This window comes from Trichosurus vulpecula, chromosome 5 (genome assembly GCF_011100635.1).
Source record: "Trichosurus vulpecula isolate mTriVul1 chromosome 5, mTriVul1.pri, whole genome shotgun sequence".
NCBI lineage: Eukaryota > Metazoa > Chordata > Mammalia > Diprotodontia > Phalangeridae > Trichosurus > Trichosurus vulpecula.
The window spans coordinates 3,411,006-3,555,184 of record NC_050577.1 but is presented as its reverse complement, the minus strand read 5'-3'; the positions used below and the strand labels follow the sequence as shown (position 1 = coordinate 3,555,184).

The window sequence follows — 144,179 nt, the reverse complement described above, 5'->3', positions numbered from 1 at the left end:
TATTAGAGAAGATGATGATATGTTACAAATAATCCCCTCTCTTAAAGTAATGGAATGTTATAAAAGGGAAAATAGAATTGAAATTTTTGCTGTGAGATTCAACTAAACTAAATGATTCCAAGAGCAACAAAAATGGAATGAGGACAACAACCAGGCAGAAAATGGGACAGTTCTGCCAGAATTCTTATAGTAACCTATTGATATCTTTTTTTTCTTTCTTTTTTGCAGGGGGAGGGAAGGGTAATTGGGGTTAAGTGACTTGTCCAAGGTCACACAGCTAGCAAGTATGTCAAGTGTCTGAGGCTGGATTTGAACTCAGATCCTCCTGCGCTATTCGCTGTACCACCTAGCTTCCCCCAACTGATGTCTTTAATAACAATGGAGCCATCACATTTGGTTCCTAATACCTCACAGTCCAAAGTGCAATAAGAGCAGGGGGAAATTGTTTTGAGTAAGTCACTTCAGCTCACCTTTTGTTCTACCACTAACAGACCTTTGGTAAAGTAAATACAGTAGGTAAGCATTCTATTTTGAATATGCCACAGAAATGAGGAAAAATGTCTATTATCTGAAGGTTCAGCACTGACTAGTGTTGCCTACAAACCATATGTCCACTGGTGTTTGTCATGGACATACTGCATCACAATCAGGCAATTAAACTTACAACCAACTCACTTTGCCTCAACTGTTTTGAGGGTATCATTTTATTCCTTGTGGGAAATGGACTTTGTGTCTTCTCAGGCCTAGATGGTGAATTGAAGGGAAAAGTATTTTAAATCCAGTAAGGAAGCTTTATTAAGTGCCCATTGCAGGCAAAGACATGTGCCAAGTGGAGAAAATGTCATTCTTTTTCAATTTTTTAAAATCTGTGATCCCTTGACTCACAACTTGCTCTCACTCTTACCATAAGTCTCTAACCTGGGGTTCCTATGCCTAGCCTTAGAACCTAGTCTCCAATGACCCAGCTCAGAAGTGAGGGTTAGAAGCATTTCTGATGGGTCAGATTTTAAAATGGTTCATAGACAATGATGCCTTTGGAAGGACAGTGATGAAATGGCTTGGGAGGATGCCTCCTGTATAGAGAGTGGGGGTTCTCTAAAACTGGGCTGATGCCTTACTCTAGGAAAGGTCACTCTCTCTCTATTTGGGGTCCCAGGGCTATTCTATAACCTCATGCTACAAAGGATAGGACACAAGAAAATACCAGGACAGGATCATCATAGGTGCTTATGAGAAATAATATTAGGTCATCAGACGAAGGCTTCTACATAATGAAAGGAAATGATTAGGGCCAAATGTCCATTACACCCAATTTAAATAAGGCAAGGGGTTGGGATGAAGAGCTGGACTTCCTCCTCTTATTGCTCTCTGATCTATAGCAACCTGTTTTAAACAACAACAGACACACAAACAACACCAACACAGTTTTGTGTGTCCTATTTGTCTCTTTAGTTTGCCCTTCTACTGGTTTTGCCTGGAGGCAAAGAGAAGAGAACTGAAGATGTCACTGTCACCAGCCACTTGGATTTCACTTTTACTCATATTGTCATGGGAGATTCCACAAACTTCTCCTTTCTCCTTCCAAGATTCCCACAAAATGGGAGCTGTAAGGGAAAGAAGCCTACCATCCAGTCATGACCTTAGGTTAGTTTTCTCTCTTCACAGATTGGGAAGAAATACAAGAACCAGGGTCTTTGTAGCTATGTCAAGCCTTGATGGGGGGTATGACACGAACCTAAGGGATGCTAATCAAGGGATGTCATGGCAAAGTCATGCTGCACCAGTGAAGTGGCTCAGAGACCATTAAGAAGCATTTTTGTCACTTTATAATACTGCACTGAACAAGTTTTCTTTAAGAAACAATGACGAACCAGCAAGGGGACAGACTGCCTAAACAGTTTGAGGCACTGATTGTTAGTATGAAGGATACTTCCAAATTGTTCCTTTATAGCCCAGTGGTTTAGGAGTGATTGGAAATTGGAATTAGTCCACTTTATAGCCTAACCTTGGAGCTTTGTGCACTATCAACATTGGGAGTGAAAGGGGTCCGGCACTGCCTCCAGAATACTCCCACTCATAGCTAAGAGGTGGCTGGCCAATCAGACTGAACTTGGAGAACGATAGGAATTGAAGAGATGGAGCAGTAGAGAGTTCATTGAGTGTCCTTAATTCAGTTTCTGTTTGGTGGAAAGGGATGTTTGTGTTTGACCTGGGATTCTTGATGCCTACACGTGATGACCAGAGTTTGCTATAGAGCAAAGATGCATGCTGCTTGCTATTGCTCACAGAGCTGTTGTTTAGAAGCCTGAACCATAGCCAAATGTAGAAAAGCCAGAATTCATTTATTCTCTCAGCCAGGGAGCCCCTTGGGACTACATATCTTATATGATTGTGATCTTACAGAGATCATAATTAACAACTAGACACTATGCATGCCAGCTTAATAAACACAATGTCAAACATTTCCAAAATGTGACATGTAATCGACATCTTTAAGGATGCTCAAAGATTTATGGTGAACTTTCTATTCCATAACTTGATGTCTCCTCTACTCCTCCCACTCCGTGCCCATTCTGGCTAGTTGCGTGGCAGACCCAACCCTAAGGACTAAAGTTATGGGCATACTTCAGTTCCCACCTGCCTTCAGGAAGAAAGAAATGAATCTCCCAGCTCCCACAGCTCAGTGCTTCATGAGCCAGCACAGGTTTTTCACTGAGCTGCAGCTCACCTTAATTAGAATAGTTTGAGACAGGAATTATTAAAAGGAGAATAGCCACAAGCTAATTAAAGTCATTTTGCCTCATCGCCCTTCTTCTGTTGGGCCCAGATTCTCTGGCTCTCTTCTGGAACAGGCTGGCAGCAAAAGCCTGTTAAGACAATACTCCCTCAACATTCTGTCCATCAAATTGAGGTAATTAATTAATTAAAGTCCTAGAAGTTTCACTACTGCTATCTCTGCTGCTGCCTGCAAAATTAGAAAATGAGGCAGTAGCTTTCAATTAATTTCCAGAGCTTCAAAAGTGACTGGGGTGACGATCCCAGCTGTTAGTTTGGACCTCCTTTATCTAAAAAAATCCACTGCATGGGTGCTCACTGAAGCTCTAAAATTAATTACTCAGTTTTGCTGGAGGATGCTAGAACAGACTATGAAAGTTGCCTATGCCACTAAAGGAAACTAGACGGTACTCAGTGTTTCAGGACCAAAACAACGGCAGTCAGGAGTAAGAATGTGGATTTTTGTCTCTGTTACTAAGAGCTAAGAAATCTATTCTTTGTTGCCCAGGTAGTCACCATGATTTTATACTTTTAATCTCAGCTGTGTGAACAGAGTTAAGTGTCCATGGCATTGTCCAGATGGGAATTTTCCTAGTCTGTTTTCTTTAAGGACATCGATGGCTGAATGATTCCCCTTCCAGTTTCATCATAGCAGGAAGCATGGGCTCAGTTTCAAGGCTTATACTAAGCTAGAGGTGATCATTCTATATCTCTGCATTTCTTTCTCCAAGAGTACCCTGTTGATGCTACCAACACACCCACCTTGGAGGAAACCTCAACAGGAAGGAGTAGAATCTCCGGCACTGAACATGATTGCTTGGGGAAAACTGTTGTTTAATATAGATTTTGGCAAGTTTGGTGTTGTCCAAGAAAAAGAATGTTGAATAATATTGGGGGTAAGAAGAAGCCTGAATTTAAGAATAAGAGAAGCAGCAGTCATATTTAGATTCCCAAACCAAAAACTTACATAAAAAATAGTGGTGGATTACCTTGTCCCCAATTTCAGATGAGCATTCCCTAGTGAGAGGGGAATTTAATTCCCAAGAAACAGAAAATAATACAGTGGGTCAAAAAAATTACAAGCAAAATAGACCAAAGGTAACCCAGGCTCTTGTGAGCAATTTATTTGGAGTCAAACAACAGGAATTAGATGAGAGGACCCTCTTGGTTCTGTTCTTCTACACATGGATGGAGTTGATATGGTCTAAGTTGAAAAACAAACTTGGAGGAAACCAAAGCAAGATGACAGCAGCATCAAAGATGGGGAAGTGAGAGGGAGGAAATAAACATCTATTAAGCTCCTCTGATACGCCAGGCACTGTGCAAAGCACTTTACAAATACTGTCTCATTTGAAATGAAAGCCATGAAATCAACTACCAATGAGAAGAGAAGTGAATGTTTAGAGGCAGATTTGATTTTGACCTCCTGGGCCCAGAATTCACATAGCCTACTTTTAGATCCCTCCAAACAAAATGTACATTCCTGGACCTTAGAGATTGCTGTTTTCATGTTGGAATTCAGCACTCAACTACAAAATTACTAACCGTGTGGCCTCGGACAACTCACTTCTGCTCTCTCTCATTCTGTTCCTCCCTCCCTTCCCCTACCCACAGGACATTCAGGGCAGGAAAAGTTGGTGTGGGGGTGGGGTGGGAAGGTCCTTGACTCTTGTTTGCTTGTTTCATCTTCAATCTCAAGGATCTAGCAGAGTGCTTTGTTGAATGAATGAGCAAATGAATCAATTAATGAAGTAGGAAAGACCTAGTAGAGGGGCAGGGACTTGATGCTCTTTGGACAACTCTGGGGCGTACAAGGGTTAATGATGTCATGGGTGAGGAAATCCTCACAGGGTAGCTTGAGGATGGACTTTTGTCGACTTCAGGACAATACTGAGAGCTGAATTACAAATGAAGATGTTGCACAAGGTGGATATAAGGACAGGTAGCAGACAGGGGTACAAAAGAAGACAAAGATTAAGTAGAGATAAGATCAGAAAATTTAAAGTAAGAAAAGAGGCAAAGCTTTCAGTGAGATATAGAACCAATGCCAGGGAAATGCCATTGAAATATGTAAGGCAAAGGAGGAGGAATGAACAAAATGCCACCCCCTTAACAGACCCCGAGTGGGAGTGATGTGGGATGATAGCATATTACTATGAAAAGTCAGAGGTGTTTCATGCTTAAAACCTGTCTTTATAAAATATATTCACCTGTGATCAGATAACCATCAAGGGAGGCCCCTGGGCTTCCTTGGAAGGAGGAATGAATTCCATACTAAAAGGAGGAAGAGAGCATTTGGAGAACATTTCAAGAAAAACAAAATTGTATTCTGATCAGTTTGATGAGATGCCATGCCTCTTGGGATTCTTGAGAAATTGCTGGATCACGTTACCAAATTACGAGACATATATTTTAAGGACTCAGAATCAGTAGGACAAATGCCTGAAATGTGGAAAGACAAAGCAAGTGAAAGTGTATAAAAAGAGAAGGGAGTAGAAATGGCCTGGGTAATTAAGGCTCAGTCAGCTTCATTTTGATGCCTTGGAAGATACTAGACCAAATCATGTGACCATCAATTTGAAATCTCAGAGACGAACAGTGATCCTGGGCACCAGACATAATGGAAAAGGACAAGCCTGTGCTATGGAAAAATCCATGTGGGACCAAGTGGAGGATGAGCTGAAGAGGGAAGAGTCAGTCAGTCAATAAGCATCTATTAAGCATCTACCATGACATTGTGCTAACACTGGGGATACAAAGAAGGGCAAAAGCCAGTCCCTGCTCCCAGAGAGCTCACTATCTAATAGGGGAGACAACATGCAAACAATTATGTGCAAACAAGATATAGACAGGGTAATCAATAGGAGGAGGACCATATCATTAAATGGGATAAGGAATGGCTCATCACCAAAGAGGAGGTTTTAGATAGGATGTGAAGAAATCTGGGAGGTGGAAGAGACTAAAGGCAGGGAGAAAAATCAGGAGGTTGTTGAAATTCTCCAGGAAAGAGGTGGGAAAAAGATTAACTAAGGACATAGCCAGCACTGTGAGCAAAGAGAAAGGCATGGTTTCAAGACATATCGGGGAGGTCTAATTAACAAAATTGAGATACTCATGTGTGTGTGTTTGTGTGTGAATGTTTGTGTGTGTGAGCATGTGTTGTGTGTTTGTGTGTGAATGTGTGTTTGTGTGTGCGTGTGTTGTGTGTGTATGTTTCTGTGTGTGTGTGTGTGTTTCTGTGTGTGTGTTTGTGTGTGTGTGTGCATGTGTGTGCGTGTGTTTGTGTGTGTGTTTCTGTGTGTGTGTTTGTGTATGTGTGCATGTGTGTGTGCGTGTGTTTGTGTGTGTGTGTAGTTAAGAGAGGGAAGAGTTGTTGATGAGGTAACTGAAGGAATTGTGCCTTCCTAGACAGTACCAAGAAACTGGGAGGGAAGCAGATTTGGTGGGAACCTGAATTCTTGTTCATCAATTATGACATTGAGATACATATGGGAAATCTGGAACGCACTCACCAATAGCCTGATCCAGGCCTGAGAGTCAGCAGTGAAATGATGGCTCAAATATGAGAGATAAGTAGTAAATAAGAATGGATGAGTTTACCAATGGAGAAAGTAAAGAAAGAGAAGAAGGATTAGGATAAAATCTTGGGGCAAATCCACAAAGGGGGTGATAAGCATGAAGATCCATCAAAGGTGAAAGAGAAGGAACAGTCAGGAGAATCAGGAAATAAAAGAACCTTGAGAAGAGGTAGCATTCAAGAGGATGAAACAGAAACTCCTTGGTAGTTTGTATAGCCTTTTACACCCTAGACCCAGATTATATTTCTCACCTCCTTATTTTCTGCCACCTATAGTCCACAGATTTTTGTACAGATTTGTGTAGAACTTTGGCTATGAAAGTGAGAAGATACAGCATGGATGTCAGTGTGAGGAAGTGAAGTGAAATGAAGTGTCACTTGTGAAGTGTCATGCATGTCAGTGGGAGGAAGTGAAGATTTTTTTTCTTTCCAAATTTTACACAGCCATTTTTAAAAGCATGGAATGATCCCATCAGTAATTGGGGATTGATGGCAATGCCCAGGGGGAATCTGTGAGAGGAAATTTGATGTGGTGGGAGCCAGGGCACATACACAGGGTTAGGCCTTGGTGAAAACAGCAGCCTGTCTATAACAGATTGAGTGAGTTTCTTTATCGGTGACCTAGGGGATGAAAGTGAGATGGAACTAGAGATGGTGCTAAAGTAGGAAAGGTTTACACCTAGAACAATAGAACTAGAACTGAGTGGTTAGTTTTGTCTCATCTTGGCATCATGGCCGTGGGAACAAGGAAGGACTCATATATGGAGGAGAAATGTACTGAAGATAGTCGTGAAGTCCCAGAAGATCCCTCAAGCATCAGGCCATACCAAGATCCATGGAGGCACATACTGGGAGCAATGTGTCTAGCTGCTGCCATTTGGCACAGCTGATCACCTTCTCTCCTCAGATGGTCTTTCCTTTCTAGGTTTTACTCTCTAGAACAGCTGTCTCCTGGTGCTCTTCCTGGATGTCTCACATTGCTACTTCTCAGTCTCTTTTACAATTCTCATTCCAAGTAATGTGTACTAACTGTGGATTTTTCCCGATGTCTCTGTCCAAGGTCCTTTCTATTTACCCTGTAGGTAGGTGGTACAGGAGATGTAGTGCCAAGCATGGAGTCAGGAAGACCTGAGTTAAAATGCAGCTACTGGCTAGCAGTGTGGCCTTGGGCAAGTCTCTTAATCCCTGTTCATCTCAGTTCCCTCAACTATAAAATGCAGACAATAAAGCACCTGCTTTTAGCATTGCGATGATCAATTCAGATAATGATTGTAAAGCACTTGGCACAGCCCCTGGCACATAATAAGTACTATATAAAAGTGAGCTATTTGTCATCATCATCATCATCATCATCATCACCTTCCAAACTATTTCACTAGGTGATACCATCAGCTCCACTAGGCTGAATAATCATCTCTATTTAGATGAATCGCAACTCTACATAGAGAGTCCAAGGCTATATCTTGAGCTTAATCCCTGTCTCAACAGCTGCCTTTTAGATGCCCCAAACTGGATTGCACAGTCTTCTCTAACTCAAAATGCACCAAATGCAACCCATTATCTCTCCTGTAAAATTTTCATAAGATAAAATTTTCTTAAATGAACAATGCAAAGAAATAGAAGAAAACAATAGAATGGGAAAGACAAGAGATGTCTTCAAGAAAATTAAGATATCAAGGGAACGTTTCATGAAAAAAATGGGCATAATAAAAGACAAAAATGATAGGGACTTAACAGAAGCAGAATGGATTAAGAAGAGATGGCAAGAATAAACAAAAGAATTATACAAGAAAGATCTAAACATCTTAACAGTGGTGTGGTTAGTGATCTAGAGCCAGACATCTTACCTAATGAGGTCGACTCTGGGAAGCATCGCTAACAACAAAGATAGTGGAGGTGATGGAATTCCGTTTCAGCTATTTAAAACCCCAAAAGATGATGATGTTAGAGTGCTTCACTCAATATACCAGAAAATTTGGAGAAACTTAACAGTGGCCAGTGGTTTGGAAAAAAAAAATCAGTTTACATCCCAATCTGAAAGAAAGGCAATGCCAAAGAATACTCAAATTACCAACTAATTGTGCCCATTTGATACATCAGCAAGGTTATGCTTAAGACATTGCAAGCTAGGCTTCAGCAACATGTGAAATAAGAATTATCAGAAGAGCAGGCTCATTTTTGAAGAGACAGGAGCTAGAGACCAAATTGCCAATATTCACTGGATTATGGATAAAGCAAAGGCATTCCAGAAAAACAAAATCTACCTCGGCTTCATGGACTACACTGAAGCCTTTAACTGTGGATCACAATAAATTGTGGCAAGTACTCAGGGAGATGAGAGAACCAGATTGTCTTGTTTCCTGAGAAACCTGTAATGAGGACCAAGAGACAACAGTTTGAAAAAAAAATTGAAACAACTGATTGGTTTGAGATTGGAAAAGGAGTATGGAAAAGCTGTGTTTTGTCACCTTTATTTAACTTATATTCAGAGTATTTCACATAAAATGCCAGGTTAGATGAATCAAAAACCAGAATAAAGGTTCCCGGGAGAAATATCATCAATCTCAGATAGGCAGATGATAACACTCTGATGGCAGAAAGTGAAGAACTAAATAGCCTTTTGATGAGGGTAAAAGAAGACAATGTAAAAGCCGTCTTGAAGCTTAACATAAAATAACCCTAAGATCTTGACAACTGGTCCCATCACTTCCTGGCATGTGGAGAAGAAATGGAAACAGTATCAAATTTTATATTCTTAGGCTTAAGGATAACTGAAGACAATGACTACAACCATGGAAATAAAGGACATTTGCTTTTTGGAAGGAAAGTTGTGGTAAATCAGGATAGTATACTAAAAAGCAGAGACTTCACCTTGCTCACAAAGATCTACCCAGTCAAAGCCATGGTTTTTCCAGTAGCTATGTATGTCTATGAGAGGTGGACTACATGGACAGCTGAGCACTGCAGCATCAATGCTTTCTAATCGTGGTGCTGGAGAAGACTTTAGGGAGTCCCTTGTACAGTAAGGAGATTGTAACAGTCAATACTTGAAGAACTTAATTCAGGCTATTCATTGGAAGGGCAAATATGGAGGGTGAAGCTGAAATACTTTAGCTACACAATGAGAAAATGGTACTCCTTAGAAAAGACCATAATACTGGGGAAGATTTTAAGGAAAAGGAAAAAGGAGACAGCAGAGGTTGAGATGGATAAGGTCAGGGAAACAATGAACATGAACCTGGCCAGACTTTGCAGATTAGTGAAGGATAGAAAGGCTTGCTGTGCTGTGGTCTATGCAGTCATGAAGGGTTGGACATGACTGAATGAAAACAACAAAACTTTCCTATTACTGTCGTGGGTGCTACCATCCTTCCATTAACCCAGGTTTGTCACCTTGCCATCATCCTTGACTCCTCAATCCAACTTACTCCACATATTCAAACAGTTCCCAACATCCCACAAGCGTGACTCTTTTCTACTCAGTCACAAGTCTAGCCAAGGTCCCTAGTATCTCTCACCTCACCTAAGGCCTATGGAAATAGTGATTTTAACTAGTCTTTTTCTTTCAAGTCTCTTCCCAGTTAACTCGATTGAGCGATTTCTTTTTTTCTTTTTTTAATTCATTTTAATAGTATTTTATTTTCCCAATGACATATCAAGACAATTTTTAGCACTCATTTTTACAAGATTTTGAGTTCCAAATTTTTTTGCCCTCCCTCCCTCCCCTGCCCTCTTCCAAAAATGATAGGCAATTTAATATAGATTATACATGTGCTATCATGTAAAACATATTTCCATATTAGTCAAAGTTGTCAAAGAAACAGAGCAAAAGGAAAAATAAATGTGAAAAAGAATAAAGTAAGTAAAAAAATGTGCTTCAATCTTCATTCAGACTCCATCAGTTCTTCATCTGGATGTGGATATCATTTTCCTTCATGACTCTTGTACTTCTCTTGTATCATCACATTGCTGAGAAGAGCTAAATCATTCATAGCTGATCATCACACAATGTTTTCGATACTGTGCACAATGTTTTCCTGGTTTCGCTCACTTCACTTTGCATCAGTTTGTAAAAGGCTTTGCAGGCTTTTCTGAAATCTCCCTGTTCATCATTTCTTATTGTGCAATAGTATTCCATTACCTTCATATACTTATTCACCCATTCCCCAATTGATGGGCATTCCCTCAATTTATAATATTTTGCCACCATGAATAAGGCTGCTATGAATATTTTTACTTATGTTAGTCCTTTTGTTTCCCGTTTTTTATGATCTCCTTGGGATACAGACCTAGTAGTGGTATTGCTACATCAAAGGGTATGCACACTTTGATTTCCCTTTGGTCATAGTTCCAAATTGCTCTGAAGAATGTTTGGATGAGTTCACAACTCCAACAGTGCATCAGTGTCCAATTTCCCCACATTCCCTTCAACATCTATCATTTTTTTTCTTTTTTGTCCTCTTAGCCAATCTAATTGGTGTGATGTGGTATCTCAGAGTTGTTTTTATTTGCATTTCTCTAATCAAAAGTGATTTAGAGTACTTCTTCATATGACTATAGATAGCTTTGATTTCTTCATCTCAGAACTGCCTGGTTATAGCCTTTGACCATTTGTCAATTGGGGAATAGCTTGTATTCTTATTAATTTGACTCAGTTCCCTATATATTTGAGAAATGAGGCCTTTATCAGAGATATCTTTCTTATTAAGATTGCTTCCAGGCATTCTTCTTTCCTTCTAATTTTGGTTGCAATGGTGTTACTTGTACAAAAGCTTATTTTATTTTAATTTAATCAAAAATATCTTACATTTAGTAATGTCCTCTATCTCTTGTTTAGTCATGAATTCTTCCCTTCCCCATAGATCTCACAGGTAGACTATTCCTGGCTCTTCTGATTTGCTTATGGTGTCACCCTTTATGTCTAAATCACACACCATTTTGAACTTATCTTCGTATACAGTATGAGATGTTGATCCGTAACTAGTTTGTGTCCAATTGTTTTCCAGTTTTCCTAACAGTTTTTCTCAGATACTGAGTTCTTATCCCAAAGGCTCGGGTCTTTGTATTTATCAAACACTAAGTTAATATGGTCATTGACTACTGTGTCTTGTGTACCTAATCTATTCCATGGACCCACTATTCTATTTCTTAGCCAGGAAAGGATTGCTTTAATAATTACTACTTCATAATATAATTTGAGATTTGGTAAGGGTAAGGGTAGGCCACCTTCCTTTGTATTTTTTGTTATTAATTCCCTTGATATTCTTGAATTTTTGTTTTTCTAGATCAATTTTGTTACTAGTTTTTAGCTCTTTCAAATAATTTTTGGTAGTTTGCTGGGTATGGCACTGACCGAAATGAGTTTAGGCAGAATTGTCATTTTTATTATATTGGTTCAGTCTACCCATGAGCATGTGATATTTTTCTAATTGTTTGGATCTTATGGTATTTGTGTGAAAAGTGTTTTGTAATTGTGTTTATATAGTTCCTGGGTTTGTCTTGGCAGGCAGCTTCCCAAGTATTTCATATTGTTTATAGTTATTGTAAATGGAATGTCTCTTTCTATCTCTTGTTGTTAGGCTCCGTTGGTCATATAAAGAAATGCTGAAAATTTATGGGGGTTTATCTTATATCCTGCAACTTTGCTAAAGTTGTTAATTATTTCAAGTAGTTTCTTTTACTTGATTCTCTAGGGTTCTCTAAGTATACTACCATATCATTTGCAAAGGGTGATAGTTTTATCTCTTCCTTGCCTATTCTAATTCCTTCCATTTATTTTTTCTTATCTTATTACTATAGCTAACATTTCTAGTACTATAGTGAATAATAGTGGTGATAGTGAGCCTCCTTGCTTCACCTCTGATCTTGCTAGGGAGGTTTCCAGCTTATCCCTGTTACCGATGATGCTTGCTGATGGTTTTAGATAGATACTGCTTATCATTTTAAGCAATGCTCTCTTTATTCCTATGTTCTTTATTGTTTTTAATTGGAATGGGCATAGTGTTTTGCAAAAATCTTTTCCAGCATCTACTGAGACGATCACATGACTTCAGTTGGTTTTGCTGTTGATGTAGTCAATCATGCTGATAGTTTTCTCAATATTGAAGCATCCCTGTACTCTTAGTATAAATCTCACCTAGTCAAAGTGTATAATCCTTGTAATATGTTGCTAAATTCACCTTGCTAGTATTTTGTTCATTTTTTTTGCCTTTATATTCATTAGGGAAACTCGTCTATCAGTTTATTTCTCTGTTCTAGCTCTTCTTGGTTTAGGCATCAACACCATGTTGTGTCACAAAGGAAGAGCTAGACGGGACTCCATCTATATTTCCAAATGGTTTCTATAGTATTAGAATTAATTATTCTTTAAATGTTTCATAGAATCCACTTGTGAACCCATATGCCTCATGAAATTTTTTCTTAGGGAGTTAATTAATGGCTTGTTCAATTTCTTTTTCTAAGATGGGGTTATTTAAGCATTCTCTTTCCTAATCTATTAATCTGGGTAATTTATGTTTTCATAAATATTCATTGATTTTGCTCATATTGTCAGATTTATTGGCATATAATTGGTCAAATATTGCCTTAATTTCTTATTCGCTGGTGGTGATTTTACCCTTCTCGTTATTGACACTGGATATTTAGTTTTCTTCATTCTTTTTTCTTAAATCAAATTAAACAATGGCTTATCTAACTTATTAGTGTTTTTTTTTTTCATAAACCAGCTCCTAGATTGATTTATTAGGTCAGTAGTTTTGTTTTTGTGTGTTTTTTTTTTATATTTGCAGCCTTATTAACATCACCTTTGATTTTTAGGATTTCCAATCTGGTGCTCAAGTGGGGATTTTTAATTTTTTTAGTTGCATGCCCAATTCATCAATCTGTTCTTTTTCTATTTGGTTGATGTAAGAATTTTGAGAAATAAATTTTCCGCTAAATAATGTTTTGGTTGCATGTCACTAATTTTGGTATGTTTTCTGATTTTTGTCTTTCTCTTTAATGAAATTATTGATTTTTTTCTATAATTCATTCTTTGACCCACTTACTCTTTAGGATTAGTGATTCTTTTTTTTTCCTAAAAGCACAGGCATGTCCTTGCCACTCCCCTTCCCTCATTATTCAGCAAATTCTGCTGACTGACTGTTGCCTACAGTATCAAATATCAAATGTAAAATCCTTAATTGGCTTTTAACATTATTCATGGACTGACACTTTCCAAATTTTTGTCTCTCTTAAAAAATGACTTTTACAAATATATTATTGGGGAGATGTGGTTATACCACATTAAATCACCTCATAAATATATGCATGGAAATTTGAGTGGAGCTCAAGCTCCATAGGAATCAGCAGGATGTTATGGCAACCTAGACATGCAGTCTTAAACTGTAGGCCACACCTAGGGCATGTGTGTGCTGAACTGAGGGTAAATCATTGATAGACTCAACGATACCCATTGCAGGGCAGCAAGGGTGCTGAACAGTTTCAAATTCACATCCTTCTAGGTTCATTTGAATCACCTATGTTTTAGCATAGAAAAAAAGATGGGGAAAGGAAGAGCAGGATTCAAATATTGGCAAGGACATCAAGAAGAAGGGAGCAGCCTTTTTATTAACTTTTTGTTCCCTTAGGGCAGATCAAGCATCACTTGATCGAAGTTACAAATAGGCAATATCAGCTTCTCCAGAGGAAGAAAACAAAACCCAACTTTTATAACAACTCTACTGAGAAGGAGCAGAGAGTGGGCCCTGGTGGGAGGCAGCAGGTCCTTCCCCATTCCCCCCACATGTCCCTACTCACCATTAGATGTCTTTAAGCCAAAGCTAGATCACCACTTATCTGTAGAAAACAAAGGTGACCATCCATCCTTCCTTTCTTCCCCCATTTTTTCCTTCCTTCCTTCAGGTTGGACTGGATGGGATTTGAAGTCACTTCCAAACCTGAGATTCTTTCAGTCTTTGGATTCCTTTGCAAAGTGTGTTGTTTCCAGAAGTCAGGACCTGCTACAGAGCTTCATGACATAATGGCAATTCCTTGCCAGCTCTCTGTAGGACCCTTTAAGTTTGTTTTGCCTTTAAGCCCATTGTCCTTAAGCAAAGAGTAGATCTTACTTATCCATCCTTTTTGGCAGACTTCCCCTTTAAAGGTCCCATGGAGGCATGATTCCTATCCCACAAAAATTACTTTGAATTAATATAAAAATAATCTATCAGAACTCGGTCAAACAACAACTACACAGGTGGGATTTCTGAACTAGGGATGGCGAGGCCTGTGGAGACAAGAGATCATCAAGTTAAATGCACTAATTTTACAGATGGGAAAGCTGAGGCTCTAAGAAGTTGAAGGGCTTGCGAGGAGGTCACAGGCTGACTAGTTAGAAAGTTGGAATGAAAACTCAGGACCCGGCTCCCATTCCAATGATTTTTTCATCACTCTGAACTAAAAGAAGGATCCAAGGCCAAACCCAATTTCTCTAGTTCTGGTCTAGTCTATGTCCACCAATTGAAGGCAGGAATTTAGGACCCCCTCAAATGCTCAGAATGAGTCGCACACCACACCCCACATCGAGTGGATTTGGTATACCTCAAACACAAATATTTGGGATTTCGTCAACCTGCTGAAATTTTAGGAAATGGAGAAGAAACAAATTGAGAAGGCTTGTCTATGTGAAATAAGTGAGGAGGAATATGTGTTTCAGTAATAACTATAATAATAATATCATCTAGGAGTTATTGAGTGCTTTAACATTTACAAAGCACTTTACAAATATGATAGCATTTCATCCTCACAAAAACCCTGGAACGTAGACTTTTATCCCCATTTTAGAGATAAGGAAACTGAGTCTGAGAGAAGGCTAAGTGACTTGCCCAAGTTGACAACTACTGAGTGTGTGAGAAAGGATTTGAGCTCAGGTCTTCTTGACTCCAGTTCCATGGCTCTATATAGTGCATCCCCAAGCATATATGTAACACACCAGGAAATTATTGCTTTTCAGTGGGTGGGGATTTCCTAGATGGTAGTCAAAGGCTCTCCTAAACCTGTGACCCATGCAGAGTTGTTGTCAGTAGGCCTGAGTTCCTGGGGCACTGTCCTCTGGCAAGCAAGTTCACAGAAAAGATCCAGGCTGAAAATTTCCCAATGCCTAGCTTCCCCGCACAAGAGGCGGCCAGGCTCAACACCACCACCTTCCAACTAAATGCACCTGTACGATTTCCCATCCAACGCCCTTCCGTGCCCCCGGGATGAGCATCAACTTTGGGGCAGAATGCTGCTGGCTTTCCTCATCCATGCCTCTGGAAAGGCATACCGGGCTTCGAATCCCAATGCGAGAAGAGCTCTCCATGGTAAGAACCTATTGGTTCAGTTCATATACGAACATACGTACGTACACACACACACACACACACACACACACACACACACACACTGCTCAACCCAAACAACTTAATGCCCAGGCTGTACCCTCAGGTGCCTGAAACAATGGATGCCTGATGATGGGTGGGAAGAAAACTGTCACCTAAAAAAAGGTCTAAGAAAATGCTCCTATATTTCCTGAGCAGATGCTGACATGAACCTTTCTGAAGGTTTCACAATGTTCTGTCGACTTTTTTAATTAAAAATTTTTGCTTGCCTCTGCATTCCTGTGCTCTGAGCAGGACTAATGCAGTTAAGTACTGAAAAACTGTAGTAGACTTTTGGCAAGATTTCCCAGCCTGTTTGCCCAATTCTAAAGATTTAAATAGTGGAAAAAAGAATGGCCTGGCAAGGTGGGAGACCCACACACCACTTCCAGATTTTGTTAGCTATAAATTTGATTGCTTATTGACTTTCTTTTTCTTATGATTCACAATTTCCATTATTTGTAGAAAATAAGGAATAATCACATCCTGGCTAAGGGAAAAAATGATGGTTTAGGATTTTGCAAAGCTTTTCTGTCCTGAAAAACCCATTTTGAAAGCTTGAGGCTAGTGGCCTCACCCCTAGCATCTGTAACTTTGTCTGCCTTGTGGTCAGTGGACTTAGCACACTTGGGGTCAGTAGGCTAATTAGCCTTGGAATCACTGGGCTTTGTAACCTTAGAATCAGAATTGGTGACCTTAGTTTCATACTTAGCTGCATCAGGATCAGATTTGTTAACTTTAGTGCCAAACTTGGTGATCTCGGGGCCAGATTTGGTGACTTTGCTGTCAGACTTGGTGACCTTGAGGGGTAATGGTAGCATTGGAGTCAATGATTCTGGTAACTTCAGAGTGGGGCTTCATGATTCTGAGTCATGGGCACTTATTACCAACCCTACGGCTAGGGTGCTTGGTGGCAATCTTGGGGCTAGTGAGCTAGACAATGCCCTTGGTGAACTTGGGCCTGAGGAAATTGGCCTTGGAGGCCTTTATGACCTCTGCTCAGGCCTTGTTGGCTTTGGAATTGTTGGACCACATGTTCTTCAGCCTCTTCTTTTATTTCTTGGCAAAGTACATGTTCCTCAGAAATTTGGGGTCAACCCCTTACAGAGACTCATATCTTTGTGACCTTTCTTGGTGCCATTTTTGTGATCGGTTGTTCGTGAAATGATTCTCAGAGTTATCTGTCTTTATATCCCTGCTTATGCTAATAGGAACTCCACAGATTGGAAGAGGCTGAGAGCAAGAGAGAAAAGAGCTGTTTATTGACTTAGTATATACTGCATAATGCTATCAATTAAGTATCATTTGACATGCCCTTGGATTTTTCCATTTGTTTGTAATTTTGCAAGAGATGGGAATGCAAAAATGAGTTGTCCTTTGCACAGCCTAATCAGTTCTTTGCTTCTCTCCATCTCTGTTTCCTTAATTCAGGTACTCTTAGACTACAAGAGAACATGGGTTAGGGAAGAAGGAACAAGAGATCAGGAACAGATCCAGGAAAATTTGGACCTAGAATGTAGGTTGCAGGGCTTCAGAGATTGTTATCCCATTGTTAATTTATTGCGATGCTGAGAAGCTGCCTCCTTGAATTACTGGGGTCCCAGGCTTCCCACAGAACTGAGAAAGAGAATATGGACAGGGTCCTTGACTCTCTAACCTGAAGATTATGCTTTGGCCAAGCAAGCTTCAAATAGACTTGCTAATGGGCATGGGTACTAGTCCTCATTAGATATTTTCAGACTACATCCCAACAGTTAGTATGGGATCTTACACACATCAGGAATTTAACCCTTGTAAGGGGAAGTTAAAGGGAAGACCCATTTACTGAATGCCACTTATGTGCAGGAACTGAGGTAAGTGCTTTAGAATATCTTTGTTGATCTTCCCAACAACTCTGTAAGGTAAGCCCTATTATTATTATCATTTTTAGATAAGAAAAACTAATTCAGACAAAGAGTAAATGACTTGCACAGGGTCACATAGCTAGTAAATGTAAAGGCTGAATTTGATTTCATGTCCTCCTGACTCCAAACCCAACAATTTATCAGCTGTGTCACCTGCCCCCATAATGTGTAAGCTCACAAGTCCTATGCATTCAGCGTTAGGTGAATCATGCTATTTCACTTTGGTTTCAATGAATGAATAAAGGTATCTTCTAGAATTTGTAACTAAATCAGAATCATTCTCAAGCCATGATTTCCTTTCCTTTCCCCTCCCTTCCCTTCCCTTCCCTTCCCTTCCCTTCCCTTCCCTTCCCTTCCCTTCCCTTCCCTTCCCTTCCCTTCCCTTCCCTGTTCTGTTTTGTCCTCTCCTGTCCTGTCCTGTCCTGTCCTTTCCTTTCTTCGTTACTTTTCTGGCTTCTCTCTGTTTAATGTACAATAAGTCTCCAAGTCTTCTCCATTTATAATACCTTTTTTGTCTCTTTTCTCTTTTTTAGCTACATCCACATCCTTCTTTTAGACCTAATCACATCTCATTGGTGTCAAACCTCAATCTATTACCTTGTCATCCTGCTTCCAATTCATTCTCCACAAAGCCACCATAAATATCTTCCAAAGGAGACAGTCTGATCATGTAACTTCCTGCTCAAAAAAGGCTATCCTATTGCCTTCAAGACTATCCTATTGCCTCTAGGATGAAATGAAACTGAGAAACAAAACCCCAAATTATCAGGCTGTCATTTAAAGTTCTCTTCAGTTGATTCTCAACTCCCTTTGCTAAGATTCGGTCATATAATTCCCTCCATTGACTCTGTGACCCAGCATCCCAGGATTTTTAGCGGTTCTTCAACTCCAATCCTCGATGACCTGATTCAGTTCTTTTGTAACAAGCAATCTTTCTAGCACAGAATTCTCTCTCTCCTCAGCTTTCTCCCTCACAATCCTTGCTGTCCTTCAAAGTCAGGCAAGGATGCCCTTTGCTTGGGAAAATCATCACTGATCCTCCCCAATTGTTACTGATTTCTCCCTCATTAATAAAATTATCATGTCATTTTCTATCAGGGAATGCGTTCTGTTCCACAGTAGAAGAGAAGCTTCTTGAAAATACTGCAAGCAGCCAGAAAGAAACAATTTGAATGTTGTGGAAACACAATCAGAATAACACAGGATCTAGCAGCTTCTACCTTAAGGGATCGAAGGGCTTGGAATATGATATTCTGGAGGTCAATGGAGCTAGGATTAAAACCAAGAATCCCCTACCCAGCAAAGCTGAGTATCATGCTCCAAGGCAAAATATGGATTTTCAACAAAATAGAGGACTTTCAAGATTTCTCAGTGAAAAGACCAGAGCTAAACAGAAAATTTGACTTTCAAACACAAGAGTCAAGAGAAGCATGAAAAGGTAAACAAGAAAGAGAAATCCCAAGGGACTTACTAAAATTGAACTGTTTTGTTTACATTCCTACTTGGAAAGATGATGTGTATGATTCATGAGACCTCAGTATAGGGGTAGCTGAAGGGAATATACATACATACATACATACATACATACATACATACATATATATCTATATATATATATCTATATATATATATATATGTGTGTGTGTATGCATATATGTATGTGTATGTATATGGGCATGTATATATATATATATGTGTGTGTGTGTGTGTGTGTGTGTGTATGCATGTGTATGTATGTGTATATATATATATATATATATGTGTGTGTGTGTGTGTGTGTGTGTGTGTGTACATATATATGTATACATATAGACAGAGGACAACACAGGGTCAATTGAATATGAAGGGATGATATAGAAAAAAAAATAAAATCAAATTAAGGCATGACAGAGGAATATACTGAGAGAGGGAGAGAAGGAGAGATAAAATGGGGTAAATTATCTCCCATTAAAGTGGCAAGAAAAAGCCATTCTGTAGGAAGGGAAGACAAGTCAGGTGAGGGGGAAAGAGTGAATCTTGCTCTCATCGGATTTGACCTGAGGAGGGAATATCATACACACTCAATTGGGTATGTTACCCCACAGGAAAGAAGGAGGAAGAAGACAAAAAAAGGAGGAATGATAGAAGGGAGGGCAGATAGGGGGAGGAGGTAATCAAAAACAAACCCTTTCAAAAAGAGACAGGGTCAAGGGAGAAAATTCAATAAAGGGGGATAAGTTAAGAAGGAGCAATATATAGTTAGTCTTTTGCAACATGAGTATTGTGGAAGGGTTTTACATAATGATACATGTGTGCCCTATGCTGAGTTGCTTGCCTTCTTAGGGAGGGTGGGTGGGGAGGGAAGAAGCAAGAGAATTTGGAACTCAAAATTTTAAAAACAGATTTTCAAAAACATACAAAAAAGTTTTTGCATGCAACTAGGAAATAAGATACACAGGCAATGGGATGTAGAAATTTATCTAGCCCTACAAGAAAGGAAGGGAAAAGGGGATTTGAGGTGAGTGGGGTGACAGAAGGGAGGGCTGACTGGGGAACAGGGTAACCAGAATATATGCCATCTTGGAATGGGGGGGAGGGTAGAAATGGGGAGAAAATTCGTAATTCAAACTCTTGTGAAAATCAATGCTGAAAACTAAATATGTTAAATAAAAAAAAGAAGAAGAGAAGGTCCTTGACAGCAGGGACTGTTTATGACTTTCCTTTATATCTCCAGTTCACAAGTTAGTGGCTGGCAAAGAGTAGGCATTTCATAAAATATTGCCTACCTGACATTTTTTTTTATTTTGAAAATCTCTTTGTAGAAAAGTTCTGAATATCTACTGTTGTCAAACCATTCTTTGTGAAATGTGAAGTTTTTAAGAGGTAAGGTTAAATGGGGAGGAGAAGATACAGATATATAAACATAGGCCAAAGGGATATTGGCAGGCAGAGTGAATTTATTGAGAGCTGTTGCTTTCTGAAATCATACTATTAATGCAAAGGAAATATGCTAAATGTATTACAGAAAAATACAGTTGGATGATTTGAGGACTGCTTGATATGCTGAGCTGAAAGACTAACTCTTATTGGTCCAATTCAATGTGGCAGTAGGTGACCAGTGCAAAGTCCTAGGGATCTATACTTGTCCAGGTCTTCTTAACATTTTTGTTGATGACTGGGATGAATGTTGCCATCTACAGAAAGCCTTTCTCAGTGTCTCTTAACACTACTACCTTCCCTCCACTGATTATCTTCAATTTATTCTAGAAATATTTTGGTTGCATATGGTTGTCTGCATATTGTCTCCTCCAGTAAACTGTGAGCTTATCAAGGACAGTAACTGCTTCGTTTTTCATTTCCCCAGCACTTAACTCAGTGCCTCAGTACTTAAATGCTCCTTCTTCTTGTAGGCTTGGTTGGTTTGCTTACCAAATTTCCCTATGACACAAACCTAGAAAGAATAGCAATCACATCTCTGGAGAGTCAAATTCCAAAAGCATCTTGACAAGTTTGAGTATTGGGCTGCAATTAGTAAGATGAAGTCCCAAAGGGATAATCTTGCCTTTGAGGAGTTTATATTATAATGGAAAGACATGGCAGGCACCTGGATAAGTACATTGCAAAGTACTAAGTAATGCAAAAAAGTCAACAGCACTGGAGCAATCAACAAGTGCCTTCCACAAAACATGGCACTTGGATTGTGTTTGGAGAACAGCAAGGAGTCAAGTGCCATTGCATTTCATATTATTTAAGGCTTATATAAGGTAGACAAAAACTGGAAATGTGTTTATGGAAAGCTTATGAAAAGTTTTAGAACACAAAAAGAGGATTTCATATTTAATCATACAGGTAATAGGGATCCACTAAAATTTATTGAGTTGGGATTGACACAGACATGCCTTAGAAAGAGCACTTTGACATTAGCATGCAGGATATATTGGAGTAGAGAGACTTGAGGCAGGCTAACCAACCAGCAAATTATTCCAACAGTCCAGGCATGAGATGATGAGGGCCTGAACTAGGGTGGGGGCAGTATCAGTTGGGAAAAGATGGCATGTATGAGAACTGTTATGAAGATAAAATTAAACTTGCAAAAAGTTTACAGATGGATAGAGTGAAAAATTAAGGATGGTACATCTAGGTTGGGCACTTGGATAACTGAGAGGGTGGTGGTGCCTTTAACAGTAATAAGGTAGTTAGGAATTGAGGAAGATTTGAGGGAAAAGATATTGAGTCATATTTTGGAAACGTCGAGTTTAAGATGTCTACAGGACATCCAGTTCAAGATGTCTGATAGACAATTAGAGATGTAAGGCTGTAGGTCATCAGAGAGATTAGGATAAAGCATTAAGGCAGAACTCAAGGAAAATCATGAATTTGCCTGAATGGTTCAGAATCACAGGATATGAGGAATTCTCTAAGTAGAAGGCAGAGGAATTAAAGCATTTATTCAAGATCCAAAGCAGCAGACCCACAGACCAATGTCCCCAATTCGATATTGTGGCCAAAACCTTCCAGATCCAATAAGCCCACCTCACAATAGTAACCAGGAGGCTACAGAAAAGTATTATGACAGTAAGGCAAACCATACTTGTGCTTCCTCCAATACTAGGGCCCTCCTGTAAGAAGATTACCCACTGGTCTCAAGCCCTTGCTCAGCACTCTCAGGTCTGCATGCTCCAGAAGTTGGTTCTTGGGGTAGTCCTGCTCTCAGTAGCACCATCTGCAGGTTCTGCTTCTGCTGCTCCTCCTTTTTCTGCTTTCACCATGTCTGCTTCTCTAAACTCTGTTCTCTCTTTTTCTACAGTCCTCAGACTTCATCCAATTGACTAGAACGTCACCTGAGTGACGAGAACTTAGGTGCCTGCCATTGGCTCTGGTCTTAGCAACTCACCTTAGGACCCTGGGGGCTTCAGCCCACATTGGCTTAGCACATAGTAGCTAGGGTTTGGGGGCCTACTTAGAAGGGAAGCTCTAATCAGACCTCCCTTCATTGGCCCCACCTGGAGCCCCATATGAAGCCTATTCAAATGCGGGGGCAGGGGAGATCTTCTACTTTACTGATTGCCTTTACACAGGGCAAGATAGGTATATTTTGAAATCATAACCATAGAAATGATGATTGAACATATGGGGACTGATGAGATGACCAAACGATATAGTATACAGGGGGAAGAGAAGAAAGCCCAGAATAGAGATTTGAGTGACACCCAACAGTTAGCAACTGTGATTTGGATGAAGATCCATTAAAGGAGAATGAGAAGGAAGGATCATATAGGTAAAAGAACCAGTAGAGAGTAGTGTCACACAAATCTAGAGAGGTAGAAAGTATTAATGAAAAGAAAGTGATTGAGCTGTTTTACAAAAAAATGCTTGGAAAAATCAAAAATAGTATGGCAGAAACTAGGCATAGACCAACATCTCATACCCTATACCAAGATAAGGTTGAAATGGGTACATGATTTAGACATAAGGGATGAATCCATAAGCAAATTAGGAGAGCAAGGAATAGTTTACCTGTCAGATCGATGTAGAATAGAAGAATTTATGACCTAACAAGAGACAGAGTACATTAAAATGCAAAATGGATAATTTTGATTATATTAAATTTAAAAAGTTTTTGCACAAACAAAACCAATGAAACCAAGATTAGAAGGGAATCAGAAAGCTGGGAAACAATTTTTACAGTCAGTGTTTCTGATAAATGCCTCATTTCTCAAATCTATAGAGAAATGAGTCAAATTTATAAGAATGCAAGTAATTACCCAAATGATGAATAGTCAAAAGATATAAACAGTTTTCAGCTGAAGAAATTAATGACTATAGTCATATGAAAACATGCTCTAAATAAGTATTGATTAGAGAAATGCAAGTTAAAATAACTCTGAGCTACCACCTCACACCTATCAGATTGGCTAACATGACAAGATAGGAAAATGATAAATGTTGGAGAAAATGCATGAAAATTGGAACACTAATGCATTTTGGGTAGAGTTGTGAACTGGTTCAACCATTCTAGAGAGCAATTTGGAACTATGCCCAAGGAGTAACCAAATTGTGCACACCCTATGATCCAGGAGTACCACTACTAGGTCTGTATTCCAAAGAGATTGTAAAAAACAGAAAATGTCCTACATTGTATCAGGAGTGCCGAGTTTATAATCTCAAAGAGGATCATAAACATGTCTGAAAGGTTCGGAATCGCCGGATAGAAGAAACTCTCAAAGTAGAAGGCAGAAGAATCAAAACATTTATTTAGGCTCCACAGTAACCAACCCATGAACCAGAAGCCCCATTTTGATATGTTGATCCAAATCTTCCAGGCCCAATAAGTACGCCTTGAAAGAGTAACCAGGAGGCTACAGAGAAACATGATTGCGTAAAGCAAAATCATGTTTCCCCCTTTATGGTAATAAGATTACCCACTGGACTGAAGTCTTTGTTCAGCTTCCTCCCGTAGGTCAGCTCTGCTACTGGCAGCTCCTGCTTCAGCTGTGTCTGTGTCTGTAACTGAAGCTGCAACTGTAACTGACGATGTAACGGTCGCTGTAACTGACGATGTAACTGTCGCTGGCTCCAACCGAAAAAGGAAAGAGAATCTTCAAGCTGTCCTCTCCCCTCTTATAGGGTTTTTGACATCATCAAGCTCCGCCCGAATGACCAGGGCCGATTGGTTCCTGAGTTGGCCCCTCCCCCTAGCATAGACATTAACACCTCCCCTCAGCCAGCCCCATGACTCATCACACAGGAAGAAGTCTGCTTCCCGGCATGCTCCCCGGGCCTCCTGCCCCGGAAGAGCAAGCCACAGTGTCCAGAGGCTCAATGAGGTAAGCTGAGTCATTCAAAGAAAACAAAGGCCATTCTGGTTACATACATGTACAAAAATATTTATATCAGCTCTTTCTGTTGTGGCAAAGAATTGAAATTGAGGTGATGCCCATTAATTGGGGAATGATTTAACAAGTTGTGGTATATGAATGTAATGGAATACTATTGTGCTTTAAGAAATGCTAAGAAGGCAGATTTCAGAAAAAAAAAAAAAACATGGACTTACATGAACTGATGCTGAATGAAGTGAGCAGAACCAGGAGAACATTGTACACAGCAACAGCAACATTGTGTGGTGATTAAACACGATGGACTTGGCTCTTCTTAGCAATACAATGATCCAAGACAGTTCCAAAAGACTTGTGATGGAAAATGCTAACCATATCCAGAGAAAGAACTATGAAGTTTGCATGCAGAATGAAGCATGCTATTTTCTCTTCTGTTTTTTCTTCCTCTTTTTTTATTATTGTTCTGATTCTTCTTTCAAACATGACTAATGTGGAAATGTTTAACATGATTCTACATGTATAACCTATATCAAATTTCTTGCTGTCTTGCGGAGGTGGGGAGGAAGGGAGTGAGGAAAATTTTCAACTGAAAATTTTATGAAAATGATTGTTGAAAACTATCTTTACATGAAATTGGAAAAAAAATAAAATATTATTAAGAGAAAAGGGGATTGGAAAGATCTCAGTGAGTTAGTATGATATTCTGAGTCTAAGATCAACTACAATAGGGAAAAAATGTAAATATCTGCAATTAGATCCCAAAGCTCACTTTTACAGAGGTAAGGCAGAGTATGGTTTGAAAAGTTCATTTGGGGAAGAAAATAAAAAAAAATCTAGCAGATTACATTGGGTTTCAGACTAGTTGTAAGTCAGCAGCCATGAAACATAACAGTCAACAAAGTTAATTATATCTTCAATTTCATGAATTAAAGCATGGTGGCGTTAAAAAAAGAGTGAGAGGACAGTGATCATCCTGCTGCAGGTAATCTGACCAGATCTGACTATATCTAGGTAATTCCATTCCATTCTAAGTACCATATTTTGAAGATATTGGCAAAATGGTGAGAGGAGATGAGACTACCACACATAAATCACCTACTGGAAATGGGTCTGTTTAGTTGTTTCAACAATCTGGCTAGCAGCTGCTGTGGGGGTGTAAAACCAACACTAACCAGCTCACAGAACACTGCAAGCCCAGGTTCTTTTGATCTGCTTTACTAAGGAAAGCAATGTTAAGGGGTTAACAATCTTACTTTAATCCAGCATACAAATACCATCCACTTAGTTCAGGGGAAAAAGCCAGCGCCCTGAACTTCAGAGCAAATACAAACAAATTACAAACATCAAGAGACAGACCTTGTCTGATTCAAATCTTAATTCATAGCTACCAGAGAAGCATCAACATCAAAGTGGGGGAGCTCATAACAACAGCTGGGCTAGATTCACGCACCACTCTTCCTGCGGCTCAGAGCTCCAAAAGAGAAAGCCAGCCTCTGCGCTTATATATCCTGTTCAGGGCCAAAGGTAAGTCATACATGCAACTGACCCACGTGACCTAAAATCGTCACAAAAGTGCGACTTAAACCCACATGGTCCAAAAGCCTCTGAGGTCACAAACATGTCATTCAAACCCATATAAACTAGGCTTTCCCTTGAGGCAAGGAGGTCACTCCTAATTTAATCAAGGAAACAAAGGCCAAACTCTTAAAAGGCACTTAGTTGAATAAGTGCTAAGATCCCATCTTGATTCCCAATATATTAGTGTAAGAAGAAAAGACTTGGATAATTAGATCACCCTTTTTAGTTTGAGGGTGGGTCAGACAGAAGAAGGACTTGTTTTGTTTCACTTGCTAGGTCATTACTGGGAAATAGGTGGATGAATTTTAACAAGGAAGTTTGGGATTTTACATAAGAAATGGAAGAAAAAAACCATAACATGTCCCTAATAATTAGAGCTTTGAAGCCATGTAATGGTCTGCCTTGGGATCCAATGACTTCATAAAAAGGGAGATGGATGGCCACTTCAAAGAATTCTAGCAACTTAGAAGCAGAAGGGAACTCAGAGTCATTTAGTCCCTTCCCTCATGAACAAGTATCATCTTTGTAAAATGACAGATGAAAAGATGGGGGAACAAAGCTTTTATTCTAGACTTTGAATGACAGCATTTGGTAGAGAGAGGCCAGGTTCCAAGAGTAATGAACAAGAAGAGTGATCTTGAAGCTCAGGAGAATACTTCTAGACCCTTTCCCCAATTATGTGGGTGATTGGAAGAAATTTAAAGGTCAAAGTGAATGAGAAAAGAATACCAGAATTGTTTTGCAGCTATGGAGGTGATGGGCATTGCCTTGGTCCCAGTCTGGTCTGTTGGGATACAAACTTATGAAGGTATTATTTAGTTAACATAAGCTAGAAGGAGGTCTCTGATAAAGGGAGCCAGACCTCATAGAAGGATGGGGATGAGGGGAAAAAGATGAAGTCTAAAAATCAGTAGATTTTTAGGGTCACCTTGTTCTTTGGTCTAAAGAGATCAGCACCTGGGCCTCAGCATTTCATGCTTAGGGGATAGGAGGCTTCTGAGTCAAGCCTCGAAGAATTTCTGCTGGTCCTGGGGTAAAGGTATCTGTTTTTTGTCCCTTTTGAGACAGAGTTAGTTAAAAAAGCTTTTCAGTTGGCTAAGCCACAGATTTCAATAGTGTATCAGGAAGAAGAGAATAAGAGGTCAAGGTCAGTACAATGTGACAACATCAGCAGCCTGGCAGAGGTAGAAGTGTGGATTGTCCTGTCTTATATTATCTCCTGAATGTCCCTCCATTTATTATGACTACTAGTGTTCAGTCCTCTGTTGTATCCATGTGAAAATGTACCCCAGGGTCATATGGCAGAGGGGATGTATTGTATTAAGTGGTTTCTATGTATGCTGAATCTTTAAGCTGCTTTTGTCTTCTGGCTGACTACTGAAAGAGACACACATTGATGGGGTCTCATGAGCTATAGTATCAGAAATGTGTGATCACAGACTATTTTGACTTCCATCAAACTTGTACAAGATGAGTTTGGAGGATAGCCCAGAAAGGCAACACATTAGCATGTAGATAAATGGATCTGATAGCTAGAATTCCATGTTGGTCTTTAAGGTAGGAAAATCACTTTCTATGTAGTATCTCATTTGATCTAAGAGTCTTGCTATTCCTTGGATACCATTATGTGAGGATTAGAAAGGAAGGGCCTACTCTGTTCTCCGTTTGCCAAGGATATTACAATACAGACTCCATTATTAGAGGTTAAGATTAAATTAAATGATCTCTCATGTCCCTTTCAAGCCAAGACTCTATGATCCTCAGGAATAATATTTTCCATGAATGATATAAACTTGTCATAATTGTTTTGCTTTGATTCTAGCTCAAATTTCCAGTAGTTTTTTAAATGCCTGAAACAAAGCTCTTTGAAATTCCCAGGGACTTGTTGTTTAGCATTACCTACAGTGTAGGTTCTCCAAGTGTCTCTCTATTTTTTCCCTCTTTCCTAGAAAACCACTCTGTGTATATACATTGCTCTGGAGGCCTGACATCTAGCCACTTCCCCAGGGCAAACATGATGGATGATGATGCCTCTTCAGGAACATCAAAAACGCATTACAGTGTTAGCACTATTAATAAGACATTATTCCAGCGACACTCGGCTTGGCCAGCACTTGAACATGATGCAAACCATTTTTGTTCACACTCATGAAAAATGGCCTCATTGAGGCTGATCCAAGGAAGTCCCCCCTGCAGAGTGGCCTGCAGCTGCTATCTGAGCATTTCTATCACTCTGTGGCCCGCAAAGCAGAGGTCTCTTCCTTCATCCCTTTGTCCAGCTGAGCCTATCCTCTGCTGCTGACCATCCTTCTGGGAAGTCATTGGGCTGATGGCAGCAGCCTCTCTAAAATAGGCCCACATTCTTCCTGTCTTCCACTAATGCCCATGGGTCAGAGAGAGGCCATTGTCAGCCAAATAGGGCTTGGGCTTTTGTGCCCAGAATGGATCCTAGACACTTGCCCCTCCTTTTCTATCTCTGGCTTCCTCTCTTACATGGAACTGGAATTGCTAAGCTTGCTGAATTTGCTATAACACTTTTCCATGAAGTTCTAGGTGCAAGTCCATATCTTATGCACTTTCCCCAGTCCTCATTCAGGAGGCTGTCTCCTTTCCCACTATTTCTTCATAATTGTCCATTGTAGATGGAACTCCAAGGATGGCTGAGGTTCATCCTTTTGGTTACTGTTTCAATCAATCAATCCCAGAGTCTAAGAACCAGCAGGCACTTCTAGAACTACCTAATCTCTGAGCTCTGAAGAAAAAAGCCCCTGTAAAATGCACTTAACCATAGGGTACTAGTTCTCACCTGCAAACCCCCAGGGAGTAGGAAGTCCCTCACTGTGTCTGTTCATCCTAATAAAGAGAGCTTTAGAGGCTCCTTACATTGAGACACCATATGCCCTTTCTGTAACATCCCCATTGCCCCACCCTGGCCCCTCCTTGGGCCATGCTGAGCACATCTCACTCCCTTCTAGGCACCAGCATCTCTGCATTGTTGCACTGTAGGAGCAAGGCACAGAATGGCCATATTCCTCCTGGTTTGCTTTCTCCCTCCTATATTTGTGCTGGAAAATTATTCATCATTAATGTTCAACTACTTCCTGAAATAAGAGCCCTTTCCCCTATATCAACCACAGCACCTTTTCACTATCTCTTCATTTTAACTGGTTCCTTTTATCTTCCCCAGTGATCACGTGATAGATCTCAGGCTTAGATATTCTTTTCCCAAAACTTTGGGTGGCTCAGTTGGGGCTACACCAGAAACAGGACATCTTGCAATTATGTCATTCAAGCATGGTGATCTAGATCATTAAGGCAAATTTCATGATCTCAAAGAGGACCATGAGCATGCCTGAATTGTTCAGAATCACAGGATATATGGAATTATCTAAGTAGAAGGTAGAGGAATTAAAGTATTCATTTCAACTCCAAAGGACCAGACCCAAGGACCAATGCCCCCAGTTCGATATTGTGGCAAGAACCTTCCAAAACCAACATGCCCATCTCACAATAGTGACCAGGAGATTACAGAAAAATATTATGGCAGCAAGCCAAGCCATACTTGTGCTCCCCCCAATGCTATGGCCCTCCTGTAAAAAGATTACTCATGAACCCCAAGCCCCTGTTCAGCACCCTATGGTCTGTATGCTCTGAAAGTTGGCTCTTAGCTCCCTGCCCCACTCTCAGTCCTCAGTCTTCAGTTTCTGCTCCTCCTCATCCTCAGTTTCTCCAGCCTCTGCTGCTCCTTCAGCTTCTCAACTTCTTCAGTGTCTGCTGCTTCAGATTCATCTGTTACTCCACCTACTTCCACTAATCAGCTTCCTCTCCTCCAGCTTCTACTGCTCTGGCTTCTGCTGGTTCTGCTTCTGCTAATCTTCCTTCTCCTGCTTCTGTCACCTCTGCTTCTCCAAGCTCTGTTCTCTCTTTTTACACAGTCCTTAGCCATCATCCAATCAACTAGAATGTCACCTGATTGACCAGAACTTAAGCATATACCATTGGTTCTGGTCTTATCAACTCCCCTTAGCGCCCTGAGGGCTTCACACCCACATTTGCTTAGCATCTAGTAAATAGGGGTTTGGGGCCTACTTCCGAGCACAGACCTCTTTTTCTTGGTCCCACCTGCAGCCCCACCTGAAGCCTATTGCAGGAAAGGTCTTGTCATTTACTGATTGGCTTTACATGATCTCACAACAAAGTTATAGGAAGATATAGAAAGACTGTGAATGACTAAGACTTAATAATTGGCTTAATTAGACCATGCTTATTACTGACATTTACATAGTCATTTAAGTTTTATGAAACACTTTCCATAGGTTATCTCATTTGGACCTCAAAACAATTATGAGGTAGATATTATATGCATGATCTCCATGTTTTTACAGAAAGGGAAACTGAGCTTCATAAAGGTTAGATGACTTCTCAATGGTCACATCAGTGTTAGGTATCAGAAAGAAATCTGAATCCAGGTCATTGGTGTCTAAGTCAGGCACAATATCCACTATACCACACTGCCTTTCTTTATAGTCCTACCTCCTATTTCTACCATTACCATCAATTATCTCTGCTTCCACACAAGCTCCAGAGGGACAAATGGATATAGTGTGTTTAAGCAGTAAAATAATGCCTATGTAGGGTGAGGAAATGTTCTGCTGTCAAACATAGCGAAACTGAGTATTGACCCCTGAACTTTCCATTGGGGGTAGAAAGGCATGAATTCTCATAAATTGATGCTTAATAGGCAGACTCATATTTCCCTGGGACATTTCAGGAGAGAAAATTTTCTTAAATTAGGAGACATGATGTCTTGCTATTGCCAAAACTTTGCCCTGGAGGAAGTTACCCAGAAACTAATGGCCATGTCACATTGAAAGTTAATTAAGTTGTGCCCAAATGAACAAGTCCATTAAGAAACTCTCCAGAGTCTTTATTGCCTAAAGGCCCTTGTCAAGAACACAGGAGAACAAATCTTACCTGGGGGAGGGGAGGGGGAACAGCCACAGAGGTAATGTTGATTCAGAGGGAGAAATCTTGAAAGTGTCCATTCTTGAAGGAGTCCCATAAATGAGTGAGTTTGCCTTCACACAAGCTAGATGCAAGAAATATGGAAACATCAGTCAGATGGCATAAGGGATTGACAGGAAGGGCCACTCATTGGTTTGATGATAGTAAAGTATTATCATCTCCAACAATTCAGCTGAAATGAATAGAGCCAACAACTTATACATGTTTCATGGGCACTCCAGTTGATGAGCAGATAAAGGAGTATAATATGGATTCCACATGTGGCCAATGAAATTTTGGCTTGGCTGTCAGTCTCGTCATTGAGGACATCAAGGCTCAAAAAATGAACGGGATTTGCTGAGAGGCATCTAGTTCATCCATTTCAGAAACAGCTAGGTAACACGGTGGAGAGAACCCTGGAGCTGGAGTCAGGAAGATATACATTCAAGTCCTGTCTCAGACACTGGCTGTGTGATCCTGGCAAAGCCACTTAGCCTCTGTCCACCTCAATATCTACATCTGCAAAATTAGAATGATAACTGTGCCTATCTCTTAGGTTTGTTGTGAGGATAAAATGAGATAGGAATTGGAAAATATTAGAGAACCTTAAAAGCTAGGCATGATAATTGGCATTATTAGTACGTAGGACTTAAAGCCAGGTCTGTCTGTCTGTCTGCCTATTTATTATTATTATTCATTATTATTGTTGTTGTTATCTCATTATAGGTATAATAGCACTTTATCCACCCCATGGATAAAGACTTCTCAATAAAAGTGAGGACAAACCTCTCTCCATAAGGATCATGTGGGGAGGTAACATATCCAGAAAGCTATAGGTTAGATGTAAAATGGATTCAAAGAAAGACTCTCATAATGGGTTTGGAAATCACCACAATTTCCCTAAAAAATAAGGTATAAAGGGGTAGGGAAAGGCCCATTGTCACACTCAGCACAGAAAGGCCAAAGGGCCATGTCTACTTTGTTAGCATTGTCCTGTTTTCTCAGCCACAGACAACCTCACCAGCACTACCATTTTCAGGAAGCACTGACATTTACAGAATACTTTAAGAACTTCAAGCATTTCCACTTGCTCACATGAGCCCTCATTGAAAGTTTTGGTTTTCCCATTTTTGTCCTCAGTAGGTTAATCATACCCTACAGAAAGAGAAAGTCATTCTCTTAAAAGAATTATCTTCCAATTTCCCAACATATTCCTTCTCAATGAATCCTTATTAAGCTGTTCATGTGTGCCACAACTATTTTTTTCAATGCAAAATTACTTGTGTGATATTGTAAAGAAGACTGTGGATTTGGGGCATTGGCATCCAATGGCTAATGTGGTGGCATAGAGTGCAGAAGGCAAGGTGATCCCAGTAAATGTGTAGGTTTGGGACAGTCTATGATGATTAGACATGCTGTCTCAGAGGTCATCCCTGAGATTGGTTTAATTATAGGATTTAGAAATAAAGAATGAGAAACATGTTTACTAAACAAGTCAATCTTCCTGAGACATTCAGCTGGTTGGAAGTCTAAATTATGGACATACACATTAATGACATTGCTTAACCCTGCTTATTTACTTTGTTCCTCAAAACACCTAGTAAGGTGAATCCTCACTTTTGCAGACCCCCACTGCTGGAGCATTGTGATCTTAGCTGTTTTATGAAATAAGAACATGCAGGAAAATGAAATAATGTAGTTTATTCCAAGCAGCTCCAGGTGGAATCATTGACTCAATTAACAAATACCCTGCAAAGTCTGGATGGTGGGACAGAGATAATAAGAAATAGATCCTGGCCTCGAGGAACTGGCACAAGATGTAGAAGAAAGAAGGGACTTCCAGTTCATCATCAAGTCTGCTCTCCATTCTCTATTCCACTACAACTCCAACAAGATCTATATGATTTCATCCTAAGAAAGCCACTACTGGGTCAGGATGAAGATCATGCTATAGGTTTCTACAACCTTCTATATAAAGTTTCCCAATGACAGCCCCACTTATACAGCATGAGCCTGTCTTAATGGCTCCATTATTTACTCACAGTGGGCACTTCTTCTAATGGTTGAAATTTCCCTCCATTCACACTATTCCTTGAGATCCACAATCATATCCTACTGCAAATCTTCAACAACCCAATATTTTAGAGACTTTCCTCCTTTACATCTCTTAACATGCTATAAATGCCAATAAAGTACATAAATTGTCTACTTTAAAAAGCCAAGAGATTAAAGAATGCTTGTTTCCCAGGCTATGATAAAGAATAGGATGGATAAGGTATAAAACTCATCCTATCAGCACATATAGAGATACATAAGAAGAAGAAGAACAGCTAACATTGATGTAGTCCTTACATTGTGCCAGGCATTATTCTAAGGCCTTTACAATTATTGTCTTACTTGGTAATAATGTCTAATCCTCCATGGATGGGTCTTTTTCAGGAGATGAGCACTGAAGCCCCACACTAATTCTTCTATAGTATAGACCAGTCACTCATTCAAACATCATTTATTAAGTGATAATGTGATAAATGCTGGTGGATTCAAAGAAAAGCAAAAAAAAAGATGGTATTTCAAGAAATTCACACCCTAACATGTATGTATATGTATGTGTATATTAGCTGAGATTTAAATTGCCAGGAAAGTCAGAAGGTAAGAATAATTAAGTAGAGTATTCCAAGCATAGAAGACAGTGAAAATGCATGGAGTTAGTCTTTAGAATATATTGTGTGCTGAACAGCAAGAAATTCAGTTTCATTGGATCTCATAGTATTCCTGGAGGGAGCAAGGTGTAAGAAGCCTGGAATAATATTAAAAGACAAGTTTTAAAGGGTTTGCAAAGCACATAGATGAGTTTGCATTTCATACTAAAAGCTCTGGGGACTTGAGGAGGTGAAGCTAGTGGATTAAAACATGTTTTTTAAGCAGATTCCTTTGGCAATAAAATGGAAGCTGGACAGGAGTGAAGAGAGAAAAACAGCAATCCAGGCATGAGGTTAATATTCCTGAACCAAGGTGATGACAGTTTTAAAGCAGAGAAAGGACCACATACAGGAGATATTGTGTAGGTATAATAGAAATCATTGAAAAATAGATTGGACTGAGTGATGGTGAGAGACAGTAAGGAGTTGAGAATGACACATCGTGAGGCTGGATGACTGAAAGGATGGTTGTATTTTCAATAGTAATAGCCAAGTTAAGAAGATATTTTGGGGGAAAGACAATAATTTCAGTTTCATACATACTGAGTTTAAGATATTGATGAGAAATCTAATTCAAGACATCTAATAGTTGAAGTTCTGATACTGGACATCAGGGTTGATAAATGATAAAGAGACCCAAGAATCATCTGTTTAAAAATTCAAGTGGAATCCATAAGAACTGATGAATTAACCAGACTCAATAATATAGAGGAGGAAGAAAAATCCCAGGAGAGAGATTTTGGGGACCCATGCAAAGGAGGCATCACTTGCCTGAAGATCTATCAGTTGAGACACAGAAGGTGCAATCATATTCATATGAGGAGAATCAGGAGTGAGGAGTAAGAAGAGTAGATACAAAAATATCAGTATTCAAAATGAATTTGTTTTGTTCTTGTTCATCCTTAATCAAGTTGTGGCAATGATGGTTAAAGTTAGACCTCAAAACCTGACCCTTTCAACGTAATAGACCATTTTGATTGGCCAAGTCCTCAGAACACCCCGCCCCCCATCAGTGCCTTGTCACACATATGCCCAGCTGAATGCAGAATTCCAGAGAAAAGCAAGGAGAGAGAAGGTTTTGTTAATTAAGCAATACAAGGAAATAATACAAAACAATACAATGGGGAAGTTAAGAAATCTCTTCAAGAAAATTGTAGATACCAACAGAACCCTTCATACAAAAATGGGATTGATAAAGGAAAAAAATTGGAGAGACTTAATAAAAGCATAAGAAATTAAGATGAGGTGGCAAGAATACCCAGAATTATACAAGAAATTTCTCATCACTGATTACCAAGATGGTGGGATTACTGATCCAGAGCCAGTCATTCTGGAGAATAAAGTCAAATGGGCTGTAGAAAACACTAACAATAAGGTTAATGGAGGTGATGGAATTCCAGCTGACCTATTTCAAACCCAAAAAATGATGCTTTTAAAGTCCTGGACTCAACATGCTAGCAAATTTGGAAAACACAACAGTGGCCATTGTTTTGGAAAAGATCAGGTTATGTCCCAATCCTAAAGAGGGACAATGCCAAGGAATATTCAAATTGTAAAACAGTTGTGCTCATTGTACGTGCCAGAAAAATTACGCTTAAGATTCTGCTAGCTAGGCTTCTGCAATATGATAGCTGAAAATTATCAGAAGAGCAAGCTGATTTTCAAATAGATAGAGGAACTAGAGACCAAATTGCCAACATTCACTGGATAATAGAGAAATTAAGAGAATTCCAGAAAACATACAAACAAAAAAAACATTTACTTCTGCTTTATTAATTACACTGATGCCTTTGAATGTATTATCTCAATAAAATGTGCCAAGTCTTCAAAGAGATGGGAGTGTCAGATTATCATATTTGTCTTCATAGTTCATAGTTTTGTATACAGGAAAAGAAGCAATATTTAAAACTGAATGTGAAACAAGTGATTGATCTAAGATTGGAAAAGGAGTAGAAAAAGGCTGTATATTGTGACCTTATTTATGTAACTAATATGTGGTGTGCACTATGCAAAATGCCAGGCTGTATAAATAAAAATTTAGATGGTTGTCAGGAGGGGAAATATCAAGAATCCCCCATATCCATATGATGCCACCCTGATGGCAGAGAGTGAAGAAGAATTAAGAAGCCTCTTGATGAGGGTGAAAGAGAAGAGTGTGAAAGCTGGCTTGAAGCTTAATACAAGAAAAAAGCTAAGATCATGGCAACTGTCCCATCACTTCCTGGCAAATAGAGGGAGAAGAAATGGAAACAGTGTCATATTTTGTAGTCTTAGGCTCAAAGATCACTACAGACAGTAACTACAGCCAGGAAACTAAAAGACTCCCTCTTTGGAAGGAAAGCTATGGAAAATCTGGACAGAAGACTAAAAAGCAGAGACATCACCTTGTCGACACATATCCATATAGTCAAACGAATGCTTTTTCCAGTAGCAATGCATAGCTATGAAAGTTGGACTATAAGGAAAACTGAGTGCTGCAAAACTAACACTTCTGAATTGTGGTCTTGGAGACTTTTGAGAATCCTTTGGACAGCAAGGAGATCAATGTGGTCGATGCTTAAATAAATTATTCAGGCTTTACATTGGAAGGACAAATATGTAAGCTGAAGCTTAAATACTTTGGCCACCAAATGAGAAGATGAGACTCATTGGAAAAGACCCTGAAGGTTGGGGGAAAAATAGGCAAAAGGAAAAAGGGATGGCAGAGGATAAGATGGATAGACAGTATCATGGAAACAATGAACATGAACTTGGATAGACTTTGAGAGATCGTGGAAGATAGAAGAGTCTGGTGTGCTGTGGTCCGCAGGGTCATGAAGGGTTGGGCATGACCGAATAACATGTTCTCAGAAGTGATCTGGGCCAACTTGTATCTGAACAAAGCGAACTTGTACCAGGTGACAAACAAGCTGCCATCAACCAATCTTGCCTGATGGACTAGTGCATGAGTTCTGAGGCTCTCATTCTTCTTTGTGTAGCTTGGATCATCAGGAAACTGTTCATTCCATATGGAATTCTACTGGCCTCTTGGACCTTTTCATCAGTCATCTCTAGTTCTGTACTCCATAGTCAAGCTGCATGAACTTCTGCACTCTTCCACATGACAAGCCATCAATGCTTACCTACCACACCTTCCCTAAATCTTTTCTTCTCTCGATGAATAATTCTCAGATCCTTTAAATGGTTCTCAAAAAATCCAAACCTGAAGGTTTTCAGACAATTTTCTTTATTCTTTTTCTGGATATTCTGTAAATGATCAATATCCTTCCCAAATGAGACACTTGGAACAGAGCAGTGCTACCCTCCAGGTGTTGTCTGGCCAGGGGAAGTAGAATGAAACAATCACTTCCCTAGCCCCCAATACTGTGCCTCCCTAAATAGTGTCTATGATTGCATTGGCTTCCTAGGCTCTATTGTCAACTCAGGAAAACTCTTAGAACTTTTTTGTTTAAATAAACCTTTTGTTCTTATCTAGCCATGTCCCTCCTTCTAGAGACTATTAAATAAACTTGCCACTTTGAACAGTGTAAAGAGTAATGTTTCTCTATATTAAATTTCCTCTAATTTGATTTAACACAATGACCTCATTAGGTGGCCTGCTGTGTCAACATGTCTGGGATTCTGACTCTATCATCCAGTGTGTTAGCTATCCCTGTCCCCAGGTTTGTGCCATCTGAAACTTGTCCTATTCATGTTGTCTCGGTTTTCATCCAAGGCATTAATATACATGGGGTTTAACATCATGGGATCAAATCCAGACCTTGGGGCACTATGTTGGAGACCCTTTCCTGGTTGGCAGCAAACCATTCATGTTTCCTTTTGAATTCAACCATACAATCAGTTCCTAACGCTACAAATTCTACTATCGTCTTGCCCACATCTTTCCTTTGAAATGAGCAAGATTGATTCTTACCGTTTTGAAACTGTTTTTTTCCTGTTATTGCTTAAGTAATGGTTCTTCATCTCAGAACTTAGTTCAGAAATTCTCGAAGTCTGTAATGAGTTAAATCCAGTTCTCTTGCTAATCGCTGCTCTATTTTTGCCTTGAGAAAATCTGCTATCCTTGAGGGATGTGGATGGACATTAGGCAGCCTGGTCTAGCATCTTCACACCACCTAGCTGTCCTTTAACGATGTCTGGTTTGCTGTGCAAAAGTCTGGGCCACTCTCTTTGAACTTTCCAGTGGACTCAAACAATGAACATTTCTTAAGCCGCAGAAGGAAGGAGGGGGTTGATTCTAGCCTCTTGATTCCCAACTTCCAGCCAATAATATGTTCCTTGCTTTGTAAGCAATCATGTTGTTCTCACTACTGTGGTGTCACCTACTCTATTCCCCTCATTTGAGATCTTGGCTTACTGGGAAAGCTGAGCTCCTATTTATTGGTCAACTACACTTTACTAAGAAATCGATTGTGCTAAGAACTTTGAACCTAACTTTGCCTTATTTGAACTGTTTCACTTTGCTGTCCGCAAGAAGACAGTGATATCAAAAAATCTTCTAAAATCTAGGAAACTTACTCTCAAATCATTTGCCTTATCAAAAAGTCTTCTTTCTGGTGTTTTTTGTATATGTGTGTGAATAAAGCTAGCCTGTTCTCTAAACGTTCTTATCCTCATCTGTGAATATACAATGTCTCTTAAGTAAAGGGTAAGCTTCTTATGGGCAGGGTTTTTTTTCTCTTTATTCCAACATCCTCCAAGGAATGTGGGGTAAATTAGACAATAAATGTATACTGAATTGCAATTAGGTCTGCATGCCTGATGTGTACTAAGTTCACTATACAAACACACATTTCATATATATATATATATATATATATATATATATATATATATATGTATATATATATGTATATATATGTATATATATACATACACACACATACATATGTATGTATATATATGTATATATATATGTATATATATACACATATACAGAGAAAGAGAGAGAGAGACAGAGACAGAGATAGAGACGGAGAGAGAATAGGGTCTAGATAATACTGTTATTTGGATGGTCCCCTTTTAAGGCACATATGGTCTGGCAATAATGTGATGACCACCTTCCAGACTCACTACTTCACACATTCCTCAGAAAATGAAATTGAGTGATTATGGGTCATTCAGTCTTTTCCACCAGGTTTTCTACTGCCCAGGTTCTACCCACATTTTAGCCCACAGGCCAATCCAGGGTCTCTTGCAATTGAGTGATTTCAAAAGGTTTAGCATGTGAGAGAGAAAAGTCTTACACTATTAAACCTGGCAGTTAAATCTACAGCATCTACTAGGCCTGTAATATCAGATGTCTCAAGTCATCACCATTTTGCAGTCACACTTCTGGAAATATTAAGAAGTAGATAATCATAGAAAAAAGGGGAAATAGACACCAATGTTCATTATAGGGTGGCATATAGACTGGATGACTCTAATGAAGAAGGAATCTTACAAGAGACTACATTGGAAAGGCTTGGCAGGGAATATTTTGATTTCATCTCCAATGCCTTTCTGTTCTAGAGATGCTCTGGAATCATTAGCAGTTGGGGTCTCTGGCCTTTTTGGCCTTTTGGAGTTCTACCTAGCCCCAAAGTCCCAAGGCAAACTCTCAACTTTAAGAAGCAATGTTCTGTGTTCATTGCCAAGAGCTGACCTAGGACAAACCCAGAGGTCAGTAATGGCTTGATAATCAAGCATCTCTTGTTGTTCAGTAACTCCACAATCAATTTGCTCTCCCACATCATACCCTACCATATTGCTCAAGTGACCATCATGCATTTATTGTGCTTAATCTTTTCTTATCCCAGTTCTTATTCCATCTTTTTTTCTTCTGATACATCAGAAAGCTTTGTGAGGGTAAGGACTTTACCATCTATCCCTGCATTCTGCTAAATCCACAGTTTTGCACCTCCAATCATCACTGTCCTCCCTATGCTTGTCTTCCTTCCCTTCCTCCCATCACTGCCCTCCTCTCACATTCTATTCATAAGACTATTTGAAAAGCATTGTGGAGATAGAGCAATAAACAAACATAGCTTCAGTCCTCAAGTACTTAACAACCTATTAGTTATCAATATAAGGATAAGAAATAGCCAGGATAGAATATGAGGAACTTATTAGATGTTTGTGGGATTTAAGTATCTTCAGTATGTTAATCATCAGAAAGGTTCCTGCTTATTCCAGCCCTGTGGAACTATCCTCTATATCTTCTGTTCTGTAAGACATTATGTGAGACAGGAAGGCCTGGCAAGACCTTAATTTGCCACTCTGCAAACTCCGAGGGCCATCGTAACCACATTGTAGTTTGGTAATATATAAAGATGATGGGAAAAGCCATAATGATAATCCAGGGGACCAGGGGTGTTGACAGTAGCCAATCTCCACTCCCTCTGTCAATTTTCTGCAGCTTGGGGACTTTTGCTTTGAGAGTCTCTCTCCCATTTTGAGGAGCAGCCTCTGTAGCCCTGCTTCTGCCTCAGGGCCTTTTATTCCCAGTCTCATTCTCATTGTTATGTTAAACTGAGCCACAATTTGGATCAATTCCATGTAAGATGGAATGCTTCATCCTTCCCTGTGTTAATCAACCTTACACTGAGGCTAAAGTGTGGAGCTTATGGATGGTGCCAGTGGCTGCCATCCTGTCTCACCAGCTTGAGTCCATCAGAGAGATGATTATGAAGCAGGCAGCAAGGTCAAATAGGACACCAGTTTACTAGGGAAACAGAGGGAGGTAAACATTTCTTCCTAGAAATTGGGAGGCGGTTTTGTCATTAGCTTCACATGTTGGTGGGAATTGTTGGCTGCAAGTCTTTACAGTCATGTTTCAGAATTCATTTTTAATAAAGTTGTTTATTTCTGAGTGTAAGATCTTCATTTGTGCAAAATGCAGAAACTAGCACAGGAGGTTAAAAAGGCTGTTCTGTCGTAATGGGGTAATTTGTTTCTTGGCCATTAAATGAGAATGCTGGGATTTTAATTCCACTATTTGGTTTCCAACATCTACTATAATTAATTTTCTCTTATTTTGTTGCTATAGAATCAAATGGAAACTAATGATGTGGAACCCAACGTTGTCAAGGCCATGATGAGCTTTCTCTCCTTGGTGGGGATGCTCTGCCATCTGACAAAATGGCAGACGACTTGAATGGCTGCTAACAATGCTGGGGTCCTGTGCCTTGTGGCATTGTTCTGCTGGAAATGAGACCACCCAGGGCTTGTAGTTCCAAACCAAAGCTGTTTTAAATCTCTCACTCACTTGCCTCTACATTACATTGTCAGCTCTGTGATGTATTAACTCCATTTAATAGAGTTCCTCTTTTCTTTAGCTGAATCTCTTTTTAAGAATTCCAAGTTCACAGAATGAATAAATATGGATAGGTTTGTGTGTGCCATCATGTAAAGGATGTGATACAACTAATCTAAAAATCACCATAACATTCTCTAAAACGACTCAACCTAAATGACTAAAAGTGATTGCAAAACTTGTAATTATCTATCAGCAAATACTTGTTGTGTCTTTTGTTCACTCATACCTACATACACAAAAGTGATCACTAATAGATTGGTATTGAAGACAAACCAAAGTTGCAGAAATATTTGCTTGCCTTTCCCTTCCTCTCTGAGGGTCTGGAAATTGATGGACAGAAACCTATGTCCAACCTTTCTGAATCTCTATGTGTTGAAATGAAGTTATTTCAATGATTCCTCCTCTAAACAACTACAAAACTGAGGATGCTTATAAAACACAATTCAGCAGCAAGAACACCAATGCCAATATATGTTGGGCATGAGCCTTGAAAAAATAAAGTTACAAAATGAGAGTACAGTCATCCTCTCCCGGTAATTTCTTCCCCAGAAACTGAATGATTGAGGCCTTTCTGGTTGCAAACAAACAATGGAGCCTCATACTCTGCAATTTAGCAATTATTAATTATGATTTTAAAGTTTCCAATTCAATTTATTTCCATTTTTTTCCAATTCACTGACATCCCAATTAATTTTTGTAGACATAGTGGAGCTAGCACTTAATCACATAATCTCATATATGAAAAGGCCTTCTAATCCAGCACGATGTGAACACAGGTGGCCTTTACAACGTAAGCACTGATTGAAGAGCCAGCCAGTGATTGGATATCTGTAGCAGTGAAATCCTCCTAAGGAAGGACATGTGGCTTTTGGAGACCTCTAAACACCAGGAAATTCTTCTTAACATGAAGCCAAGAATGGTGTTCTTTTAACTTCTTATACTGCCCCTTGTTCTGCCCTCTGGGGCAAAATGGAAGAAGTCGTGTCTGTCTTTAATATAACACCACATTAAATATGTGAAAGAGACTACCACATCTTCTCTCCTTCTTCCTTTCTTTAGTTTAGACAACACCATCTTCTTTGTTTTCAGTCAATTACATTTATTGAACTTTTTAATGTAGAATAATTTCATGGAAGGTAGTAAAAGCTTAGTAAACAACCATATAATTTCTACTTTCTTTTTCCAAGCATACAAGTCAGTTCTAGGGGCTTCTGCCACCAATGGTAAAAATTCTATAAAGTTAAAAAGTCTGGAGGATAGGGAGAAGACTACCATCCACAGAGAGAGTTGCTATCAGGTTGAGTATAAATACAATGGGGTTCTAATTTGCCCAGCTGAGTTCAAATAACTTTAAAAGTATACCTTATGTAAAAAAATCAGTCTTAGAAATCTATCAAGATCATTTTATGGTTAAATGCAGAGACTGCAATTCTTCAATTAGGCCAGAAAATATAAGTCTCTCTCTCTCTCCCTCTCTCTCTCTCTCTCTCTCTCTCTCACCCCCCGCCACACACACCCTCACATATACTCACACGTGAACAAAATTATAGCCATTATGAAGACAATAAGTGAAATGTTTAAGGTCTAGAAAACTCAGAATCCCATGTGACTCCTTTAAGAAAAAAAATCATTTATTCAAATACACTATAAAGAGGAATGATAGCAATATGGGAAGCAAAAATTAGATTACAGTAAAATTTCTAGTAGCTCATGAAAACAATGCCATCTGATGCTGTAAATGCAAAGAGATAATACTAATTGGGTTGAGTACTCTGGCCATTTTCTTCCATTTGGCCATGAAAGGTATTAGCTGTTTTTTATTTTCTGTCATACAAAGTCTAGTCCACAGGAGGTGCTGGTGGGTCTTGTCCACTATGTGAACTGGTTGGTTTTCTGGCTGTGATAGATCCTCTCAGATTAAAAGATCTCATTAAGAACAAGATCATTTGCAATGGCCACACAGAACATTATTATTATGGTAATGCTGAGGCCAGGGTCCACAGAAGGATTAGGTACTGGTAACTCCTGAAGGCATTCTGTGTCTGGGCAGTAAGACTGGGATTGTCTCAACAGACTGATCAGTCATCTCATTGCATGTTTGTGAGAGCAAACATATTCACAGGGATCAAATCAACCTTCTGCCATGATTACCAAGAATGATTTCAACAAAACTATTTATACCTAGTATGATGTACAGAGACTGCACATTCTGTAACTAGGGGAAGAAAGGAGAAGGCATTCTCTGAAAGATCTCAAGTACCTTCTCTTGGCTACTATGGAATGATGCTGAATCTGGCATCCAAGGATTGGGGATCAAGACCAAATTCTGCCATTTACTCCTTGTGTGACCCTGGGTGAGTCTCTTCACCTGACAATGCCATTTTCTTAATTGATCCTTATGAGACATGCACCTTATAAACTTCATCAGTATCCACATAATTTTTTTGGTTTGTTTGTTTCTTCTCTTTTCTAAATTGCATCCTAAAACATACTGCATGAAGCAGATTATCAGACTATAGTTGTGTTTTGAATATGTGAGACCATAGCAAGTAAATAACCTCCCTAGTCCTAGACATTGTGATTCTATAACTGAAGCATGGGTTCACATTCACTTTCTTTAAAAAAAATTGTTATTTTAAAAAATAGAAATCTCCTTTTCCCCTTCCATTCTTTATGGTGTGGGGGGGAAGGCTTTGTAACAAATCACATTGACTTTCCCATTGTTATGTCATACTCTTGAAACATATGGATCTTAAAATCTGCTAAAAAACACCCTACTTTCCATAACAATTATTTTCTAGCCATCCTTCTCCCCCTCTGTGTTTAACATGGTTATTGTAGTTAAATATTTTGTTTTGTTTTGGAATGGAGGTATGTTATTCACCTTCTCATTTAGCCTAGATGAAATCATCTTACTATGTGTGGATCAATGTCTTAGCCTGTTGAGATTGCTGGCATTCTGACCATCTATCCATCAATGCATTTAGACATTCCAGATTTATGCCATTTGAAAATCTGATGAGTATACATTATAGGGTAGGAGTGGGGAACCTGTGGCCTCAAGGCCCCTCTAGGTCCTCAAGTGTAGCCATTTGACTGAATGCAAACTTCACAAAACAAATACCACTAATAAAAGATTTGTTCTGGAAAGCTTGGACTCAATCAAAAGGCCATACCTGAGGACCTAGGAGGCCACATGTGGCCTTCACGCCACAGGTTCCCCATCCCTGATCTAGGACTTTTTTCTAAGTCAATGATAAAAAATGCCAAACAGTGCAAAATGGTGGATCATCTGATCACAGATCTAGACCTGCAATGTGTTTCACAGGTCACCTGGGCCAACTCCTTCATCTTACAAATGAGGAAAATATATCTAAGAAGGCAGTATTTTACCAGAGGTCAAAAAGGGAGCAAGATTCAGAATCACAATCTGAAGCCAGATCCTCTGCCTCAAGAGTCAGAACTCACCCAACAGTAGCAATGTTTTTCACTGAAACATAGATATCATCCCAAATTTTCATGTAATCATTAATGATAACAACTCTTGCTTAATTCACCTAAAGTATATCTAGGTTATATCTTTCCATACTGTGAAAAAGATGTAAAATTAAATGATGTACCCAGTGTTCAATAAACTGAAAATCATAAATTACTTAGGAAATAGCTACTCATTTGATTTAAAAAAACTACTAGGAAATTTAGAGAGGAGTCTGGAAGAAAGTAGGGTTAGAGTAGATCATCACTCTCAACCATATTTCACAATATGCTTTAAAAATAAAAACATATCATATACCTCTTATAGGGTAAGTGGTACAATGGATAGAGTGCCAGGTCAAGAGTTAAGAAGACTCATCTTTGTGAGTTTCAAATGTGGCCTCAGACATTTTTTTAAGTATGTGATGGTGGACAAGGCACTTAACACTCTTTGCCTCAGTTTTTCATTTGGAAAATGAGGTGGAGAAGGAAATTGCAAACCATTCTAGTATCTTTGCCAATAAAACCCCAAATGGGGTCATGAAGAATTGGATATGACTTAAAAAACTGAACAAAACAGCCACCTATCTCTCACAGCTTTGAGTAGGAGATATATATATATTTTAACAACTTCAATACAAACAAAATCAATTGACCTAGAATAGGAATGGAAACAGTTGAATAGGAAAAAAAAGACTTCATATTGAAACTATCTGATAAGCATTTGGTACCCAAGATATATATGTGCATGCACAAACATAGATGGACATGTAAGCATGCCTTCATATAGAATCATCTGCATATGCATATACATGCACGTGTATGTATGCATATAAACACGTATATGTAAACCATATAGGTATTTATTATACACAATTTGTAAATATCTGTGCATATATTCACATATATCCACATCTATACAAATGCATGTGTAATATACATATATAATTATAAATAGATTGAGATACATAAGCCATTTCCAATATAAAAGTGGTCAAGGGATATGAACAATGCTTAAAAGAATTGCAAGCTACTAAAATATACATAAGAAAGTCTGTTCCAAATCACTAAAACAACAAAAAGTTGAAAGACCCTGAAGTTTCACCAAACTGCTTGCAAATTGCAAAGATTACATAAGATGAGAATAGGTGATCTGGAAGAGTTCTGGCACACTGGCACCTTATTGCTGGAGATGTGAATCGATATGGCAGTTTTGGAAAGTGACTTGAAATTGTGCAAACAAAATCAAAATGATCACACAATTTGACCTAGAGATTCCATTCATAGGTTTACACCTCAAGGAAGCCATAAATCCTCATATACACTAAAATATGAGTACTATTCTCTTTAAAATGGCAAAGAATTGGAAACAAAATAGATGCCTATTGATTAGGAAATGAGTAAATAAAGCATGGTACATGAATGTAAAGGTATATTAACGTGCTGCAAGAAATGTTGGATGTGATGAAGACAGAGAAACATGGAAAGATCTCCATGAACAGATGCATCATGAAATAAGTAGAGCTAAGAAAACCACATATGTAATGACTACAACAATGTAAACAAAAACCCAAACCATAAAAATAATACCAAAGGAATGCCGTGAAATTATAAAAAAAGAAACAAATCTTATAAGAGGGCATAACCACTCCCTTTTAGTTGTAGACTCATAAGTGCTTTACACAGCACATATTTTCAGACTTTTTTAATTTGTTGATCACTTATGTTGATATTAGCCTATGTTTTGCTTTGTTTTTTCTTATTTAAAAATATTTGTTAGATAGTATGGTATTCTGGGAGGTAGGAGACAGGAGAATTAAGAAGGACAGTGCAAATACCAATAGTAATTTGACCAAATGTATCAAAAAAGGAAAATGTGAATGGTTTATAACACTCATTTATTCTAAACAAAAATTATAGGTATTTGTATTCTATATATTTGTATTCTATACAAAAATATATGTTTAAAGGAATTTTTAAAATTTAAAAAGCATCTAAAATATGAGCAAGAATGAAATGCAATGGTGATGTACTGGAAGCTTTCACAAAAAAATACAAGCATTGAAAGTAGGGGGAAGGGAATAAGAGAGGGGGCATGATAGAAGGGAGGGCAGATAGGGGGAGGATATAATCAAAAGCAAACACTTTTGAAAAGGGACAGGGTCAAGGAAGAACACTGAATAAAGGGGGACAGGATAGGTTGGAGGGAAATATAGTTCATCTTTCACAACATGACTATTATGGAATTGTTTTTCATAATGATACATGTGTGGCCTATGTTGAATTGCTTGCCTTCTCAAGGAGGCTCAGTGGGGAGGGAAGAAGGGAGAGAATTTGGAATTCAAATTTCTAAAATCAAGTGCTCAAATCTGTCAAATAAAAATCACTCTGTGAGCTATTCTAAAAAAATAGAGGCATTAGTAAAATTTGCCCACTTTCCACACCAGCATTTGATACAATTCTAGAAGGCTTAGCAACATCAATGAGATGGAAGATGAAGGCATAAAGATAAGTCAAGAGCAGACAAACTCTCTATTTGCTGATAAATTGATGGTTTCCTTAGAAAATCTTCAGTAATAAACAGACAATAATTCAGCAATTAAGAGCTTTAGCAACATTGAAGGCCACAAAATATACATCAAAACATAACTGAATTTCTGAATGATAATAATAATAATAACAAAATGTAAGAGAAAATAATAGAGAAATCTCATTAAAAAGTACTACAAAAGGCATAAAATATTTGAGGGCCAATCTACAAATGTACAAAAAATAAGTCTATTGATTCAATTAAAATCTAGTACTAAAAATGCAAGACAATTTGAATAGCTGGAAAAATGGTCAGTGCTCATGGTTGAGCTGTGTCAAAATAATACAAACTACAATACTACCAAGGGAAATTTGAAGTTTTCATGCAATACCATTCATGCTATCAAAGGAACTCTTTACAGAACTCAATAACATAATTTTAAAAATTCAGTTGTGCAAACAAATGATCCAAAGTGTCAAGGGAATAACTTTTTATTTAAAAAGTTGGAATGAGAAGAATAGAACATATTGAACTTAAAACTATATTTTGAAACAGGACTCATCAAGTAGTGATCCAGAAAATCAAATCCATAAAACAGACTAGATGAGAGAGAATTAGAAATAATAGAACTCAATACTCCACCATTTGATAAGCTCCAAATAACACCTAATTTGATAAGAACTCATGAGAAATCTAAAAATCAATCTGGTAGAAATTAAGCTTCGATGAACATTTTATGCCATACTTTACAACAAAGTAAAAATAAGGAAGATATAAATTTTCAATATCATGTCATTAAAAGGAAAAATAAATATGTCATGTACCTTTTTCATCTATAGATATGTAGCCAGAATGGACTTTGTTTTCCTTGAATGACTCAGCTTGCCTCGTTGAGCTTCCCTGGACGCTGGGGCTTGCTCTTCTGGGGCAGGACCAGAGCTTCCTGTGTGATAAGTCGTGGCGCTGGCTGAGGGGAGGTGTGTTAACGTGGTCTACGGTGGGGGAGGGGCCAAGTCAAGAACCAATCGGCCCTGGTCGTTCAGGCGGCGCTTGATGATGTCAAAAACTCTATAAGAGGGGAGAGGACAGCTTGAAGATCCTCCTTTCCTTTTCCAGTTGGAGCCAGAGACGCCTACAGCCGAAGCTGAGCTGCCGGTAGCAGAGCTGACTAGAGGCTAGTGGGTAATCTTCTTACCGTAGAGGGGAAGCATGTATACGATTTTGCCTTATACCATCTCGCTTCTCTGTGGCCTCCTAGTTACTCTTGTGAGGCGGACTTACTGGGCCTGGAAGCTTTTGATGAAAATATCAAAATGGGGATGCTGGTTTGTGGGATTGTTACTGTGGAGTGTAAATACATGCTTTAGTTCTCCTGCCTTCTGCCTAGAGAATTCCTTATATCCTGCGGTTCCGGACCTTTTAGGCACATATGAGATTCTCTTTGAAATCATAAATTCTGCCTTCCTAATATAAGATAGTAGATATATTATTAACTAACAATCAATTATAAAAGTTATTTTGATTACATGAAATTGTAAGCTTTGCACAAACAAAATTAGCTCATGTAAAGTAAGAAGGGAAAAGGATGAATTGAGAAAAATTTTAAATAAAATTTCTCAGGTAAACATTTGATATCAAAAAATATATAGGCAATTGACTAAAATATATAAGGCCAAAACCCACTGGCTAAGAGATATATAAAGAAACAGTTCTCGAAAGAATTGCTAATGATTAACCACCATACCAAATAATTTTGCAAATTGCTTACAACAAGAGATGCAAATCAAAAATGAAATTTTACCTCACATACAGCACGGTGAGAGGAATGATAAAAGATGAAAATACTCAGTCTTGGAGTGGTCATAGTAAGATAAACATACTATTTTATTCTTGACAGATTTGTGAGCTAATACAACCATCTTGAGAAAATGAAATTATACAAATAAATAGATTAAAATTTCCATGTCTTTTGTCTAGCTATATACTCTTAAGAGGCCATTGGATAAAGAAAGATATTATATAAAACAAAATATTTATAGTCACATTTTTTAGTAATAGTAAAGAACTGGAAACAATGCAGATGCCTATCGGTTTGGAAATAGCTAAGTAAATCATGATATATGAATTTGATAGTATATCACAGAACTCTAAGAAACAATTAATATGGTGAATATGGAATAGCATGGAAAGACTTACATGAACTGATGCAGAGTGAAAAAAGAAGAGCCAAACACACACACACACACACACACACACACACACACACTGAATACAACTCTATATAAATGGGAAGAGCAACAACTATGAAATAATCAAAAGTAAATGTTGAAATATTACAAAGAATAAGCTTGGCCCCAAAGAAAACATGGAAATACAAACTCCCCCCTCCCACTGCTCTTCAGAGGTAGGATTATCCAAGCTGTAAATTTTCAGATTTTTTCATGTATTTATCCATTTTGCTGATTTATTTTCTTTAAAATCCTTTTCTTTTATAGAATGATTCTCTGGGATGAGCGATGAGGTGGGATACAGGGGAAGTGGATGCAATATAAATACATACATACACACACACACACACACACATACATATATATGAACATTCTACATTTGTATATACATATATGTATATGTATATATATACATATATATGTATATATATATACATATATATATATATATATATATATATATATATTTACTTATAAGGCAACTATTTGATCCTTTTCCTACTGCAAGAGTATACCATTTCAAATATCAAAACCAATGGCTGACTCAGGAGGCCATTGGTCAAATATTCTAACACAGTCTCAATTAATCCAGTCTGAAACCTAGCCACTCACACTCCAGACTCAACTATCCCATTGATCTTGCCTTGATCACAAGGGTAGAACCCTTTGATTTGGAATATGTTCTGCAGCTGCAAGAGAGAAAAGAAATCATTTTGCTCATCATTCCTTTTTTTTTAATTTGAAATAAACCATTTTGCTCTTTTGAGTTGGGCAACTGAATAGCTAATAGAGTTATTTTTAAAAACATAACAAACAGCAATTTATCTCAGTTGCTACTACTGCAAAATCAGAAGTGTGAAAAGCCCCAGGAAAGTGGCATTTGGGAAGTCAGGGATGGAGTTTTAGATTGGAGCTCAGAAAAAGTATTTGGGGGACTTCTTAAAGTTGAAAGGAAATATCAAAAAAGGACCTAGGTCACAATGTGTTCTGATTTTGAAAGATAGTTGAATTTCTACTCATATCCAAGATACTGTGTCTCTCCTCTCCTTCCTCTCCCTCTCCCTCCCTCCCTCCCTCCCTCTCTCTCTTGCTCTTTCTCTCTCTCTCTCCAAACTAAGTGTTGCCTGATGTCCCCACACAGAATAGAAACAGAAACAGCCCTGTGGGCCAAACAGGCTCTCCCAATAAGCAGGGACACCACTAGCAAGTCATATGATATGAGAATGATTTTCTGGATTGATCTTGAAACAGATTGCCTATCTTCAGTTAAAGTGCAGTCTCCATAAATTCAGAAATAATTTTATTACCAGATTAGTAACAGAGTGATTATTTTTCCCTAGCCACAGAAACTCATGAAAATCATCACCTAAATGTATGTTAAAGAAGTTTGATCTTCATTGATAGACAAACTGTATTTTGCCTATCTTTGTATTACCAATGTTTAGCACTATGCCTGGCACACATGTTAACACTTTATTGACCAAGTACCCCCACCAATTCAATCTCACGACCTTGAGATATGGAACTATGATCACCTTACTATCCTCACTAACCTTGGTTAATCTCTGGTGCCATCTTTTCAGGGGTATCATGGAACAGTCCTGAGCACAATATCTAAATTCTTTATTAGATAATTCAGAATTTAAAAGGTGATCCAATTGCAATGCATTAAGTATATGGTGCCATGATTTTTCTCCTTATGCAATTGGGGTTTAGAGGCTCCTCCTTTTCTTGTTCCAGCAGGTAATTGCTTGTAGTCCCTCCCTTTTGCTTCCTCCCTGGCCTGAAAGAGGGCAGGGTTTATACTGGCACCTCTGCCAGGTTTAAAGGTGGAAATGCAAACCATTGTTCTTGACAATGCCAAGAAGTCTTCAGAGACTTGGAAAGGTGTATCTTGTTAAAGATCTAAGAAGTTTTAAGGATAACAGAAGGGCAAAAAGATGCCATGAGAGCATATTTAAGCTCTGATAACCAAAGCCAGAAGAGAGAAAGGCAATGCAAAAAAGCAAGTAAAAGCACGGAAGCCTATGCATGGAAAAGATCATTTCTTATATCACAGAGCCGTAATACATGGACATGTCCTACCACCTTCAAGCCCAACCTTATGAACCCACTGGATCATCTTTAATAGCTTCAGACACACCACAAGTGTGGAACAGGTAGGGTGAATAATCACTGAATACCTTCACTGGCAAAGGCTCCTCTCAATGATTCCAATGGGAAGCCCCACAGTTGTAGTGTTATGAGAGTGACTTTGGATAAGGGACAAAAAAACAGCAGTGACAAAGATATGATAGAAATACTCAAGGAAAAAATAAAGAACTCTTTTTTTAATGGAGAGGTAACCTGAGATTCCCTGGATAAAACCTCAGAAAAGATAACTTTATGACTTAAGCATATGACCAGGTTAAGGGTATGAAGTGCCTGAAAGATCCCTGACCTCTTTAAATAAGATGAATTGAAGGAGGAGCAGAAGAGAACAATGATAGCAAAAAAGGATGGAAAAGAAAGCAAATGTTCCCATCATATGGCAGATAGGAATGGAAGAACTGGTCCATAAAATGGAGAAATTTGGCTAAAAGGATTAGAAAGCAAAAATAAATAATTTCCTATTTGTTAGAAATACACTTTTAACAAACAAGCAAGATTCACCCAATATTTATATGAAAGATTGGAAAACAAGTCATTCTGCCTCAGGAGTATCCAAAGAAAGCAGGGATTTCAAACAGGGATTTCAACCTCTAAAAACAAGAGTAAAAAGGAAACATCACATGAGTACTGCATGGAACACAGAGTCAACATGATAGTTCAGAGCCAGAAGACAGAATTTTGCCTTTGACATTAATGATGTGAAAAAAGGCATGTAATTTTACATCTCTGAGACTCAGTGTCTTCATTCCAAAAAAAGAAAAAACCCTACACCTAGTAGCACCTACATCAAAGTCCATTTCTAGATTTAAATGAAATAAGCTGCATCAATATCTTCGAAGACTTGAATGTAGTAGAAGCCAGTAAGGGAAATTTCAGTTATTTGGAATCTCATTTAAGGCATTATTGACAATAAAACAAGTCAGATAGTCAAATGAAACTGATTTCACTCACATCTAAACTCTCCAGCATTCCTTGCCATCTTCCTCTTCCTCCTCCTCCTCCTCACCAGCTGGCATCTCTAGTAGCTGCCATAGAATAGAGAAAGTGATCCCCTGAAGTCCCACTCTTGATGGAAGATAACTGCCTTTTTAGGACCATTATTTCAGGAGTGGCCCAGCTTACTCCACTTTTCCTCAGGAATTTATCTCAAGTTTTTTAAACTCTAATTTAATCCTTCTCCTTGAATGCCATTTTGATCTATCCCACATGTCTTCTCTTCCCACTCTCCATGCCCTCCTCCTCTGTGTAGCTTCTCTCTGTATGTGGTTTTTGCCCATTAGATTGTAAGTTTCTCCAGGATACAGACTACTTTGCTGGCTTATATTTGTGTCCTTAGTGCTTTGTCAAATGTCTGGAAAGCATCAAGTGCTCAATAAATATTTTATCATTCCATCTATCCATCCAACTATGCTATGACCTCCAATGAATCAATTCAATTTAATAAACATTTATTAAGCACCTACTGTATGCCAAGCACTGTGCTAAGTACTGGGGTTATAAAAGGGGACAAAAGAGAGTTCTTGTTTTCAAGGAGCTTGCAGTCTAATGAGGGAAACAACATGCAGACAAATGTATACAAAGCATGTTACATACAGGATAAATAAAAAAAAAAAATAACAGAGGAAAAGCATTAGAATTGAGAGGTTAGGATGGCTTCCTGTGGAAGGTGGGATTCTAGTTCAGACTTGAAAGAAGACTGAGTGATCAATAGTCAGATTAGAGGAAAGAGTGACAGCCAGAAAAAATACCTGGATTCGAGACATAATTTATAACCTATCCATGCCTAGACATTCTATATAGCTTTTTCTATGATGTCTCCCTCAAGTGGACCATAGACGATCAACTCCATATGGTTAAGACTCCCATAATTTCTCTTTATGTCATGAGACTACCAATGCAGAACCATTATGAGCATGTTATCTCTATCAGTTTACTCTAGTCACATTACTATATTTTATCATACATTCTTTTGACAATATCTTTTACACTTCTCCTCAATAATTGTTCATATTTTGTTGCAATGTGTTGATTCTGCATTGTGACTTTCTATTGTCATTTCAGTGATTCACAGTTTCAAGCTAAAGACTGTAATGTGCTGTGCCTTGCTGGGATACATTCATATCATAAGAGTATTGTTATAATGAGGATTATTATGAGGATTATCATGCAAATACTAGGATTAAATGACTGAGCTTTGTTTGAGGCAGAACCTTAGGGATGAAAGAATTCTACAATTTCTAAAATTGAATTAAGCTTCTCTTTTCCTCCAATTAACTTTAGTTTTATCTTATTCTCCCATTCTGATGTCATTCCAGGAGACATACATCTTGACAGACATGCATCCTGATTCCTCTTGACCTGGACATATTGGCATTCTAAATTCATGTCATCGACACTCAGCAAACAGCATGTTTTGGCCAGTTTTTGTTCTTTCTTTTTTTACTCATATGAATAGTGAGGTTAAACCCTTTGTCATAGATCACAGATGTTCTGAGGCTTGATGGAATCTGCAAAATGCCATGTCTATACAAGGATAATTGGGAAATATCACTAATTATTGGAATCCCATTAGATATGAACTTTATGCTGGAGCCACTCCCTGGCAATGGTGAGTAGCCATGGTGAGTATGTAACTTCAAGTCTTCTGCCTCACTTGAGAAAAATGATCACTGCTGCCCCTTTACAAATGTTGCACATTCTTATGTGTGCATGAGGCATATGTTGGGGCACAGTATTTAATGTAGTACTTTGTTCTTTCAATTTTTTAATAGTCAAAACTAAAAAGTGGCATCTTTTATCCTCTGTGGTAAAGATGTGGTCTTCTCTGACATCTCCTTTGGGAAAGCCTTACTCTGAAATTTGATTCCCTCATCAGGGTTGTCCTAGAGGTGTGTGTATTGAAAAGAGAGGGAGACAAGGAGGGAGGGAGGGGAGAGAGAGAGAGAGAGAGAGAGAGAGAGAGAGAGAGAGAGAGAGAGAGAGAGTTTGTGTAAGTGTGCACAAATTATTCCTAAGTCCTTCACACTCTGACGCCAGATCCCCCTGTCAGTCTTATTAACATTACTTTCATTCTCAAACTACATTCCAGCTCAACCAAGAGACTTAACAACTGCTCTATACAACATTCCATCTCATGTCTCAATACCTTTGCTTAATCTGGCTCTCTACCTAGAATTCCATTTTCACTCCTGCATCCTCTTCAAAAGGCTCCTAGTTTGCTTCAAAGCTCAGCCACTGTCTCCAGGAATAACTTCAATGACAACTAGCAAAATGACTTACATAGATTACCCAGTTTGAACCTTATAACAACCCTATGAGGTAGGAATATTGTGAAGTAGATGCTAGTATTAGCCCCATTTTACAGATGAGAAAATCAAGGCTTAGTGATATTGAGCAACTTGTCCACAGTCCCACAACTAGTTAGTGTCTGAGGCAGGATTAGAACTGTGGTCTTCCTGAGCCCAAGTCTCCATCCACTATGTTGTGTTATCAACAAAAAAGTATCTTTACCCTCCTCCAACAATCCCCAATGAAGCAGTTGCTACTGCATTTTTGCTGGGAAAGTATTTGGTTTCTACTCTATAATTATTATGATTTTTTTCTGGGTATGTAGTATTTCTCCCATCAGCTCACAATGTCCTTGAGTGCAGGGACCATTTAGATTTTGGTTTTGTATTACAATAAAGACTGGCACATAGTAGGCACTTGTAGAATAAATCAAAGTTGAACTATGGGTTTGCACTATTGATTTTCTCCCAGTTGCCTTTGTTTGACATTAATAAGGTCCAAGATTGTTATCCCAATTCTATGATACATTTTCCTCCTTCAAACATCTTAAGGGTTGGTCCCTGAATGCCCTTAATCCTCTGTAACCTGGAGCAGAAACCTTCTTTGTGTATGCTGAGGGTAGTCCGGCTGTTTTCACATCTTTGTGTTCCTCTGTGTCATCTAGAGGAACATTTAGGGACTGTAATGCTAGCATCTAAATAGATCAGCTTCACTGCACTTTCTGATTATGACTTTGTTAGACAAACTTTTGTGGATCTTTACTTTTTCCTTTTTTTTCCTCTCTCCCAATCTATAGTAATTTTATTGTAACAGATAAACAAGCCTCCATGAATGCCCACAGAATCACTTTGAATGGCACTTAATTTTAAGGGTGAAGTTTAACTTATCTGGTGACATGGAGGAACTGAGAAACAGCTCAAAACTCAGCTCCCAGGACTCCCTTGTATGTGCAGATTCAGCTAAGCCAAGATAGTAAAGGTTTGTTTGGGTAGGGACAGAAATGGGTATGATAGTAAACTAACACACAATGATATTAATATGAAAGTGAAATCATTTGACTTGCTTTGCTACCTTTTTTGGAGAAAGGTAAGGAAAGAATACACTCACTCCTTTTATTATACCCTACTTAATTCTCAAAGTCTTTCTTTTAAGGTTAACTTAATCCGGGATAGTAAGGAGAGAAACTAGGTCAGCTCTGGGTCTTGAATGCAGATAAGAGGGAACCACCCAACCCATCCCCAATCAGAACAAAGAGGAAGAGAGGAAAGTTTAAAACAAAGTTTTTGACTGGTTAAAGAGTGAGCCACCTTCTCTTTTTGATTTTTCTAAAAAAGCAAGAAAGTGAAAGTGAACTAAACAGAGGAGGAAAAACAATAGATGTCAAACCTTTGGTGATTACTGAATGGACATTATAAATAACATACATTTTTAGTATCAAATGATACCTCAAAACCGATTATATGTCAGATACAAAGAACTCATAAATAAACGTAGAAACGAAAAATATTAAACATCACGCAGACACTTGAACAGTATAAAATTGAGATAAAAAAGGGAAATAGGAAAAAAAAGGACTCCGATCTAAACAGAGACTACATTATATCATAGAAATCATCATGAGTTTTACACAAGGAAAATTATTCCAATTATATCCCATACCAAAAGGTGAGGGGATGTAGGTTATTCAGTCCTTACCAATATGATCAAAAGGATTAGTGATCTCATCTACAAGGAGCTTTTTCAAATCATCAAGATAACACTACATCACAACATGTTCAAAGCCACCAATTCAACAAAGAAAGTTCTTTCTGGGTCATCCTCCCTCCCTTGCATGAGGACCCTACCCCAGTCCTCCCTTCTCTCTGTCCTTTCTCCGTATGCTCCCCCTCTTCCATCTCATTGTTTTCCCCTGCAAACACTATGGGGCTTCCACCAGATCAGTCTCTATAGGGAAAACATATTTCTCCAAATAAATTTCACACCAAGCCAGAGAAATAGGTGAGTTATGAATTGAGAATGCAACTAAGAAACAAACTAGAAAGTCAACAAATCAATATTATCTAATCATATACAATAATTACTAACCTGAAAATTAAACAAAATTCAAAATAAAAATACTATCGAGATGATAAAGATCAGAACTCCTACCAAAAAATCTAACAATCATTAGAACATTAGACACTTTGATTTTGTTTTCCTAAGAGAAAAATCACATTACTAAAATCAAACATGAGAAGGGATAAATTGCAACAAGTAAAAACGAAATAATCAATATTATCAGAAATTATATGTAATCAAAACTACAACAAATGTGATAGATGAAAATTTTCATATACCTTTAAAGTGTCCAGATTAATAGAATAGGATACAAATACACAATCACACAGAAAGCAAGTTAGCAAGTGGTAAAGGAACTACCAAAGGGGAGATGCCACCACCAAGCTAGAAAAAACCCCAAACAATTCCCTGGAGCTGAGTCTATTCACAAGTGAATTCTACCAACTATTTAAACAACAGTTCACCCTTATGTTTATGAACTGCATCTGAAGATATCTTACCCAATTGTGGCTCTGATTTCCAAATCTAGGAGAGATAAAAGTAAAACTAAATTCATAAAACAATATAACTGATGAGTATTGATGTAAAATAAGTAATATCAAATAGATTGCAGTAATACTGTCAAATTGCTCATTATGTTCAAGTTACACTGCTGTCAGCTGTATAGGATCATTTAACTCTAGGAAAATTAGAAATATATTAAATTATATTAATACCAAATGAGAGAAAAAGGAATTCCATTCAAAATTACTAAAAAGTGAATAAATTACCTGACAGCCTACCATGACACACTCATAAATTAAATGCTACATATACAAATACAAAGAACTTTCTATGAAAATAAAGGAAGCCTTAAATCATTGGAGAGATTGTTAGTTCATAGCTATGCTGTACCAACATAAGAAAAATAATGATACTATTTAATGAATTTATAGATTCAGTACAGTGTCAGTCAACTATACAGGGCTACTCACAAAACTAGACAAATTAATATCAATGAAAATTGGCCAAAGAAAAATATCAAGAATCTCAAGGTAAATAATGGTTAAAAAATGCATTTATGAAGGGGTCATAGCATTAACACATTTCAGATTATTCTACAAAGCAGATCCATCAATATAATTTATAAGTTCTTGAAAATAGAAAAAAAATCATGTCCATCAGAATAGAGTGACCATCAAAGTGTAGACACAAACACAAGCCATCAAGCATTTGAAAAAAGTGAGGGGTAATATTCTCTATTTGACAAGAATGTCTGGGAAAACGTTGAAGCAGTTTGACAGAAATTAAGTTTGGCCTTGGATCTTCTCCTTCAAGACTGGTCTTTTGCAGAAGTCTTTCCTGGCCCTCACAGTTCCTAATCCTTCCTTTTTTTGATTTAGCACAAGCATGATATAATTACTGACATAATAGTCAGTAATTACTGACCAAATAAATACAATAAGCTCCAAATGAATACTCATTGTAAACATGAAAGGATCAATTTTTTTTTCAAATAATTGGGAACCTAACCAAGGATAGAAGGGATTGTCAAAGTAAACCATTTGGCTTATGTGAAATTAATAATTATTTTCAATAAAACACATCTTCAATAAGAGAAGCTAAGAGAAGCTATTAAGTTGTTGAAAAATCTGTGTTAGGAATTGATACTAAAAGTGGACCAAGATACAACAAGGATATATGAGACAATGTAAGATTCTCCACTAAGAGAATGGTCATAGTAAATGAACAGTTTTCAAAGGAAGAAATGCAAACAACTAGCAAATAAAGACAGAAATAATCAATTTTGGAGAAACTGTGGGAAATTGGGCATACTAAACCACTGGTGATAGAGATGGGAATGGCTTTAACTCTTCTGAAACATAAGTGAGATGTTTGAGCACCATGTTATTAAATTGCTTAAACCCTGAATTCCAATGCTGGCCATATGCCCCAAGAAAAGCAAAGGGAAAAAGAAAGTCTTCATTTATACCAAATACTCATAAAAAGCTTTGGGATTTTGTGTATTTCACCCAAATTGGAAGGACAGTGCATGTCCATGACTTGAGGAATGGTTGACCATGTCATGGTAAATGAATTTAACGATATCTTATTATAGCATGAAAAAAAGAAAATTGCATAAGCATCTATAATATGGAAGGTACATATTGAAAAAAAAAAGAGCAAACATTTCCTCTTCCCAAAGAGCTCCCAGTCTACTAAGGGAGATAACATGAAACAGTCACATACAAAGAAGTTATATTCAGGGTAAATTGGAGATAATCCTGGAAAGAAGGTACTAGCATTAAAAGCTTTTAAGAAAGGCTTCTTGAAGAAAGTGGAATTTTATTTGAGATTTGGACAAAGTCAGGAAAGCCAGGAGCTACAGATGAGGAGGGACAGAGACCCTGGTCAGCTAGACAGGGAAATTGTTCAGACACAAGAAATGGACTGTCATGTGCAAGATCACTGAGAATAAATAGAGCTGAACTCTGATTAAATGTAATCACAATTAATGATCTGGCAGGAAGGTGAGGCAATGCCTTTTCTTCCTTTTCTGAGAAAATGGAAGTCATCTGCTGAACTCATTAGACACAGAAAGACATGCATTCTTCATGTTCCACTTTGAGAATGGACAAACCACACAACCACAACTGTTTGTTCAACTGATTTTTATTAGAAATGAGGATAGAAGTTAACATAAAACATAACATAAAAACAATCAATAAAACTGTAGATAAAACAATGAGATATATGAAAAGATAAATTCCAGTATATTAGCAGGGATGATATGGGAAAACAATGCACAACATCACCATCTGTCTCACTCCACTTTGCATCTGCTGCCCTGCCTGGTTTCAGCTGCATAGAACTAGATAATCCTCCCAGAATAAGCTCAGCACTTCTAATCTCTCCATCTTGCTGCTAACTCCACAAGCATTTATTAAGCACCTAATATGTGCCAGGTACTCTGCTAAGCATTTACACATATCATCTAATTTGATACAACAAACCCACGAGATAGATGCTGTCAGTGTTATTCACACTTTATCATTGAGGAAAGTGAGACAGAGCAAGGTCAAATGACTTGCCAGGGTCATAGCAAGGAAGGGAATTTGAATTTTGATCTTCTGGATTCTAGACCCCAGGCTGTCTCCAATGTATCATGCCTCCCCTTGTCTCTGTTGATTATTTCTTATTCATCTTGTATCTGTTTTAATTGCATGTATTTGTTTTCACATTGTTCCCCCTAACCCCATCACTCTGAGCTATGTAAGAGCAGGGATCATTGCTTGCCTTTATGTCACCAGTGCTTAGTCCATTGTCTGATATACACTAGGCATTTAGTAAGAGTTCAATGACATTCATTTCAACACTTCTACTGGAATGCCTCTTCAGAGCAGCCACATTTCCAGCATGATTCAGAGTAGCCATTCCTGATCAATTAGAAGCCCAGTGTGTGTACTTCTGTGTATGTGTGTATTTGTGCATACATGCATGTACATGTGTATATTGGGGAAGGACAGGTGTGTGCCAGAACAGAATATTCTAGATATGATTCGACATGATTTCTATATTCCATAATTTTGTTCAAATAGGAGGTGAGCTAATTTGTGTTTAGGGAGGACTATCTCCTCTGGGGTGAGGGCTGCTCATCCACCTTTGGTTTCCACCAGGCACTCAACTCACATCTGTGGCTCTAAGAAACTGGAATGAGCAGTGGCCATGTCCCAGTCAAACCATTGCAGCAGACTGCCTAAAAGAGGCTGAGAGTAATCAAAGGGCCCCGCACCTACCAGCGAGCTGTGGGATATCTACCCCAACATGTGAAGACTTCCCCCAGTAGAGTGAGGGAACGAGAACAATTTGTTTCAGCAGCCATGAAGGCAGTTGAAGCAGGCACTATGTAGCACGTATGCTTGGTCAGAGATTGAAGATGCCAAGGTCATCCACAGCATCCCAGGTCATCTTTGGCCATCATCAGTCATCTTGACTTTTTTCTTGCACCTGGACTTCAGTGACTGGAAGAAAGAGTAAGGCTGATGGCTTTGTGCAACTCTGAAATCTCCCTGTGATGCCACTTGTCCTCTTCAAAAATGAAGTACAAACAACAATGATGATATGAAAACAAAGACATCAATAAACATGGAAGAAAGTGAAAAGTAAAAGCTCAAAACAAGAAATAGCAGAGGGGTCAGGTCAAAGGTTGCACATTGCTCCCAGCAGAATGCATGCATGAACTCTTTCACATAGAGTCTGGCATAGACATGAGAAATAACTATTAGGAGATGTCGAAAAACTGTGAACACTGACGGGGCTAAATAATCCAAATGTATTTCCTCTAAAATGCAAATGTTAAACTAATTTCCCCACTCTTTGTTCTCTAACATTAAATGCTCCCATTGCATCAACCTCCTTTGCTCTAATACATAGCTTTCACAAAATAATAAACTTAGAGTTGTTTGAACTATAATATTGATAAACTAATGAGTACATAGAGGAATTGATACAATGGCAATGAGGCTTTGAACATAAATGTGTAGGTGTAATAATAGATGGAGATTTTAACATGCAAAGAAAAATCCTAATTCAAAATTTTTGCTTACTCAAATTGCAACACCATTTTTTAAAAGTGTTTCTAAACACCACAGCAGGAGAAAGTTGGGAAAGGGGCCCAGAGAATATCCCGAGGTGAACCATTATGAGGTTGCACTGACATCCTAGGGAATGTGATGGCATGTTCTGCTTGCTTTTCTCCTTCAGTCCTAACATACATGTGCCTAGTAATCTACATGAGATTTCCTAACAAGGTTTCAGATCATTAAAATAGACAAAATATAAGTTTGAAATATGTGCCAATCAAATCAAAGGGTTGAACCTGTCATTTTTCCCTTACTAAAAAAGTATGGAAAGGAGGAAATAAGGAGCCTATTTATGTCCTCAGTACTTAAAATGAAATGAGTGAATTTTTTTTGATGTTTTTCATAGTAGATTTCCAGAGCCATGCACAATTTTATTTTAAGCTGCCTATTCAATGAAAGTAGAATTCAACAACTATTTGCACAGTGTGTCTTTACTTTAAACACATCCCCATCAGATAGCTCACCATGGCATGGTGCTTGCTGGTAACCAGGTTCTCTGAAGATCTTTCACATTATTTATTTTAGAAATAGCTACCAGGGACAGTCACATAATTGACTGCTAGAGCAAAGGTCAATATCTATAGCGAATTAGAAGAAAAGGAGAAAAAAAGTTACTGTACAATTAGAGCTTCACTGACCTGACTTATTTCAACTTGCTGTCAATTCCTCATGAGAAAATGGAAGAAAACCAAGTTGACTCTTCAAGTTCTTAGAGATATTTTATTGATGAAAACTCATCATCCCAAGGAAGAGGCTCAGAGAGAAATTATTGCCTCAGGCAGCAGCATACAACTTGATCTCCTTAACTATTGAGAAACTATGTGATCCAAGGCCCAAAAGTGATTATAGTTGTTATCTTTCATTTTCAAAAAAGGACCAATGACATCACAGGATGATGTCTTCACTAACCCATGAATTTGATTTAAGTGAGGCAGAGTTGCACAAAGTTATCAGCTTCACTCTCTCTTTCAGAGTCATCGAAGTCAAGTGGCAAGACAAAATTCAGGATGACTGGCGATGGCCAAGGATGCAGTGGATGATCTTGGAATCTTCAATGTGATCAAGCTTCAAGTGTTCTACATAGCCTGCTTCAACTGCTTCCATGTGCACTGTAACAAGTTGCTCTTGCCAACCCATTCCATCAGGGGAAGTCTTCACATGCTCAGTGCAGATATCCTCTCCTATCTACCAATGGATCTGAAGCCCATCCATTACCCTAAGCCCATCTGACAAGATGTATTTTTTACCAGGATATTGGTTCTGTGCATGCTACAGCTTCTTGGAGCCACAGGTTATAACTTAGTGCCAGGTAGACACCAAAGGCAGATCAGTATCCCTGAAGAGGGTTTTGGAAACCCTCATAGCAGAGGTGGTAGTCCTTTTTGAGCACCCCATATTCCCCAGGTGTTTCCAATTCCAACACATTTGTAAAGGGAGGGGAAAGAGAGAGAAAAAGGAGGAGAAGGAAGTAAGATACTCTTTAAAATAAGGGAAAGGAAAAGCAAGAGATAGGTGCTACCGGACCTATCAGACAGGCAAGATGATGAAGTGGAAAATGACAAAGGTTGTAGATGCTGCAGAGAAAATAGGCATAATAGTGTTCTGTTGGTAAAGTTAGGAATTCATCTCATCATGCTTTTACAGTGCTTTGGAACTATGCCAACAAAAGTAAGAAAATTTGTGGATCCTCTGACATAGCTACATCACTACTCCCCCCCACCCCCCACATGAATAAAACAGGAAAAAGATCTATAGTTACCAAAATATTTATAGCAGCTTTTTTTCATAGTAGCCAACAGCTTGAAATTGAGAGGCTATCCTTTATCATGGTACAAAATATAAAAAAGTCTGAAATATAAAATATCAGAGGAAATTATGAAGACTTTTGTGAATTTATGCAGAGCAAAATGAAAAGAATTGAGAGAACATTTTATACATTGATAACATTATAGAGAAAAGAAATTTCAAAAGGCTTTATAACTCATCAATAAAATAATATATGTTGATTTCAAAAGAAAGAATATGAAAACTGCCACTCACTTCCTGACAAAGGTGATGGACTTAAATTTGAAAGAGCCATAGAAAATTCCTCTGGAAATTTGTTTTGCTGATTTGGAACTATGTGAATACGTATTAAGGGGTTTCATTTTCATTTTTTCCTTTTTTGTAATTTGCACAATAGGGGGTAGTGACTGTACTTGAAAATAAAAATGATAACAAATGGAAGCCTTTACCCTACAGGAGAATATAGAGATGAATATGGAAGGAGGACACCATACTGTTTTTCAGTGAAGCAGATGTGTCATCATTTCACTAGCGATCCTATCTCAATAGCAAGAGGAGAAAAACTAGAATCTTTGGATTCTCCAGAGTAGTATCTGATATAATGTGGGTGGGGGGAGCAACAGTGACAATTAAGAACATGACATCAGGAAATTCACCTGGATGACAGGAACCCATAGGGCAATCTGGGCTCAAGGTCTCTGGGTATGAAGGTCATTATGTGTTGACCTTAAAAATACCTCAACGGGAATCTGAGCAGATTTGAGAGAGTTAGAAACTGCAAGGAGTCTGAGTGGGGCAAGTTTCCAAGCCAGGAGAGTCCGAAAGGCCAACAGGATGAATCTGTAGGCTGGAGGATGCTCAGCATGCAGAGTGGCTCCAGACAGCACCAAAGTGGAAGCAGCTGCTGAAAGCGAGACAGGCTGGGAGAAAGCTAGAGGCCTGAAACCGGCAGAGATCACCAGGGTAACCAACAGGAGTCTGTGGAAGTGATGAGAGGAAGCAGCGCAGCGCCACCAACCATGAGACATCAATTCCTGAGGCTTGCAGCCCAAAGGTATGAAACATGTCTTCTTGAACTTCCGGGAGACATAATGGCCAGGCAAATGGCTCTAATCACTCCCTCTCCACCCCTCCCCCCTCCTAATTCCTCAGGAAAAAAAAATGCTGGAATAGAGGAGACAGAAGTGGGGCTTCAGTGGCCAAGCAGCAGGAGTTCCTGAGTTCCAGAGGGGCAGAGCCAGCAGGGGTCAACACCAGGAGCCCAGACATACCCTTGCACCCCCAGGGGAAGTGACAGACAAGAGCACAAACAGCAAACATCTGAGACCATTGCTGAAGAGCAAAAGTGCTGGAGAGCAGCCCCAGGGGAAGAGGAGACTTCAGGCAGCCAGACCCCTCCCCCACACCTCAGGAAACTGAAAGTTATGATCCATAGAGCCAGGAACTAGACTCACAATCACCAGAACAAGAACATGGAACCAAGAGCCCTGAGCCCCAAAAGCAGAAATTCACTGTAAAGCAAGGAAAAAGCTAACCAACTAGAAGAAGAACACACACACACACACACACACACACACACACACACATGGATGCATACAAACAAGGAACATTGCTTCTTTTTATGGGGACAGGCATGTTCAAAATACCGATTAGGAAGAGGGAAGCAATGACACTGTAGCCACATCTGGTACCTCAAATGGGAATGTGAACTGGTCTCAAGCTCAAAAAGCATTACTGGAAGAGGTAAAGGAGGATTTTAAAAAACAAATTGGGGAGGTAAAAGAAAAAAAAATAACACTGACGAAATCAAGTCCTTAAAGAATAAGACTAGCGAAATGGCTACAGAGATTCAGAATATAAATAGAGAAAATGACACCCTCAAAGGTCAAATCAACCAATTGAAAAGGAGACTCAAAAGCAAAATGAAAACAGCAACTCATTAAAAATTGGAATTGAGCAAGTGGAAGCTATGATTCCATGAGGCATCAAGAAGCACTCAAACAAAATGTAAAGAATGAAAAAGTAGAATCAAATGTGAAATATCTGATTGGAAAACACAACTGACCTGGAAAATAGATCAAGGAGAGACAATTTAAGAGTTATTGGGCTACCAGAAATCCACGATGAAAAAAAGAGCCTTGACAGTATATTTGAAGAAATTATCAAAGGTAATTGCCCAGAGGTCCTAGAACCAGAGGATAAAATAGTCGTCGAAAGAATCCACCGATCACCCTCTGAAAGAGATCCCAAATTACAAACACCAAGAAATATTATAGCCAAATTTCAGCATTACAAAGTCAAGGAGAAAATACTGCAAGCAGCCAAAAAGAAAAAAAAATCAAATATCGTGGAACTATAGTAAGGATCACGCAAGATTTTTCAGCTTCTACGTTAAATGACAAGAGAAACGGGAATATGATATTCCAAAAGGCAAAGGAGTACAACCAAGGATCAATTACCCAGCAAAATTGAGCATAATTTTGTCAGGCAAGGAGATGGACATTCAACAGAATAAGGGAATTCCAGACCACATGGAAAGGCCAGAACTCAATGCAAAATTTGATCTCCTAATACAAAACTCAAGAGAGACATAAAAAGGTAAACAGGGGGAAAAACCCACATAAACCTTATTAATCAATAAGGACAAATTATTTGCATCTTTCTATAGGATTACATCATCTTATGTATGATATATATTATATGTCACGTATACATCAATTTTGAGAATAGTACAGCTATTATGACAGTTGAAAGGGATACACATAGACTGTGGATGTCTGCATAAATAACTGATATAAAGATGAAAAACCTAATTAAGAGATGTAAAGGGAGAGTTATGGGGGAAGAGGTGAGGAGGTAGTAGAAAAGGGTAAATTACATCAAATGAAGAGGCACAAAACCAGGGAGGGAGAAGGGCAGTATTTGAGCTTTACTGTCATCAGATCTGGTTCAAGAAGGGAATAACATACCTTGATAAGTACAGAAATCTAACTTGACCTACAGGCAGTAGGAGGGGAAAGGAGGAAAAAGGGAGGGGGTGGTCAGAAGGGAGGGAAGAAGTAGCAAGTGGAAAATGATAATATAAGGGAGGGGAATCAAGAGGGGGGGCAAACTGAGGAAGATGGCAGTCAAAAGCAAAACTATTGAGGAATGGAAGGGGAAAGGGAGAAATAAAAGCATAAAAAGTGGGTAAATAGGATGGAGAAAAAGACACAGATAGAAGTCATAACTGTGAACGTGAATGGGATGAACTCTCCCATAAAATAGAAGCAGATAGCAGAATGGATTAAAAACCATAATCCTACAATATACTATTTGCCAGAAGCACATTTGAAACAGGGGGATACACACAGGGTAAAGGTAAAAGGCAGGAGTAAAATATATTGTGCTTCAGCTAAAGTAAAAAAAAGCAGGTGTACCAATCCTAATCTCAGACAAAGCAAAAGTAAAGATAAATTTAATTAAAAGAGATAAGGAAGGACACTGCATCCTGCTAAAAGGTACCATAAACAATGAAGCAATATCATTGTATAACATATATTCACCAAGTGGTATGGCATGCAGATTCTTAGAGGAGAGGTTAAGGGAGTTACAGGAAGAAATAGACAGCAAAACAATACTTAGGGGAGACCTCAACCTCCCCATCTCTGAACTTGATAAATCTAACATCAAAATAAATAAGAAAGAAGTCAAGGAGGTGAATAGAATTTTAGAAAAGGCAGATATGATAGACCTCTAGAGAAAACTGAATGGGGATAAAAAGGAAATTACTTTTTTTTTTTCCTCAGTGGCACACACTCAAAAATTGACCATGGACTAGGGCATAAAAACCTCATAATCCAATGCAGAAAGGCAGAAGTAGTCAAAGAACACCGTTCAGATCACGATGCAATAAAAATTATTTGTAATAAAAATCTGAAAAATAAGCTAAAATTAATTGGAAACTAAATAGTTTAACTCTGAAGAATGAGTTGGCCAAAGAAGAAATCATAGAAACAATTAATAACTTCAATCAAGAAAATGACAATAATGAGATAACATACCAAAACTTATGGGATGCAGCAAAAGTAGTTCTTAGGGGAAGTTTTATATCTCTAAATGCTTACGTGAATAAAATAGAGAAAAGGGAGATCAATGATTTGGGCATACAACTCAAAAAGCTAGAAAAAGGACAAATTGAAAATCCCCAATTAAATACCAAATTAAAAGTACTGAAAACCAAAGGAGAGATTAATATAATGGAAATCAAGAAAACAATGGAATTAATAAATAAAACAAAGCTGGTGTCACTAAAAAAAAAACTATAAAATTGATAAACCTTTGGTCAATTTGATTAAAAAAGAAAGAAGAAAATCAAATTACCTGTATCAAAAATGAAAAGGGTGATTTCACCTCCAATGAAGTGGAAATGAAAAAAAAAGGAATTATTTTGCACAATTGTATGCCCTTAAATATGATAACCTTAGGGATATGGATGAATATCTACAAAAAATATATATTGCCCAGGTTAACAGAAGAGAAATGAAATTCCTCAAAACCCACATCTCAGAAAAAAGAAATTGAGCAAGCCATCAATGAACTTCCTAGGAAAAAATCTCCAGGTTTTACATGTGAATTTTATCAAACATTTAAAGACAATTAATTCCTATACTTTATAGACTATTTGGGAAAGTAGGTGAAGGAGTCCCAATAAATTCTTTTTATGACACAAATATGGTACTAATACCTAAACCAGGAAGAGTCAAAACAGAGAAAGAAATTTATAGTCCAATTTCCCTAATGAATATTGGTGCAAAATTTTTAAACAAATTATTAGCAAAAAATTGAAGCAATTTATCATGAGAATAATACACTATGACCAGGTAGAATTTATTACAGGAATGCAAGGCTGCTTCAATTTTAGGATAACTATCAGTATAATTGATCATATCAACAACAAAACTAGCAGAAACCATATGATCATTTCAATAGATGCAGAAAAAGCATTTTACAAAATACAACACCCATTCCTATTAAAAACACTAGAAAATGTAGGAATATATGGAGTCTTCTTTACAATTATAATTAGTATCTGAGTAAAACTGTCAACAAACTTTTTTTGTAATGGGGATAAGCTAGATGCATTCCTGATAACATCAGGAGTGAAACAAGGATGTCCATTATCACACCTACTATTCAATTTGGTACTAGAAACATTAGCTATAGCAATGAGAAGAAAAAGAAATTGAAGGAAGTAGAACAGGCAAAGAAGAAACTAAATAATCACTTTTTGCAGATGATTTGATTTACTTAGAGAATCCTAGAGAATCAAGTAAAAACTACTTGAAATAATAAACAACTTTAGCAAAGTTGCAGGATATAAAATAAACCCACATAAATCCTTGGCATTCCTACACATGACTAACAAAACCCAACAGTAAGAGAAAGAAAGGGAAATTCCATTCAAAGTTATTGTAGACACTATAAAATATTTGGAAATCTACGTGCCAAGGCAAACCCAGGGACTATATGAACATAATTATGAAACACTTTTCACGTGAATAAAGTCAGATCTAAATAAATGGAAAAAGTATCAGTTGCTCATGGTTGGGAGGAGCTAATATAATGAAAATGGCAATTTACCTAAATTAATCTGTCTATTCAGTGCCAAACCAATCAAACTATCAAAAAAATTATTTTATAGATCTGGATAAAACAATAAATAATTCATCTGGAAGAAGAAGAGGTCTAGGATATCTAGGGTATTAATGAAAAGAAATGCTAGGGAAGGTGACCCAGTCATGGCAGATATTAAACTGTAATATAAAGCAGCAGTCATCAAAACTACCTGGTACTGGCTAAGAAACAGAGTAATGGATCTGTGGAATAAGATAGGTACACAAGATTGAGAAGTCAACGACTATAGCAATGGACTCTTTGATAAACCCAAAGAGGCCAGCTTCTTGGCTAAGAATTCACTATTTCACAAAAACTGCTGGGAAAATTGGAAAATGGTAGGGCAGAATCTGGGCATAGACCAATATCTTACACCATATACCAAAATAAATTCAAAATGGGTTCGTGATTTAGGAATAAAGTCTCATACTATAAGCAATTTGGGAGACCAAGGAATAGTTTCCCTATAAGGTTTATGGAAAAAAAAAGAATTCATGACACAACAAGAGATAGAGAGCATTGCAAAATGGATAATTTTGATTATGTTAAATTGAAATGTTTTTGCATAAAAAAGATAATGCAACAAAGGGAAGGAGAAAATTGGGAGAAAATCTTTACAACCAGTGTCTCTGATAAAGGCCTCTTCTCTAAAATATACAGGGAACTGAGCCACATTTATAGGAATACAAGTCATTCCCCAATTGAGAAATGGTGAAAAGATATGAATAGGCAGTTCTCAGAGACAAAAATTAAAGATTTCTATAGGCATATGAAAAAATGCTCAAAACCACTACTGATTAGAGAAATGCAAATCACACAAATCTTAAGTACCACATCTCTCCTTGTCCAATTGGCTAAAATGACAAAACAGGAAAATGATAAATGCTGGAGAGGATGTGGGAAAATTGGAACATTGTTACATTGCTGGTGGAGTTGTGAACTGATCCAGCCATTCTGGAGAGCAATTTGGAACTATTCCCAAAGGGCTATAAAAATGTTCATGCCCATTGACCCAGCAATACCACTTCTAGGGTTGTATCCCAAAGAGATCACACAAGTGGGAAAAGGACCCATATATACAAAAATATTTATAGCGGCTCTTTTTGTAGTAGCAAAGAATTGAAAATCAAGGGGATACCCATCAATTGGAAAATGGCTGAACAAGTTGTGGTATGTGAAGGTAATGGAATACTATTGTGCTATAAGAAATGGGGATGATATGGATTTCATAAGCACCTAGAAAAACCTACACGATATAATGCTGAGAGAGCAGAGCAGAAACAGGAGAACATTATACACAACTACAGATATTTGGATTCTGTTATGACTAACCCTGATAGGGCTCTAGCCCAGGACAGCCTAGATGGTCTCTGGGTAAGGTCTATCCCGCACGGAGCTGGGAGTGGAGCAGAGTAGAGCCCAGTGTGGGCGGCAGCAGGACCAACCAGACCAGGAGCCAGGTGGAGTGGGCCCTAGCACCCTGAACCAGTGAGCTGCAGCAGTTACCACACTTCTCAACCCACAAACAACAAAGACAACAGAGAAGGTTAGTGGGAAAAGCTGCTGGGGACAGGTGGATAGAGTTCGTGGTTCAGCCACCATCCGGGGGCAGAGGAGGTGGGGCAGCTACAGAACTACAGCTGCAGTTGCTTCTGGCCCCAGGCCACCTGGTGGGAGGAATTAAGTGGCAGATAAGAGTAGGAGTGAAGAGCCTGATGAAGATCTGAGTTCAGTCCAGGTTGGGGGTTCTTGGGGAAGGAGGAGTGCTGGTGTGGCAGAGCTGGCTGTAATATCTCTAAAATCAACAGTGCATCCCCCTGAGCTTGGAACATAGTACTCTTTACTCTACAAGCAGTCGTACCCTGCTGAAAAACTCAAGGGTCAGGTAAATTGACTGGGAACATGGCCAGGCAGGGAAAATGCACCCAGATTCAGTCAAAGACTTTGGAATCTTTCTTTGGTGACAAAGAAGATCAAAACATTCAGCCAGAAGAAGTCAACAAAGTCAAAGAGCCTAAAACAAAAGCCTCCAAGAAAAACATGAACTGGTCTCAGGCCGTGGAAGAGCTCAAAAAGGATTTGGAAAAGCAAGTTAGAGAAGTAGAGGAAAAATTGGGAAGAGAAATGAGAAGGATGCAAGAAAACCATGAAAAACAAGTCAATGACTTGCTAAAGGAGACCGAAAAAATACTGAAAAATACACTGAAGATAAAAACACCTTAAAACATACACTAACTCAAATGGCAAAAGAGCTCCAAAAAGCCAATGAGGAGAAGAATGCATTGAAAGACAGAATTAGCCAAGTGGAAAAGGAGGTCCACAAGAGCACTGAAGAAAATAGTACCTTAAAAATTAGATTGGAGCAAGTGGAAGCTAATGACTTTATGAGAAATCAAGATATTATAAAACAGAACCAAAGGAATGAAAAAAGAAAAATGGAAGACAATGTGAAATATCTCATTGGAAAAACCACTGACCTGGAAAATAGATTCAGGATAGATAATTTAAAAATTATTAGACTACTTAATCAAAAAAGAGCCTAGATATTATCTTTCAAGAAATTATTGAGAACTGCCCTGATATTCTAGAGTCATAGGGCAAAAGAGATATTGAGAGAATCCACTGATCGCCTCCTCAAATAGATCCCAAAAAGAAATATCCCAGGAATATTATCACCAAATTCCAGGGTGTCCAGGTGAAGGAGAAAATAGCCAGAAAGAAACAATTTGAGTATTGTGGAAACACAATCAGAATAACCCAAGATCTATCATCTTCTACATTAAGAGATTGAAGGCCTTGGAATACGATATTCCGGAGGTCAATGGAGCTAGGATTAAAACCAAGAATCACCTACCCAGCAAAACCGAGTATCATGCTCCAAAGCAAAACATGGATTTTCAATAAAATAGAGGACTTTCAAGCTTTCTCAGTGAAAAGACCAGAGCCGAATAGAAAATTTGACTTTCAAACACAAGAATCAAGAGAAGCATGAAAAGGTAATCAAGAAAAACAACAAGAAAAGGAAATTGCAAGGGACTTACTAAAGTTGAACTGTTTTGGTTACATTCCTACATGGAAAGATGATTTGTATGATTCATGAGACCTCAGTATTGGGGTAGCTGAAGGGAATATGCATATTATTTTTATATATATATATATATATATATATATATATATATATATATATATATATATATATATATATATATATATATATATATACATATATATATATATATATATATATATATATATATACAGAGAGAGAGAGAGAGAGAGAGAGAGAGAGAGAGAGGGAGCACAGGCTGAGTTGATGATTAAGGGATGATATCTAAAAGAAATAAAATCAAATTAAGGGATGAGAGAGGAATATATTGAGAGAGGGAGAAAAGGAGGGATAGAATTATCTTGCATAAAAGTGGCAAGAAAAAGCAGTTCTGTAGGAAGAGAAGAGAAGGCAAGTGAGGGGGAATGAGTAACTCTTGCTCTCATCAGATTTCACCTGAGGAGGGAATACCATACACACTCAGTTGGGTATCTTACCCCACAGGAAAGAAGGAGGGAGAAGATAAAAATGGGGGGGGAGTCGATGATAGAAGGGAGTGCAGATGGGGGAGGAGGTAATCAAAAACAAACACTTTCAAAAAGGAACAGGGTCAAGGGAGAAAATTGGATAAAGGGCGATAGGTTAGGAAGGAGCAAAATATAGTTAGTCTTTCACAACATGAGTATTGTGGAAGGGTTATACATAATGATACACATGTGGCCTATGTTGAATTGCTTGACTTCTTACGGAGAGTGGGTGGGAAGGAAGAGGGAGAGAATTTGGAACTCAACGTTTTAAAAACAGATGTTCAAAACCTAAAAAAAAAAACAAAACAGTTTTGCGTGCAACTAGAAAATAAGATACACAGGCCATGGGGCATAGAAATTTATCGTGGGGGGGGGGTGGAGCCAAGATGGTGGCTGGAAAGTAGGGACTAGCATAAGCTCCCTGCCAAGTGCCTCCAAAAACCTATAAAAAATGGCTCTGAACCAATTCTAGAACTGCAGAACCCACAAAACAGCAGAGGGAAGCAGGCCTCCATCCCAAGACAGCCTGGATGGTTTTTGGGTGAGGTCTTTTGCACATGGAGCTGGGAACTGGGAGCGGAGCAGAGTGGAGCAGAGCAGAGCAGAGCCCAGAGTGGGCCATGAAACAAACAAGACCAGGAGCCGGGCAGAGCGTGCCCTAGTGCCCCAAATCAGTGAGCTGTGGCAGTTACCAGACTTCTCAACCCACAAACACCAAAGACAACAGAAAAGGTTAGTGGGAAAAGCTGAGGGGAGTGGAAGGAGTTTGCAGTTCAGCCACCACAACAACAAAAAAAAATTATTGCATGCAACTAGAAAATAAGTTAAACAGGTGATGGGGCATAGAAATTTATCTTGCCCTACAGGAAAGGAAGGGAAAAGGGGTAGGAGGGGAGTGGGGTGACAGAAGGGAGGGTTGATTCGGAAACAGGGCAACCAGAATATGCCATCTTGGAGTGGGGGGAAGGTAGAAATGGGGAGAAAATTTGTAATTCAAACTCTTGTGAAAATTAATGCTGAAAACTAAATATATTAAATAAATTAAATTAAGAAGGCAATTGCAGCCATGAAAAATAAAAAAGGAGAGATGGTGGACTGTAATATAGTACTCACTGGTATCCATGAAATATAAGCATAGGAAAACATGTACACAGATACAAACACACACACACACACACACACACACACACACACACACACACAAAGTGAGAGAGAGAGAGAGGGAGAGAGATTCTTGACTAGAAACAAGGGTGATCTAGTGATGGTATGAACGGTAGCCTGGATAGATATCCAGTGACTTGCATGGATTTCTACAAAAGTAGCAAGAAGTAAAGGAAACCCATCAATAAACAAAACTGATCCTCTAAGGAAGATTTACCAACAGAAATGTAGAACTGTCATAGTTTCACATCTTCCCCATTGAATCCATTGGGTCTCAGTAGGACTCAAATGTCAATGAGGTTACAAAATTGTGAAAGGATTGTTGTATGTATAAGATACAGCCAGACTGTGTCACAAAGAATAAGGAAAATATAGCCCAGATTCCACCTTTATGGACCATGCCTTCAAAAGTAATGAGATATGGCCCAGTTGATAAGGTTAAAGAAAAATGATGAGGTAGGTAACCATAGGTTTTTAGGGGTGCTTGAGACCCCAAGATACTGGTACACTGAGTTTTGCCAAATGAATTCAACTCAATCCTTCTCACAGCCAAAGAAAATAACAAAGTTTATTAAAGATTCACCATATTGGATTGTCTTAAGAAATCTCACCCTTTGTGACACTTGTTTTCACAGGCAGGCCAGATTCAATGTACTGAGCTAGATTGGATCTGAGGCCTTCATGGAGACATATTGGGGCTTATATACAGAAAGATTGTGGGATGGATTGAGGGGTGGTAAAGTAGTGTGGGGCGACTAGAGGAAGGGTTTAGGGAGGGTCTTGGGGAGGAATCTAAGGAGGATCTTGATGGGGCTGGTGTGTCTACAGGTCAAGACTCCAGGAAACAGGAGAATGGCATTTTGATGGAATCAAGGGTGGGAAGTAGCTGGAAAATAGAAGGCTAGGCTAAGTAGAGATTTTGGCCTAGATAATGAAAGGCTAATGGCCTCAGGCAAAGGCCAAATCAAGTGGGAATATTCAAGGAAAGTTCAAGGGGCTTCCCACAGACTGGACTCCATCAGGTTCAAGGAGGTTCACAGCGATGGTACCCTCTTCATTCCCCTCTCAAACAAAAGGGACCCAAATTCTTTCACATTCAGGGATGAAGGTCTCAGCTTCTGAAACTGCTTCCTGTTGGCAATGGGTATAGAGCTGTCCCTGCCTCGGTGGGTCCAGTTCAAGAGGTGCATAGTCTGAGTAGTCATCTGGAAGTTGATGGCTTGGAGCCTGGAGGAGACAAACCTAACAAAGAGGTTAAGCACACAGGAAGCGAACAGGCACAAAAAGAGTATAGAGAAAGGACAATTTCCCTGGAATAAAAGACAATTTCCTTGGAGGGGATTAAAGTTGACTATTTCATACTTAGCTCCCCTAACCACTTGTTCTGTGTACCACACTGCTTCAGGATTCAGGAGTCTGTGGCACACCCAAAGAATTAGGTCAGGGGTATCTAAGAACAAGGTTTGATATTTGTTGAGCCTGTGACTAGTCAGGCACTGGTGGCTCTCTGCTTCTAGGATGCTCTGAACTCTGTGGGGAGTCAGAACTTCCAGGGGCTGGCCCAGCTAGAGGTTTAGAAACTTCCTCAATTAGAGTGGCTGTAGCAACCATGGACTCTGATTATTTTGAAAAATAAGCAACTGGCTTGGGGTCAAGTCCTAAGGACTGGGTTAGCACTCCCAAAGCCTGTCCTTTCCTTTCATCAGCATGCAGAGTGAAAAATTTTTCTAGATTAGGTAAATCTGATGGTGGAGTGGTGGTCAATTTAGTTTTCAAAGTCTCAAAAGCTCTAGCCTGGTTGGGGCTCCACTCTAGAGGGAGTGAGACAGGGCCTTGAGTAGCAATTGCTGGTGGAAGTCCCTCACAGGCCTTGAGCTTAATTGGATACTGACTGCAATGGAGGAACACTTTAGGATCTTGGAGGGGAACTATGGCTGGGGTGGCAGAAGTAGCTTGCCCAGGAATTCCCTGATCCCAAACAATTGGCTCAACCCTCTCCCACACCTCTGAGGGAACATAGGGAGGTCTGGTAAACAGAGGGAAAAGGGAGCTGGAAGGTTTAACCAGAGAACATTAGCTCCCCAATTTCACAATCAGGTCCCTTCCCAAAAAGGGGGCAGGGCCAGAGGAGAGCATTAGGAAAGAATGTTCAAACAACAGATCCTCAAGTAGGCTGGGGAGAGGGTATGTATGGAGACATCCCTTAATTTCCTCTTCCATGCCTAAGACCCAATGGGTCTAGGGGTGGATAGGACCAGAGTAATTGGTTAAAACAAGAGAACATAGCCATGATAAAGTGGGTAACCTTATCTTCAGCCTTGATTTTGCCTGGGGCTCAGTGAGAAAGGCAGAGAAAGTGGGAGCACTGTCAAGTCCCAGGCTTTCCCCTCTTTGTGAGTCTTGAGAAGACTAGAAGACAGGGTACCGGGAGGCAGCTCTACCACTTTTTCCAATCTCGGGGACAATCCTTCCTCCAATGTCCCTCCTGGTAACACAGGCATGGTCCTGGAGAAGTCATTCCCAAGGGCTTCCTCTGGGGGAGCACCCTAGAGGGGCACTCCTTGTACCAGTGATCCTCCTTGTGCCATTGAAAGCAGGTTTCCCTGCTTCCCAAGCCTCCGGGATTCCTCCAAGTGGGACCCCTGGAAGGTGCTCCTTGGGTCTTTTCCTAGCCATGGCAGCAGCCAAGAATTGATCATGTTCAATGTCTCTAGCTCTTTCCCTGTGTTCTATTTCCTCTGCTGCAACCAGGTCTCTGTTGTTAAAGACTCCAAAGGCCATCTCCAGTAATTGGGCCTGAGGTGTTTGGGGTCCCATTGCCAATTTCTGCAGTTTCCTCACAATATCTGGGGCAGACTGATTGATGAAATACATGCTAAGTATTTCCATACCTTCTATAAAATCAGGATACAAATTTGTATACTTCTTGAAAGCTTCTACTAGCAGGTCTTGGAAAAGGGCAGGGTTTTTCTTTTCTCCCTGAGTAATTTCCCTAATCTTTTGAAAATGTTTTTGCTTTTGCAATGCAGTTCTTAGGCCTTCTAACAGGCAAATTACCATATGATCTCTCCTTCCTCTATCCTCATTCTTTTGATAACTCCATTCTGGGTCACTATTGGGAATAGCAGCTGTTCCTGGGGGGTATGTTGTGGGGTCACTGCTAGCCAAATGATCCCCACATTTTGGGGCTTGTTCCCAGATTCTCCTCTTCTCCTCAGTGGTACAACAGGTAGAGAAGTGGATATGCATATCACCTCAAGAAAGCTCAAATTGTAGGGTTGTGTCCTTAAAGTCCTCAGTAAAGTTAGTGGGATCTTCTGAATATCTCCCCAGTTTCTCTTTAACTTGAATGAGATCTGAAATGGAGAAGGGAACATGGACTCTAATTCTCCCACTGAGTGAGGCAGGCACTTCCCTCAGGGGAAAATGCCTTGAGGATGCTGTGAGGACAGGAGATTGGAGAGAGAGATATGGCTTATCTTTATTACACTTCAAGGATGGAGGATCTGGCTGGCAAGTAAGACCAGCTGGTATCTGAGGAGGTGAAGGGGTCAGAGGGAGAGGTACCCCAGAGACTTCCATGGGGGCAGACCTCAAGTCCTGAGAGGGTACCACCACAGAGAGAGAAGCCAGGGGAAAAGATATTACCATCAGGGCAGGGCCCAAGGCTGGAACCAGAGTAGGGGTTGCCTCAGGGGTAAGGCCCATTATGGTAGATACTGCAGGCCTGAAGTAGGGGCAGGCCCCAAAGCCAGAACCTGAGAAGGGGTCCCTTTGGGGGAAGGGGACACAGAGGGAGACACCTCAACAAGACCCTTGGCTGGGACCTGAGCAGGGCTCACCAAGGGGGAAGAGGCCATGGGAGGAGATGCAGTGTAAGAGACTTGGACTGTGAAGGAGGCAGGAAATGAGGGGGGAGAGGGGTTGAGCTAGAGGAAAAGGAAAGGAAAATCAAGGGAAAGAGGGGGTGGCCAAGGAAGGGGAAGCACAGAAATCAAGTGTGCTTAGGGGAGTTTGGGGAGCAGGAAGGGCTGGGGTCAAAGCCCTGGAGTCCACAAGAAGGGGGTCAATCAAAATGTCCTATTGACCCCCATTGCCCCTTTGTGGGGGGCGTGGCTATAGCTATGAGCATTTTACAATCTCTTCTGAGAACGAGGTTCCAAGAGATGAAGGGTATTATGCAGGAAAGTTCTCTCCATTTTCCTTTTCAGCAGCACAACTCTAACTGCAAGAGAATATTATAATGTAAAGTCCTTAAAATGGAACATGCTTTCTGGTACTCTAGGTGATACTGAGACCAAACAGTGTCGCAAAAGAACACCATTTTTTTCTTTTTAAGTTCTTTAGAGAAATTATTTTTTTTTCTAATTTTGTAAAAGACAACCCAAAGGTGAGTTTTTGGGGATTGAAGAGGATTGACCCATTATGAGCTTGGGGGGCTGGAAGTCTCTCCCTCCACAAAGAGGATCTGGGAGTAAGCCTCAAAAAGGAACAAAACAAAACAGAAAAAAAACATGCACAAAAATTACCTGAGGTTTTGCCAATTCTCTAGCTCTGAGAGAATTAAGAAATCAGGCATGCATTTCTGGATAAGGCATCTGACCTTACCCTCTATGCTTCAGAAACTGTGTCCAGGTCCATGGCCTCAAACATAACCACTGGACGAAGAACCTGAGAGGGTCAGGCTGAGTACAAAAGAGCCTTCTAGCTTTCTGACTTACTGGGACCTGAGATCAGGCCCAAAAAGGACCTCCAAAGTGCTCAGAGGGTGAGAAGGGGATAGGGACAGGGAGATGCTTAAATACCTTCCAGTCTTGACTAGAGAAGAACTTGAGATTAGCAATATTCCTGGTCTCAGGGAAACAAAAGGATGAGGGTAGGGCATCCTAGGTTTTTGGTGGTTCCAGGGTCCTGACAAATGAATTTGACTGAAGCCTTCCAGGCCAAGGAAAAAGATAAAGTTTATTTTTTTTTTCATTTTTAATCATTTTTATTTAATATTTTAGTTTTCAACATTGATTTGCACAAGACTCTGAGTTACAAATTTTCTCCCCATTTCTACCCTCCCTCCCCATTTCAAGATGGCATATATTCTGATTGCCTCATTCCCCAGTCAGCCCTCCCTTCACCACACTCCCCCCACATCCTCTTTCCCCTTACTTTCTTGTAGGGCAGGATAGATTTCTATGTCCCATTCCACATATATCTTGTTTCCCAGGTGTATGCAAAACACAACATTTTTTTAAGCACCTGCTTTTAAAACTTTGAGTTCCAAATTCTCTTCCCTTCCCACCAACCCTCCCTAGGAAGGCAAGCAATTCAACATAGATCACACATGATTCATTACACAAAACACTTCCACAATGCTCATGTTGTGAAAGTCTAACTATATTTCCTTCCATCCTATCCTGTCCCCCTTTATTAAATTTTCTCCCTTGACCCTGTCCCTTTTCAAAAGTGTTTGATTTTGATTACCTCCTCCCCCTATCTGCCCTCCCTTCTATCATCCCCCCTTTTTTATCCCTTTCCCTTTACTTTCCTGTGGAGGAAGATACCCAATTGAGTGTGTATGTTTTTCCCTCATCAAGTTGAATCCAATAAGAGTAACATTCACTCATTCCCCCTCACCTGCCCCCTCTTCCCTTCCATCAGAACTGCTTTTTCTTTCCACTTTTATGTGAGATAATTTACCCCATTCTATATCTCTCTTTCTCCTTCTTTCAATATATGCCTCCCTCACCCCTAAAATTTATTTCATTTTTTAAGATATCATCCATTCATATTCCACTCATCCTGTGCCCTCTGTCTATATTCCCTTCAACTCCCCTAGTAATGAGAAAGGTCTCATGAACACACATCATCTTTCCATGTAGGAATGTACCCAAAAGAGTTCAACTTCAGTAATTCCCTTATGATTTCTCTTTCTTGTTTACTTTTTCATGCTTCTCTCAATTCTTGTATTTGAAAGTCAAATTTTCTCTCCAGCTCCGGTCTTTTCTTTTTCAATAATGCTTGAAAGTCCTCTATTTTATTGAAAATCCATATTTTGCCTTGCAGCATGATACTCAGTTTTGCTGGGTAAGTGATTCTTGTTTTTCATCCTAGCTCCTTTGACCCCCAGGATATCATACTCCAAGCCCTTCAATCCCTTAATTTAGAAGCTGCTATATCTCGTGTTATTCTGATGGTGTTTCTGCAATATTCAAATTGTTTCTTTCTGGCTGCCTGCATTATTTTCTCCCTGACCTGGAAACTCTGGAATTTGGCAACAATATTCCTAGGAGCTTCCTTCTGGAGATCCTTTTCAGGAGGTGATCAGTGTGTTCCTTCAACTTCTATTTTATTACACGGTTCTAGAATATCAGGGCAGTTCTTCTTGACAATTTCTTGAAAGATGATATCTAAGCTCTTTTTTTGATCATGGCTTTCAGGTAGTCCAATAATTTTTAAATTATCTCTCCTGGATCTATTTTCCATGTCAGTGGTTTTTCCAATGAGATATTTCACATTGTCTTCCACTTTTTCATTCCTTTGGTTCTGTTTTATAATATCTTGATTTCTCATCAAGTCACTAGCTTCCACTTGCTCCAATCTAATTTTTAAGGTAGTATTTTCTTCAGTGGTCTTTTGGATCTCCTTTTCCATTTGACTAATTCTGCCTTTCAAGGCATGCTTCTCCTCATTGGCTTTTTGGAGCTCTTTAGCCATTTGAGTTAGGCCGTTCTTTAACGTGTTATTTTCTTCAGTATTTTTGGGGTCTCCTTCAGCAAGTCATCGACTTGTTTTTCATGATTTTCTTTCATCACTCTCATTTCTCTTCTCAGTTTTTCCTCTACTTCTCTTACTTGCTTTTCCGAATCCTTTTTGAGCTCTTCCATGGCCCGAGAGCAATTCATATTTTTCTTGGTGGCTTTTGATGTAGGCTCTTTGACTTTATTTTCTTCTTCTGGCTGTATGTCTAGATCTTCTTTGTCACTAAAAATGGAATCTAGAATTTGAGTTTGAGTCTTTGTTTGAGTCTGATTCCATTTTCACTGCCTGTTCATGTTCCCATCTCGACCCTTGAGCTTTTTTGTCAGGATATGACTGCTTGTAGAGTACAGACTACTTTGTTCCAAGCTTTAGGGTCCAAGCACTGCTGTTTTCAGAGCTACTTCTACTCCACTGTCACCCCAGGCTCTGTCACCACAGCACTCCTCCTTCTCTAAGAACTGCCAACCAGGACCTCAACACAAATCCAAGCAGGGCACAGCAAGAGAACCTGCCTTTATGCCTCCAAAGCGGTCCTTGCACTCCCGCTATGATCTGCTGCTAGATTCCTCCCACCATGTGAGTCACAGACTCGGGAAGCAGCTGATGATGTGGCTGTTGAAGCAACCTCAGGAGTTTCCTGTTGCTGCCACCACCACTACTGCACTACCTCTGCCACCCCCCAGGAATGATGATCAGACTGTTCTGAACTCCATTCCACAGTTTCCCTCTAACCTGCTCTTTGGCGTTTGTGGGTTGAGAAGTCTGGTAACTGACACAGCTCACTGATTCATGGCCCCAAGGCCTCTTCTGGCTGGCTGACTCCAGGTCTGCTCTGGTCTGTTGCAGCCAATTCTGGGCTGTGCTCTGCTCCCAGAACTGTGAGATATACCCTTCCCAGCCACCATCCAGGCTCTCCTGGGCTGGAGACCTGTTTCCCTCTGCTATTTCATGGGTTAAGAAGTTCTAGAATTTGTTCATGGCCATTTTTACAGGAGTTTGGAGAGATTTGGGGGAGAGCTTAAGCAAGTCCCTTCTTTCCAGCCACCATCTTGGCTCCACCCTCCAAAAGACAAAGTTTATTAAAGATTCACCATAATGAGTAGTCTTAATTGTGAGGCTTGTTTTCACAAGTGGGCCAGATTCAATCTAGTTCAGTAGATTGAATCTGAGCACCTTCATGGAGGCAAGGTGGACCTTACATATAGAAAGATTGTGGGAGGGATAAGGGGTGGTCAAGTAGTCTGAATGTACCCTCACCACAGTGATGATGTTTCAAGATATCATATGTTCACATATAATGTCAAAGTAGAGTCAGACATTTGACGAAGGATACATTGAACCTCCCTGGGAGGATGAGAAGATTTCCCAGGGCTGCTGAGCTGGGCCCCTTATGTTTCCCTTAGGCAACAGAGTCTAGATGACAACTATTGCATCAGTTACTGTGATGAGTTACTCAAAATTGTGGTGCCAACTCTTGCCTTGGGATATGACTTTTGCAGAGATGCCCACTCTCATTCTGGAAATTTTGAATCCCATCGACATGAGTTTAGGTCAGATTTTGCATCCCTATTCGGCATTACATTAGCTAAGGTAGCCTTTTTTTTCAGCCAGATGTTCACATTACATGGCAACTGTCATGCCTACTTGACACAGAATTGATTGACAAGTATTTAACTCTTTACCGAAGTAAAAATCCAGGAGAGGGTAGCTAGAGAGTGGTGCTTCTGAAAGAAAAAAGCAACATCTGGGTGAGGGAGAGATTGGCAAGGTCATGATGAGAAAACAGTGTGCTGGACCTCAGAGGCTAAAAAGAATGGAATCCAAAATAAGGGAACCAATGCTCCCATCATGCTCTTACCCATGAACATACTACTCAAAAAGTCTCAGAGACAAATTTGAAGAGAGACAATTCAGAGAATATCCCATAATGAGTGGCTAGTCTAGTAAGGGCACTAAATAACATACTATGTGATCCATTGAGACAATTGGGATGTGTAGCTACAAAAAGAAAAATATAGAAGTGAAAAGGACTGTCAACTTTACATGTATCAAGGACTAATTGGAAAATTGATTTATCTGTGTTATATTGGAGAGAACACTCTGGAGAGAATTGTAATTGTTAGAAATTGAATAGATGCCTATTTTGTAAATATTAAAGGGGGGAAATATCTGACAAGTTAAGACAATCAGACTTTTCCCTGTTCTTCCCTTCTGGGATGCTAAGACTGTCAAGTCTCCCTTTTGTTCAAATGGGTGGGAAACCTTTTTGCTGTCTCTGTCTTGGAATATTTCTCAGCTATTTCTCAGCATTACAACAATCAGGAACCATTGACTTGTATATGACTTCATACTGAAGACGGGGAACTTTCACACACCCAGCCGGGGTGAGGTCAGAGCCCTCAGGGCTCCAAGCTGGATATAATTGAGGGGCACTTGTGCATCAGTAAGTAAGGTGAGACTTTAATACTGTTTTAGAATGGCAGATTAATTAAGTGCCTTTGATTGAGTTTTACTAGATACAAAGCCCCAGGCCCAAAGCCCTAATTACTAGGTGCTAAGCAGATGTGGGCTTGAAGCCCCCAGGGTCCTAAGGGGAGTTGCTAAGACCAGATCCAATAGTATGTGCTTAAGTTCTGGTTGCTCAGATGACATTTGATGATGTCCAAAGACTGTATAAAAAGAGATAACAGAGCTATTTGCTTGAGGCTCTCACTCCTGGAGGAGTGTTGGCGGGACTCTGGGCAGCCACTCCAAGAACCTCCTGGCTTGTCAACCCAGATGTTGATGCTTTCTTGGTAACTATGAATTATATTTGGTCTGTTTATATTGTATGTTTGTAATTTGTTTGTATTTACTCTGAAGTTCAGGGTGCTGGCTTTTTCCCCTGAACAACATGAATGATATTTATATGTTGGACTGAAATAACATTGTTAACCCCTTCACAATGCTTTCCTTAGTAAAGCAGATCAAAAGAACCTCTGCTGGCAGCATTCTTGTTATTGGCCTTATGTTGGTCTTTTGCTGCCACAGCAATGCTAGCTGAATTGCTGCTGAATGGCAGAGTAAAAGTAAAGCATTGTGTTTTGGGATACTGAGATAGTAGTTGAATGCTTCCCAGTTATTCTACAGCTGCCCAGAGACTCCATGTCAACACTCTCCAAGAGTGAGAGCCCCAAGCAAATACCTCTGTTCTCTCCTCTTATACAGTCTTTTTTTGATGTTTTTTTTTTTTATTTTTAGTTTATGACACACGGTTCTACATAACTGTGAGTTCCAGATATTCTTCCCTCCCTCCCCAAGATGGCATGAAATCCCATATAACGTCCATGTATAACTTTCCATTGAACTAATTTACACACTAGTCAAGTTGTGGAGAAGAATTATGTCCAATGGAATGAATCATGAGAAAGAAGAAACAGAAGCAAAAATAAAAACACAACCCCAAAAAAACACAAAAGAGAGGGAAAAAAGGGGGAGAAAAAGGCAGGCATGAAGTGTGCCTCAATCTGCATTCATACTTCATAGTTCTTTCTCTGGATGTAGATAGTATTCTCCATCATGAGTCCTTTGGAGTTGTCTTTGTACCTTGTGTTGCTGAGATAAGCAAAGTCTGTCAGGGTTACTCCTCACAGAATCCATATATCTGTGGTTGTGTATAATGTTCTCCTGGCTCTGCTCTGCTCACTCAGCATTGTGTCATGTAGGTATTTCCAGGTTGTTATGAAGTCAATATCATCCCCATTTCTTATAGCACAGTAGTATTCAATTACCTTCATATACCACATCTTGTTCAGCCATTCCCCAATTGATAGGCATTCCTTTGATTTCCAATTCTTAGCTACTACATAAAGATCCACTATAAATATTTTTGTACAGATGGGTCCTTTTCCCACTTGTGTGATCTCTTTGGGATACAACCCTAGAAGTGGTATTGCTGGGTCAAAGGGTATGAACATTTTTATAGCTCTTTGGGCATAGTTCCAAATTGCTCTCCAAAATGGCTGGATCAGTTCACAACTCCACCAGCAATGTAACAATATTCCAATTTTCCCACATCCTCTCCAGCATTTATCGTTTTCTTCTTTTGTTATTTTACCCAATCTGACAGGAGAGATATGGTATCTAAGAGTTGTTTTGATTTCCATTTCTATAATCAGTCGTGATTTTGAGCATTTTTTCATATGACTATAGATATTTTTAATTTCTTCCTCTGAAAACTCCCTGTTCAGATCCTCTGACCATTTCTCAAATGGAAAATGACTTGTACTCCTATATATTTGGTTCAGTTCCTTGTATATTTTGGAAATGAGGACTTTATCAGTGACACTAGTTGTAAAGATTTTCTCCCAATTTTATGCTTCCCTCCTAATCTTTGATGCATTGGCTTTTTTTGTACAAAACACATTTCAATTCAACATAATCAAAATTATCCATTTTGCATTTTGTAATGCTCTGTATCTCTTGTTGTGTCATGAATTCTTTTCTTTTCCATAAATCTGATAGGGAAACTATTCCTTGCTCTCCCAAATTGCTTATAGTTTCAGCCTTTATTCCTAAATCATGAACCCATTTTGACTTTATTTTGGTTTATGGTGTAAGATATTGGTCTAATCCCAGTTTCTGCCCTACCATTTTCAAATTTTCCCAGCAGTCTTTGTGAAATAGTGAATTCTTAGCCCAGAAGCTGGACTCTTTGGGTTTATCAAAGAGTAGATTGCTATAGTCGTTGACTTGTCCATCCTGTGCACCTATCCTATTCCACTGATCCACAACTCTGTTTCTTAGCCAGTACCAGGTAATTTTGATGACTGCTGCTCTATAATACAGTTTAATATCTGGTATGACTAGGCCACCTTCTCTAGCATTTCTTTTCATTAATACCCTAGATATTCTAAACCTCTTCTTCTTCCAGATGAATTTTGTTATTATTTTATGCAGCTCTGTAAAATAATTTTTTGGTAGTTCAATTTGCATGGCACTGAAGAGATAGATTAATTTAGGTAAAATTGTCATTTTTATAATATTAGCTCAGCCTAACCATGAACAACTGATATTTTTCCATTTATTTAGATCTGACTTTATTCGTGTGGAAATTGTTTCATAGTTATGTTCATATAGGCACTAGGTTTGTCTTGGCAGATAAACTCCCAAATATGTTATAGTGTCTACAGTAAGTTTGAATGGAATTTCTCTTTCTATCTCTTGCTGTTGGGCTTTGTTAGTAATGTATAGTAATGCTGAGAATTATGTGGGTTTATTTTATATCCTGCAACTTTGCTAAAGTTGTTTATTATTTCCAGTAGTTTTTTACTTGATTCTCTAGGATTCTGTAAGTAAATAATCATATCATCTGCAAAAAGTGATAATTTAGCTTCTTCTTTGCCTATTCTAATTCCTTCAATTTCTTTTTCTTCTCTTATTGCTACAGCTAATGTTTCTAGTACCAAATTGAACAATAGGGGTGATAATGGACATCCTTGTTTCACCCCTGATCTTATTGTGAATGTATCTAGCTTATCCCCATTACAAATAATGCTTATTGATGGTTTTAGTTAGATGCTATATATAATTTTAAGGAAAGCTTCATTTATTCCTATGCTTTCTAGTGTTTTTAATAGGAATTGGGTGTTGTATTTTGTCAAAGGGTTTTTCTGCCTCTATTGAGATGATTATATGGTTTCTTCTAGTTTTGTTGTTGATATGGTCAATTATGCTAATTGTTTTCCTAATGTTGAACCAGCCTTGCATGGCTGGAATAAATCCTACCTGCTCATAGTATATTATTCTGGTGATAAGTTGCTGCAATCTTTTTACTAAAATTTTATTTAAAATTTTTGCATCAATGTTCATTAGGTAAATTGGTTTATAATTTTTTATTCTCTGTTTTGACTCTACCTGTTTTGGGTATTACTACCATATTTGTGTCATGAAACGAATTTGGTTGGACTCCTTCTTCACCTATTTTCCCAAATAGTCTGCAAAGTATAGGAATTAGTTGTTCTTTAAATGTTTTATAGAATTCACATGTAAAACCATCTGGCCCTGGAGATTTTTTCTAGGGAGTTCATTGATGGCTTGCTCAATTTCTTTTTCTGAGTTGTGGTTATTTAGAAATTTTACTTCCTTTTCTGTTAACCTGGGCAATTCATGTTTTTGTAGATATTCATCCATATCTCTAAGGTTGTCAAATTCATGGGTGTACAATTGAGCAAAATAATTGCTAATTATTGTTTTGATTTCCTCTTCATTAGAGGTAAACTCACCCTTTTCATTTTTGATACTGGATATTTGATTTTCTTTCTTTCATTTTAATCAAATTGACCAAAGGTTTATCAATTTTATTATTTTTTTCATATAACCAGCTCTTTGTTTTATTTATTAATTCAATAGGTTTCTTGGTTTCAATTTTATTAATCTCTCCTTTGATTTTCAGTATTTATAATTTGGTATTTATTTGGGGATTTTCAATTTGTTCTTTTTCTAGCTTTTTCAGTTGTACGCCCAAATCATTGATCTCCTTTTTCCCTGTTTTATTCATGTAAGCATTAAGAGACATACAAATTCCCCTAAGAACTGCTTTTGCTGCATCCCATAAGTTTGGTATGTTGTCTCATTATTGTCATTCTCTTGAATGAAGTTATTAATTGTTTCTCTGATTAGTTCTTTGGCCCATTCATTCTTCCGAATTAGATTATTTAGTTTCCAATTAATTTTTAGCTTATTTTTCCATGGTTCTTTGTTACAAATATTTTTTATTGAATCAGGATCTGAACAGTATGTTTTAACTACTTCTGTCTTTATGCACTGGATTTTGAGGTTTTTATGCCCTAGTACATAGTCAATTTTTGAGTCTGAGCCATGTATCACTGAGAAGAGAATATATTCCTTTTTATCCCCATTTTATTTTTCTCCACAGTTCTATCATTTCTGTCTTTTCTAAAATTCTGTTCACTTCCTTAACTTCTTTCTTATTTATTTTGAGGTTAGATTTATCAAGTTCAGAGAGGGGAAGGTTGAGGTCTCCCAATAATATAGTTTTGCTCTTTATTTCTTCCTGTAAATCCCTTAACCTCTTCTCTAAGAATCTGCATACCCTACCACTTGGTGCATAAATGTTAAACAATGATATTGCTTCATTGTTTATGTTGCCTTTTAACAGGATTTATTGACCTTCCTTATCTCTTTTAATTAAATCTATCTTTGCTTTTTCTTTGTCTGAGATTAGGATGGCTACACCTGCTTTTTTTACTTTAGCTGAGGCGCAATATATTTTACTCCAACCTTTTACCTTTACCCTGTGTGTATCCCCCTATTTCAAATGTGTTTCTTGTAAACAGCCTATTGTAGGATTATGGTTTTTAATCCATTCTGCTATCTGCTTCCATTTTATGGGAGAGTTCTTCTCATTCACATTCACAGTTATGATTTCTATCTGTGTCTTTTCCTCCATCCTATTTCCCCCTGTTTATGCTTTTCTTTCTCCCTTTCCCCTTCTGCTCCTCAACAAAGTTTTGCTTTTGACTGCCACCTTCCTCAGTTTACCCTCCTTCTTTATTCCCCTCCCTTGTCATACCATTTCCCACTTGCTACTTCTCCCCTCCCTGCTGACCACCCCCCTCCCTTTTTCCCCCTTTCCCCGCCTACTTCCTGTAGGACAAGTTAGATTTCTATACTTATCAGGGTATGTTATTCCCTTCTTGAACCAGATCAGAGGACAGTAACAATCAAATGCTTCTCTTCTCCCTCCCTTCTTTCCCTTTACTAAAATGTGTTTTTGTACATTTTCATTTGGTGTAATTTACCCTTTCTAGTACCTCCTTACCTCTTCTCTCAAAGCCCTCCCTTTACATCTCTTAATTATGTTTTTTATCCTTACATCAGTTATTTTATATAGACATTCACAGTTTATGTGTATCCCTTTTAATTGTCATAAAAGCTGTTTGACATATATATGTATACGTATAAAACCTACATAAGATGATATAATTCTATATAAAGATGCAAATAATTTGCCCTTATTGATTAATAAGTTTTTTTTGCGGGGTTTTTCCCCTGTTTATCTTTTTATGTCTCTCTTGAGTTTTGTATTTGAAGATCAAATTTTCCATGGAGTTCTGGCCTTTTCATTAGGAAGATCTGGAATTCCCTTATTTCATTGAATGTCCATCTCCTTCCCTGAAAAATTGAGCTTAATTTTACTGGGTAATTGATCCTTGGTTGTAGTCCCAGCTGCTTTGCCCTTTGGAATATCATATTCCAATTTCTCCTGTCTTTTAACGTGGAGTCTGAAAGATCCTGCATGATCCTGACTGTAGTTCCACGATATTTGAATTGTTTCCTTTTGGTTGCTTGCAGTATTTTCTCCTTGACTTTGTAATTCCCAAATTTGGCTAAAATATTTCTTGGTGCTTTCAGTTTGGGATATCTTTCAGGGGGTGAATTCTTTCAATGAGTATTCTGCCCTCTGGTTCTAGGATCTCTGGGCAGTTATCTTTGATAATTTCTTCAAAGATACTGTCAAGGCTCTTTTTTTCATCGTGGATTTCTGGTAGCCCAATAACTCTTAAATTGTCTGTCCTGGATCTATTTTCCAGGTCAGTTGTTTTCCCAATCAGGTATTTCACGTTTGTTTGTTTTTTTATATTTTCATTCTTTACATTTTGTTTTACTACTTCTTGATGCCTCATTGAGTCATTAGCTTCCCCTTGCTCAACTCTAATTTTTAATGAGTTACTGTCTTCATTTTGATTTTGAGTCTCCTTTTCCTATTGGTTGATTTTACCTCTCAGGGTGTCATTTTCTCTATTTAGATTCTGAGTCTCCATAGCCATTTCACTAATCTTGTTCTTTAGTGACTTGATTTCATCAGTGGATTTTTCTCCATTTTTTCCATTTTTTTCCATTTTTTCTTTTACCTCCTTAATTTGGTTTTTGAAATTCTCCTTTACCACTTCCTGTAATGGTTTTTGGGCTTGAGACCAGTTCACACTACCTTTTGAGGTATCAGATATGGGTATAGTGTCATTGCTATCCTCTTCCAAATTGGTATTTTGATCATGTCTGTCTCCATAAAAAGAATCAATGTTCCTAGTTTTTGTGTGTGTGTGTGTGTGTGTGTGTGTGTGTGTGTATGTGTGTGTGTGTTCTTCATGTTGGTTAACCTTCTCCTGGCTTTACAATAAATTTCTGCTTTTGGGGCTCAGGGCTCTCTGTCCCAGCTTTCTTATTCTGGGGATTGTGAGTGTAGTTGTTGGATTCATGAATTATAGTCTTCAGTTTCCTGAGGTGTTGTGGAGGGGGTCTAGCTGCCTGAAATCTCATCTTTCCCTGGGGTTGCTCTCCAGCACTGTTGCTCTTCAGCAATGGTGTCAGCTATTTGTTGTTTGAGGTGATGTCTGGCACTTCCCCTGGGGGAGAAAGAGTACATCTGGGATCCTGGTGTTGACCCCTGTTGGCTCTGCCCCTCTGGGACTCAGGTAGTCCCACTACTCGGCCACTGAATCCCCAGTTCTGTCTCCTCTATTCCAGTATTTTTTTTTTCAGAGGAATTCTCTGGGTGTGGAGAAGAGGGATTAGAGCCATTTACCTGGCCATTATGTCTCCCAGAAGTTCAAGAATCCACATTTCATACCTTCGGGTTGCAAGCCTCAGTAGTAGATTTTTCACTGCCGGTGGCATCGCGCTGCCTCTCATCACTTCCACATACTGCCGTCCTGTGTCGGGGGGCCTGGGGATCTCCGCTGGTTTCAGGTGCCCAGCTTTTTCCCAGCCTGTCTCCCACGTGGGTTTCCCTGCTGACCGCTTCCGATTTGGTGCAATCTGTAGCAGCTCTGCACGCTGAGTGCTCTCAAAGCCTGCAGATTCATTCCTTCAGCCTTTCAGACTCTCCTGGCTGGGAAATTAGCCCCACTCAGATGGCTCGCAGTTTCTAACTCTCTCAGATCTGCTCAAATTCACTTTTTTATCAGAATCTGACAGAACTTGTGAGAGAGCTCAGGTAAGATGCTCTTTTCATGCGGCCATCTTGGCCCCACCCCCCTTTTATACAGTCTTTGTACATCATCAAATGTCATCTGAGCAACCAGAACTTAAGCACATACTACTGGATCTGGTCTTCGTGATTCCCCTTAGGCTCCCAAGGGCCTCACACCCACATAAGCTTAGCACCTAGTAATTAGGTGTTTGGGCCTGGGGCTTTGCCCTTAGTAGTAATTGGGTGTGGGCCTGGGGTTTAGCACCTACTAAGACTCAATCAAAGAGACTTTGTAATTTCTGTTTGTATTTGCCTTGAAGTAAAGGGGGCTGATCCTTTCCTTCTGAACTACGTGAATGATATACATATATGCATGTTTGATTAAACTGAGTTCGTTAACCACTTAAGGTTACTTTCCTTAGTAAAGCAGATTGAAGAACCCATGTTGGAAGCTTTCTGTGTGCTGGATGTTGGTGGGCCTTATACCCCTACAGCAGTTGCTAGCATATTGTTGCTACACAAGTAGAGCCCTTTCCAAGTCCAATTTCCTCAGGAGAAAACAGATTTCTCTTAAAACAGAGGTTGTCTGACCACTTGTTGGGGTTTATTCAGAAGGGATTTGGGGTGAGATAGCATTTAACTAAATGACCCCGGATGTCCTTCAGCTGTGACCTTCCATGGTGCTGTGAGATAAAATCTAAGTAGCTGAGTGAAGGGCTCAACCACTCCTACTTGCCTCTCACTCTATTTTTAAGTCACTGTCCCAATGGGAACCAGGGAACAAATGCCCCTTCTCCAATATTGGAAGTACTCACAAAGGAGATAGAACTCTCTTTCTGCCTTTTGTTTGATCTGAAACATCACTGGCTGGAGAAACATTGACCCTCTCTTCTGACATATTTCAGTCAATTAGTCTATAAGCATTTACTTAGTACCTACTATGTACCTACTCTGTGGGGGACTCAAAGAAAAGAAAAGAGGCAGGTTCTTCCTTCAAGGAGCTACAGCCTAATACACAAGAATGATGTACAAACAACCTGTACATAGGACAAAGAGGAAATAATTAATAGAGGGAAAGTACAAGAATTAAGAAGGATGGGAGAAAGCTTCCTGTAGAAGATGGAATATAGGAAGATAAAATCCTTTTATCAAGGATTCAAAAGAATCCTGGTGAGTCAGGAAGAAAACATGATGAAAGACTGTTCCAGGCATGCGAGACAGTGAGGGAAAATGCCTATAGTCAAGAAATATAGTGTCTTGTTTAGGGAATTGCAAGGAATCCAGTATAATTAGATCAAAGAGTACACAAGAAAGGAGGAGTCAGGTAAAAGAAAATTTGAAAAATACGAGGGTGGACTAAGTTATAAAGAGGTTTGAATAACAGGGGGTTTTATATTTGATACTAGGGTGATAGGGAGTCATTGGAGTTTATTGAATAGGGAGGTGATATGGTTAGGCCTGCTCTTTATGAAAATCGCTTTAGTGACTTAATGAAGGAAGGATTGGACTAGAGAGAAACTTGTGGCAGATAGACCAACAGAAGGTGATCAGGCTAGTCCAGACATGAGAAGTAAGGGCTAGCACCAAGGTTATATCAGTATCACAGGAGAAAAGGGGGAATATTTGAAAGACTGAAAAGTAAAATCAACAGGCCTTGGCCTCTGGATATGGGGGGTGAGAGACAGTGCAGAGTCAAAGATGGCACTAGGCTGCCAGCCTATGGAACTAGGAGGATAGTGGTTCCCTTAATAGTAATAGGGAAGCTTGAAGTAGGGGAAGGTTTGGAGGGAAAAATAAATAGTTCAGTTTCAGATATGTCGAGTTTAACATGTCTACAGGACATTGAATTTGAGATATCTAATAGCTTGAGATTCCAAGCTGGATGTCAGTAGAGAGGTTAGGGCTGGAAGAACAAATCTGAGGATCATCTGTATAGAGATGAAAATGAAATCCCAAGGAGCTGAAGAGACTGAGTGAAGTAATATAGAGGCAGAAGCTAAAAGGTCCTAGGAGAGGACACCATGAGACACTCAAAGTTAAAATGGGTGACCTGCATGGAGATTCAGGAAAGGAGATAGGGAGTGGTGGGCTGGGTAGGAGGGAAACTAGAAAAGAATGATGTCCTGAAGACCTAGAAAGAGTATAGTCAAGGAGGAGAGTGGTCACCAGTGTCAAAGGCTGAAGAGAACTCGAAGAAGACTGAGGACTAAAAAAAAAGCTCAGTGGATATGACAAAGAAAAGATCATCATTAACTCTGGAGAGAGAGGTTTCAATTGAATGATAAGGTCAGAAGCCAGACATGTAAAAATGAATATATGACCTAGACATAAAGGGAGATATCAAAAGAAAACTAGAAGAACATGGAACACATTACCTATCACACTCATGGACAGCAGAAAAAATATGAATAAACAAGAGACAGATAGCATTGCAAGAGATAAACTGTGTAATTTAGGTTACCTAAAGTTGATAAAAAGTTTTGTACAAATAAAACCAATGTAACCAAGATTGGAAGGAAAGCAGAAAATTGGAAAATTTTTATAGACAGTTTCTCAGATAAAAGAATATCTCAAATACGTAGAGAACTTTATTCAATTTATAAGAATATGAATCATTCCCCAATTGATAAGTAGTCAAAGGACATAAACTGGCAGTTTTTATGAAGAAATTAAAACACTGTATAGTCATATGAAAATGCTCAAAATCATTATTGATTAGAGAAATGCAAATTAAAACAACTTTGATATATCATCTCACACATACCAGATTGACTAAAACAATTGAAGGGGTAAATGACAAATGATGGAGTGGATGTGGAAAGAGAAAATGTGAACTGATCCAACCATTTTGGAGAGCAATCTGGAGTTATACCAAAGAATTATAAAACTGTATACAACCCCATTGACCCTGCATTACCACTATCAGATATGTTTCCCAAGGTGATCAGGGATAAAGGAAAAGAACCTGTATGTTCTAAAATGTTTCTAGCAGACATCTTTGTGGCAGTAAAGAACTGGAAATTTCAGGGATGTTCGTCAGTCAGGGAATGGCTGAGCAAGTTGTGGTATATGATGGTGATGAAATACTACTGTGCTCTAAGAAATGATAACAAGGTTGATTTTAGAAAAACCTGGGAAGACTTGTATGAAATAATGAAGAGTGAAGAGTTCAGAACCAAGAGAACATTGTATACAGTAACAGCAGTATTATTTGAAGAAAAATTTTGAACAAATAAATAATTCTGATTACAGTAAATCCTCAAATCAACTACAAAGGACCTATGAAGGAAGATGTCATCCACCTCCAGAGAAAGAACTGATAAATAGAAGTATGCATAGTAGGGTTTTACAAATATTTATAAATCTACATTGAATCTTGCCTGGTGTAATGCAGGATGGGGAAGGAGGAAAGGAGACAGTTCAGAACTTAAATGTAACAAAATATATTTAATTTATTTTTTTAAAAAGGAAGAGAATGAGAGGAGAGGAGGTGAAGTTTCCTATTGTATATGGCCTTCTCAAGCAGTTTAGCCACAAGAGGCAGAAGTGATATGGGATTCTAGTTAGCAGAGACAGAAGCATAAAGTGAGATTCTGCGCAGCTTTGGGGAGCCATTTCCATGTTTGTAGGCAGTAGGGAAGACTCCCATAGACAAGTACCACTTGGCCACACAGCTTCACATCTAAAGTACTTGCTTTTTTGTTGTCATGGTGGCTTGTGACTTCACTTCAGTTCTCCCAACTTTGCAAGGCTTCTTAAACCTTCCCATTCTTCATTTTCATGGGTATTCTGATTATCCTGACAGAAGCTCGGCTCATTTTTAAAGAATGTTTTCCAGTCTCAGGAAACTGACTTGTAAACGTTGCTCTGAGGCCCCATCTATAAGTTTTGTTCATCTATGATTTACTTAGGGAACCAGTTCCTATTGCCAAAGTCATCATCTGCTTTGGCTCATTTTTAAAAACTGGTCCTATAGTTTATAAATTCCTTGACTTTGATTAGGTCCTGGAATCCAAGGACCCCTACCTTACACTGACAACAATACTCCTTTTGCTAGCACTTTAGAGGCTGATAGTAATTTATCTCACAACACCAGAGTGACATTGTTATCTCAAGTGCTATTAATCCTGTTTGATATGTGAGGATATTGAGGCATAGTGAGCTTCACTGACTTTTCTAAGGTCCAATCACTACAGTCAGGGCCAGGCCTTCAAACATTAAATTTAATGGTGCCAGGGGGCAGAGCCAAAATGGCGGCTGGAAAGCAGGGACTAGCATGATCTCCCTACTGATTCCCTCCAAAAACCTATAAAAATGGCTCAGAACCAATTCAAGAACTTCAGAACCCACAAAACAGAAGAGGGAAGCAGGGCTCCAGCCCAGGACAGCCTGGATGGTCTCTGGGTGAGGTCTATCCCACACGGAGCTGGGAGCTGGGAGCGGAGTGGAGCAGAGCCCAGCCTGAGCGGCTCAGACCAGCCAGACCAGGAGACGGGCGGAGCGGGCCCTAGCACCCTGAATCAGGGAGCTGTGGCAGTTACCAGACTTCTCAACCCACAAACACCAAAGACAGCAGGGAAGGTTAGTGGGAAAAGCTGCGGGACAGGAAGGAGTTCACAGTTCGGCTTCCAGCCCCGGGGGCAGCGGAGGTGGGGCAGCTACAGCTCTTGTTGCTTCCAGCCCCAGGCCCACCTGGTGGGAGGAATTAAGTGGTGGATCAGAGCAGGAGTGCACAGCCTACTGAAGATCTAAGCCCAGTCCAGGTTGGGGGTTCTTGGGGAAGGAGTAGTACTGGTGTGGCAGAGCTGGCATCTCCCCCCCAAACATGGAACATAGAATTCTTTAGTCTACAAGCAGTCATACCCTGCTGAAAAACTCAAGGGTCAAGTTAGTTGGTTGGGAATATGGCCAGGCAGCAAAAATGCACCCAGATTCAGGCTCAGACTTTGGAATCTTTCTTTGGTGACAAAGAAGAGCAAAACATACAGCCTAAAGAAGTCAACAAAGTGCAAGAGCCTACACCAAAAGCCTCCAAGAAATACATGAACTGGTCCTAGGCCACGAAAGAGCTCAAAAAGGATTTGGGAAAGCAAGTTAGAGAAGTAGAGGAAAAATTGGGAAGAGAAATGAGAAGGATGCGAGAAAACAATGAAAAACAAGTCAATGACTTGCTAAAGGAGACCCAAAAAAATCCTGAAAAATACGCTGAAGGAAAAAACACCTTACAAAATAGACTAACTCAAATGGCAAAAGAGCTCCAAAAAGCCAATTAGGAGAAGAATGCCTTGAAAGGCAGAATTAGCCAAATGGGAAAAGAGGTCCAAAAGACCACTGAAGAAAATACTACTTTAAAAATTAGATTGGAGCAAGAGGAAGTTAGTGAATTTATGAGAAATCAAGATATTATAAAACAGAACCAAAGGAATGAAAAAATGGAAGACAATGTGAAATATCACATTGGAAAAACCACTGACCTGGAAAATAGATCCAGGAGAGATAATTCAAAAATTGCTGGACTACCTGAAAGCCATGATCAAAAAAAGAGCATAGATATCATCTTTCAAGAAATTATTAAGGAGAACTGCCCTGATATTTTAGAGCCACAGGGCAAAATAGAAATTGAAAGAATCCACAGATCGCCTCCCCAAATAGATCCCAAAAAGAAATTTCCTAGGAATATTGTTGCCAAATTCCAGAGCTCCCAGATCAAGGAGAAAATACTGCAAGCAGCCAGAAAGAAACAATTTGAGTATTGTGGAAACCCAATCAGAATAACCGAAGATCTGGCAGCTTCTACATTAAGAGATTAAAGGGCTTGGAATACGATATTCCGGAGGTCAATGGAGCTAGGATTAAAACCAAGAATCACCTACCCAGCAAAACTGAGTATCATGCTACATGGCAAAATATGGATTTTTAATAAAAGAGAGGACTTTCAAGCTTTCTCAGTGAAAAGACCAGAGCTGAATAGAAAATTTGAGTTTCAAACACAAGAATCAAGAGAAGCATGAAAAGGTAATCAAGAAAAAGAACAAGAAAAAGAAATTGCAAGGGACTTACTAAAGTTGAACTGTTTTGTTTACATTCCTACATGGAAAGATAACATGTATGATTCATGAGACCTCAGTATTAGGGTAGCTGAAGGGAATATACATATAAATATTTATGTGTATATATATATATATATATATATATATATGTGAATGTGTATGTATGTATGTGTGTATACATATATATGTATATATATACACACATATATATATATATATATGTATATATGGAGAGAGAGAGAGAGAGAGAGAGAGAGAGAGAGAGAGAGAGAGAAAGCGGACACAGGGTAAGTTGAAGATGAAGGGAAGATATCTAAAAGAAACAAAATCAAATTAATGGATGAGAGAGGAACATATTGCGATATTGAGAGAGGGAGATAAGGAGAGATAGAATGGGGTGGATTATCTCGCATAAAGGTGGCAAGAGGAAGCAGTTCTGTGGGAAGAGGGGAGAAGGCAGGTGAGGGGGGAATGAGTGAATCTTGCTCTCATCAGATTTGGCCTGAGGAGGGAATACCATACATACCCAATTGGGTATCTTACCCCACAGGAAAGAAGAGGGAAGAAGATAAAAAAGGGGGGGGATCATGGAGGGGAGGGCAGATGGGGGTGGAGGAAATCAAAAACAAACACTTTCAAAAGGGGACAGTGTCAAGGGAGAAAACTCAATAAAGGGGGAATGGTTGGGAAGGAGCAAAATATAGTTAGTCTTTCATAACATGAGTATTGTAGAAGGGTTATACATAATGATACACATGTGGCCTATGTTGAATTGCTTGACTTCTTGGGGAGGGTGGGTGGGAAGGGAGAAGGGGGGAGAATTTGGAACTCAACGTTTTTAAAAACAGACGTTCAAAAACAAAAAAAAAAGGTTTTTGCATTCAACTAGAAAATAAAATACACAGGCAGTGGGGAGTAGAAATTTAGCTTGCCTACAAAAAAGGAAGGGAAAACGGGATGGGAGGGGAGTGGGGTGACAGAAGGGAGGGCTGACTGGGTAACAGGGCAACCAGAATATATGCCATCTTGGAGTGGGGGGGAGGGTAGAAATGGGGAGAAAATTTGTAATTCAAACTCTTGTGAAAACCAATGCTGAAAACTAAATATGTTAAATAAATAAATTAAATTAAAAAAAAATTAGTGGTGCCTACCACACTACACTAACACCAAAGGAGGCTGCATGTAATGGAAAGCAGCCTGGATTTGGAGTCAGAGGCCTTCAGTTTTAATCTGGAGGTTGCCACTTGTTAGCTCCACAAATTGGCGTGAGATGTAACATCTCTTGGGCTGAGTGTCCTTTTCTCTAAAATGAGAGAATTAGACTAAAATGGCCTTGAATGTCTTTCATGACTCTTAAGCTACATTGTACAAGAACTGGCAATGCCACTGAGAGAGCTCTGTAGGACATAGGAGACACCATGGAGAAGGGAAAGAAGAATATGGCACTACCCAACCAGAGATATCTGATGAGGCATTGTGAAGGTAAAAGAGACTCACAGCTTCCCTGGAGACATTTCTTATACAATTAGTATCTGAGTCTGAACCAGGCCACTTCTGGCGCAGAGCTCACCACCGAAAGGTCAGACAAGTCATGGGACATTTTTCTTCAACTATGAACATTATGAAGACCAAGTACAAAGATGATCTCATGGTGATCCCATTTGACTCCAAGGAACCTTTGGCTGCTATTTGTGTAAGACTTAACAGCATGTTCTCAGGCCTGATCTGTCACTGTAAGTGGAGGCCCTGCCATTGTTGAAGGTAAAGAGAGCAGGAGATACAAGACACAGCCTGTACCTTTTCACTGGTTTCATTTTTCTTTCAGAAACACCCCAACACGAGAACAGAACATGTAGCCAACCAAGGCACGTTGAAAAAGGATGAACTGGGCAAACAAAAGGCAATTTGAGAGAAGAAAAGAATTTGTCTTTGAACTCCATGTACTGCTGCCAAATGACAGTATGAAGTTAGGCACCCGTGACGTGAATGGTACTACTGACTTCATGACCATAATTAAAATAAAATAAAACAAAACAAACATGGACTTGAGCATATTAGAATCTGGAACCAATCTGAACAATTAAGCTGATTTTTCCTTCAAGTGACCATTTAGAAATTTTGCCTAGTGTTGACAGCAGTCATTTGTTTCCATGTGTAAATTATCACTACATCTCTGATTAGCAGTTGTGACAATGGTGCATTCTAACCTCTTACACACTCTGCAGATGTAAACTCTGAGAAAGTCTGAGAGCCAGGGGTGCATAGTGGGTACTTAGTCAGAACTGGAATCAGGAAGATCTTCCAAACCTACTTCTGGCAAATACAGCCATGTGACTATGGGCAAGCTCCTTCGTGCCCCAACTGCCCCAGGGGCAGCACTCTGAAACTCAAAGTTAAAGAGCAGTTACCCACCTGCACTGGTGAAAGGAGTTTCCATGCCAAGAGTTCTATACTCAAATGTAATCACAGGCCTTGACCCCTAACCCTCAAAAGGAAACAGGACCTTTTAAACTGTCTGTTGTAGACCAAGTCCAGCACTGGCATAGTATGTCCTGCTCATAAAACACTCTGGGCCTAGGCAGGTAGCTTTTGGGTTCTTTTGTAATTGGTCACTTTTCCTCCTGTAAGTCCTCCCAACTTTCTCTAGGATTTTTGTTATAAAGCAGGGCTATATACATCTAATCAAGAACTGTTTTCATACCCTGGATGTGAACTAATCAAAATACGATTAGGCATGCTAACAAGCACACCTGTTCTTGTTATCACATTGATTCTGCCATTTGATATGATTAGCACTAGCAAATTAAAAGGTGAAAACATGTGATGATAACACCCGCCCAATAAAGGAGGTGTAATTGTTGTTGTAGGAAAGACGCCAGAGTTCCCCTAATAACCCCCCACAAGGATTCCACATTCACTAACATTACAAATGCTACAGTGAGTTAATTTATCCAGATGCACTTTTCTTTCAAGAAGAACACAATACATTGAATTTTTTGCATTTGTCTCTTGAGCCCGTGATGGATACCAGACAGAGATCATCTGGTCTAGTGCCCTTTGCCAAGTCCATCAGCAGGCATGGCAGAGTAGCCTTTCCAGTAAGCTGGGAATAGGCAGACCTGCATCTGATTCCTGAACCTAGAATTTATTAGACGTGGGGCCAATGGGTATTGATTTCTCCTCTGTGAGCCTCAGTTCCCTCATCTGTAAAAATGGAGATCATAATACATCTCCTATTGGCCCTGCAGTGCTCTTGTAAAGGAAACAATGGGTAAGCCCTACATCCTTATGTAAATAGATTGTGAGATTGCTTAAAGAAAGAGCTCTTACAGCCAGGGAACATTAAGGCTCAGATCCACGTGCAGGGCCTCTGAGTCCATATCCACAATCAGTTCACCGTGCCAGATTTGTTACCTTTACCCTTCACAAAGGCTGATGTTGCTTTTCTCCCCCTTCCTGCTTCCTTTCATCCACTGTCTTGCAGCATGGTCCATTGGCTTTGTTCTGATGTGTTGTCCCCAGGTTTGGAGAACTGATGGGACAGTTTAGGGAATGCTTGCAAAGTCGGACCTCTATGTGAATAGAGAAACCCAATCAATGTTTATTAAGCACTTGCTAAAAAGTGACTTGTTTACTGTTAAAATGAGTAAACGTTACAGTCAAGACTCAGACATAGGTTGATCTAATTCATTGAATTAAGTAATTATTAAGCACTTATTAAACAACACTATGTGTCAGGGATTGGGCTACAGAAATTTCAAAAAGTCCCAGTTCTCACAGAGTGTACATCTTAATGGGAGAGACCACATTGAAGGACAGGCACACAATCTGTCCCTATTACCCTTCTGGGAAGCCTTCAAAGCTTATTAACACAGAACTTGTGCTCTGCTCACACACCTGTGGGATCATGTGTCACTCTGATGTCATCATAGAAGAACGAGGGCTAAAGTAAGATCAACAAATCAAAGTAATCCAGGTAAGTAGGAATAATATACTAACAGACATGAATGCATCACAGTAGAAAGAGGTTGATTCTCTGGAATTGCTACACACACACAGACACACACATACATACACGCAGACACACACTTATGTAATACACATACATACATACAGACACCCGCACACTCACACACACACTCACACCTCCCACACATACTCACACACACATTCACACACACACACACACACACACACACACACACACACAGAGAGAGAGCATACTGACCTAATGACTGCTCTCACCTCAAATGAGGATTGGCTGGCCAGCTGGAGGTTCAGGGCTTGGAAGGCCACCTGGGAGAAGCAGCATCTTTTTCCTAAAAGTTTTTCATTCTTGAGATATATGAGCTGGATGCTTAGAACTAACAAGGTCATTGCACACGTACACATAACAACTGAAAAGAGGATAGGAAGTAGACAAGAATTCCCCCCTACCACTGAGGACAAACTACTGGCGTAAGAAGGGGGAGGCTGGTTGTTCACCTTGGATAAGTCACTTAGCCTCCTTGAGCCTCACTTTCCTCCTCTGTCAAATGAAGGAGGTTGGATCATGTGACTTCTGAGATACCATGTGGCTCTAGATCTCAGATACTTTATGAACTCCAAAGAGTGCAAATAAGAGCAGCAAGAAGATGCTTTGGTCCCTTTTACATCTGTGAAATGGGCAGTTCTCAGCCAGAAGAAGACTGGATGGAAAGTTGTTGCTGTTTTAAACAGTGTGAGGTCCCCCCTTCTCCCAACCAACATGGTTTTGTTTTATTAGATGGAATTTAGTTCTAACAGGGGACTGAATATACTCTAAGTCTACTTTCGGGTTGGATGGGATGTTTTCATTTTCATCATTTTCACTATTGAAAAAAAGAAAAAAATCCCATTTCCTGCATACATGGCTTTCAGTGAGCCCCATGATGGTAAAATTCCAACTGGAAATTTGCCTGCTCTTAAAGGAATCTAAGGATTAAAAATGTTGGCATTGATGAAAGTTGTCAGTCTATGTTCTTAAAGCACTTGGGTGACCTTTAATTTTGATATAAATGAGGTTTATTGTCATGTTCATGAAGATTAAGTGACCAGTGCTCTCAGAAATGGAAGTTAAATATTGATCTACAGGCTTGTGTTTTACCCCATTGCCAAAACTAACCCTTTCTTGTTGATGAATAAATCTCTCTGGGTGATACTTAACCAAGGTGGATAGAAAATGGTCTAATTTCCAGGATTGAGATCAAGGAACACTTAATGACAGACAAGTGTATTGCATGAAGGAATGTGCATCTTTAAGACATTTCTGTGATCACTGGGATGTTTTGGAAAGCATTTCAATATAAGGACTTTCCAGAGAAGTATGCGGGCTGACACAAAAGTCCGGATTAATGAGGAAGCAAATAATAATGAGGCCAGGTATATAACCAGGTATGACATGAAGAAAATGAATATGACAAAGTCACCTAGAGGAGGACTACAACAATGACAAGGGTAATAAGGAAGATGGTGGTAGTGACATGTCAATGCCCTCCACCAAGCAAGAATTGGGAGATCTAAACTTTGCTCTTCATTCTCATCTTGGGCAACTCTTACAGGTGTGGTATCCATTCACAATGCTTAATACTTTATTCTGGTTGGTACAATCTCCTGGGTATCAGGAAAACCTTCAGACTCTCCATCAGTTATCAACTGCTATTGTGATATGGAGCAAAGCTGAGCTTTTAGTACATTTTGTATAGGATGGCCATTGGTCATATCTACATTTCTGATGTCCATCACTTGAATTTCCACTGGGCTTTGTGTCCCCTCCTTTTATGGCTCTTCTGAGAGAATTGTATTCCATGTTTTGAAAACATACAACATGGTGAGATTGTTATTTCTAAAAGGATAAGTACTTGAGGCCAGGTCTGGTTGGTGGTCACTGAAAGGGCTACACAATTGTTTAAATGTGACCCAAGTATCAGCTCCATTTACTATTAAATTGTATTATCAGTTCATTCTTTAGGTGCTATGTCTGCCCAAGTATATTTCTGCCCTAGGACTAACTCAGTGAACTCTAAACCTAACTATAAATCATTTTTATTCATTTTTTTCCTGTATGAATTATTTTAACCTCATTTAAGTGACTGTGTCTCATTTAGGCATGAACATAGATTCTGGTCAGCTTTGCAATCAATAGAATGTTACACACAAAACAGTAATAATTATAGATTTTCTTCATCAATTGGAAATCACCTTTCTGCTTGTACCTCACAGAAAACATCGTTCATAGCACTGGAAAGAACCTTAAGGAGCATGTCTTCCTGAGATATGCTTCTACTGATGGTGAAATACAATGGAATACTGAATAATTCTTTCTTCTTTTTTTCGCTTTTTAGAAAGAAGTTAGGAGGGAGATGGAGGAGGGAGGAAAGAGAAGAAAGAAGTATTCGCTATCACTGGAAATGGTTATTCTTCAGCTTATACATTAGCTACAAGGGAGACCTAAGACTTTCTATGGGTGACATACATATGAATTCAATCAAACATGCATTGAATGTATCTATGGCAGAGTCGCATGGATTTGTTTTAAAAATGGAAGAGTTTATGGTGGATATTCAGGATCAAATCCTCTCCATAGAAATAATAGAAAAATCGTGCTTGAGGTCCAAAAAGTAAATTGTTTATGCAGATTATGCAGTGAAACAGTGGTGTCAAATGAGAATTGAAATTGGGCCATTAAAATGTACACAAGGATACCTATGGATGTATGCTAAATTAGAAAATCACGTATTAACCTTATCTATGTCTTACTGAATTTCAATTATTTTGCAAACTATTTCCCAACTACATTTTAATCTGGTTCAGCTGCACTTGGGAATGTTGTGGGCTTCAGGTGGCCCATTGGCCATGGATTTGATATCTTTATAACACCTCTCTGCAAAAGCAACAAACTAGTGTCTTCTAGAGACCCAGAAAGACATAATCTGGTGCTGATAATTATAAACCACAAATTCATTATCCTTTGTAAACTAACTGACAACAAAATCCCATAGTATAAATACAAACCAGACAATATCCTTGAACACTTCATTACTATGTTGCACCAAAACTAGAGAAGTGTCCCTGATCAAAAATTATTTAGATTGGACCTTGATCTTTAAATTATAGCTTCTTAAATATCCAGCATACATAATCTCCAAGCTACGTGGAATGAAATGTTTTCAGCATACAGAGACATAGCAAAAGAAATCAAATCTATGTGGGAACTAAGATTGGATGGCTCTAATAGCCGTAATCCTCGCTCTTACTGTAACTCCCATAAGTTTGCTTTCATCAAATCTGTGGAAATGTTCATTCAATTAGAAAATCAGCCATTTTTCTCTACCAGTGCAATAGCTTAAATGTTCAGTTGTTTCAGTCCTGTTCAACTCCTAATGGCCCCATTTGGGGTTTTCTTGGCAAATATACTGGAGTAGTTTAATATTTCCTTCTCTGAGGCAAACAAGGTTAAATGACTTCCTCAGAGTCACATAGCTAATAAGTGTCTAAGGCTGGATATGAACTTCCGATCTTCCTGACTCCAGGCCTGGTGTTTTATCCACTAGGCCACCTTGCTGCCTCTATTAAATAGAAAGATAAAAACAGTTCTTTTTTGACTGATCCAAAAATCATTTCTTATCTGATAGAAGAGAAAGAAGAGGAAAACTAAGCAGAATAGAAAGAGAAAGAGGAGAAAGAAGAAACCAAACGATATTTATTAAATACCTACTATGTGTCAGGTGCTGTGCTAAGTGCTCCTTAAAGAAACTTTTCATATTGAATTAAGCATTATTCCAGCTCTTTTTTATATTGAATAATCCAGACTTTGTAAGGAAATGGGAAACTGTGCCACACACCTCTCCAAGCTGCAAATATTCTAACTGAACACCTCGCAAGACACAGACAATTCAGCAGTCCAACTACACATCAGAACTTTGCCATCTTTTCTAATTAAGAAATGAAAAATCTCCATCCATAGAGACATAGAAACATCCTGGAGAATACAAGAAATGAGTTGTACTGAATTTGCTAGAATTGTTACAGATAAAACTTTGTCTACAACTACGCAGCAATAGCATTGACTCACAAAAACGTTTTTAATAAATGTCACTACATGGACTACTCAAAATCTCAAAGCTATGTCAAAAAAACTTTCACGTTCTAGAATCCTAGTGAGAGAAAACCAAAGCCCAGAGATACATGTACCTATCATGGCTGCTAGCTGATCTACTCCTGAAATTGTCCGATCAATGCCTTCAAGAAGTCTATGGTGGCCACACTTTTGCCCTAACCTCTTTATACCACCATGTCACAATCATTTTATCCTTCTGTGCTGCACTCCACAGAATGTTCAAAATAAAGGAACAGTAGCAGGCAAGTGCCTTCTCCCAGGAACATTGCTATCCGACCCCCATCAAACCAAGAGAGGAAGGAGTTTAGAATTAGCACAGGAATTTCCATGTATTCACCACTTTAGGAATCAGAAACTGAACTTTCTGAAGTTTGTTCCTTCATTTTCCCTTTCTGGGCCTCATTTTTCTCAACTAGGAGATGGGAAAACTAGATATGATCAATTCTGAGTTCCCTTCAATCTCTGTTCATCTAAGGTTCTCATGGTACAAGATTCCATCCAGTGATAAAATTCTCTGGCCCTATGTTTCCGTTGTTTCTTTACTTGGGTGCAATGTTTTGAATTAAAATGGCAATATTCCTAACCCTAGATGGTTTTATTTCTTACTTTACCCTGTCAATCTATGAGGAGCTGACAGAATTCCTAGTGCTAATCGCAGGTTCACCTCATAAATAGATAATAAATTAGAAGCTGTTTGGAAAAAAAATCCTTCTAGAATGAAAAAAAAAAAGTACAGAAAATTATTTCATTATGATATAAAATCAGTGAGTTTGTGGTCCACTAACACCCACCCAATCTTTTCCCATTCTTTCCTTTTCCCGTTCTTTTCTTTGCTATTGTATACAGGTGGTCACTGTTGATTCTTCATGAAAGAATCTTTATACAAGATCGATGCGATTCCTACAATCATTTGTTAAATGACATGTGACACTAAAATTCTCCACTTTAATATCACTCCCAGAGAATAATAGATGCAATTCCAGCCTTTAATGTTATTTTTGTTAAGATGCTGAGATCATTCAAAAATATATACATAATCTCCTAATTTCAACAAAATCAGTCCCCAGGACTTGACCATGAAAACCATGTTGAAGAACAAATTTTTAAGGATGAGCAGTCATCTTGAGTGCACAGGCTCGTACATCCACAGACCACTTCAGGATTTTCTTCATTTTCACTTGCTCAATAAAAGGCATAAAATAAGTAACATGGCTCTTAACATGAGGACAGCTGAAGCTAAGACTGTGCTGTATGCCACAGCACCTTAACTTGCCATGGATAATGAAAAGAGAAAGTGCTGAGCTAATAGCACCCGGAAAAATGATTAACACTCAGAATGCATTTCAATCGTGATAAAATTGCTCCAGTGTTTCAATATTCCTTTCATGTAGTCTCAGAATGGCTCAATTTATTGAGGGAAATTTCCCAATTCAGCATAGACTTCATTTTCTTCCAGTTTTGCATTTGCCTGCTTCCAATAGATGCCGCACATGGGCTACTTTAAAGCATTTATTCAACATAACCAACATTAATGTGACATTGCAACTAAATGGATTCAATAAATGTTATGTAAACTCTGCTATGGGTATTGATGTAAATTTTATTACTATGGAGTATTGATGGCTGTTGGGATGCATGAACGGAGTTTTGATTCTCCCCATCCTGACTTTGCCTTCAATAACACATCATGCTTGAGACCTGGGCATGTAAAGCTGAAAGATGCAGGTGAACACATTTTATTCCTGCTTTGTGCTGAGGTACCTATATCTGAATATGTATTTATTTTTTGGCTGTGTATATATCTCTTTCTTCATAAATTCATATGTAGTCATTAATGAACAGAATTTGACTATATCACATGAAATATATATGTATATATATAATATGTTAACATTATATCATGTTAAATATCTACAGAAATGAAATACTATTGCTATAAAATTCTGTAAAGGATCACAAGTTTACTAATGTCTTTCCATTCCTAACTGAATATTCAGGCTAAAGGCAATGATGAATATGAAGAATTTAGAGAAATTAGGGAAGACATCTGCACTGAGGAAAATGAAAAAAGCACAAGAACCAGACAGAGACACAGCACTTAGCAGCAACAAAATCTCAGGTTCATAGCCAATATATTTGGAGTTAATTCAAGAATCTCTACTTTCATGACCAGATACACTCCCTTCTTCTACTAATGCAGATAAGAACCCTTCCTTCTCCTGCAGGAGCACCTCTTAGAATTCCCTTCACCATCCTTCCCCACTCCAAAGGCCCTGTGATCTCATTGATTTGAACCTTCTCATCACCATTACTGAGAAGAACCCAACTGTGTTTTCCCAACCACTCTACTCCTTCCTATGGCCACAGAGAACTTTGACTCAGTTATAATACTTTACAACTAAATGGGTTAATGAGTGTTATATAAACTCAGGTATTCAGTCAATATAATTTTATTAAGTACCTACTGTGTGCCAGGTACTGTGCTAAGCAACAGGGATACAAAGAAAGGCCAAAATAGAGTCCAAGCTCTCAAGAATCTCACAGTCTAAGAGGAAGCGAACAGGATAATAACAATATGGTAACATGCCACATACAAGGGAGCTCATTTCAGATGAAAAGCACTAAGATTAAGAAGGACTGGAAAAGGTTTCTTGTAAAAGGAGGGACTTTATCTGAGTCTCAGAGGAAGCCAGAAAGTGAGTAGGCAGAGATGAGGAGGGAGAGAGTTTCAGAAATGGAAGACAGACAGTGAAAATGCCTGATGGGGAGATGGACTATCTTAGAACTGACTGGAAGACAATATCACTGGGTCATAGAGTACCTAGTGTGTGGGAAGGAAGAAGGTATAAGGTATGAGAAGCTCGACATGTGAGAGAATGGTAAACTATGGATGGTTTTCAAAATCCAAACAAAGAAATCTCTGTCTGCCCTTGGAGGCAATAGGAATTCAGTAGAATTGAGGAAATAGGGAGATGACAGCCTGCTCTCTGCTTACCTCCAGTCTTTCATCTTGAAATATCTATTGGCTATTTTGAACTGGATGCCATGTATAAACTCAACACACCCAAAAGTGAACTCATTCTCTTTTCCCCAAAATGCTCCCTTTTTTGTAATTTTCCTGTTACTGTTGAGAGTTCCACCATTATCCCAGTCCCGCATAAACTCATTTCTTCACCCCCTCAGTCCACCCTTTATTCAGTTGCCAAATTAATCTTCCTAAAATTCAGGCAGGACTATCACCTTGTTGCTTTTCTACAACTAAATCATGTCTCGATACTCTAAAATACAACGACACTGGACAGTTTGCTATTGCTTCTACAAGACACTCCATCTCCTAAGCTGGGGATTTTCATTGTCTGTTCCCCATGACTGGAATGTTCTCCCTTCTAATCAGTGAAGAGCTTCCCTGGCTTCCCTCAAGTCCTGGATAAAATCCAACCCTCTAAAGGGAACCTTTCCCAATCCTCCTTAATTCTCATACTTTCCTTATGTTGATTATTTCCAATTTAGCCTGGAAATGGCTTGTTTATAGATAGTTATTTGGCTGTTCCCTTTTTATTAAATGGTGAGTTTCTTGAGAACTGGGACTGTCTCTTGCCATTCCTTGTGTCCCTGGCACTTAGAACTGTAACTGGTACATAGGAGACAAAATGTTTATTGACTGATTGACTGATATTCTAGAAAAATGAATGTGATAGCTGAGGAGAGGATGAACTAGAAATGGGGAGACAGTTGAGGCAGGGAGACTGTAAAGGCAATCAGGAAATGAGAAGATCTTTCCCGCCCATTTCAATAGGCTTCAGGGGGCTCTCAGGGTCCTAGGGGGAGTGGCTAAGACTAGAGCCAATGGTAGGTACCTGAGTTCTGGTCACTCAGATGACATTCTAGTCGACGGGATGACATCTGGTGACTACATATAAAGGAGAGAACACAACTTGGAGACTGAGATGTAGTAGAGGGGGGAGAAGGAGAAGCAGTGGCAGCAGTGGAAGTGGCAGCGGCTGCAACATCAGAAGTGGCGGCAGTGGAGGCAGGCGCTGCTAAAAGCAGGACTGACCCTTGTGCAGACTGGAGAGTGCTGAGCAAGGGCTTGAGGCCAGTGGGTAATCTTCTTACTGGAGGGCCCTAGCATTGGTGGGAAGCACCAGTATGGCTTGGTTTGCGGCCATAATATTTTTCTGTAACCTCCTGATCACTATTGTGAGATGGGCATATTGGTTTTGGAAGGTTCTTGCCAGAATATCAATTTGGGGACACTGGTCCATGGGCCTGCTATTTTGGACCCTGAATAAATGCTTTAACTCCTCTGCCTTCTACTTAGAGAATTCCTTATATCCTGTGATTCTGAACCATTCAGACATATTCATGATTTTCTCTGAAATCATGAATTCTGCCTTAATGATATAGAGACCACCCAGAAGGCTACTTCGATAGTCTTTGTGTAAGGTGATTAAGGCCTGCACCAGGGTGGTGGCAGTGTCAGAGAAGAGAAAGGGGCATAATATGAAGGTAAAAATGTCAGGACTGATTTGATGTAGTGATGAATCATAGACTGTGAGGAGCTTAAGAGGACATTTATCTTATGAGTCTGGGTGATTGGGAAGAAGGTCATTCTTCAACAGTAAGAGAGAAGTTAGGAAGAAGGGAGGGTGTTGGAAAGAAGACAATGAGCTTAATTTTGGACATTTTGAGTTTCAGGTGTTGACAAGATACCCACTATGAGTAATTGGTCTATATTCTAACACCATGAAGTACAAAGAGTTTTGACTCTCCCCGACCCAACTTTACCTTCCATGTTGCTCTAGAATTTTCATGAATGAAAGCTGAGTACATATATGTAAATGTTTGAGGCTAAAACCACTTTTTTAACCTTTGTGTGGGAATCTGTGGGTGGCCTCCCTCACCTTTTAATGTTTTGAACAAATAAGTGCCTCCAGTGAGCTCTGTCTCAGTGATCTCACTGTGCCACATGACCAATCCATAACCATCTTCTTAAAATAGACAATGCTAGTGTCCTATTATTGAAATAATGATACTCATACTCCTTTTCTTTTAACAAAAGGTAAATGAGAAAAGTGAGGAATGCCAAATGTGATCAATTGTCACCACTCGATTAAGCAATTTGAATTACCTATATAGGGAGGATGTATCTGGGGCATGGGGTGGGTGGATGGTGTTTGCCTGCATGAATAGGAATAAAGAACTACCTTCATCATATACTTGATGTTAGCAAAAAAAGTCTAAGGAAAAAAATGAGCCTTCTAAAGTAAAAAAAAAAAAACTTCAATGAACAGCACCTGAGGAACAGGTCCCAGATTCTTACCAAACATACTGTTCTTTATTTGTGTGATAACTGTACATCAAAATAATTTTGCCTCTTTGTTTGCTCTTGGCAATATCTAAATTATGAAGAAATTATGGGGCAGCTAGGTGGCATACTGAGTAGAGCACCAGCCCTGGAGTCGGGAAGACCTGAGTTCAAATCCAGACTCAGACACTTGACATACTTGACTAGCTGTATGACCTCGGGCAGGTCACTTAACCCCAATTGCCCTTCCTTTCCCCCTCAAAAATTATATATCCAAAGTACCACATACAGCAACATATCATTGATTGTGTACGTTCTCATTAAGAAGATTCTAACAAAAGTCTGTATGATTTTATACTACCCCATCATCCTAATGCAGTGAAGAATGATGTCCATCAGGAATACCCCAAGGCCCTTTGAAATCCAAAGTACCTTCAGAGTGATCCAGAAAGAAGTGTTCAATATAGTTTGAATGGTAAATGTATTCTATTGTACAACACGTCTTTGAAAATTACATATCCATACAGGGTAAATACAGTCAAATTCAATTGATCAAAATATTTTATTGACTAGAACTCTGACTATGCTGCATAACTGAGCATATAGTACAAGTACAGGCGAATAATATTCTGGTTACCAACTGTCAGTCAGAAACCAAAAGGTATTTTAGCGGGTTAATGAAATCCTACCCAGAAGATTTTATACTTAATGATAGGAAGTGATTGCAGAATACAAAAATGCATAGCTCTGGAGTGAAAATTAAGTGAAAAGATAGGAGGTAAGTGAAGAGATGGGAGTGTCCATCCAGCTGTCTGTGGAACAAGTTCAAATTACCTGGGAGGTGATGGGAGAAGATGCTAGATGTCTCTTACAATAGTGAAAAAATACAAAACAAAACAGAAATTGATAGTTGTGATTGTTGAGCCATGGCAGGTTGTTGCTTACTTGTCCTAAAAGCTGGGTAACATGGGGTGTGATAATCTCAGGAAAATTAAAATTGCAGGTTGACCAAAGGTCCATGGAAAAAGAGGATGGCTACTGAGAGTAGGAAATGATGTGTCACCCAGTGAGATGTGGTGTTAAAAACATGACAATTCAACTTGGTACAACACATTAGGGCTTGCATTTTCTCCCATTAGCATTACACCAAGACTACAGAAATATTATTATCCCTGTTTTACAGAAGAGGAAACATTTTTGGAGAAAAATCTTGCCAAGGAACCCAGGGTGAGTAAAGGAGAAAAGTCGAGTTTTTGCCTTAATTTGTACTCTGGGCACGTTGATCTGGATAAATCCGTGCAATTAATTGGCCCTGCACCAAGCACTGAACCTCTTTCAGACTGAGTTTTCCTCATCTGTAAAATGGCAAGAACAAAAGCACCTACTTCATGGGATTGCTGGAAAGGAAAAATGGGAAAATTTACAGATTGTTACCATATGTGTCTATATTATATCTCATATATAAATTGCTATATAGGTGTGCCTATGTGTGAGTACTGTATATACATACATATGAGAGTACTGTATAAATATAGGACCATTATATATAGACATATGGATTGTACCTAAACACATGTATACATATATGTTTATATGTATGTGTGTGTATATACATATATGTATATATATATATATATATGTATATATATATATAAACTTTGTAAACCTTAAACAACGATAAAGATTTGAGTTATTATTAGTGTTATGATATACATGGGCAGAGGACATTGAACTGCTGATACAGCCTCAGATCCAGTGATATCTCAAGCTCTTACAAACAAAACAGTAAACAAACCCAAATCTCTGTTATTGAACTTCTGACACTGAGAATCACTTGCTATGTAGCAGAGGCATTGAACTCTGCTCAGACTCTTCTTTTACTTCAGGTTCTCCCATTGAGGACTTTCTGGAGAATGGCATAAGGACAGTCCCACCAAGGACTTTCTGGAGAATGGCATAAGGACAGTCCCATTGAGGACTTTCTGCAGAATGGCCTAAGGACAGTTCATTAAGGACTTTCTGCAGAATGGCATAAGGACAGTTTCCTAACAGAGACAGACCACATTAGAGAAACCAACAATTTGTCTAATGGCCATGGAGACTAGCTCACCCATGATGTTTGTTGTGTTCCCAGGAAACAGCCTTGGGAAATACATTGAACAAGTATTATTACCCTTCTGTTGCAAATGAGGAAATCCAGAACCACACAGATAACACACATTCGTCCCATAGCTCATACCTCTGCAAAATCTTGAAGCTAGTTTTCTTGTGCTTTGTTATCCCCATTCTTCAATGCAAGATATCAGCATCTTACTATTTAATGATCAAAGCTTACTGGCTGCCTATTTTTGTGGAGTGAAGAATGTTTTTACATGTATAAATACAACAAAATTTCATTTTAAAGTGTAAAAAAACCACCATACAAGAACAGCCCACAAGCTGCATTTGAACCAGGCACTTCCTTCTCATTATATGGATGTTCCAAACCATAGACTAAAGGATACTCAATTTCACATTTCAAAAGGAAATGAGCTTTCTCCATTCAAATTTTCCCTCAATCATGGCCATTTTACCCACTGTATCATGGAGAATTTTTCCATCTCTGCTCTAATATTTTCCTGTTGAATTAGATCATTGGATGAAAGGCCAGATCCAAAACAAGACCTTTCTAATGCAGTTAGGAAGTGAAAATGGATCCTCTGTCAGAGACTCCTGTTGAATACTGAGTGGGTATTCAGAGATCTACTCTTCAGGAGGTATCTTTCAGGGAGTCCAAATAAAAGGATTCACTTCTGAAGGGAATGTTGTCCAAATGAGAAGAGTCTCTGATTCACCCATGACTTTGTATCAAGCACAGGACCCTTCATTAACTATGTGTTAATATGTTAATTATTAAATTAAATTCAATGGCAACAATACAAAAGGTCTTTACCAAAGTCCACAACAAAGCAAAAGAGATTGGTCCAACCACCTATCATGAAAAAGGGAAGTGAATGAAAACCATGTATCAACTAGAATATGCTGTGCATTTGGGTGGCTGGCTATACAAGTTAGGCAACCAATATGGACTGGATTTCTTGCATCTCCCTTGCACTTACATAAAAGATCTAGCCTAGAATTAAGGAAAGTAATGATCATTTAACTGGGCCACACCAAAGAAATCCCAGAGTACCTTCAATCATTTCAACGTGCTCTCTGCAGCTGAAGACCAGCTCCTGAAACATCAACAGTATTATCTTGGTAATGTTTTATGTCTTAGTGTCATGAAATCCAAGGAGCTTGGAAGAATCAATAATTAGAAAATGCAAATGGAAATTGAAGCCTAGGTGAGAGAATAGGATAGAATCTGAGCAGTACACCCTGAAACAGTACATGTCTAAGGGAAAGGAAGGTGGTGCAGGAATGTGGATCAGAGGACAGCTGGAGGCCTGAGCTCTACACAGGTTTCTTTGGCATTCTGAAAAAAAGAGGAGTGGGGGTTTCCTCTGTGGAGGACTTATGGAGAAGTATGGGCAATGAGTAAAAGCTGTCAAGGTGAATTTAGGCTTAAACTGAGGGATAGAAAAAGACAAAAAGATGTCTTCCTAGCAATTAGAGAGGTGCAAAAGTACAAAGAGCTGTTTCAGGAACTTGTAGGTGGCTGGCTCTGACAAAGAATGCATTTCCATTTTTCTGAGGTGGTCTTTGAAAGCCTTTCCAGGATGGAGGTTTGCTTGTTCTCTGGCAGTAAGAGAATCACATGAGGCCAATTGGTAAGACAGGGTTGGGACCTGCTCTTGGGGAAAAGATGCTAACATGGCTAAGAATCTAGAGAAAATCAGCCTGGCCTCCTGCCTTAAGAGCAAGGCTAGGAGGCAGGAAGCCCCCCATTCATGTCATGCCTCTGCCACACACTGGCTACATAGCCTTGGCCAAGGCCTTTCACCTCACTGTGATCCAGCAACTCTAAATAATACTTGATTTTGCAGAGAATGGGTTGATCTGCAACAGTAGAGGGAAGCATTTTCCTCTCAAAGGTATTATTCCAAACCAGTGAAATCTCGGGTCCATTCCTTATCTCCTCATACCTACACCTCCCTCCAATATCCCCAAGCATACATATATGCATGCACATGAATGTTCACGTATGTACACACACACCATTAAAATAAGACCTGGCAAATCTTACATTATCAAAGTAAGCATTGTATGATCTGGTCCCTTGTCATTCCCTTGTAACTCTCCAGCACAAAGCAAGTAGTGACATGGTTACAAGTATCAAGAGCTTTCTGAAGGAATGCCAAAAATCTGACTGATATTGTCTCAGAGGATGGCTAAGGTGATCATTCTAGATGAATGCCTGGATCGCCTAAATCAAATTGAACTGAATGGAACTGATGGGTAAATCCTTCCCCCCTTTACCATTACTGCTTGTTCATGGATGGATCAGAAACTCTCCCCATGTGTTTATGAGTTTGAAGGATGCATTCATGATATGATAGTAGTAGGACACTACATACTCTAAGGGTAGGTTTGGATAAGACACTGCTTTTCCCTGTTGCAAATTTGATAAATGCCTGTTTCATGACCATGTCAATTCAATTCAGTATATGTATATGTATATATATATATATACGTATATATATACATATATATATATACATATACATATACACACACATATATATGTATGTATATATACACACACACACACATAAATATATATGTATATATATACACACACACAGAAATATATATATATACACACACAGAAATATATCTATATATCTACATCTATATATCTATATATCTATATCTATATCTATATCTATATCTATATCTATATCTATATCTATATCTATATCTATATCTATATATCTATATATCTATATATCTATATCTATATATCTATATCTATATCTATATCTATCTATCTATCTATCTATCTATATATATATATATATATATATATATATATATATATATATATATATCAAGTGTTTCTTATGAGGCAGGCACTTTTTCTAGGTTCTGGAAATAGGGTTAGCTACTTGATCTGAGATTCCATTCAGTATCTGGAGATCAATGATGATCAAACTCCATCAATGCGGGATGGCAATTTCTCTGCAATTTACAGTCTTATAGCATTGCCAAAGGCTGCAAAAGATTGTGAGATTTAAATTCAGGCAGACCTGACTTGGAGGCCAGGTCTCTGTTCCTGAAGAAATGCTGCCTAGGAATAAAAAGTGTTGGTGGGAGGGGGGAAGCAGCACATACTCTCAATAAGCTCACAGTCAAAAAGGAAATACAACATATACATTAATAAATATGATGAAAGACAATTTGTAGAGGGAGAGTCAAGATATCTGCCTCCATATCCCTCATTCAAGGCAAAGATTTGAAATAGCTTCATGTTAAAAGAAAAGGTTCCAGATAGTTCAATTTGAATCATTTATTTACTGACCTAACCCCTGTGCCATCTCTGTCTCCAAGTAATGGTCATGTATTTTAACTGTGCCTCATTCCTCTAAGATCTTCATGTCCCAGGAGATAATGGTCTCTGATTCCTTCTTAATTGGCCCACCATGAAGTTCTTCCCTGGACTCTGTCCTTTCAGGAGTGTGGGTGATAACACCTCTTTCTTGTTGGCTCAATGAAGCTGCTTTTCCTGAAAGAACATTTGCCCCAAAATAGCATCAAGCAAAAGAGGATGTCATTAATGCTGATAGAGGAACACCGTGGTGCAAAGCAGGTGGCTGAGATGGGTTCGAGCCAACTTATCCTGCCCATATATATCATCTTTAGAAATTTTCTCTTCAAGTAGAGTTCTTCATTCACACTCGCCAATTGAGAAACCCATAATAAAAGATAAATATCAGGCAAAATGCTACAATGCCATATTCCATTCTCTTTTGAGATGCAAATATCTTCTACAGTACATACAAGCCCATGCTGTACTACTTTTATCAGATAATTATTCTAATCAAGCCCATTAATCTGTTCTGTTGGAAAAAAATCGCTTATGGTAGCTCGGTGAATATTAATTTTCAAATGAGTCTAAAATCTGCTGTGAATACATGCATGACGCACATAGAATGCTGGTTTTACAAAGATTTTTTTCTGCCTTTAATTTACAATTTCCAGTATTTTAAAGGGGAAAAAACATTCTTATACACTAAGGTTTGGTTCCTCTTCTAGTTTTATTTCCATCACAAAACTGACCTGAGCTTTTCATCCTGAATCTTTTTATAGTATGTTAATATTTCTAACTATTAAATATTATGTGTGTGTTATATATATGTAATATGTGGGAAAAATTAAGAAAAACAATAAACTAAGGCTAATGTAAAAAATCTTTAATTTGCCCAAATCCTTGGGTATTAGTGCCCAATTTATTTTAGGAAACAATTCCCTGCTATAATTTCATGGAAGCAATCACAAAATTGCAGAGTTGGGAAGGACCTCCATGGATACCTGTTTCAACAATCTGACTAGCAGCTTCTGTGGGGGTGTCAGATCCACCCACAGCCAGCACCCAGAAAGCTGCGGGCATGCTGGGAAAGCACAGGTTCTTTTGATCTGCTTAACTAAGGAAAGCAAGGTGAAGGGGTTGACAAGTTTACTTTAATCCAGCATACAGACAGCATTCACTTAGTTCAGGGGAAAAAGCCAGCATCTAAACTTCAGAACAAAATACTAACAATTTACAAATATTCTCAGACAGACCCAATGCAATTCATAGTTACCAACATCTAGGTTCAGCCCAGGAGCTCAGAACAAGGGCTGGCCCAGAGTTATACGCCACCACTGCTGTAGGGAGGAGCTCCAAAGAACAGACAGCCAACCCCTGGTTTTTATATCTTTTTCAGTGTCAGGGGTGAGTCACCCATGCGACTTACCCATGTGACCTAGAATCCTCACAAAGAGGCGACTTAAACCCACGTGGTCTAAAAGCCTCTGCTCTCCCAGACATGTAAACTAGGCTCTCCCTGGAGTTAGCCCCACCTTGGGCCCACCTTAGTTGCCAATCCACACCCAGTAAGGTTTTACACCTAATAGGGGTTTGGGCCTGGGGCTTAGCACCTAGTAAGCATTACTCAAAGAAAACAAAGGCCATTTTGCTTACCAACACAATACCTTGAAATATCTGTCTGGAAAAGAATCTCCTTTATAACATCCCAACAAATCATCACCTAGTCTGTTTAATGACCCCCACAGTGGGCTAACTCTTGTATGGCTCTTGGCAATAATTCAACATTAGGCTGGTTCTAACTGTTATGGAGTCAACATGTCTGGTTCCTTCAACTATCATTATAGGCCCTTCAACTTCCTAATGAAGCAGAGTCTCATAGTTTCTCTGGGATGGGGGGAGGGTAGGTGAAGAGACAAAAGAGATTAAAGAGCTATTTTTGTTGTATACTCAAAGTTCCCCTGCAAAAAAAGAACCCCATAATTTTGTGGAACAGTTGTTCATCTTTTTTGATGTGTTCATGGAAAGCATGAGGAAAATCACTACTATTAAATTAAGGAGTAAGAAGACAAAACCCAAAATGGCCCTTGTCAACAAGTTCATGTTTGTTTGGGATCTGTCAGGAGAAATTAAATAGATTTTTAAGGCATAAAAATAAAAAGTAATTTCAGGAGGTCAAGGAAACTATAAACTGAAGAGAGATAGTGCATCCATTCAAAACATAAATAGTAATCTCCTACTACATGCCAGGCTTTGGGGATAAAAAGACTACACAAAATAACCTTTGCCTCAAGTGGCTTCCATTGTGTTCTGGGACTGCAGGAACACAGCCTAGTGGAGACAGTAAAACATAAATTTAACACTTTTTAATTTCTGGACAGACTGAAATAGAGGAGGAGCCTTGGAGGAACCTAGGAATTCCAAGAGGCATTGATTCTGAGTAAATAATCAATGTGTGGAAGAGAGTCTTAGGCTACTAGCCAGTTCAAGTGGGAAAGTGATGGGTGGGTCCCTTAAAGAAAATTGGGAAATTTGGAATGGAGATGGATCCAGTGGGGAAGAAAAAAAGAAGCATTAGACACATTGAGGTATCCATTACCTCCTCTCGACTGAACTCTAACTTGCCTTATGTAACTAGTATTTGGGAGGGGCATCCTAGTTTATCAGTCCTTTGTAATGAGCTTTCAGTTCACTAAAAAACAAAAACAAGAAAACTAATGTCCTTTCATTATCAGATGGATTACGATCTGGTCATGATATCTTCATATGGAAATGTACACTTTTTTTAAAGGATTTTAAGATTTTACAGCAGGGGCAGTTAGATGGTACAATGGATAGAGTACCAGACCCAGAGTCAGGAAGACCTGAGTTCAAATCCAGCTTCAGACACTTACTGGCTGTGTGACCCTGGGCAAGTCACTTAATTTTTCGAATTAGTTCCTTCTTTTGTAAAATGAGCTGCAGAAGGAAATGGGAAACCATTAGAAAATCTCTGCCAAGAAAACCCCAAATGGAATTTCAAAGAGTCAGACATGACATAAATGACTGAAAAACAACAAAGATTTTATATGCAGCCTCATTAAATGAAAGATAATCATAATCTCTCTACATTTTGGGCCTGAGAAAGGGTGTTTGGTTCCAAACTCTGCCATTCATGTCTTAGCGATCCTGCCCAGCTTTGTAGCATCTGTAAGTTTGCTAAGAAGGCTATCTGGGCCTTTAACCAAGACACTGAGAAGAGTTTTCTGTCCCTCTGATAGAAGCAGGAAACCCAAGGCATTCAACAGGACACACCTCTATCGGGTTGGTATTAACTCATTAATGACCATTCTCTGGGTCAGATCACTTTACCAGTTCACTATTCACCTAAATGCACTATTATCTGGCCTTCATTTTTCTACTTTGTTCACAAAAACAATGATACTCTGTGGAATGATTTTTAAATCTGTTTTAATTACACACATCACAGCATTTCACTGATCTATAGTCATGAACCCTGTAAAAAGCAAGTTTAGTCATAGTGCCTCTGTGACCAATGCTTTCTTCTCTAAATATTTCAAAGTTATCATGATTACATGTTCTAGAATTTTGAAATAATTTCAAATTCAGCTCATTAACTCATCTGTGCAGACTCTATGCTATTCCATTTTTTAAAAATCTTGACAGCATTTGCATTTTTTCCAATTCCATAGTGCTTTAGATAATCTCCATGTCTTATATTACTTTGTGTGGTGGTTGGTTTAGACCTTTCATCAAAGGCAACTAAGTTCTTTCTTTTTCTCCCTCTATCTCCTTTTCTTAGGTCTTAACTGCTCATTAGCCATCTGTCATCCCTTCCTTCCACTTCCCAAAGCATTCAGGGCAGAGAAAAGTTAAGAACAGTTACAGGTGAGCAACTCTACCTTACCTTCATCAGCTGTTACAATTTCATGCAATTCAATTAAATAAGCACTTATTAAGCACCAACCGTGAGCAAGGGATTGGGAATGCAAAGGGAAAAAATGAAACACATTCCCTGTTTTTAGCAATGTGCATTCTCTTATTGAAATGACATAGTTTTGTCTCATTACCTGCATTCAATGACATGTGGTAAGTTCCTCCTGTGCCATTCATCTGCTCGGTCAGTTAAAGAGAAGGTAGATGCTGGAAGGGACTCAGAACTGAGAACTGGTAAGTCCTGGATGTTAGTAGGACCTACGGACCAAGGGGCCAAAGGTGGAGAGGAACAAGAAGCTAAATTCATTCATTTCAGGGCCAATCAATTAAAGGAGGGAGGTCAGAGCAGAAATAATGGAGCAGAGGATACAAAGGAAGAAGGGGTTGGAGTTTATGACAAGGCATCTTTTTTAGGGAGAATGAATACAATGGGATAATAAAAATACAAGATACTGTGATCAGAGAAAGGGATTCCAAAAAGTCAAATAAAGGAAGTGGCAACATTATAGTTTATGGTAAAGTCTACTACATGACTATCACAACGTTGGCTAGTTGAAGTAAAGATGTTGGGATTGATTTTTGAGTAACTAGGCTAAATGGGAAAATTGAAGATCCCAAATATGAAGAAAGAGGCTAAGATGCGGAGAGAAAAGGAAAGCCTTTAGTGGAATTTCTAGAGAGAAAGTAAGAACAACTTAAAAAATCAATAAATTACAGCATCAAGGCTGCTTCAGTTTTCTGAATGGATGAGGAAGAGCAGGAGGAGGGAAATGAACTTGGAAGGAATTTGATTTTAGATGTGAATGAGCAAAAGCATTCCAAGTACATTCACAAATAAATAGGAATGTATGGCAAAGATTTGCCAGTACTTCTAGAGAGATCCACGCTCATCACCACTGGCTGCGTAGCCACTGAATGAGTACTCTAACATCTCAACATCAGATTGCTGCATCAAAACATCAAAACAGCATTGAGGAAGGTAAAGTCTAGAAAGTAGACGAACACAAATATGTACGCAGAAATTTCCCCTAAAGGTTACCAAGTTGTGAAGGCAATCTGAAATTAATTTTTGGATTTCTTAAAGAAAGAAATTATTCTCTCCCCCCCAAAAATGAATGAAATTATGTGTATTAGCATGTTTTTTTTCAAAAGATGACTGAAAAAAATATCATCAACCACTGACCCAAATACCTCCTTTCTTACCTCAATAATCCTTGGTATAATGGTTCACATGTTTATCAACAGTGTACTGATTGGATATATGAGAAGACATTAGGAAAGTTTAGGGAAAAAAATTTCTTACAACTGAGAGAAATGATTAGTAATAACCAACACCTTGGGGACATTCAAAGCTCTCCCTTCTTTTAAAAAGTTCAACCTCTTGAAGGACGTTACTGATGAGAAGAAATTAGCCCTCTTTGATCTTAAACAGAACTCATTCAATCTTACAAGGAATTTAATCTGAGGTGGGGAAGCCCCATATGTTGTACTCAAGCTTGGGTGGAGATGGATTCTTTTTTCCAGATAGTCTAAGAATCAGGATGGTATGAGTACAGACATATTTTTGACATGGTGTCACACTCAGCCCCTCATTGGAGACCCAAGGGTAAACGAGATGTGAGCCCAGCCATGATTGCCTTTGTTCTAAGAGAGACTGTCAAATGACTATCCTTTTATAAATAACCTGCTGGCATTATTATCAAAATGATTAAATTACGCAGAAACTATGTCTCTCAAATCTTTTATTTACCATTTTTTTAAATTTTATTATTTATTTAATATTTTCAACATTGATTTCCACAAGATTTTGAATTACAAAATTTCTCCCCATTTCTACCCTCCCCCCCACTCCAAGATGGCATATTCTCTGATTGCCTCGTTCCCCAGTCAGCCCTCCCTTCTGGCACCACACACTCTGCCTCCCATTTTCCCTTACTTTCTTGTAGGGCAAGATAGAAAGGTCTCATGAATTACACACATCATCTTTCCATGTAGGAACCTAAACAAAACAAGATAGATTTCTATGCCCCATTGCCTGTATATCTTATTTCCCAGTTGCGTGCAAAAGCAACTTTTTTGAACATCTGTTTTTAAAACTTTGAGTTCAAAATTCTGTCCCCTCTTCATTCCCCACCCACCCTCCCTAAGAAAGGAAGCAATTCAACACAGGCTACATATGTATCATTATTCAAAACCCTTCCACAGTACTCAGGTTGTGAAAGAATAACTATATTTTGCTCCCTACTATCCTGTCCCCCTTTATTCAGTTTTCTCCCTTGACCCTGTCCCTTTTTGAAAGCGTTTGCTTGTGATTACCTCCTCCCCCTATCGGCCGTCCCTTCTATCATCCCCCCCCCCCTGCTTTTCATCCCCTTCCCCTTACTTTAACATGAGGTAAGATACCCAATTGAAGCTGTATATTATTCCCTCCTCAAATCAAATCCTATGAGAGCAAGATTCGCTCATTCCCCCTCACCTGCCCCCTCTTCTTTTCCAAAGAAATGCTTTTTCTTGCCACTTCTATGCAAAATAATTTACCACATTCTATCTATCCCTTTCTCCCTCTCTCAATATATTCCTCTCTCATCCTGTAATTTGATTATTTGATTTTATATATATACACACACATATATACATGTATATATATATATATATATATATATATATATATATATATATATATATATATATATATATATATATATATATATATATCTGTGTGTGTGTGTGTGTGTGTATTCCCTTCAGCTACCCCAATACTGAGTTCTGATGAATTACACAAATTATGTTTCCATGGAGGAATGTAAACAAAATAGTTCAACTTTAGGAAGTCCCTTACGAATTCTCTTTCTTGTTTACCTTTTCATGCTTCTCTTGATTCTTGTGTTTGAAAGTCAAATTTTCTATTCAGCTCTGGTCTTTTCACTGAGAAAGCTTGAAAGTCTTCTATTTTATTGAAAATCCATATTTTGCCTTGAAGCGTGATACTCAGTTTTGCTGGGTAGGTGATTCTTGGTTTTAATCCTAGCTCCATTGACCTCCAGAATATCATATTCCAAGCCCTTCAGTCCCTTAATGTAGAAGCTGCTAGATCTTGTGTTATCCTGTTTGTGTTTCCACAGTACTCAAATTGTTTCTTTCTTGCTCCTTGTGATGTATTCTCCTTGATCTGGGAGCTCTGGAATTTGGCGACAATATTCCTAGGAGTTTTCTATTAGGCATCTTTTTTCAAGAGGCTATTGGTGGATTCTTTCAATTTCTATTTTACCCTCTGGCTCTCGAATATCAAGGCAATTCTCCTTGATAATTTCTTGAAAGATGATATCTAGGTTCTTTTTTTGATGATGGCTTTCAAGTAGTCCAATAATTTTTAACTTATCTCTCCTGGATGTATTTTCAAGGTCAATGGTTTTTCCAATGAGATACTTCACATTGTCCTCCATTTTTTTCATTCCTTCAGTTCTGTTTTACAGTATCTTGATTTCTCATAAAGTCACTAGCTTCCACTTGCTCCACTCTAATTTTTAAGGTAGTATTTTCTTCAGTGGTCTTCTGGACTTCCTTTCCCATTTGGCTAATTCTGCCTTTCAAGGCATTCTTCTCCTCATTGGCTTTTTGGAGCTCTTTTGCCATTTGAGTTAGTCTATTTTTAAGGTCTTATTTTCTTCAGTATTTTTTGGGTCTTCTTTAGCAAGTCATTGACTTGTTCTTCATGGTTTTCTTACATCACTCTCATTTCTCTTCCCAATTTTTCCTCTGCTTCTCTAACTTGCTTTTCCAAATCCTTTTTAAGCTCTTCCGTGGTCTGAGACCAGTTTGTGTTTTTCTTGGAGGCTTTTGATGTAGGCTCTTTGACTTTGTTTACTCCTTCTGGTTGTATGTTTTGGTCTTCTTTGTCACCAAAAATATTCTTGAGTCTGAGTCTGAGTCTGCATCTTTTTTTCCTCCCTGGCCACGTTCCCAGCCAACTACTTGACCATTGAGCTTTTTGTCAGCATATTGCTTCTTGTAGAGTAGAGAGTACTTTGTCCCAAGCTTGAGGGGCCAAGCACTTCTGTTGTCAGAGCTACTTATACACAGCAAACTCTGCCACAGCAGTGCTCCTCCTCCCCCAAGAACCACCAGCTCAGACAGTGATTCAGATCCAAACAGGCTCTGCACTCCTACTCTAATCCGCCACTTAATTCCTCCCACCAGGTAGTCCTGGGGCTGGAGGCAACTGCAGCTGTAGCTCTAGAAGCAGCCTCAGAACTGCATCCCCTCCAGCACCCCCAGGACAGTGGCTGACAACCAATTCCTTTCACTTTGTCCCTGCAGTTTTTTCTCACTAACCTTCTCTGTTGCCTTTGGTGTTTGTGGGTTGAGAAGTCTAGTAAATGCCACAGCTCACTGATTCCTGGTGCTATGGTCTGTTCAGCCCGGCTCCTGTTCTGGTTGGTCTGGGCGCAGCCCATGCTGGGCTCTGCTGCGCTCTGTTCCCAGCTCCGTGTGGGATAGACCTCACCCAGTGACCATCCAGGCCATCCTGGGCTGGAGCCCTGCTTCCCTCTGCTATTTCATGGGTTCTGCAATTCTAGAATTTGTTCATAGCCATTTTCATATGTGTTTGGAGGGACTTGGGGGAGAGCTTAGGCAAGTCCCTGTTTTCCTGCTGCCATCTTGCCCCCACCCCCACAATTATCTCTCAAACCTTTTTAATCATCACAGAATTGATAACATCTTTAAAGTCATTAAATTTACTGAAAGAAGCACAGAATTAAAACAAAAAAATACATCATCTTGAATATTTTTTGTTGTTGTTGATTACCATGAAATAAAAATAAAGTAATAAAATAAAATGATTAATCAAAGCAAAGCTAAACTGCTTATAGGCTCTTGGCCAACAAGTTGTCTTTAAATGATTACTTGAGAGCTGCCACAATTAAGACCAGTTCATTCAATAATCCTCTAATCACTAGCATCTAGTAAAACATACTTGGATGGTGTGTACTCACCAAAGGGAGTCACCACTATCATAGAGTTTGAGAAACATGTCAATATGGAAGAAATCCAGAGTGATAAGACACCTCAGGAGATCTGTTTATTTGTTTTTTTGGGGTAAGATTTTACTGATTGCACCAAACTCCAAAATACTAGAGCGTGATCTCCTTAAGACCTATGCCCAATCAAATGAGATTGGACTAGGGATCCTGAGAGGTGGCAAGGGATTGGTATATGAACAAGGAATTTCACCCATAGTATGGATAGACCATAGTTAGACCATAAACAAATGTACCTTGGACTGGCACTGGGTAGGAGCAGAATTTGATAGGAGGAAGATAGAGTGCTGGGTTATAGTATGGAAATCAAGTAATGCTTTTAATGATCTCAAAAATTTAACTGTGGAGTGATGGGGGAAGGGGGCATGAGAGTATTTTTTTAATACCAATGTTCTGGGGGGAGGGAGTAGAGAGAAGATGGCAGAGTAAAATCAGTGACTCCCCAGAGCTTTCCCATATTTTTCTCCAAATGAATTGAAAATAAAGCCTTAAAATGAATGCAGGAGTGACATTAAAACAAAAAGTGGGGGTGAAAAAGTTTTCTAGCCTAAGACAACACAGAAAGTCTGCAGGAAAGATATGTCTCACTGAGGTGGGAATAGAATGTAGTATACCACAGGCTAGGCCCAAGCAAGCCAGCAGCAAGCCTGGGAAGCATGGGCATCTGAGGCAGAGGCACCATCCAGAGCTCTCAGCAAACAAAGGATAGGGAGTCAAGACAAATGGTCATGAGGAGACAACCGGGGACCCTTTGCTGGCACTGGGTACAGGACTTAGTTGCATTGCACATACACAAATCTGGGTCACAGTACCAAGGAGAGGAAAGGCACTAGCACACTAGAGCACATGGCCCCAGAGAAGCATGATTCCTGATCAAATTTTCAGGCAGGAAAGAGCACTTGTGGTCACTCACAAACCAGAGCGCAGGCCCAACAAAGCATCTTCCCTTAGGAAATACCACCTCAGAAGAAATAAGACCTTACAAACTATATTAGGAGGGCAGAATTTATGATTTCAAAGAGAATCTCATATGTGCCTAAAAGGTCCGGAACCGCAGGATATAAGGAATTCTCTAGGCAGAAGGCAGGAGAACTAAAGCATGTATTTACACTCCACAATAACAAGCCCACAAACCAGCGTCCCCATTTTGATATTTTCATCAAAAGCTTCCAGGCCCAATAAGTCCGCCTTACAAGGGTAACCAGGAGGCCACAGAGAAGCGAGATGGTATAAGGCAAAATCGTATACATGCTTCCCCTCTACATTAAGAAGATTACCCACTAGCCTCTAGTCAGCTCTGCTACTGGCAGCTCAGCTTTGGCTGTAGGCGTTTCTGGCTCCAACCGGAAAAGGAAAGGAGGATCTTCAAGCTGTCCTCTCCCCTCTTATAGAGTTTTTGACATCATCAAGCAGCACCTGAATGACCAGGGCCGATTGGTTCTTGACTTGGCCTCTCCCCCTAGCGTAGACCACGTTAACACACCTCCCTCAGCCAGCCACACGACTCATCGCACAGGAAGCTCTCTGATCCCTAGCATGGTCGCTGGGCCTCCTGCCCCGGAAGAGCAAGCCCCAGCGTCCAGGGAAGCTCAATGAGGCAAGCTGAGTCATTCAAAGAAAATAAAGTCCATTCTGGCTACACTCCACCCCTCACAATGTTCTAGGATGCACAATCCAATCCTAATTCAAATTAAATTATATATCCTAGAACATTGTGATCCAATTATGCAGGAAACTAAAACATTTCATTCACAATAAAGCAAAACATATCATTCAGTGACATTCCTAAATATTGGTTTACGATTCAAATGTGATCCACCCCTAGATCCCAGCCAGATAATCTCTTCAATCAATCATCCCAAAATAATTATTAATAATTCAAATGTCCACTCCTAGATCTTCGTATCCATTACATAGGATCAATAATATCATAACAATAAAACAATATAGCAAGGATAACACAAAATAAGTACACAGAACACTATCATCATTCCCCCCCCAAACAATTGGGGCTCAAAATCTTGGGGTAAGGGCTGAAGGTCTCATTTTCCATAGCTTTTTCTTGCTGAAATTCGATGTAGAGGTGTCCATGCCCCAAAGAGTCCCATTCCAGAGTTCAGTTCTTTAGCGAGCTGGCAGGAATTCCAAGAATGCTACGTGCTTAGGCAGTCACCGGAAACTGCAGGGTGCTTAAACCTGCAGGAGACAGAACTAGCGACAAGGTTAACTAAAACAGAGAACAAAAACAGTAGGCAAGTATAGGCTATTCTCCTTCAAATAAAATCATCTCCAGTTTAGTTGAAATTTCAGTTATGCAGAGATCCAATGTCAGAGCCAAACTCAGATGGTAAATGTTTCTTTTTAAACGGAACACAATAAGGAAACTGAGCCAAGAAGATCCCACCCTAGATGGAGACCAGGATTGTCCTCCCAGCCTTTCACCAGATGTACAAGCTTTCATCTGTTAATCACACAAAGTCACCTTCCCTCTGAGTGGCTTGTGTCAATTACCAGTGTCAGCCATACCTGTGGGGTCCGTGAATCTAATATTATAGCCCTATTCACAGTAAAATATATGGTTCAGGGGCACGATTTGGTAATTATCTTCCCCTGAATAGACAACTGTTACAGTGTTGTTCTTCCCATGGGCTATGACTTCTGCAGCCTTTGGAATATCATCTGGCTTCTGTTTTACCCATACCTTAGCTCCCAACTTTATTCTATCAATGGAGCAAGCCCCTTTTGCCCCTCTAGTAGTTATTTTGGGAGGAGGGTCAGTTTTCACAAAGGGTATTTTTTCACAGGGGATAATAATCACTTGAACTATCCTATCATACCTACCAAATTGTACAGGTTTTTCACCCAAATTCTGGAGTGTCACAACAATTTCTTTTTGATAATTCGAATCTATCACTCCAGCCAATACATGTACTCCTTGAGCTGCTAATCCTGGTTTAGGTAATATCCGTCCAAAATGATTCTTGGGGATTCTCATACATACTCCAGTAGGGGTTTTTCTTGTCTCTTTCCTATTCAACCTAAAATTCTCTATACAATGTAAATCATATCCTGCCGAACCAGGTGTTCCTGGACATGGTAGGGGGACATCTTCCCTCACAGTCCAAAATTCAATATTTTGGATCTCACGTGTTTGCTGTTCTCTAATCTGCAAATTTGGGGTCATTATTCTGGCTAGAGAGGTGTACTCCCAACTAAGGGCCTATTATTCAAATTACGTAAGGCAATAGACAAATTATCCTTCCAATGTCGATACGAATTATTAGAGATTAATATTCTCAGCTGTTATTTCAACAATCCATTCATTCTTTCAATCAGCCCAGATGCTTGTGTGTAATATGGAATATGATATTCCATTCTATATTATTCAACACACAATATCTTTTCACTTCTTTGCCCTTGAAATGTGACCCATTGTCACTTTGAATCTGCATTGGGGTTCCATAGTATAAACTTACAATATCTAGGGTTTTACAGGTGTTTTTCTGAATTGTGTCCTTATAAGGACAAGCCACTAGGACACCTGAATAGGTGTCAACACACGTACACACATATTTACATCTTTATCCTGGGGTAGTGGGCCAATATAATCTATCTGCCAAATTTGGGCTGGAACTTTTCCCCTTGCTATTTCTCCAGCTACTATCCTAGGAAGAGTTCGTTCTTTTTCATAATTGACATATACAACACCCCTCTGTTATTTGTTTGAACAACGCATGAGATATACTGATACCTCGATCCTGTGCCCATCGGTGGGTGGCCTGGACCCCTAAATGGCCGCCGGTCTGGTGGACCCATTTTGCTAAGGCTGAGTCATCAGTTGGAGTTGGAGTAGGGACAATACATTCAGTGGCAATCTTTGCTAGTCGATCCACGTGTGCATTGTATTCACACTCTGGTGTGGTCAGGGTCGCGTGAGCATCAACATGAAAAACTGACAAATCCGTAACCAAAGACATGTCCCATATGTTTTCCCATAACTCTTTACCCCAAACTTGTTTGCCATGAATCTCCCAATTCTGATTCCTCCATATAGGCATCCAAGTAGCTAATCCATTAGCTACCGCCCATGAATCAGTGAATATATGACACTGTCCTCCCTTCTCCATTCTGATGACCTGATGTACTGCCATCAGTTCAGCATGTTGGCTACTTCCCCCTATCCCAGAACTTTCCAGAGTTCGCCTAGTACAGGGGTTATAGGCTACTGCTTTCCAATGTCTCTTCTGTCCTAAATATTTTGCTGTCCCGTCAGTAAACCAAGCATGTTTCTTCTGTTCTACACTTAGTCCATCATACCCATTATTCCATTTCACTAAAGATGGCACCACCTGTTGCTTAGATTCAAGGGGTTTTTCATTTCTCTCAGTGCCAATGTTCGCCACTGATTTATGTAAAGCAGAAACTCCAGTTTTGCCTGCTCTGGACCTATTCTGAATATACCACTTCCATTTGATTATGCTCGCCTCTTGTGCATGTCCAATTCTGTGAAAAGCTGGGGTACTCACTACCCAAGTCATAATTGGAATTCCAGGCCTTAATATCACTTCATGACCCAGGGTTAGTTGCTCAGTTTCTACTAAAGCTCAATATGCAGCTAATAGCTGCTTCTCAAAAGGTGTATACTGCACTCCAGATGAGGGCAGTTTCCTTGACCAAAAGCCTAAAGATACACTTTGGCTCTGTTGTTTTTGCCACAGACTCCAATTTGCATAGTCATCTTGTACAGTCACTTGTAACTCCACTGGCCCATTTCGCATAGGCCATAAGTCCAGAGCTAATTGTATAGCAGCCTTTGCTTCCTCAAAAGCTCTACTTTGTTCAAGGCCCCAGTCGAATTCATATTTCTTTCTGGTGACTTTATACAAGGGTTTTAAAATCTGTCCCAGATGTGGGATGTGGTGTCTCCAATAACCAAATAACCTTATGAACTTTTGGGCCTCTTTCTTATTAGTAGGGGTGGGAAAATCCTGAATTTTTTGTTGAGCTTGTGGGAGAATTTCTCGCAGTCCTCTATTCCACTGTATCCCCAAGAATTTTACAGTTTGAGCTGGCCCCTGAACGTTTGCGGGGTTGATTTCCCATCCTTTGCTTTTCATATGGTCAATTAATAATGCTAAACTTTCCTCCACTTCTTTTATATTCTTTCCCTGTATCATGATGTCATCTATGTAATGTGTAAGCTGTACACCAGGTAGCTTTGATTCATCCAAATGCTCAGCTACAATCCTGTGGCAAATAGTTGGGCTATGAATATATCCTTGTGGCAGGCATGTAAATGTATACTGTCGGCCTTGCCAAGTAAAAGCAAACTGGTTCCATTGCTTGGGGTCTATTGGGATCATAAAGAAGGCATTGGCCAAATCAATAACTGCATACCAAGTCCCTTCATGTTTTTGTATTCTCTCTATTAAAGTAACCGTGTCTGGAACAGCAGCATACAAGGGAGGAGTCACTTTGTTCAGCTGTCTATAATCTACTGTCATCCTCCATGTCCCATATGACTTTCAGACTGGCCAGACAGGGTTGTTCCATTGAGTAGTTGTAGGGACTAACACTCCTGCCTCAACGCATTCTCTTATGGTGTTGGAAATTTCATCTTGCCCACCTGGCACATGATATTGCCTCAAAGTAATTACTTGGGAAGGTTCAGGCAAAGTGATTGGATCCATCTTGATTTTCCCCACTAAGACTGCATTAATGCCTATTTTCCTCACAGCAAATTGGTATTTCCCTTCCGGTAAATTTAAGGTCATACCCTTCAAAATGTCTATTCCAATGATGTATTCAGGAATAGGCACAATAACCACACTATATTCTTTCTTGGGCAACTGTCCAATTTTCATCATCAATTTAACTTGTCTGGCTGATATTTCAGTCCCTCCTAGTCCTGTGATGGTAATAGGAGTTCCATGGCTGAATTTGTCTGGATTCCCATAGATAAGGGTGGCCTTGGCCCCAGTGTCTATTAATGCCCTAGTTACTGTGCTTGACCCATTTTTCCAATACATGGTCAAGTTAATGTGAGGTCTGCAATCCAGCTTACGTATTTCCTTAATTTGGGCTGGGGCCTGGCCTGTTTCCTAGTATTCCCTAGCATGTGATTCACTTGGGTATGAAGGTTCAACATGTGTAGAATTTGCAGGGGCAGTTCTTATTTCCCTATCTCTCCTGTTATCCAGTCCTTTATCTCGGTAAATCCTGTTCAATTCATTGGTTGGAATGCCATCTATCATTTCAAAACCTACCCCTGCTCTCAATAGAGCAGTGAACATTTTTTTTCTTGTCACTCCATTTTGGCACCAAGTTTGCTGGCTATTCACCCTTCTCTCTCAAGGAGATCTATCCCTTCCCCAGTCTCCTAAGTCATATAACTGTAAAATCTTATTTATCACCTCTGTAAGATGGCTCCCTACTTCCCCAAGTAACAGATTCAAAATTAGTTGTTTATAAGCAGGGGGAGCTGTCCTAATTATTAAATTCCTATGAGGGATTCCTATGGGATCATTGTAATATTTGTCTGCAGTTCCTGTCATAATAGTAGTCTTCATTACCTCCTCCTTTAGTCTCATGATACAATCTTTAAGTGAATACCAGGGTCTGTGCTCAGTGTGGCCACATAGAATCATTAGTATATCTCTTATTGCATCCCACAGCAGCTAATGCCAACAGAGTAGTCCTGCTAGCATCATCTCCTCACTGATGTTGTTCCCTAAAAGTTTGCTGAACTAGAGGATCGTCCTGATACCTATGAATCTCATACAGTCCCTCTTATTTACTAATATTCCACCGGCCCCTTGATCACTGAGCCTTACCATCCAAGATATTAATGGTTCTCCTACTCTTTGGCTGAATCTACTCAAAATATCTGAGACCTCTTGTGGTGAGAAATCTTCCTGAAATTCCCTCGTAACTAAATTTCCACCTCGGGTTTCTGTCCTCCTCCTCTCTACGGGACGAACGCTTGTCTGAGTTTTTAACTATCTCCTATTCTCTGTGCAAAGGATGTCCTGAACCCTAGTAGCGTTTTCTCTCTCAGCCCCTAACATTGTCTCATTTTCCCCCCACTCGCTTCCCCTGCTCCCATGGCAAGGACAAAGCAGGCAGTCAGGCTTGGTCTGGGCTGAGTTGGGATGCACTCTTGGATTATTTGGCCTCCGGTTGCTCCTAGCCACATTAATAGAAAAGTTCTCATCTGAGTCAATGGGTTCTTGAGCAGCAATTTGTTCTCCTCCTATCTGAGATTCCCCTTCTTGCTGTGGGATAGGAGTGCCCCCATCTCTTTCACTTAATCTCAATCTTTCATATAGTAGCCAGTAGGCTGATAACACTATCCAGCTTTGCCTAGATAGTGATGTCCCTGACTGAATCCCAACCTCTTGTAAACACCCTTCCAAATCCTTAGGATCTCCTCTCTGTAGCCTTGGTTCCTAGTTTTCACAGGGTCCAGCTTTTTTAGCCAATTCCTTTGCTAAGGAGGAATAAAATGGATCCTCCCACCCTGGGATATTCATCGCTTCTTCTGAAGTTCTTCTGCTTCTGAATAGAGATCTTATATCTAGCGATCCCATCCCATCCTCGTTGCCAAATATATTAGGAGGGCAGGATTTATGATTTCAAAGAGAATCTCATATGTGCCTAAAAGGTCCGGAACTGCAGGATATAAGGAATTCTCTAGGCAGAAGGCAGGAGAACTAAAGCATGTATTTACACTCCACAATAACAAGCCCACAAACCAGCGTCCCCATTTTGATATTTTCATCAAAAGCTTCCAGGCCCAATAAGTCCGCCTTACAAGGGTAACCAGGAGGCCACAGAGAAGCGAGATGGTATAAGGCAAAATCGTATACATGCTTCCCCTCTACGGTAAGAAGATTACCCACTAGCCTCTAGTCAGCTCTGCTGCCAGCAGCTCAGCTTTGGCTGTAGGCGTCTCTGGCTCCAACTGGTAAAGGAAAGGAGGATCTTCAAGCTGTCCTCTCCCCTCTTATAGAGTTTTTGACATCATCAAGCACCTCCTGAACGACCAGGGCCGAATTGTTCTTGACTTGGCCCCTCCCCCTAGCATAGACCACGTTAACACACCTCCCTCAGCCAGCCCCATGACTCATCACACAGGAAGCTCTCTGATCCCTGGCATGGTCGCTGGGCCTCCTGCCCCGGAAGAGCAAGCCCCAGCGTCCAGGGAAGCTCAACGAGGCAAGCTGAGTCATTCAAAGAAAACAAAGTTCATTCTGCCCGCACAAACTCACAGATCTAGCTGTAAAAACAACAAGAAGAATAGCCTAAGAAGAGGAAATAGCATATTTTGGGACAGTGCCACCTCCACCATAGAACCCAACTTTAATATAAAATTAAAAGTAAAGAAGTAGGCTGGAAAAATGAGCAAGAACAGAAAATTAACATGGTGACCGAAATTAAGACACAACTCAGAAAAAGATAACAAAGTCAAAAGAGCTACATGCAAAGCATCAAATGGTCAAAAACCCCAAAACAATTCCTAGAAGATCTCAAAAAATAATTTGAAAATTAAATAAAAGAGGTAGTAAAAATTGGGAAAAGGAATAAGAGTGATGCAAGAAAATTATGGAAAGAGATAATGCCTTAAAAAGTAGAACTGGTCAAATGTAAAAGAAGGTACAAAAACTCACTGAAAATTATTTATTTAAATATTGGGGAAAATGGAAGCTAATGACTCTATGAGACATCAAGAAATACTAAGAACAAAATTAAAAGCATAAAAAATAGACAAAATTTTGAAATACCACATCGGAAAAACAAGTCACCTGGAAAGTAAACAGATGAGAGATAAATTAAGAATTCTTAGTCTACGCGAAACTCTTTAAAAAAGATCCTAGACATTGTCTTTGAAGAAATTAGCAAGCAAAAAAAAAAATATCCTGATATCTTCGATCCAGAGGGTAAAATAGAAATTGAAAGTATCTACCAATCATGTCTTGAAACAGATCCTAAAATGAAAACTCCCAGGAATATCATAGCTAAATTCCAAAGCTCTCAGGTCAGAAGGAAAATACTTTAGGTAGCCAGAAAGAATTCACAGCACATAACTGCATGGTAACTTTGAATTTAAAAAAAAAAAAAACAGAGAGAAAACCAAATTACTAGTTTCAAAAATGAAAAGGGTTAATTTACCATCAAGGAAGATGAAATCAAAGCAATTGTTATGACTGTTTTGCCCAACTATATGCCAATAAATCTTGCAATTTAAGAGAAATGAATGTTTATAAAAATATAAAATGCTCAGTTTAACAGAAGAAGAAATAGAATACTTTAATAAACCTACATTAGAGAAAAAGAAATTGAACAAGCCATCAATGAAGATGAGCATCTCCCTAAGAAAAAAAATCCCCAGGGTCAATGAATTCTATCAAATATTTAAGTGAATTCTATCAAATATTTAAGGCACAATTAATTTCAATGTTATATAATGCCAAAAAATAGGCAAAGAAGGAATCCTACCAAATTCCTTTTATAACACCAATGTGGTACTTATACCTAAACCAGAAAGAGTAAAAACAGAAAGAAAATTATAGACCAATTTTCCTAATGGATACTGATGCTGAAATTTTAAATAAAAAAACTAGCATGGTGGGGGGCAAATCCAAGATGGTGGCTGGAAAGCAGGAACTTGCATGAGCTCCCACCCAGGTCCCTCCAAACACCTATAAAAATGGCTCTGAACAAATTCTAGAAATGCAGAACCCATGAAATAGCATAGGGAAGTAGGGCTCCAGCCCAGGACAGCCTGGATGGTCACAGGGTAGGGTCTATTGCATGGACCTGGGAGCGGAGCAGAGCCCAGCTTGGGACATGCAGACCAATCAGACCAGAAGCCAAGCAGAAGAGGCCCTAGCACCCTGAATCAGTGAGCTGAGGCAGGTACCAGATTTCTCAACCTACAAACAGCAAAGACAACAGAGAAGGTTATTTGGAAAAGCAGCTGGAACTGAGTGAAAGGAGTTCATGGTTTGACCACCACCCCAGGGCAGAGGAAGTGGTGCAACTACAGAACTACAGCTGCAGTTGCTTCAGGCCTCAGGCCCACCTGGTGTGAAGAATTAAGTGGCAGATCAGAGCAGGAGTGCAAAGCCAGCTTAGATCTCAGTTGCAGTCTGGGTTGGCGGTTCTTGGGGGAGGAGTAGCGTTGGTATGGCAGAACTTTCTGTGTAGCTCTGAAAACAACAGCACAGCCCCTCAAGCTTGGGATAAAGTACTCTATAGTCTAAAAGCAATCATACACCAACAAAAAACTCAAGGGTCAGGTAGTTGGCTGGAACATGGCCAGACAGCGAAAACACACTCAGATTCAGACACAGACTTTGGAATCTTTCTTTGGTGACAAAGAAGACTAAAATATACAGCCAGAAGGAGTCAAAAAAGTAAAAAGAGCCTGCATCAAAAACCTCCAAGAAAAACATGAACTGGTCTCAGGCCATGGAAGAGCTCAAAAAGGATTTGGAAAAGCAAGTTAGAGAAGTAGAGGAAAAATTGGGAAGAGAAATGACAGTGATGCAGGAAAATCATGGAAAACAAGTCAATGACTTGCTAAAGGAGACCCCAAAAATACTGAAGAAAATAACACCTTAAAAATCGACTAACTCAAGTGGCAAAAGAGCTCCAAAAAGCCAATGAGGAGAAGAATGCCTTGAAAAGCAGAATTACCCAAATGGAAAAGGAGGTCCAAAAGACCATTGAAGAAAATACTACCTTAAAAATGAGATTGGAGAAAGTGAAAGCTAGTGACTTTACGAGAAATCAAGACATTATAAAACAGAACCAAAGGAATAAAAAAATGGAAGAGAATGTGAAATATCTCATTGGAAAAACCATTGACCTCGAGAATAGATCCAGGAGAGATACCTTAAAAATATTGGACTACCTGAAAGCCATGATCAAAAAAAAGAGTCTAGATATCATCTTTCAAGAAACTATCATGGAGAACTACCCTGATATTCTAGAGGCAGAGGGTAAAATAGAAATTGAAACAATCCTCTGATCACCTCCTGACAAAGATCCAAAAAAAGAAAACTCCTAGGAATATTTTTGCTAAATTCCAGAGCTCCCAGATCAAGGAGAAAATACTGCAAGCAGCCACAAAGAAACAATTTTGAGTATTGTAGAAACACAATCAGGATAACACAGGATCTAGCAGCTTCTACATAAAGGGATCAAAGGGCTTGGAATACGATATTTCGGAGGTCAATGGAGCTAGGATTAGAAACAAGAATCCCCTACCCAGCAAAACTGAGTAACATGCTCCAAGGTAAAATATGGATATTCAATAAAACAGAAGACTTTCAAACTTTCTCAGTGAAAAGACCAGAGCTGAATAGAAAATTTGACTTTCAAACAAAAGAATCAAGAGAAGCATGAAAAGGTAAACAAGAAAGGGAATTCGTAAGGGACTTCCTAAAGTTGAACTGTTTTGTTTACATTCCTACACGGAAAGATGATTTGTATAATTCATAAGACCTCAGTATTAGCATAGCTGAAGGAAATATACATATATGGAAAGACAGAGGGCATAGGTTGAGTTGAATATGAAGGGATGATATCTAAAAGAACAAAATCAATTAAGGGATTAAAGAGGAATATATTAAGAGAGGGAGAAAGGGAGAGATAGAATGAAGTAAATTATCTCGCATAAAAGTGGCAAGAAAAAGCAGTTCTGTTGCGAGAGAAGAGGGGGTAGGTGAGGGGGGAATGAGTGAATATTGCTCTCATTGGAAGTGACCTGAGGAGGGAATACCATACACACTCAATTGGGCATCTTACCCCACAGGAAAGACAGAGGTAGGAGATAAAAGGGGGGATGATAGAAGGGAGGGCAGATAGGGGGAGGAGGTAATCAAAAACAAACTTTTTTTGAAAAAGGACAGTATCAAGGGAGAAAGTTGAATAAGGGGGTATAGGATAGGAAGATACAGTTAGTCTTTCACAACATGAGTATTGTGGAAGGACTTTACATAATGATATGCATGTGGCCTATGTGGAATTGCTCACTTTTCTAGGGAGGGTGGGTGGTGAGAGAAGAGTTGAGAGAATTTGGAACATGAAGATTTAAAAACAGATGTTCAAAAAAAACTTTTTTTGCATGCAACTAGGAAGTAAGATGTACAGGCAACGGGGCATAGAAATCTATCTTGTTTTATTTACATTCCTACATAGAAAGATGATGTGTGTAATTCATGAGACCTTTCTCGGTTTTAGGAGAGTTGAAGGGAATACAAATTTGAATAAGGGGGCACAGGATAGGATAGAGGGAAATATAGTTAGTCTTGAACAGCATGAGTATTTATGGGAGTGTTTTGCATAATGATACATGTGTGGCCTATGTTGAATTGCTTGCCTTCTTAGGGAGAGTGGGTAGGGAGCGAAGGGGAGAGAGAATTTGGAACTCAAAGTCTTAAAAGCAGGCAATTAAAAAAAAGTTGTTTTTGCATGCAACTGGGAAATAAGATATACAGGCAATGGGACATAGAAATCTATCTTACCATACAAGAAAGTAATGGGAAAGGGGATAGGGGGTGGGGTAGTGAGGAGACAGAAGGTAGGCCTGACTGGGTAATGGGGCAATCAGAATATATGCCATCTTGGAGTGGGCGGGGAGGGTAGAAATGGGGAGAAAATTTATAAATCAAAATCTTGTGTAAATCAATGCTGAAAACTAAAAAATATTAAATAATAAAGTATGGAAATTAAAAAAAAAAGAAATTATACTCCCCTACTCCATACTCTTTGCCCAAGATAGTATCATACACAGTGGCCCTCAGACATGGTGTTCTGTCCTTTACCTTCCTTTCTTTATGGTCTGTCATCCATCCTTCAAATGCTCTCTCCACTTACCATCCCCCCCCCCTTGAAATTCCTTGCTTCTACCACAGTTCTGAAAAAAATGCCACCTTTTTGAAAGGTGTTTTCCCCCTAGTTCTTCCACTTGCTTGTTCTGTATTCTACCTATGCAATATCCTAGAATCAGTTAGTATTCATGAGGGATGTGTCTCACATGTTTTTCACTGGTGGTCATGACATATCTTTTCAGTAACTTGATCGAAGGTCACATATCCCTTTGATATTGTACCCCCAGCTTCCCATAGTGCCTGATACCTATAAAGACAGTGCTCCACAACTAAATGCTGATTGACCAATCTTGAGGCTTACCTTTCTCACTTCACTCAGCTGGTCCTCCACAAAAAGATTCCTTTCCAGGTCCATCTTTCAAGCCTTCCCAACTTGGTAGGATCTGTCTAAGACTACACTCCACTGAGACAACATTGAAGAAGAACTTGGCATCAGCTCCACCAATGAGCATTTAGGAAGTACCTACTCCATGTTTGGTGCCTGTGATTAGGCTCAGTTCTAGAGGGACATAGATAGGATTAAACATGGGAGGAGGATTTAGGGGACTGTCACTGAATACCGTTGACAATTGCTCCTCACCACCTGACTGCTTCAATGGAAGGCAGCCAGGGAATATTGGAAAGTGGGGACAAAAGGCAAGGCTGAGATAAGAACTGAGATTCCAAAGATTTTCATTTCATAGATGGAGCTGAGTACCAGTGAGGGGAGGATATGGGGCTTGGTCAAAGAGGGAGAAGGAAAGAGGGAGGAGCAGAGAGGAGGAGGAGCAGAAGCAGTAGCACCAGCAGCAGCAGCAGCACCCACTGCTAAGAAACCCACTCAGGACCAGCACACACATCTGGGTCAAATTGAATATTAAGAAGAAAATTCTGTACCCAGGCCTTCCTCCTGATTGAAGAGGCAAAATTCAGGAAGAGAAGTTTTAAGAAAGAGTAAAGTACCCCGAAGCAACTCTTGATGGTGGGCCATGCTTCTAGGCCAACCCAATTCAAGGGGTGACCGACTTTAAAGACAGGAGTAAGCACCTGCCATATAAAGGCAAATGTACTTTGATTGGATCACATAATCATGAGGAAATTTGATCAGAGCTCTTGTGACTGCCCTGTCCTGCAGGGCTGCTCTCCCCAAAGTTAAGCAAACTTAAAATATGGGGTCACTTCAAAACTACTCATCACTAGTGAAGGATTTTACACACTAAAGTAACAGATTTTAGGAGGGACTTTGAAAAAACTTGCCTGATCACAGGAGTTTAAAAAATGTACTCTCAAAATAGTGGGTTTCCTGGTCAGAAATCTGCACTTATCATAGTGCATGACTTATAGTATGTCTTTGAGAAATGATTTTTTTAATTTTTTACTTATTTTTAACATTCTTTTCTTTCTAAATTTTGAGTCTCTCCTTCCTTCCCTCCCTCCCTCTTCCTCCCTTGCCTGCTGAGAAGGCAAGCAATGATAGCAGTTATATGCATGAAATCATGCAAAACATATTTTCACATTAGCCATGATTTTTTTTAAAATCAAGAAAAATAAAGTGAGAAAAGAATGCTTTAATTTGCACTCCAAGTTCATCAATTTTTCTCTGGAGACAGAATGCATTTTTTCATCACAAGTCCTTTGGAATTATCTTAGATCATTGTATTGATAAGAATAGCCAAGTCTTTCCCAGTTGCTCATCATCATAACATTGCTGATACTGTACACAGTGACTGACAGATTCTTTTCACTTCATTTTGCATCATTTCATAAAGGTCTTGCCATGTTGTTCTGAAACCACCCCCTTATCATTTTTTGGAAGGGCGAAGTCAGGGCAATTGGGGTTAAGGGCCTTGCCCAAGATCACACAGCTAGTAAACGTGTCAAGTGTCTGAGACCAAATTTGAACTCAGGCCCTCCTGACTCCAGGGATGGTACACTACTCACTGTGCCACCTAGCTCCCCCTCATCATCATTTTTTATGGTACAATAGTACCTCATAACAATCACATGCTACTACTTCTTCAGATATCTCCCAAATGATGGGCATCCCCTGAATTTCCAACACTTTGCCACCACAAATAGAGCTGCTATAAATATTTTTGTACACATATGTCCTTTTCCTTTTTCTTTGACTTCTTTAGTCTATAGACCCAGTACTAATATTACCAGGTCAAAGGGTATGAACAGTTTTGTAGCCCTTTGAGTATATTTGCAAAGTGTCCTCTGGAATGGTCAGACCCATTCACAATTCCATCAACAATTAATTTCTTGTTGTTGTTATTGTTGAGTCATATTTAGTTGTGTCACACACTTTGTGATGCCATTTGGGGTTTTCTTGGCAAACATAATGAAAGGTTTTCCATTTCCTTTTCCAGCTCATTTTGCAGATGAAGAAACTGAGGCAAACAGGTAATTTAACTTGCCCGGGATCACACAGCTAGTAAATGTCAGCAGCCAGATTTGAACTCAGGGAGATGAGTTTTTCTGCCTCCAGGCCCTGGTGCCCTGCGCACTATGGTGCTCCCTGGCTGCTCTTGCCAATAGTTCATGGCTGTATTTCCCCCTCTTTTTTTCCTCCTCCCCTCCAGAATTTGTCATTTCTGAAGGTCAGAGGTGGTAGATCAGAGTTGTTTCAATTTGCATTTCTTTAATCGCTAGTGATTTAGAGCATTTTTTTCATCATTATTGATATCATTAATTTCTTCTGAAAACCCCTTGTTTATATATTTTGATCATTTATCAACTGGAGAATTCATAAATTTGATTCAGTTTTATACTCAATATATATTTGAGAAATGAGATTTTTATCAGAGAAACTTGTTATAATTTTTTTTGTTATCTCATTTTCTTTTTTTTTTTTTCTTTAATGCAATTTATTTATTTAACATATTTGGTTTTCAGCATTGATTTTCACAACAGTTTGAATTACAAATTTTCTCCCCATTTCTGCCCTCCCCCCCCCACTCCAAGATGGCGTATATTCTGGTTGCCCTGTTCCCCAGTCAGCCCTCCCCTCTATCACCCCCCTCCCCTCTCATCCCCTTTTCCCTTCCTTTCTTGTAGGGCAAGATAAATTTCTACGCCCCATTGCCTGTGTATCTTATTTTTTAGTTGCATACAAAAAGTTTTTTTTGTTTTTGAACATCTGATTTTTAAACTTTGAGTTCCAAATTCCCTTCCCTCTTCCCTTCCCACCCACCCTCCCTAAGAAGTTGAGCAATTCAACCTAGGCCACACATGTATTATTATGTATAACCCTTCCACAATATTCATGTTGTGAAAGGCTAACTACATTTTGCTCCTTCCCAACCCATCCCGCTTTATTGAATTTTCTTCCTTGACCCTGTCCCCTTTCCAAAGTGTTTGTTTTGATTACCTCCACCCCCATCTGCCCTCCACTCCATCATCCCCCTGCCTTTTATTTTTTTTTTTATCTTCCTCCCTCTTCTTTCCTGTGGGGTAAGATACCCAACTGAGTATGTATGGTATTCCCCCTCAGGCCAAATCTGATGAGAGCAAGGTTCACTCATTCCCCCCTCACCTGCCCACTCCCCTCCTCTCCTAGAACTGCTTCCTCTTGCCACCTTTATGGGAGATAATCCACCCCATTCTATCTCTCCCTTTCTCCCTCTCTCAGTAAGTTACTCTCTCATCCCTTAATTTCATTTTATTTCTTTTAGCTATCTTCCCTTCATCCTCAACTCACCCTGTGTCTGCTCTCTTTCTTTTACATATATATATATATACACATACATACACATAAATACATATACACATAGATACATGCATACATACACATTCACTTATATATATACATAAACATATATATATGCATATATATATATGCATATTCCCTTCAACTACCCTAATACTGAGGTCTCATGAATCATACTCATCATCTTTCCATGTAGGAATGTAAACAAAACAGTTCAACTTTAGTAAGTCCCTTGCAATTTCCGTTTCTTGATTACCTTTTCATGCTTCTCTTGATTCTTGTGTTTGAAAGTCAAATTTTCTATTCAGTTCTGGTCTTTTCACTGAGAAAGCTTGAAAGTCCTCCATTTTTTTGAAAGTCCATATTTTGCCTTGGAACATGATACTCAGTTTTGCTGGGTAGGTGATTCTAGGTTTTAATCCTAGCTCCATTGACCTCCGGAATATCGCATTCCACGCCCTTCGATCTCTTAATGTAGAAGCTGCCAGGTCTTGGGTTATTCTGATTGGGTTTCCACAATATTCAAATTGTTTCTTTCTGGCTGCTTGCAGTATTTTCTCCTTGATCTGGGAGCTCTGGAATTTGGCAACAATATTCCTAGGAGATTTCTTTTTGGGATCTATTTGCAGAGGCGATCGATGGATTCTTTCAATTTCTATTTTGCCCTGTGGCTCTAGAATATCAGGGCAGTTCTCCTTGATAATTTCCTGAAAGATGGTATCTAGGCTCTTTTTTTGATCATGGCTTTCAGGTAGTCCAATAATTTTTAAATTATCTCTCCTGGATCTATTTTCCAGGTCAGTGGTTTTTCCAAGGAGATATTTCACATTGTCTTCCATTTTTTCATTCCTCTGGTTCTGTTTTATAATATCCTGATTTCTCATAAAGTCACTAGCTTCCACTTGCTCCAATCTAATTTTTAAAGTAGTATTTCTTCAGTGGTCTTTTGGACCTCCTTTTCCATTTGGCTAATTCTGCCTTTCAAGGAATTCTTCTCCTCATTGGCTTTTTGGAGCTCTTTTGCCATTTGAGTTAGTCTATTTTGTAAGGTGTTGTTTTCTTCAGTGTATTTTTCAGTATTTTTTTGGGTCTCCTTTAGCAAGTCATTGACTTGTTTTTCATGGTTTTCTCGCATCCCTCTTATTTCTCTTCCCAATTTTTCCTCTACTTCTCTAACTTGCTTTTCCAAATCCTTTTTGAGTTCTTCTATGGTCTGGGGCCAGTTCATGTTTTTCTTGGAGGCTTTGGTTGTAGGCTCTATGACTTTGCTGTCTTCTTTAGGCTGTATGTTTTGGTCTTCTTTGTCACCAAAGAAAGAATCCAAAGTCTGAGACTGAATCTGGGTGCGTTTTCGCGTCCTGGCCATATTCCCAACCAACTAACTTGACCCTTGAGCTTTTCAGTGGGGTATGACTGCTTGTAGATTACAGAGTTCTATGTTCTACGTTTGGGGGGGAGGTGCCAGCTCTGTCAGAGCCGCACTCCTCCTTCCCCAAGGACCCCCAGTCCAGACTGGGCTCAGATCTTCGGCAGGCTGTGCACCCCTGCTGTGATCCGCCACTTAATTCCTCCCACCAGGTGGGCCTGGAGCCGGAAGTAACAACAGCTGTAGCTGCCCCACCTCCGCTGCCCCCGGGGCTGGAAGCCGAACCGCGAACTCCTTCCACTCCCGCAGCTTTTCCCACTAACCTTCTCCGCAGTCTTTGGTGTTTGTGGGTCGAGGGGTCTGGTAACTGCTCACGTATTCAGGGCGCTAGGGCCCCCTCCGCCCGGCTTCCGGTCTGGATCGTCCACGCCGCTCAGGCTGGGCTCTGCTCCACTCCGTTCCCAGCTCCCAGCTCCCAGCTCCCAGCTCCGTGTGGAATAGAGCTCACCCAGAGACCATCCGGGCTGTCCTGGGCTGGAGCCCTGCTTCCCTCTGCTGTTCTGTGGGTTCTGCCGTTCTAGAATTGATTCAGAGCCATTTTTATAGGTTTTTGGAGGGACTCGGGTACGGAGCTCACTCTAGTCCGTGCTTACCAGCCGCCATCTTGGCTCCGCCCCCGTTATCTCATTTTCTATGGTACCTTTTAGTAAAATATAGTTTCCCTGATCATCTCTTTTAATTAGGTCTATTTTTGCTTTTTCTTTGTCTGAGATTGCTACCTCTGCCTTTTTTAAGTTCAAGTGAAGCCTATCGGATTCTGCTCCAGCCCTTTATTTTAACTCTCTGTGTGTCTTTCTGTTTCAAGTGTGTCTCTTGTAAGTAAACTCCTGTTGGATTCTGGTTGTTAACCAATTCTATTCTCTGCTTCCATTTTCTTGGGGAGCTCATCCTATTCACATTCACAGTTATGGTTTGTTATGTGTGTTTCCCCACATCACATTTTTTTTGTTTATTTTCCTCTCTATCATTTTATCCTGTACTTTCTCAAAAGTTTGTTCTGTTTCTCACTGTCTTCCTTAATCTGCCCTTCCTTTTATTGTCCCTTTCTATTATCCCCTTCCCCTGCTATTTCCCCTATTGGGTAAGTTAGATTTCTATACACAATTGAGTATGTGTGTATTCTTCCCTCTTTCAACCAATTATTTTTTTAATTAAGATTTTTTATTTTTAGTTTACAACACTAAGTTCTGCATGATTTTGATTTCCAGATTTTCTTCCTCCCCTTCCCCCCTCCTCCCCCAGAAGGCATGGAATCCAATATATCCTCTATATATAACTTTGCATTAAACTTATTTACACAATAGTCAAGTTGTAAAGAAGAATTATGACCAATGGAATGAATCATGAAAAAGGAGAAACAAAACCAGGAAAAAAATGAAAAGAAAAGAGAAAGGAAAAAAAAAACAAAAGAAAAAAGGAGAGCAAACAGTTTGCCTCAATCTTCATTCAGATGCCATAGTTCTTTCTCTGGATGTAGATAGTGCTCTCCATCACGGGTGCTTTGGAGTCATCTTTGAATGTTGTATTGCTGAGAAGAGCGAAGTCTATCAAGGTTAGTCATCACAGAATCAATGTATCTGTGGTTGTGTATAATGTTCTCCTAGCCCTGCTCCGCTCACTCAGCATCATATCATGTAGGTCTTTCCAGGTTTTTATGAAGTCTGTATCTTTCCCATTTCTTATAGCACAATAGTATTCCATTACATTCATATACCACAAGTTGTAGAGCCATTCCCCAATTGATGGGCATCCCCTTGATTTCCAGTTCTGTGCTACTATAAAAAGAGCCACTATAAATATTTTTGTACATACAGTTTGAACCAATTCTTGTGAGACAGAGGTACAAGTATTACCTTCTACCCACCATTTCCCTCTCCACTTGAAAAGCTTCCCTGTATGTCTTTTTTCCCCCATTTTATCTCTCATTTCCTCTTCTTAGATTTGAA

General features: G+C 39.2%; 1 pseudogene; it reads right to left on the bottom strand.

Annotated features, from left to right (window-relative positions):
- Window positions 1-42,885: 42,885 nt before the first annotated feature.
- Window positions 42,886-43,192, bottom strand: LOC118849769 (annotated as a pseudogene).
- Window positions 43,193-144,179: the final 100,987 nt, after the last annotated feature.